Source organism: Cannabis sativa, chromosome 1 (assembly GCF_029168945.1).
Source record: "Cannabis sativa cultivar Pink pepper isolate KNU-18-1 chromosome 1, ASM2916894v1, whole genome shotgun sequence".
NCBI classification, from domain to species: Eukaryota; Viridiplantae; Streptophyta; class Magnoliopsida; order Rosales; family Cannabaceae; genus Cannabis; species Cannabis sativa.
Window position 1 is genome coordinate 11,438,238 of NC_083601.1, and position 144,179 is coordinate 11,582,416.

The window sequence follows — 144,179 nt, forward strand, 5'->3', positions numbered from 1 at the left end:
TTTTAAAAATATTGAACAAGCCTCTACCGCTTATGATATGTGGAAAATGCTTGAAGTTACTCATCAAGGAACTAGTGCTATGAAGGAAACTAAAATTCAAATTTATTCCACTCAATATGAGAACTTTAAGATGAAATCGGATGAAACCATTGCTAATATGTATACTCGCTTCACTACAATTACTAATGGTTTGAACTCTCTTGGCAAGGTACTTACTCAAAAGGATATGGTGACCAAGATTTTGAGAAGTCTCACCAAGGCTTATCAAGGAAAGGTGGTTGCCATTCAAGAAGCCAAGGATCTCTCAACACTTCCCTTGGAAGAACTAATTGGCTCACTCATGAACCATGAAATTTTCATGAGTGCTCAAGAAGAAGAGGAAGTTGAGAAGAAAAAGAAGACTATTGCATTCAAGTCTTCATCCTCCCATGCCATTAGTGAAGAAGATGAGGAAAGCTTATGTAGTGACATGGAGGACTTGGCACTCTTCTCTAAGAAATACAAAAAGTTCATGAAATTCAAAAAGAACTTTGGGAAGAGGCCACAAAGAGGGAGTGACTCAAAAGAAAGAAAAAGCAAAGATGATCCACCAATTTGCTTTGAGTGCAAGAAGCCCGGACATGTGAAGATGGATTGTCCAATGAGAAAGAAGAACAAATACAAAGGAAGGGCAATGTTGGCGGATTGGCTCAATAGTGACGAAGAGGACTCCGAAGAAGAAGGAAAGAATGAAGTGGCAAACATGTGCATGATGGCACTTGATGATGGGGTAAGCATTTCTAACCAAAATGATTGTGATAGTGAAAATGATGATGATAACTTAGATATGTCATATGATGAGTTGTCTAATTCATTTAAGGAACTATTTGATGATTTTGGTAAATTGCTTGTTAAAAACCAAACCCTTAGAGAGAAGACCAACATGCTTTTAAAAGAAATTGAGATTTTGAAAATAAATGAAAAAGAACTTATAGCTAAATCTCAATGTGCTACATGTGCTTCACATAAGAAAGAAATTATTGATTTGAAAGCCCATGTGAGAAGCCTAAAAAATGACATATATACCTTCACTAGAGGTAAGGAAGGCTATGATCTCATGGTGGGAAACCAATCATGTGGTTTTTCAAAAAATGGTATTGGCTATGATCCTAGTAAGAAACAAAAATTTTTGAGAAACTTTTTTGTGAAATCATCTAGTCTACCTCACTTTACATGCACATATTGTAACCGAGATGGTCATACTATTTCCTATTGTCATGTAAAGAAATTTGCATATCTAGGCAAGACTAAATGGGTACCAAAGGGTTCTAGAACTAACATGCATGGACCCAAAGTTATATGGGTACCAAAAGCCAACAAATGAATTTGTTTTTGTAGGAATCAACAAGAAAGAGCCAAAGCTTATGGTTCTTGGATAGTGGATGTTCAAAGCATATGACCAGGTGATCCATCAAGATTTTCAAGCTTTAAAAGCAAGGAAAGTGGCTTTGTCACTTTTGGAGACAATTCAAAAGGAAAAATCTTGGGCATTGGTGATATCGGTAACATATACTCTCCATGTATTAAAAATGTGCTTCTTGTTGATAATCTTAAACATAACTTGCTTAGTATTAGTCAATTATGTGATATAGGTTTTCGTGTTGTGTTTGAATCCTCAAAATGCTCCATTGAAAATGTTTCAACCAATGAAGTTATTTTCCTTGGAGTAAGGAAGGATAATGTGTATGTTATTGATGTTGACTCTTTTGATAGTAAAAATAAATGTTTAACCGTTATGAATGATAATTCTTGGTTGTGGCATAGAAGATTAGGACATGCTAGTATGGATTCTATTTCAAAATTGGTTAGAAAAGATCTTGTTATTGGTTTGCCATCTATTCCGTTTGTTAAAGATAAACTTTGTGATGCATGCCAATTTGGAAAACAAATTAAAACATCTTTTCATTCCAAGAAAGAAATTTCAACTACTAGACCTTTGCAATTGCTTCATATTGATTTATTTGGTCCTTCTAGAATTGCTAGTCTTGGTGGTAAATACTATGCATTTGTAATTGTTGATGATTTTTCAAGATTTACTTGGGTTATTTTCTTGACTCTTAAAAGTGATGTTTTGGAAAACTTTGTCAAATTTTGCAAAAATGTGCAAAATGAAAAAGGATATTCTATTACCTCCGTTAGGAGTGACCATGGTGGTGAGTTTGACAATGATGCCTTAGAATTGTTTTGTGATGATCATGGTTTTAACCATAACTTTTCGGCACCAAGAACTCCACAACAAAATGGAGTTGTCGAAAGGAAGAATAGAACAATTCAAGAAATGGCTAGGTCAATGCTAAATGAAATCTCATTACCAAAATACTTTTGGGCCGAGGCCGTTAATACCTCTTGCTATATTTTGAATCGTGTTTTCATTAGGCCCAACATGAATAAAACCCCTTATGAGCTTTGGAAAGGAAGAAAACCCAACATTGGTTATTTTAAAGTTTTTGGATGCAAATGTTACATTTTAAACACCAAGGACAACCTTGGAAAATTTGATGCGAAATCCGATGTTGGAATTTTTATAGGGTATTCAACACATAGTAAAGCTTATAGAATTTATAACAAAAGAACTAATGTTGTTGAAGAATCTATTCATGTTGCTTTTGATGAGACTAACCCGCCTACGAGCAAAAGTTTAGATGATGATGTTGTAGGTTTGGGAGATGAAGTTCAAAATCTCGAAATAGGAGAGACTTCCAATGCTCCTTCACAAACTCCCAAAGAGGAACCACCCGTGGAAAAGGAAAATGAAAGCCAAGGTATGAACTCTAACCTTCCACATGAGTGGAAATTCAAAAGTGCTCATCCTATAGACCAAATTCTAGGTGATCCTTCTCAAGGTGTCACTACTAGAAACTCCCTTAGAAACTTGTGTAATTTCATTGCTTTTATTTCTCAAATTGAACCAAAGAATTTTAAAGAGGCCGAAGTTGATGAATTTTGGCTTCTAGCTATGCAAGAAGAAATAAATCAATTTATAAGAAATAATGTTTGGGAGTTAGTTCCAAGACCGTCACATCAATCGGTGATTGGAACAAAATGGGTCTATAGAAATAAGGTAGATGAGCATGGGGTCATTGTGCGTAACAAGGCTAGATTAGTGGCCCAAGGTTACAATCAAGAAGAAGGAATTGATTATGAGGAAACCTTTGCCCCGGTAGCAAGACTTGAGTCCATTAGAATGTTGTTAGCTTTTGCATGCCACAAGAATTTTATCTTGTATCAAATGGATGTAAAAAGCGCATTCTTAAATGGGTACATTATGGAAGAGGTTTATGTCTCTCAACCACCCGGTTTTCAAAATCATAAATACCCTAACCATGTTTACAAATTGAAAAAGGCTTTATATGGTTTAAAGCAAGCTCCTAGAGCTTGGTATGAAAGATTAAGCACTTTTCTTATTTCAAATGGTTTTTCAATGGGAAAAGCGGATAATACACTTTTTATAAAAAGAAAATCCAAAGACATTATTATAGTACAAATTTATGTTGATGATATTATCTTTGGTGCTACTAATGATGCTCTTTGTGAAGAATTTTCTAAGTGTATGCATAGTGAGTTTGAGATGAGCATGATGGGAGAACTCAACTTTTTTCTTGGACTTCAAATCAAGCAACAAAAGGATGGCATATTCATAGGTCAAACTAAGTACATCAAGGATCTTCTTCAAAAGTTTGACTTGGCAAATGCAAAGCCCATGAATACACCCATGAGCACATCCATAAAGATGGACAAAGATGAAAGCGGTAAGAATGTGGACATCACCAAGTATCGAGGTATGATTGGCTCTTTATTATATTTAACCGCTAGTAGACCGATATTTTGTTTAGTGTTGGTCTTTGTGCTAGGTACCAATCTTGTCCTAAAGAATCCCACTTAAGTTGCCGTTAAAAGAATATTTAGATACTTGATAGGCACAATGAATCTAGGACTTTGGTACCCCAAGAACTCAAACTTTGAAATAGTTAGCTACTCGGATGCCGACTTTGCTGGTTGTAAGACGGATAGAAAAAGTACTAGTGGAACTTGTCACTTTTTAGGAAATTCCTTAGTGTCATGGTTTAGCAAGAAACAAAACTCGTAGCTCTATCCACAACCGAAGCCGAATATATAGCCGCGGGTAGTTGTTGTGCACAAATACTTTGGATGAAACAAACTCTTAAGGATTTTGATATTGATTTTGAATGTACACCCATAAAGTGTGATAACACTAGTGCCATTAACCTCTCTAAGAATCCAATATTGCATTCTAGAGCCAAGCATATTGACATAAGGCACCACTTCCTTAGAGATCATATCCAAAGAGGTGATATTATGCTAGACTTTGTAAGCACCGAATTCCAACTAGCGGATATATTCACCAAGCCTCTTAGTGATGAGAGATTTAGTTTCATTAGAAGAGAGCTAGGCATGACCAACTTAAATGAAATATAAGGTTTGCTAGCTATGAAAAATTTCATATCTCTTTACTTACTTATTTATGCATAATTGTTCCAAATATGATATTAATGAGATTTATATGCATAGATGAGAAAATTTATTGATACTTGACCTATATGAACTCTCCTTGTTGAAAAACTTAAAATTATAGGTCAAAATGTGGATTTTTGGTGAACTTTGGACTTGTTTTTAAACAAGTGAACATGTGAATTTTTGCATATTTGATTTTCTTATGTGTCTATATGCTTGAATATGTGAAATAGAGTGTATTTAGTATGCCTATAGGTTTGCCTTGATTGAAATTTGCATGAAACAAATTTTTGGTACCTCACTTGTTGAATTTTTAGATTTTTAGGCCTAAAAGAGTGTTTTTCGCCAAACTCTCTCATTTTTCAACATTTTTCGATTCCGTAAGTTTGTACACCTCACATTTTATTTTATAAAACTGCTGGAAAAAGAATTTTTCAATTTCGTTGCATAAAACTCATTTTTGGTACGGTTCTAGTTTTCTTGGCAATTTTCGAAAAACTTACCGTAAATCGTCATTTTTCATTATTTTTCGATTTTCTTGTTTCGAGCAATTTTGTTTTATCATATTAAAGGTATTAGAATTGGTTTGGGGTCATTTGGGTCAAAATTGGATTTTTTAGCCCATTTTTAGAAACTTTTTTTTGCTGATCCTGTACCAACCGGAATTCCGGTTGTACCATCCGAATTCGGATGGCACAGGATCAGCAAAGGGGGCATTTTTGTCATTCTCATGCGATTTTTTCCCTTTTGAAACCCTACCACCGAATTTTTCTCCCCCATTCAGTTTTTCAACCCTAAAACGGCAGCCCACCATCTCCTTCTCTCTAAAATTCTCTCTTTCAAAGCCTCACTCTCATCTTCCAATAATTAAAAAAGGTGTGTTCCTCATCAAAGCCTCACTCTCATCTCTTCAATGGCTTCCTCATCAAGAGCTCTCAAGAGAATGGCTAGTGCAAATCAACAAAGGGAAATAAGGGCAAAAGCAAGGCAAGAGCCCACTCTCTTCTTCAATGATGAAGATCACAACAAGTTTGTCAATGATTTCTCCTCTAGGAAAATTCTCAAAGGTAAAATTTGTGATCTCCCTAGCCTTGATTGTGTTGATTTTAGTCATCATTTTGATACCCTAGGATGGACATCCTTTATTCAAATTAACACTCCATTGTATCCTAGGCTAGTTCAAGGTTTTTATGCTTGTATTAAACCTACATTACAACCTTTAGGTGTTAGAGGAACCCTTAGAGGAGTAGCTTTTGAACTCAATGTAGCCTCTCTTAATGACATGTTAGGAGCACCTAATGGTGGCATATTACTTGAACCCAAACTTTCTCTCAAAAATGATGCCATTTTTAACTTTGATGAGTGTTCTAGGAATATTTGTGGTGATGGCCCTTTTATTATGAGACCAAAAAGACACCAACTCACTTTAGAGGCTAAAATCCTCCACAAATTTATTGTTGCAAATCTTGCTCCTAGAAGTGGCCACCAAGATGAGATCAATTCCATTGATCAATTACTCATGCATCTCATTATAGCCAAAACCACACCCATCAACCTAGGCTATCTTATTTTAAAATTCATACTTGATGTGGACAAGCCTAATATGATTAAGGCACTTCCCTTTGGTTTTCTTCTTAGCTACCTTTTTCCTCTCTTAGGAATTCCTACCCTACATGAAAAGAAAAATGATCCTACCTCTAGTGACATTCTAGGATCCAAAACTTTCAAGGCTATGGGTTACAAATTCCTTAACAATGAATGGGTGTTCACACCCAAAAGAGGGCAAAGAATGCAAATTGATTTGGAGAGTGATGATGAAGAAATTAATTTGCCCGCAAGTGAAAGTGAAGAAGAAGAAGAAGAAGAAGAAGAAGACATGCCTCCTCAAGCTCCTCCCATGCCTACTTTTCCCCAATTCAACCTTGAGGAAGCGTTTACTCGTCTTCACACCTCGGTTGACAACCAATTTCAAACCTTGCGAAATGATCTCAACTCACAATTCTCCAACCTCAACAATGACATCAACACCATGAGGAGTGACATGGTGCATGGGTTTGCTAATGTGCAAGAGGAGATGGCACAATGGAGGGCATACATGGATCGCTTTGGCCCCCCACCAAACTAGTTCTTGCATTATTTTTTTTTGGCTTATTTAATTTCTTTTTTTTTTTTTTTTTTGGTTGTGTGCAAAGGCTTCATGCCTTTTGACTTTGTGTTAGTTTTTTTTTATTTGTTGTTTGTTTGGTGTGTTGAATGTTATTTTGGATGTTATGTTTTTTTTTTAATGCATTGGATTGTTGCTTTGTTTTTATTTTTATTATTTTTTTTTGTTTTTGTTTTTTCTCTTTTCTTTTATATTTTGTGAATTCCTTGCCACCCTTTTTGATGAATCAAAAGGGGGAGAACAACTATTGATTAATTGGCATCACCTCAATTTTTTTTTGGTATCTAATCCTTTTATCATAAGTAAAAATTGAGGGGGAGTTTACAAATTCATGCAAGGTAAAATTAAAAGGTAAATTTTTTTTTCTTGCACACATTAAGGGGGAGCTAATCCAACTTACTTTACTTAAATTTTTTCTTTCCCTTTCAAAATAATCAAATATTTGATATCATCAAAAAGGGGGAGATTGTTAACTCAAACTTTTCGATCTCCTTGTTTTGATGATTAGCAAATATTTGATTATTATTTGTTACTAATGATTTATTGATTTTGTAGCAAATTTAAAAGAGAAAATAAATATTTTGGTATTTTTACCAAACTTTTAAAAGCAACACTAAATGGACTCAACAAGCATATCAAGAGCAAAAGATTCATCAAGGGATCAACAACTCAAGACCCTATTCAAAAGAGGTCTTCAAAATCCCAAAGTCAAAAAGTCAACCCGAAAGTCAAAGTCAAAGTCAAAGTCAAGGTCAACTCTCGGGAAAAATCAACTTGGGATCAAAAACATGCAAATCAAGCTAGGAGGCTCATCTACATCAAGACTACTCAAAATTAAATGGTATAAATCTAATTTAGTCTTGTTAAAGTGATTTGCATAGCACACTAAGTTTTTATAAATTTGAATTTTGGCCCATTCACTAACTTGTGCAACAAGTTTTCTCACACGATAGTTCAAAAAATTTTTTGATTGAATTTCTAAATTACATTTTGTTTAACTAAGAGAACAAAGTTGGAATTTCAAAAATCGGATAATCGAGTAAGAAGTTATGCGCGTTTAAGTCCCGAAAATTGGCACTTTTGCCATCGAGTCGATCATCCGAATTCGGATGGCAACCGAATTCCGGTTGCAATCAATCCGGAATTCCGGTTCCCATCCGGACTTCCGGTTCATGGCTGACCCCACCTCGGGAAACGTGCTAACGGCTATAAACGGCTAGTTTTTCATCAAACACTATATAAACTCGATTTTTCTTTCAAAAAATAAGTTGGTTGAGCATTTATTACATATATCTAACCTATCTAAGTGAGATTAAGGAGCTTCTAAGTTTGAAATCCAAACCAACACATTTCACACACTTTGAGCCAAAATTTGATTTTATTCTTCTTAAGTGTGCTAGCTTTTCACTCTAGGTTTCCATTGTATCATCATATTTCTAGAGTGAGTTTAGCTTGTATATCAAACACATTTCCATATTGTGATTGAGGTGAGGTTGGCACCGGTTTTGTAAACAACCCGGAAATAGTGAGATTGGCACTTTAACAATCCGAGAAAGAGGTTAATAGTCCTCGGGGGTGCGAAACTATTGTAAGAGGTTTGGAAATACCTTGGTGAAAATTTCCCGGTTGTAAGGGTTAGTCAAGCCCGTTAACTTGGCTCGATATTGGAACTCAAAGCTAGGTCCATAGCTTTGAAGACCAAGGACGTAGGTGGCATAGTTCTACCGAACCTTGTAAAAATCGAGAGTTTGCATTTTCTAATCCTTAAACTCTTTACTTTACAAGTTTAATTATTTGTCTTGATATATTGCTTGCCATACTACTTGCTTTTACTTGATTAATTGACTAATTGCATAATTTTGTGTTAAAAGTTTTAATTTTCCGAAATTAGTTTAAATTTCCAATTCACCCCCCCTCTTGGAAACATATCTTGGGTTAACAGATAACATACTGGAAAGCTTGGAAAGGAAAAAAGATTGCAAACAACTTTCTTAGAGGTTTATCTGAATTCATTTTTCTAAATCTTCTAGCTTACTTGTACATGGTTCGAAAGATGAACCCAGGTACGATCACACATTTGGAGGTGGATGAAGACTTTAAATTCAAATATATTTTCGTAGCATATGCGGCATGCATTAAAGTATTTCATTTTATGAGAAAGGTTATTGTAATGGATAGAACTTGGTTAAAGAGTAAGTACAAAGGTGTAATGCTCATTAAAATGGCACAAGTGTTAGATTTTGTGTCCTAAATAAAACCCATTATATAATCAGATTTACTACTTAATAAAAGATTAGAAGTTATTTTATGTTGCATGGTTCACATGATTTATTTCATGATTATATGTTTAATGTATACAATAGAATATAATCATGGTTATATGTTCAAAAGTTTAAGTCCCATGATTTGTTAGTTCAGTGGATTTAGACTGACATGATAATCGGCGATAAGGTATACTTACACCTTAAATAAGTGCTATATCCTTTCCAGGCATTGGCGAAGCTTAACAGTATGAGATGTATGGAGTATACATTAGATTGAACCGATATTGAACTTGGATAAAATATTATAAACTTACCATTATATCTTTCTAAGTCAATATCACCGGTTGATCTTAGGTCTATAGATCTTAATACTGATATGGTAAGGTTCAATCTTAATTGTATTATTTATGTTCTTAAAGTTGTTCGTTAAAGTCTAGTCGGTTGATCACTTACATCTTGGGAACATGGCAGTTCAATTGAGTGGGAGCGCTAATCATAGATATAGAATCTATATCTTCTATAAGTATTTCGAAGTGAAATGATGATTTTCTTTGAACTTGGCTTGATAGAGATAAATGATTGAGGCCTCATTTCAGTAATTATATTAGTTTACTGAAATATCATTTATAGGTAGCTAAGTGTTTTAAGGATAAGATACATTGAAGGATACAACGGTAAATTTATCCCTATTCGATGTAGATCATCCATAGAGGATCTTTGACTATTAAGATTGTAACAATGGATAATCATAACGTATCTATATCTTGGTACATATAGAACGTTCTATATAATTGAGAGTGTAATTCTGAATCTATAGTGACACAAGGAGGAATTAATAAGTTAGAATTTACTTAGTAAATTCTAGTTCTATTTATTGGAAGCTCGGTTATATAGGCCCATGGCCCCCTCATTAGTTTAGATAATACTGCTTCCAAACTCAGTCAATTGGTTTTAATCAATCAATTATAATTCTAAAATTAGATTATGCCTTATTTATGAATTTTCACTAAGCAATGGCTTAATTGTGAAAAAAAGAGGTTTTGAAATTAGAAAATATGAGACTTTGCATGGTCTTATTAATAAATAATATAAATGGAAATTTTATTTAATAATTAATTATAATTATTAAATAAATAGTTTTGGCATTTATGGGATTGAAATTAGAAAATATGATATTATTGAAAGAAGAATACATGGTTGAAATAAAGTGGCAAAATTATAACTAGTAAAAGGCCCTTTAGTGGCTGACCATTATGTGTAATTTTTGCCTATTATTTTATTCTTTTTTAATCCATATAATTTAAACATAAGCGCTAGTTGAAACACTATAAAATGACACATGATGCTCTCATCTCATCCAACTATTCACTTCAACCTACCAAATCTAGTTTTCATTCTCTGACAACTAGTAGATGAGAGACACCTTCTATTGAATTTCGAACCTCCTTCATTGTTCTTCATAATCAACCCATAGTGATAGAGTGCCATGCCCACACATATCAAGTCAAGTACTCAATCATAGTGTGCAAGACGGTGGTAACCAACCCGAAGGAGAGAAAGAGATCCAGGCTCAGTCTTGATAATACTCTGCGACAGAAAGGAACAAGGGTTAGAGATATGAGCGGAATGAGTCATATTAATCTGCTACAATTAATGTAACGTTTTCTAAACTCTTATGTGTTTAATTTCATCGTATTAGAGAATGCATATTTAGGGTGTTAATGAAACATACATGTTAGTATATCTAGATCATGGAAAAATAAATCCTAAAAAATGGCCTTAGAGTCATGGTAATGATTTACTTTCATTAAATATGGATTTTAAACGATGAATTTGTTGATTTAGATGTGTTCATGTTGGTTTATGTGTGATTTGATGATTGTTTGTGAATTACAAAATTTTTCTATGAAAATAATTTATTTGGATTTCTTATGAAAAATTAAACAATTTTAGTTTTTACGGAACTCGATTCCAATAAAAAATTACAAAAGTTATGTTGATTTGAAGTTTCAGGTCATAGTGGTGTCGAGAGGCTCGCATCGCACGCACCAGTCACTCGGACAAGGTGCTCATGCGCACGTGTGTGCCTCAAACATCACATTGTCTGAACCCGCTGAAGCCCCACGCTCAGACACGATCACGTCGAGTGACACCCTGCAGCACGTCGAGTTTCCTCAAAAGATGACGCTGCAAATCCCACCAGCGCGCGCATGAGGGCTGCATGCAGCTTGGTCGTGGGCAGCTTGCATGGTTTCAACCTAAACCCAATTTCAGATTTTTCCAATTTCAAATCACTAATATCTAATTAACATTTTATTTTTAATATTTAAACTTTAATATCAAATTTTTACAAATTAATAATATTTAATTTTTTTAATAGATTATTATTAATTTATGATATTTAGAGGTTTAAATTTAATTGATTATTTTATTTTTAAATTATGATCAGATTTTAAAAATTTGTTAATTTGTTAATATTTATATATCATTTAATTATAAGGTTAGATATTTTAATATTGGGCATATTTTAAATTAAAGATGGCATTATCTTTTTTAATTTGAAATATTATATTAAAATTATCTTATATGACAAATTAAATAATTGTAAATTTGAAATTAACCTTGTAATTTTTATAGATATCCTAACAATAATATTTTCAAATTCATAAATTGATTATTTAGTGAAATATTTAATTATTTATAAATCATAAGTTAGAAAAATGATATTTTGGCTATATTATATCATTTTACTTATTAGAAATTTATAAATAGTATTTTAAATATTCAAATAAGCTCGAAATTTTTGTAGAAATCTAAAAAATACTTAATTTGAGATATTTTGACATATAATTTAGAAAATTATTCTTAAAATAATAATTGTCTAACCATATCTATTTTAAAATTTGTTTATTTTGTTATTTTAATTTTATTAAATTATTAAATTAGAAAATGATATTGAAAATATCTAATTGGTTATTTTCAAATTATTTATTTTATTAGATATTTAATTTAATTTGATAAAATAATTCAAATAAACCTAGATATTTTAAAATTAGTTTCAATTTTGAATTTTTAAAAAAGATATTTAAGGTTGTTTAAACAATTCTAAATTTTTAAAATTTAGTTGGTTAGTTAAATGATAATTTAATTATATAAGTAATAAATATCTTATTTCACATATTGTTACATTGTTTGTTTGATTTAAATTGTTTATTCAAAAACTTTTTTTTCTTAACAAATTTATTATTTATTTGATCTGAATTGTTATGATTAACTTGTTGATAGATCCAATGATATAATTTTAATCATAGTCTAATTGTCAATAGATCATATAAATTATTTGCAATAGGTAAATTTTGTAATTTCTTTCATCTTTGTTAAACCTAGAAACATGATAGGGCCCATCCAAATCAGTTTGACCTGTGTGAGCTCATATGTTTATTTTTGGGCTTAGATGCATATAGGAAGTCCATTAAATTCTAGATATTTAAATGAACAGGTTGCTAAAATAAAATATCACCCATGATAGTTTTATTTAGGCCTAATTATTTTTGGGCTTATTCAATGAATAATAATTATGGGTAAGTTGAAAAATACCACTTTTATTAATCAATTAATCAAATTTACCTCTAATTTTATATTTAATTGAAACATACCTCTTTTTATATGTATTGTACCCAAAATACCCTGACATAAGAGAGCCACATGGAGAATATCTTAAAGTGACAGGGGCAAAATTAGTACAATGTTTTTAAAAAAAAAAGGTAAAAATGATAGACTTTAAAAAAGAGGGTAAAAATAAAAGAGGATAATATAAAAAAGGTATAGAGTGTAATTTCCTCTAATAATTATTTAATGAAAGGTTAAATACCTCTCCTTTGGGCTTTGTGTGAGAGGGGCCATTAGTAGTGGGTACGACATACTGGACCCAACCATTCCTCATATGAACAACCCTAACTGTGGAGGTACAGTATAAATGTAAAATTAAAAGATACAGTATAAATGTAAAATTTAGGAGCTCGTTTAGAATGCTGTATTAAAGCGTATTGTATTGTATGGGAAACTTACAAAAATACTGTTTTTTTACCAAATGTTTTCAAAAATACTGGGACACGGCAAACTTTACATTTTTACTGTCCAAGCCCATTTTTATTTCTTTTATACTGCTCAGGCCCAATATATTTACTTTTATACTGTGAACAGTAACAAAATACAAATGACACCTCTCCTTCGTGGTTGGGGATGGACAAATCAACACCGGAATCATAAAAACACCAAGAAAAAACCATAAAACCTGGAAAAGAGAAAAAATTACTAAATCAACAACAAATTACGGTTTTGTAGTGTTATTTTACTGTTGTTTTAATATGAAAAAAATGCCACGTAAATGAAATATTGTGAAAAATGACAGGACATGGAATCTAAATCAATTCTCATAAAGAGCACTGGACAATGGGAAAAAGAACATAATTATTTCAAGAGAATGTGACAATGCTCGAAAATAACACAACAATACTTGAAAATAACACAGCAACAACAGAATCATACACATTGGAACACCAATTAGAAGAAGGAGGAGAGTCAAAAACAAGAGAATTTGAAAATGACAAATTTGACATAGTTGACTATGCGAAGCTGGTTGCTAAAAAAATGGTAGAAAAACTTGAAAACAACAGTAAAAAACTATATCCAGAAATCGACATCAACAACGAGAAGCTAATAACAGACAAACACCAACCAGAAGTTGAAAAATGTCAGGCATACAAAGACAAGGAAACACTGAAGAAAGTTTACAGCTACTACGCAATCAAAAATAACTTCTAATACAGTTTTTGAAAACATATTTAATTGGGTTTCAGTAAGAAGTTTTTTAATATCTTCAATAACAGAGTAATAACCAGAGTTTATAACTTTAGAATGGTAGTATTCCGATCGAGTGTACTTAGATTCCCAATCCTATAAAAAAATATAAGAAAACACTACTAAAACAAAACTAAAACAACAAAAAAAAAAAAAAAAATGAATATAAAAAATAAGCATAAAAAAACAATAACAAAATAAGCCATAAGAGCCATCAAATGATACAATACCACCACTCACAAAACCAGAGCTAACTATAACCCAAAAAAAAAAAAACATAATTAGTAAAAACAACAAAAACCCAGTAAAATTTATGTCGTTCTAGAAAAAATAAATAAAGAAAAAAAGAGATTTTTTTTACTTAGAAAGTTTGAGTTGTCTGATGTTCTTCTTCTTCCTCTGTATTGTTCTTGTTGAAGATATTCTCACTTAGATATGCTCTCTTCACCAAGAGAGCCTCCACACTCCATCATCGTTTCAAGTTTTTTTCTCTCAGCACACTCGCAAAAAATTTCTCTCTATATATATCTTACTTTTCTCTCTCAAAACTCAAGTAAAAAAATGAATGAAATGAATAAGCTTTGTAAGTTTTTGAAACATTGAAGAATGGAGAGAATGATTTTATGTAAAGCTCTTGGTTGATGGTCTTTATCTTGACACGAATCTCAAGAATTTTTCTATAGACATCAACCCACAAAAAGAGATAGAGAGAGAAACAAAATAGATATATAAGCTTGGGAATAGGGATCACGTAGGTGGGTTGTCTTCAATTTCAAATTTAATTAAAAATAAAGTTGTCCCATCAATCAACTAAATACATATAAAGAGTTATATATATATATATATAAATAAATATATAATTTTTTAAAAATAAAATCATGTGAGTGATTGGACTTAAATTTCAAATTTAAGTAAAAAAATAAAATAAAAAATTTAACATAAAAGTGATGTAAAAAACATCAATTAACTTATACAAACCTCTTTTTTATATATAAACACACACATATATATTATTAAGTTAAATTAATTAGACTTACTCAAAATTAAAAAAAAAAAAAAACAATTACACACTAAAAAAGTTATAATTGCCGTGTAACCGTACAAAAGAAATAAAATAGAAAAAATCAGTATAGGGTGTAAATTTTTCTATGAAAACCCTAACTGTGAAGGTACAGTATAAATGTAAAATTAAAAGATACAATATAAATATAAAATTTAGGGGCTCGTTTAGAATGATGTGTTAAAGCGTATTGTATTATATAAAATTAGAGAGAAATTTACATAGTATATTAACTTTTGTTAATTTTTTTACAAAAATACTATCAAGCGGTATTTTTTTATAAGTTTCATACTGCAGTATATTGTGTTAAGTTTTCACTGGTGTTTTACTGGTGTTTTGTAGTTGTTCTACTATTGTTTTGAGTTGTACTGCTTTGTGTTTTACTGGGATTTTATGAAAACACAGTATTTTTGAAAACTTTTTCGTGTGACAGTATTTTTGTAAAAGTTAACCCAAATTACAGTATTTTTGTAAATTTCCCAAAGTAGATTATATATTATATTTGGGCCGTACTAATATCAAATGTAAACTTTGGGCCTTTTTCTAGTACATGTGTAAGTCCCCAAAAAATGATGTTGTTAAAAAAAAGTAAATCTAAGTGAAACTATTTGGAACCTCAAAAGTAAGGGCATTGGACTTGGTTTTAGTTCGTTGGACTAAATTATTAGTGTGTGAGTGGTTCCGTCCAACCACAATACGGGTAGATGACGTCACCGCCGGTCACAATGCACGGCCAACATTTTCTCTTTCGTTCGTCCCGAATCCGATCCTTTACCTTCCATCCTCATCTTTCTCTCTCTAACTCATTTTCCCTCACTTTCATTTCTCTCTCTCTCTCTACAATATTCCGATCAACCGTAATAACCACCGCCCGACCCGGCCCAATTGTAATCCATGGACCGACCCGGCCCAACGACGGCCACTCGACCCCACAGCGGTGGCCGTGAAGATTGTTGGAGCGAAGGAGCCACCGAGACCCTAATCGAAGCCTGGGGCGACCGTTATTTGCAGCTTAACCGCGGCAATCTCCGTCAGAAGGACTGGAAGGAGGTTGCCGAAGCCGTCAACGGCCGTGATAACGGCGTTAAGGCGTACAAGACGGACGTCCAGTGCAAGAACCGAGTCGACACCTTGAAGAAGAAGTACAAGCTTGAGAAGTCTAAGCCTCTTCCCTCGGCTTGGGTCTTCTATCCCCGGCTTGATTTCCTCATCGGCTCTAACACCAAGCCTACTACCGTTACCTTAACGATCAAGTCCGCTAAGCCTACCAGTTCCAGGGCTGGACCAAAGCCCCCGGTCTACGCTGTAAGATCGCCGGATAGTTTGCCGGTGAATGATGATAACCTGGAAGAGGAGGAGGATGAGGAGGACGGAGGGTTTGACGGAACTAGAGTGGTGGTGAGGAAGCATCGAATGGAGGCACTAGATTTATCGGATGGTTCTGCTTGTAGGGAATTGGCTAGGGCGATTTTAAAATTTGGGGAGATTTACGAGAGGATCGAGAGCTCAAAACAGCAGAAGATGATGGAGCTAGAGAAGCAGAGAATGGAGTTTGCTATGGACCTTGAGTCACAAAGGTTGAACATGTTCATGGACGCTCAATTGGAGCTGGGGAAGATGAAACGAGCGAAGTACGCCCCTGGTTCGGGTAAATTTCGAAATTCTGAACAATTATGCATTTGATTTGAATTGGTAGTTGAAACAATTGCTTTGATGATATGAGTAAATTTGATTGAAAGGTTGGATTAAATTGGATTGACTTGGAGTGATTCTTGTTAAAGAATTTTTTGTACATTATACATTATGCTTTAACATTCAAGAAATTGAGTTACCTACGTTGTTGGTACCTTTTGCTAGCTTGTTGGAAGCAAGTTTTACTTTTTGTTCTGAGATACTTGTTTATGTAAGTGCACTTATCTTGTTATAATATTTCAGGTTTAGGATTATGTGCAGGCAAGAAGATTTAATTAGGTGCTTGAATTTTAGATTGATATGTCCAAATAAATTATAATCAATGCTATGCAGCATTTTTGACCTATGGTAGTTTTGGATCCAGAGTTGACTCATGCTCACCTCCCAGTTTAGCATGTGCCCGGTTTTATTTTTTTGCCTTTAAGAGAACTAAAACAGCTTAGGATTGATCACAGGAGATAGTCAAATTAAACTAAATGACACCTGAGGAGGAGTTGCATTGTTTGTGATTTGTTTAGTATTTTGGGTAGAAGCTTAAGCTGGGGTTTGATTGTTCTACCTGAGTGTACCCGGGTTTGAGTTAAGTATGGAGCTGTCTTGCTGCATGTTTTTTGGCGTTTACTTTGCATTTGAATACTTGATTAAGCTTCCAAAGTTGTAAGTAAGCTTTCAGAAGAATGAGTAGAAATTGCAGGCCAAACCCGCAAATGATAATCATCTATCAAATACTGGCATACCATGGCTTAACAAGACTATTTTCAGTGATCAGCTTCTTGAACATGTTGGATAAAATAATGTTGGCATTCTTTCATACAGGCATATCCAGAGAATATTAGAAAGAGAGCATACTATTTTTTGCTGCTATTTTCTCATGTTTGTATCGCCATTGCTTTATTTTGTGCGGACTAAATGATAGTACTTGAAATTGGTTTTAAACTATGATCTTATAGTAACCCATTTTCTATGCTTATACTTCTTAACAGGGAAGAAGTAATTAGCTGAGATGTGAAGAAATCAATGTTCATAAAGGATGTCTAAATCTGGAAATCTGTGGAGTCCACGTTGGATTTATGTAGTTAAATTACACATTTTCCCAGGCTATCTTATTATTAAAGTTCAAATCAATTGTTGTAGTGTCTTTATGTCTTTATGTAAATAGTTTTTCTTTTGTTTTGGTAACAAGTATCTTGCACCTACCGTTGAATTATTGAGAGAAAGTATAATGTGATCTCTTCAAAATCACCTTATCCACTATAAATTAGTCGGTTTTCCAAATTCAGCACTGGATAATTGTTCTTAAAGTGTCTTGTCATTTTAAATTGAAGAAAACAAGCTATTCCTCTGTGTTGGTAAATTGTTTATTTGTTTTAGCTGTTATATGCTAACTCGACAGGATACGATTCCATCTTTAAATGGAGAAACAAAATAGTGTTTTTTTTTATCCAAAAACTTTTGAGTATGGCTATTCCGATTAGCCTTGAACAGAAAAAAGGCAAAATCTGATAAACACGGTTATATTGGATTTTTCCAAATTATTTAAAGAGGTTGTTATGACCTTTGTATGGTAAAAAATTCTATTTTCCTTCTCGTCAAGCAAAACCATTTTTGGGAAAAAAAAAAAAGCTGTGCTATGTTATGGCCTTGGTGACAGAAAGAGTAGTAAAGAAAATCAAACCATTGTATCATTGAACATTCTGAAAATTGTGTAGGCATTCACTCACGGGAACTGTTATCTCTACTCTAGTGTTGATGAGAAGCAAATAAATCTTTGGATTCTCACTGCAGCAAATAAAGTTAAAAAAAGAAAGGCCTATTATTATTATTATTATTGTTATTATTAATTGTGGGGCTTCTGAAATCATGGCTAGTGTTTTTCTTCCTTACCTCGAATAATGGCTTCAATTGGTTGGCTCCCACAAACTTCTGTTGTACTTGAAAGCAGTAAAAACTTAATAAGTAAATAATGGCTACCCAAATTGTTTTTGTTCTACCTACCCAACTTGTGATGATCAAAAAGCATCAAAGGGAAGAGATTATTCTATTAATAATCTAGAAAAGTACTCAAAATAATATAGAAATATTAATCAAGTTACTGTTAATGTTGGGGAACTTGAAATTTAACTGGTTTCGTTAAATTCTGACTGGAAAAGGGATAAATTCTAAAACACCAATATTAATTTCATCCACAAAATAGATGATTAAAGAGCAGATCATATATCATGATTCATATTATTAGATAGATATATATATATCACAAACTGATCATTATAATATATACGGGACAAAGCTAAAATCATGATGATAATTAACTGATGAATTATTCTGACAAAATTCAAACGAACTTTGGGTAATTAAAGCTTGATGATGATCATGAGTAGCCCAATTAGCAGCAGGAAGACCACTAAAACCAGTACTAGCCTCGCTAATAAGCCTGCTGCCATCCAAAGCAACACCATAATTAGAAGAAAATGAAGAAGAAGAAGAAGAAGAAGAAGAATTGGCTGCACAGCGAGCTAGACGAGCTCTAGCAAAGGCTAGATCATGTTGCAGCTCAGCCATCTTTCTTTGGAGCAAAGCTATGGCACCAATGCAACCATAAACGGGGTCTCGTAGCCTTGCCTCGGCCTCATAGGCTAGAGAATTGACGGTGTCCTCGCGCTGTTCTTCGGGCACCTCGATCAAGATCTTGCTTACATTGCTAGCGCCAAATACTTTGTGTACTTTGGCAAACTTTTTAGGCTCGTCGGACCTAAAATAAGGAGCGAAGATGCATGTGGGGATGCATCTTCGCTTCAAGAACTTGCAAGCAGCACAAGAAGAGCTTGCACGGGGCTCGTGTACACCCTTCATGCTCTCCTGATCATATAACTCAATAAATTATCAAAAGCTAGAACCCAATTATCTTAGCTTGGACGTGTTATATTTATATTCACTATATTGTTTTCTCTTGCTAACGTTTATTAGTTTATGTACTTAAATAGTTTTAGTCATTTCAACCTGGCCTATTAGCTCAGCTGGTTAGAGCGTCGTGCTAATAACGCGAAGGTCGCAGGTTCGAGACCTGCATGGGCCATTTTTTCTTTTCTCATTTATTATTTTTGAATAATTATTGATGTGACAGCATATAAATGATGACATAGTGCTCACTCTTCACTCCATAGATTATAAAATATATAATATTGTTTATTTTATTTTCTCCTTGTAAAAAATAAAAAAAGAAGTTTCGTTAAAAAGTAGCTATGAAAGATGATGGAACTATCCACAAGAGGCAAAAGCTTATATAATGTGAAGTAAAAAGACTTATAATTAGGAAGCTCTGCCTCTTCAGTGTTGCCATAAAGCATCGATTTATATTTACCATATATCTCCACGTACGAAGACCTACAGGCTTTTTCAGTACGTACCCTTCCCTCTTGTACCTCCCTCCTAGGCTCCCATTACCATCAAAACTGGAAACTTTTACGAGTAAATACTATTTTAAATTTTATGTTTTATAAAAGTTAATAATTAGACTTTTTATTTTGTTAAATGATAAAATGGATTATGTATTTTTTAAAATGGTATAAATAAGACTCTGGGCTTAATTTTTGACAACTTTTCTTAATATAACCAAATTGAAAATACGAACAGATACAGAAAATGTAAACAGTTTTGTCATAATATTTTTAGATCAAATTATTATTAAATTTTATTTTGACAATAAATCAGTTCAGGTCCCATTTTTACCATTTTAGAATATACAGGGTCCATTTTGTCATTTAACAAAATAAAAGTTTCAATCAGTAACTTTTACAAAACACAAGATCCAAAAGAGTATTTACCCATCTTTCATTTGTTTCTAAATAATGTGAATATATATATATATATATGAAAATAAATTACAATACTAGAAACTCATTTTCTTTTGTTTCTCGACTTAATTACTCATTCATATACATTGGTTAATACTCACAAGTAAGAATACGAAGTACTCCATTCTTTTATGCTTTTGCACATACTAAATACTCAAAAGGAAGAGTCTTATATTATTATATGTAGTACTTTTTATCTTAGCGTGATGTAACTTCACTCGCTCATAATTATTTATCATCATGAATCGAATGGTTTTCAACATTTTTGCTTTAGAACAAAATATCATAGCCTTTTACAGTAGAAATTATCCTATTTATAAATAGCTATGCATCATTATAAAAAAATTTACTTTTAGTCACAACAAAACTTGTGAATAAAAATAAAAAAGTTGTGAGTAATTATAAATTGTGATTCTTACGTTGTGACTAAAAAGTCTGTAGCTAAAAATTTTAGTCACAAAAATCACAATTTGTTGTGACTAAATGTGATTTTAGTCACAATACTTGTTAAATTGTGAGTAATTATAAATTGTGATTCTTACGTTGTGACTAAAAAGTCTGTAGCTAAAAGTTTGTCACAAAAATCACAATTTGTTGTGACTAAATGTGGTTTTAGTCACAATACTTGTTGTGACTAATACTAAATTAGTGATAACTTGTATCAAAATACTATATTTAGTGACAAAGAACTTGGTAGGTAGATTCTGGTGCTACTACTCACATAAGTATATATTTTTATGTAGGGTTACATTTGGAGTCGATCTTCAAATGATGCTGAAAGATTTATCCTTGTGGGCAAGGGCAAAGCATTTTCAGTTGAAGCAATTGTCACATTTAGATTATATTTTAAGACTGGTTATTTTATTGAATTAAACGAGACTTATGTAGTACCGTCAATTAGATGAAATTTGATTTTTTTTTTTTATTTCTATTTTAGACAACTATGGTTAGTCTTGTTCATTTGGAAATAATAAATTTAGTCTATTTCTTAATTTTACTTAGTTGTGACTGGTTCTTTAATTGACAATCTATATATGCTAAATACAATTGATTCTTATAATTATGAAACCATATAAATAACATTAAGAGGTACAAAACAAAAATTATCAAATGAGAATTCTATCATCTTATGGCACAAATGCGTAGGACAAATCTTCAAAAGTAGAATAAGGAGATTTGTGTTTAGATAGAATACTTGCACCCCTTGATTACATTGACATTGATGTTTATATCGAATATATCAAAGGAAAACAGATAAACATTAAGAAATTAAGTGCCAACAGGAATTCTAGTGTCTTAAAATTGATACATACTGATATATGTGGTCCATTGCCTACAATTTTTTAGAATGACAAATAGTATTTTATCACTTTTATAGACGACTATTTTCGTTGTGGGTACTTATACTTGATACATGAAAAGTCACAATCCTTGGACGTTTATTAAGGCCTTCAAAGCCAAAGTTAAAAAATTAACTAGGTGAGAAGATTAAAGTTGTCAAGTTTACCTGTAGAGGTAAACACTATTGTAGATATGACAGATCAAGTAAACAACCTCCATGACCTTTTGCCATATTCCTAGAGAAATGCAGAATTGTCTTGCAATACATAATGCCAAGGCAACCATGAATGGTGATGCTGGGAGATAAAATAGAATGCTTAAGGACATGGTAAGAAGCATGATTAATCATTTTTCTTTACCTGAATCACTTTGGAATTAGCACTTAAGACTGCAGTCTATATTTTAAATAGAGTGACTAGCAAATTGGTAGATAATAAACCCCTAGAAGAACTATGGACATGGAAAAAGTCTAGTACTAAACACTTACATATTTAGGGTTGTCCAATTGAGGTAAGGCAATTTTAGGCCACATGAAAACAAACTAGACTAAAGAATAATTAACTACTATTTTGTTGGGTATCTAGAAAGGTCAAGGGGTTTAAAGTTTTGAGATCCCTCAACCAAGTCCTTTTTCGAGACAGGAAATGCGAGACTTCTCGAGGATGTTCTGTTTGAGGAGGAAGATAAAGTAAGGAATGTTGTTTTTTTTAAGAGAAATAAATTTTTCTACGAAATATTGTTCTTGACAATGATCAACCTATTGACATTGTTAAGACATATTTGAAGACAACAATGAGAATTCACCTATGGAATTCCCTACTCAATATCAAAAGGCTACTCCAAAAGAGCAAACTCAACAACATCAAGAGGAAGTGACACATAGGCGATCCACTAGAGAGAAAAGAAGTATAATTTCAAATTATTTTATTATGTTTCTTAAAGAGCATGAGTTTGACATAAGGACGATGGAAGATGATCCAATCAACTACTAACAAGTCAAACAAAGTGTTAATTATCAACAGTTGATTGATTCCATGAATGATGATATGAAATCCATGAGAGACAATGGCATTTAGGATCTTGTCAATTCGCCAAGGCTTTTATACAAAAGGAAGGCATTCTCCAGTGTCATCGAAAGACTCTTTTAGAATAATTATGTCACTTTTAGCTCATCTTGAATTAGAGTTACACTAGATGGATGTTAAGACAGTTTTTTCTCATTGACGACATTGAGGAAATGATATAAGATGCAACCATAATATTTTATGTCAAGTTATCCAATGTCTATGGTTGCAAACTCAAGATCCATCTCTGGTCTCAAACAAGCTTCTCATCAAATCATTATCTCATACAGATTTAAAGTCAATATTATTGACGATTGTGTACATCACAAGTTCAGTGGGAGTGAATTAATCTAAATCTTATTGCAAAAGGAGACAAGTTTAGTCTCAACTATTGCCCCAAGAATGAAATTCAAAGAGTAAAGATGAAAGAAGGTTCCTTATGCTTTCGCTATTAGAAGTCGTATGTATGCTCAAGTATGCGTGCATCTAGTTTTGGAGTACATAGTGACTATGTTGGGAAAATACTTAAGTGATCCCGGTATGGATCATTAGAAGGCAACAAAATGGGTCATGAAATAATTATAAAGAACAAATGATTATATGCTTACTTATCGGAGGTCAGAAAATTTGGAGATCATTAGGTATTCTGACAACAGTGGGTTGCCAAGAAATTAAGAAATCCACTTCTGGCTATGTCTACTTGTTGTTTGGAGGAGTTATATCATGCAAAAGTGCTAACCATACATTCATAGCTCATCCTATCATGGCAACATAATTCATAGCTTGTTATGAGACAACCAATAATACAATATGTAACGTCCTCGCTTCAAGCCTCCATTGGGCCCTTACACCCACAGAATGATGGCTCTTATACACGAGTACGTCACTCTGGCTGTTTCATGGACTGATGATTGACCCTACAGACCAGCACGAGTGTTTTCAGCGTGCTTTGTCCTTACTCGCACGCTTCCTGGGAAAACTTCCCAGGAGGTCACTCATCCTGAAATTGCCCCAAGTCAAGCACGCTTAACTATGGAGTTCTTTCGTGATGGGCTACCAAAAAACAAGATGCACCTTGTTGATATAGGTAGTACCAATCAATCCATTTAAGCTCTCTTCAACTGTGTAGTCCCATACCTACACAGTCTCAAAATCATCCCACTTGACCTTCCCCAAGCGATGTGGAATTGCACAGCTTACCTGGTATTTCCCCTTACAGATCACGGGACTACTGACTGTCACAATCACCCCTCTTACGGGGTCCGACGTCCTCATCGACCACACTTCCGGCTAGGTCAAGGCTCTGATACCATTTGTAATGTCCCCGCTTCAAGCCTCCATTGGGCCCTTACACCCATAGAATGATGGCTCTTATACATGAGTATGTCACTCTGGCTGCTTCATGGACTGATGACTGACCCTACAGACCAACACAAGTGTTTTCAGCGTGCTTTGTCCTCACTCGCACGATTCCTGGGAAAACTTCCCAGGAGGTCACCCATCCTGAAATTGCCCTAGGTCAAGCACGCTTAACTATGGAGTTCGTTCGTGATGGGCTACCGAAAAACAAGATGCACCTTGTTGATATAGGTAGTACCAATCAATCCGTTTAAGCTCTCTTCAACTGTGTAGTCCCATACCTACAAAGTCTCAGAATCATCCCACTTGACCTTCCCCAGGCGATTTGGGATTTCACAGCTTACCCGGTATTTCCCCTTACGGATCACGGGACTACTGACTGTCACACAATATGGCTGTAAAATTTTGTCACTTAGTTGTAGGTTGTGTAAGGAATTAAAAGACAACTAAAGGTAAATTGTGGCAATCTATTAGCAGTTCTATATTCAGATGACTATAGAAGCTTATCAAAATCTAAGCACATATACATTAAGTTTCTAGTTGTTAAAGATATAGTTCCGAGTAAGATAGTGTATATAGAGTATATAGGAACAAACTTATTCCTAATAGACCCACTAACTAAAGTTTTGACACCCAAGATCTTTCATGAGCATATTGCTTATAGGGGTGTTATTTTATTCGATGATGTTCAATCTTAGTGGAAGTTTGTTTTCAATATTAGTTACTTTGTTGATTGACACTATTACACTACTTTAGCTAGGTTTAGTTTTTTGCATAATAAAGTTGATGGTTTTATTATCTTTATTGTTCTGAATGTGTTATCTTTCTATTGTGGTTTGACATAAAGTTTGAAAGACTAGGGATTCATCTCACTAAGAAATAAAGGATTAATTAGAAATAGGCACGATTAAGATGACATTGCATGTAATTTCCAGTTACACATCCATACTTAATCTATGCCATTGAATATATTTAATATGGTGATCATTGATGGTTCCAGTTTCGATAAATATAATTAAGGCCGATTTGGTCTCATATTGGTATAGGAGATGGACCAAATCATCTACAGAGAATGTTTTGAGAATAATTATCAAGTTTGTGCGCACATAAGGTTATCAAAAATTGTTGTCATTGGTATTAATTTGTAGCCCAAGAGAGATTGTTGGGTTATCTTTAATAATCCAACATGTGGGCTTATAAATTAAGATAATTTATTTGAGCTAATATTCTAGTTTGGGCTAAATAAGTGATCTAATTAAATCAACCTAATAAACATCTTATTTGGTATAGATAATGTGTAATACACAATAGTAAATGGGGCTCTAATTAGTTTTCTATATAAAGAACATAAGGGTTTGGTCCCCAAGGCTAATCCCAACCACTCTTCTCCTCTATTCCCATCAATTGAGTGAGAACCCATGGAGGTAAGATTAGTTTGTGGAAGAACACACTACAACAATTTTGGTCATTTATCGCGGAATTATTAGCAGCGGAGATGGCACGCCGCTAATAATGGCAGTATGGGCAGCGGACTCTAAATTCCGCCACTAATAGTCAATTTTTATTTTTTTAAAAAAAAATTATTAGTGGCGGAGGTCCGCCGCTAATACTATTAGCGGCGGGTAAGTGGGCGAGAAAATTCCTGCTTATTCAGTTCATACATTTTTAAATACTAATTAGCGGCGGGGTATTAGCGGCGGACCCCGTCGCTAATATGTCTATAAATACCCCCACCGACCCATTTTCCCTACTTTTACTCTCAGCTCTTTAAATTTCTTCAGCTCTCTCTCAACCCTTCTCCACCACCACCACCACCGAATAACACCACCACCACTACCACTACCGAGTTCTCCACCACCACCACCACCACCACCGAGTACCACCATGCACCAGGAAGGACACCACGCACCGCCGAGTACCACCACGCACCAAAACCCATTTCATGTAAGTAAACTTTTTTTAAAGAATTTCAGATAGATGGTTTTTTATATTTTAAAAATTTTAGGGATATATATTATTATCTTTTTATATATATATTGCTCTGTCTCAGCTGGTCTCCTATGTTATTTTCTCTTGGTGATTCGGTACTAGTTTTTATTTTTGTTCTTTATTTGATGAGGAAGAAAGAGTGGATGAGTTTGGTGTCATCGGAGTTGTATTGCTCAAAACCTGGCGAGGGAACAATCGACGAAGGTGGAGGAGGAAGCGGTGAAGACGGCGGGGGCGGAGGTGACAATCCAAGTAGATGGTTATTATTGATAGAGTCACTTTTTCTGAAAACTGCCTCCATTCATCTCTTTTTTCTTTCTTGTGGCCTTTTTGGCTATGTAAATTATAGAATATACTTTCTTTTTTTTTTCTTTGCTTACTTAAATTGAACATTCTAAATATATAATATTAATTTTAGTTATTTTTCCATCTAATACATTATCAAATTGAACACAAGTTCTTTATTCTTTAGAAAATTGAATTATTAGTTGATACCGAATGTTACGAGTTAATTAGACATTACTCCTTTTTTCTTTTTTGACAAAACAACTTATTGATTAAAAAAATTGTTTAGGATTGGGGAGGTGGCAGAATATTGTTCAGTCGTATTAAAAAACTTAGCTAATCTATAGACAACATTAACAACAAACACATATACTAGAGTTAAAATGATTAAAAGCATTAACAACATTAATTATTTATTTGTATATATAATATTATTAATATATTTTTTTTAAAATGATATTTGCAGTTCCGAAGTTCGAAACTGACAGAGTACATTAGCAACGGGGTCCCGCCGCCAAGACCGGCCCTGAGTTGAAATGGGTTATAGGCAAAAAAAAAAATTTTGACCCTTACTATAAAGATACATGGTATTTTTGAATTTTTTTAAAAAAAATATGTATATTTTTAAATGGTATATTTTTTTTGCCCCTAAAATGAGTGGGCCCTAGGCGCGGGCCTAGCCCGCCTATGCCCAGGACCGGCACTGCCCGCCGCTAATCGGAGCCCAATTCCGCCGCTAATAATAGTATTAGCGGCTATTTATTAGCGGCAAACCTTTAGTTCCGCCGCTAATAACCTATTGCGGCCGAATGGGGGGCTATTAGCGACGGAGTGGTCCGCCGCTGATAGGGTAATATGTTGCAGTGCCATGTACCCATCATCTCATCTCATATCCAATATTATGAAATTAGGTATGCCTTCTACTTTATTGGTTCATAGAGTAATCTTGATAATCTGACATGAGTTTAAGATCCATGTGTATATCTATATTTAATTTTTAACAATTATAACTCAATTATTTAAAAGACATTCTACTTATATTTAAAAATTGGTAAATAATTTACAATACTGAAAATAGAATTCAAAATAAGACCAATTACACATGTATTAAAAAAATCAAACGCAATTGAATGTTTGAATATAAATATCCTACCTTCAACACTGTAAATTATTTAAAAAATTTTAAAAACTTGTAAAATGCTCCTATAACTACAATGTAAATCATCACATATAATAAATTTAGTTATAGTTTTTTAAATGTCACAAATAAAAATGCTTTTTCTTTTGTTCCTTTTTTTTTAATGACAAACATAAGTAATTTCCATTATAAATAATCTTATTTTTTTGAGGATGATATAGTGAATAAAGTGTAGATACAAGTTTTATTAAGGGGGAAGTTTGTCTAAAATTTGAAAGTTTTGTTTTTATATGAGTGAGTGATGTTGTGTTTTAGTAGCTAGAAGAAGTGAAGTGAGAATATATATGTCACTTCAAAGCTATTGTGGTGGGAGTGAAAAAGAGAAGTAGATGATAATAGTGCTTCCCGTTCAAGAGCCCACTTGTTTAATGCACGTCGTTTTCCCTCACCACACAAACAATTAAAGTTATCAAATAAAATAGAAAATTAACAATAATATTAATAAAGTAGAGCCCCCAAGTGCCTCCCACGCTTTAACTATATTTAATAAAAACCTACCCTACCAATGTCCAAACTTTCAAACCAGTAAGATCATTCACTCTATACGAGTTCAAATAGTTCAATCTTTAAATTATAAAGAAAAAAATTACAAAATTAAACTTCCAACAAATGAAATAAATCTTACTTATTTTATATATTTTTTAGTTTAATAAATAGTATGTAATTAAATGTAGAGATAATTAAGCTAAACATATTTTAATATTATTTTCCTAAATTTTCTAATATGTGTAATATTATATAAATTATTTATATAAAATGAATAAAATATATCAAAAATATAATATTTAAATGACTTAAAGAAAAATAGAGAAGGTGATATGCATGGTATGTAAAAATTTGAGGTAAAATAGATAAAGTAGAATTTTAGTAATGTATTTTAAAGAATAAAATAGAAAACTCTATCATTTAACATACATCACAAAAATTCTACATTTCTTATTTTACAGCACACTTTTACATTACAACATACATCAGTTTCTTTATATTTTTCTCTACATCATTAAATTAATATTATTTTTATTTTTTACACTATTAAAATTATAATTTTTGAACATATATACGATGTACATAAATAAAACATTATTTATATATTATTAAAATAAGTTTAAAGAATACATTATTCATTCTCTATATGTAGAGCAAATTGTATTGGTTTGAGTGCATCTCTATTATACATATATAATTTAAGAGCACTTACAACAACTTCTCTAAAATAGAAAAACTTCAAAAATTTAAAGAATCATACTAAAAATATGCTGGAGCAAATGCTCTAAACTCCTTCATTTTAATTTTTTTTAAATACACTAAACATGCTCTACATTTATAAAATATTATTCATTGCACTAAACATAAGATTAGTTATTTTGGGTTTTAATAATTATTTTTGTATTGGGATATGTGTATATATTGATATTATATATTTGAAATGAATAAAATATAATAAAATTTAAAAAAAGTAGAGTTTTTGTGATGTATTTTAAAAAAAAAAAATGATGTATGGTGTAATATAAAAATATGCTATAAAATAAAGAAAATAGATTATTGGACTATTGGTGATGTATTTTAATGGATAAGGTAGAGAAGTTGTTAAGAGTGCTCTTAAAGAAACTGATGAAAGCCTTTTTTTATCACATTTAGTAAAAAAAATTAAATAATTTCTATTATAATAAAGAAATTATTGTGAGTGCTCTGTATATAATAACTTTAGCTACTCTCTTTATGCTGCATGTTTGTAAGACTGACAAGATTTTTTTATTATTTTATATGTTTATAGTAATTATTTTATCATGCTTTCTCGTAGGGATGGATAGAATCTAATACAATCTAATTGAACCGAACTGAAGTAATCTAATCTAACCTAATTACAAAAAATTAGTTATCAAATTATAATTGAATTAGATTGGATGTTAAAAGTTGTAATCTAATTAGATTTAATTAATTATTGGATGTCAATCTCAAAATCTAATTAAAAATTAATTTAGCCTAATTATATTTAATATATACTACAAAATTATCTATATTTATTTATATAAAAAGGATATTAAAAAATAAAAAATATATATTTTTAGTTATATTTATATTGACTATTTTTTTTTTTATGAATTTGTAATACTTGGTTAGTTTGTTTTTTTTTCACAATATTTTATTTTATTTTATCCTTTTTATAAGTATTTTATTTTACTATTGGTAGTGTTGTTTTAGTCATTTCAAACTTATAGTTGCATTAAATTTATGGAGTATTAAACTTGAAATTTTATTTGTTATAATTAGCAATTAAAATTAACAATTAACATTCAAAACTGTAGTAAACTTATTTGAATAGAATCGAAATCTATTCTATCAAAAATAGAACATGATAGATCAAAAATATACTGCAGAAATTAAAATGACACATAATATTTTATGCGTGGAACTAATAATCTTTGCACATTGCTACTAGTCCACGTGGCCACGTCAAAATATAAGATTCATTAGTCAAATTTTTCAACAAGTAAAAAGTAATTGACTTAAACAAAATATAGACTATCTCTAATAATTTTACCGCAAGCTTGATGTACTCCTCTTTGCTGAATGAATCTCCTTAAGACACCAATGTTTGAACTCCCTTCAAATTACTTGATGAATGCTTGCTTCATCTCGTGCAAGATGTATAGAAATCTTCTCCTGAAGATAGTGGTGCTTATTTTCTCCCGATGTAAGACTTGTAGAAATCTTCTCTCAAAGATAGCACTGCTGGCTTCTTCCTGAAGCAAGACTTGTAGAAATATTCTCCCGAAGATAACGGTGCTTGCCTCCTCTTAAAGCAAGACTTACATGAATCTTGTCTCGAAAGTTGTTCTTCACATTCTTCACTTTTGTAGTTTAATTCACACAAAAGTAATCTCAAAGGCACAAAAACTCACCAAGGAATAACATAACAACTATCATTTACAAAAGAAAAAACTCTCTTCTAAAAATATAAGAAATTAAGAAGTGGAAGAGTTTAACCTTTTGTTGCTGGTTTAGGTGAAATTTATAGGGATAAATAGCACCTAAAATTGAGCTCCAAAGGCTTGGATACAGAGAGAAAATATTACTTAGTTTCCTTACAAAAACTCATTAATGACGAAATTTTATCTGAACAGATATGAAAAGTGTGCACATGAAATCTTGATATGTCTAGTTAGCATTGTGAATAAGGCTCCATCAAAGCCAAATTTATCCCACGAATTTTCCTTAGACATCACTCATCCTAGCTGGAGAGATTAATGAAAATCATATCAGAAAAGGAATAAAATAAATTAATTATAAAGAAATACCATATATAAATTTAGTATTTATTACATAATAAACCATTTATTTTTACTTGAGTAAGAATATATTCTCAATTAAAACATCACAGGTCGTGCTTTACAAGTAAGAAAATAATTAGGAAATAAATGAAAACTATTCTCAAAAAGAAAAATCAGAATTTGTTCAAACATTCACTGCATCAAGATAATTTTTCAGCAAAGTTTCCTTAAATAATTAAGGAAACAAAATATACATCAACGATACAAGTTGTACAAGATTTCTTGAGAAACAAATCAGATTAATTAAAATAAATATTAATACTTTCCTTAAACATAAAAATTCAATATAAGATATTCTAAATAAGAAAATTGCGTATTTATTTAACAAATATAACACAATTCGATTTTAAAAAACTTTTCATACCAAATCAAAATCTCAACCTTATTTTGAAAATACCACACATAATTAATTTTGTCATCTTTACCAAATATACCAACTAAAGATTTTACAAATTTGTGATATTTTGTTTATATGTATTTCTTTTATATTTTTAAGTTGATAATAAACATCAAGAGTGTAAATGGACATCTAATTGAAATATTGATCTAATCCAATTAGTAATTGTATTGGATCGAATTAGATTTTTAAATTTTATTAGATTGGATCGGATGATAATTTTATAAATCTAATTACTACTTGGATATGGGTCGGATTAGGAGAAAATAATTGGACTGGATCGAATAATCCTACTTTCTCGTGTTGATTTAGTGGTTGCAAACTGTAAAGACTTACTGCGATCTTTAAGTGGTATTGTATTAGATTTTGTTAAATGATCTATTGATCAAGCTACACATTTTCTTGCGAGACAGTGTGGATGTTATGTTGGTCGTATATTTGAGGAGGGGGTGTCCCTTCTAAATATTATGCTATTTTTTTAGAAATTAGCTTTAATTTAATGAAGATGATTTTTATTAAAAAATATTTGCATATATATATATATATTTTAAAATATTATCGAGTTATATATATTTAAATTATTAATTATCATGTTTGTTTGTCTCCCTTTTCAAAAATGAGAAATAAGAAATTATTATATTAGTTTCATAATTATGTTAGTTTAATTACTTCTTAAAATAGAAATACTTACTAGTGTAATATCACTAAAGTAAATGTGTCATATTATTATTTTTGTAATTTAATATCGAGTATCACAAACCAATAATGACTTTCTCTCTCCCTTGTCTATTTCTCTTTTGCTATGATTTTAATCATTTTTTGTTTCTCTCAACTAGACCCTCTACAAGCTCTACCAGTGTGGTTCTCTGATGCCCTAGCTGAGAGGATATACATGGTGGGTCAAGGGTAGCGACTAACTTGGAGTGCTTCATCTTCTCTGTTATTTGGTTCTATATTCCTTCACAGATGACTGCGTGTCTGCATCGTGGGTGCAACACCATATTCGAAAGGATGGCTTTTCCAAGGTCAGTCTCCTTGGTGGCTGGTAGGCGATTGTTCTAGTGGATTGTTCTCTTTTCCCTTTCGAGGGAGATCGTGGATGTCCTTTACTGCTTCTAAAGGGTTTGGGGTGGCCTTTTAGGATATGTGGCCTCTTTCCTTGAGTGGGGCGTTGGTGGCTTTAGCTTGTTGGTTCTTGGTGGCTACAATGGTAGTGATTGCACAATAGGGGTTCATATCTCCTTAAACCCTAGATAGTGGCATGTCATGTGGTTGATGCTAGTGTTTCCAACCTTGGGCATTATGTGCAGGTTGTAATTGGTGAGTAGTGGACACGAGCTTCAGCGAAGGGCAGTGCCCCCTCATGTCATTTTTTATCCTTTCTGGGTGGTTCTCATATGCAGTTGTTTCAGTCATTTGTTTCGTTAGTTGTCACCATTTTCGTGTTGTTTAGGTATTGTTTTCATTATCTTTTGGTTTTCTCTTGATTGTGCAAGCTCTTTGGTCCTAAACATTTGAGGGATTTTATTCTAACAATAATCTTTGCTTTACTTACTTTTATTATGTTTAATCTTCTCATATCTGTTGTTATTGATCTTAATCCATTGAGTTTTCATTCATTATCATCTCTATTTCATTTTGAGTAAATATTTTTATTTTTATTTTCTATTATCAAGATTGATAGTTCATCTCATACATATGAATAAGAATTCTTATTTTTTTCAAAAGAAAGTATTTTCAATATTGTTGTTATTGATTAGGTAAAATTATAAGGGAAATTTGATTTTCTATACTTAAAAAATCTTAAATTTTTTTTCCCTAAATGCATACTTAATAATATTGGTCATATATGACCACATTCTTAATATCCCACAAATACCCCCTCTCTCGGACCCAGAAAAAAAAAACCCAGCTAGGGTCCGATGGTCAGACCAGGGGTCCGATGGGTCCGACCAATCGGACCCATCGGACCCTAGCCGGTTTTTTTTTTTTTTTTTTTCCGGACCCTTGGGTTTTTTTAATAGCAGAAACAGCCTGGCTTGGTAAAGAATTTCTTGATAGATTCACAGTCTCCAAGGAACCAGTGGAGATCACCTTCTGAAATCTGGGAACTTACACCACATAAATGATATTAATTATGGTTTAGGGTATTATGTATTAAAAAAAAAACTAAAAGAGTATTATGTATGAAGAATTAACATTAAAGAGGAAACCATTTCAGATAAGACACGTGTAAAGGATTCAACTTCCTTTCTCCCTTCTTCACCATTTGATTTGAACTTAAACGCTTGCACAACAAGTTCATCATCTTCAAAACAACCAATCGGACCCATGGCTGCCAGAGGAAGAGAGAGGGGGCTGGGTCCGATGGTCAGACCATGGGGTCCGATTAACCTCATGGTCCGACCATCGGACCTCTGGTTTTTTTTTTTTTTCAGTTTGAGAGAGAGGAAGAGAGAGGGGCTGGGTCCGAGAGAGGGGGCTGGGTCGTGCGTGGTTCGGACGGTGGTCGTGCGTAGTCGGGGTAGTGGGTAGTCGTCGGTGGCCGGGCGTGGTGGTCGGGCGCTGAAGCCGTGGTCAGCGAGAGGGAGAGAGAGGTTCGGGATGAGGCAGCCATGGATGGATGATTTGAGTTTTTGATTTTTTTTCAAATGGGAGGGGTATTTGTGGGATATTAGGAATGTGGTCATATATGACCAATATTATTAAGTATGTATTTAGGGAAAAAAATTTAAGATTTATTAAGTATAGAAAAACAATTCCCAATTATAAATGAGTAGCAAGTAGTACACTTAAAAGTGTAGTACCACAACCGTGCCCATACATGATAAAGAGAAAGTGGCAACTAATGTGGGAGAGTGAGGAGAGACTGTAGCATTGAGATGAATGATTTGGGTATTTGAGTGAAGAATTAGGGGGCCTTCTATTTGGTCATGATGAGGGCTCCACCACACCCCTCCAATACCCCATTGGGATTTGACTCGATGGACACCGCATGTGACACTACATCAATACGAGAGAGAGAGAGAGAGAGAGAGAGAGAGAGAGAGAGAGAGAGAGAGAGAGAGAGAGAGAGAGAGAGAGAGAGAGCATGAATGAGTCTTTGAGAGTGAAGCTCATAGTTTAGAAGAAGCATGTGGATGTGGGTAGTGCAAATTAGATGGTGAACTTAGAAAACTAACGTGGAACCCTTCTCTACCTATGACAATATGACATCATACATATAATCAGTGGCAACTCTGGGTTTAAGTTGAGGGGCGACACTTTCTTTTTAAGTAAGAGAGCATTTTTTTTTCATATTATATATCATGTTAAAAATTAATACAAATTTATATTTTAGTATTAAATGTAGTATAAAATAAAAAAAAAAAAAGTTTAATAATTTAGACACTAAATATAAGTGTAAGTAGAGATTTAAAAAATAAAATGCAAATATTAAAGTAAATATGCTTTTATTAAAATTAAAACTCATGACCTCAATTATACCAAAGTTTATTTTATATTTATAAATATTACTTTTATTTATAAATATATGTTGTAACTAGTTAAAATATATACGACAGTCCCATCTTATTTCTATATACTTCTGCCCCTAAACATAATAATGCTTCTGAAATTTGAATCATTTGTAATTAGTACTTGTGATTTTTATAATAGAGATGCTAAGTTTTACCACATACGGTGATTGCATATACTATTTACGAATTAATGTTTTTCTTTCTTTTCTCTCTTTCCTAACTGGGATGAAGATTTTTTTTTTTTAGGGTAGCATAATGGTATTTTACAATCAATTAATAGCTTAATAACTTCAAAGTTTTAAGTTCGAACCCATAATCTCTCTTTTTTTTTCATTACTCTCTCACCACTAAGCTAGCCTTAGTGGCTTCAACTCGGATAAAGATCATCACTATAAATAAAGGCTTAAGGATGATTTGATGGCCATATTATTAAGTATGGAAGTTGAGACTTAGATAATATTAGACTTCTGTCGCTTTTATTAATGTGTATACAATTAATATGATATTATTTGAGCTTTGTGTGATAAACTTTCAAGTGTCAATTATATGTACAAGTGGACATGTAGAAAGGTACACTAAATGTGCACGTGCACATATACGTAATATAAAAGAAAAAGAAGTACTAGACACGTGGGGGTTACCTAAGATATATATGAAGTTATTTCAAAATTAGAGATAAGCATATGTGGACCGATCCCAACCCAGTCCCACCATATATATCATAGAATAGACAAACCTGTCTAGTTTCACACTAGTACTGTGTGAAGGACTTATTACAATTCTATTACAAGAAATTCAAATATAGGTCTACCTATCCTATGTAAGTCATGCAGGTCTAGCCCATCTTTTAGTCCACTTAGAGCATCTCCAACTTATACATTTTATACTATCACTAAATTTAATGTCAATAATTTTTTTCTATTTCAACCGCAATAAAAAAATTTATATCAAAAAAATATATTTAATATTATATTAATAAAATATAATATATACACAAATTAACTATAAAAAATCAATACAAAAAAGAAATTTTTACATGAAAAATCTATTTTGCACAATTTATTACCTAAATATCTCTACACGCTTATGTCTACATTTTTACTTACAAAGTTGGTTTTATTACACAAATACCACTTAGTCATCATTCCATCCATCATCAATCAAATCCTACTCTCTTCCCTCTCTTTTTTCATTTTCTATCAATCAATCCATCATTTCACTCTCTTTTTTCTTCTTTTCTTTTTTATTTTTAATTTTATTTCAGTTTTTAATTTTTTATTTTTAATTTTATTTCAGTTTTTAATTTTTTATTTTTAATTTTATTTTCAGTTTTTAATTTTTTATTTTTAATTTTATTTTCAGTTTTTAATTTTTAATTTTTTTTTCCATAACAATTCTTCTTTTCGTTTTATTTTTAATTTTTAATTGTAAAGCTAGTTTCTTATATATTGTTGCTTAGGTCTAGGATTGACTTTTATCAATCAATCCATCATTTCACTCTCTTTTTTCTTCTTTTCTTTTTATTTTTAATTTTATTTCAGTTTTTAATTTTTAATTTTTATTTTATTTCAGTTTTTAATTTTTTATTTATAATTGGTTATATAAATTTATATATCTATGTATTGGTCTGACAATTATTTGCAATGCTCGTCGGTATATTGTTCTCTACAATTACCCCCAAATTTTATTGGCCTCTGCTATTTATGAACTTCTGTCACAAAGAATTACATTATCGCTTAAAAAAATCTTCAAAACTATATATAGTGGTGTTAGAGAGTATTTCACCAAAGTTAACCATTCAGCAGTCATTCCTTAAAATGAGGCAATTGGGTGAAATGAGCCAATACTGATTGAAAACAATTACATTATTACTTAAGAAAAAATTGTTCCCATATAGAGATTTCATTGTCAACGTTTCTGGGAAAAAAGCTAATGTTGGTGCTGATGTTCGAACTGAGGTTTGTTTTCGGTTTCTTTTTGGTTTTCTCCCATATTTGAAATTTTACACCTTCTGTATGTATTTTTTTAATATGTTTTTTATCTAGTTGTTTCCTGTCCATTTTTATATCATCAATGGGTAACAATGAGATTTATCATGGATGTTGATGTTCAAAGAATTTTTCCTGTATTTTAGTTTGTATACAGTTGTTTTGTAGTTTTATTATAGTTTTGCTACTTGCATATGTTATTTCACTATAAAATTAATATGCAACTATTTGCACAAAACTTACTATGTATAACTACTATTTCTTAGTCCCCATCAAATTAAATTCTTGCATAATATATAAACTATCATAAAACGATAATGCAACTATAAGGCAACTATTTGCACTTGCATACAGTTGTTTTGTAGTTTTATTATAGTTTTGCTACTTGCATATTTTATTTCACTATAAAATTAATATGCAACTATTTGCACAAAACTTACTATGTATAACTACTATTTCTTAGTCCCCATCAAATTAAATTCTTGCATAATATATAAACTATCATAAAACGATAATGCAACTATAAGGCAACCAAAACAAAAAATAAATCAAAATGTAACTGTATATAACGTAGATGTATTATTCATGAGGTTTTTTTAAAATTTTCACATCATACATTGTTTTGAATTTGGTGGGAGGTCCATATCTGTTTGTTACAAATCTACATTTCATGAATCTGGATTTTGATATTAGGGGGAGTTGTTTTGATCGAATAAAACAGAAAATAAATGTGTAATTTCAGTTTCTTCACAGTTTTTCTGATTTTTTTTCGTCATTTTCAGTTTAGATCATTGCAGGTATTTTTTTCCAGTTGATTTTGCCAGAATTAATAGTTGTATTTTTCTCGTTTTGGTTTCATTTTGGTTGTTTTGCAGTTTTGAAACGAGCGCGTATTTTCATCTTCATGGTTCGCTCTGTACAGCTGAAGGCTTAGTGCATGTGATATTTTTGTAAATATTTGTATGTGAACTGTATAAATGTTTAATGGGCCTGCCCAAAGTATTTTTGTAATTTTTTTTTTCCTTTTTTGTATTTTTTTGTTTTTTTCCCTACAAAAAATGCAGTTGTTACAATATTACTGTATATATGCAGTGCACTTAACTAAAATTATATATGTAATAATAAAATAATGCTATGTTGGCCTAATAGTTCTACTGTAACTTTAAATTTAAAGTCTGATTGGAGTTGCACTTAGAAGTTGGGTTTGGGTTAGCTTGTTATTGTTTGGAAAATGAAAATTGTACACTTATTAAGACAATATTAAGCCATTATTATAAATTCATAGAAAAGAAAGAAAAAAAAAAGGATTTCTCTTAACCTTTTAGCCCCCAATTAGATCTGAACTCTTTATAGGGGCAGCAAAAATAATAAAGGATGTACAATAAGCAACCATGGATCAAATTCATGGGCTTTATTTCGGCTGTGGGCTGAGCCCACTACTTGCCTCTGTTCTTGGAGGAAATTACACTCTATACCTTTTTTATATTATCTTCTTTTATTTTTACCCTCTTTTTTAAAGTCTATCATTTTTACCTCTTTTTTTAAACATTGTACCAATTTTGCCCCTGTCACTTCAAAATACTCTCCCTGTGACTCTCTTATGTCAGGGTATTTTGGGTACAATACATATAAAAAGAGGTATGTTTCAAATAAATATAAAATTAGAGGTAAATTTGATTAATTGATTAATAAAAGAGGCATTTTTCAACTTACCCCCTATTCTTGTCTACTTGCCTCTCGTCGTTGTGTGGTAAGTTCGTACGTGTCGTGTTGGCTCGATTCACACAGGGCTGGCCCAAGCATTGGACAGCTTGGGCCATTGCACAAGGCCCCTATTTTCTTAAGGTCTAATTTTTTTTTCCTATTATTTATACATAAATAAAAAAAAAAATTAATTGAAAATTTATGAAGCAATTAAAAAAAAAAAAAAAAAGCTACTAATAGAATTGTAGTTTTAATGTACATGTTTTTTTTTTTTCTAAAGGGCCCAATTTAAAAATTTAGCACAAGGCCCCCAAAATGCTTGGGCCAGCCCTGGATTCACATTTATTTATATTTTTCAAAAAACAGATCGTGTTTTGCCATGCTACAGAAAAATATGTGGATAGTATTGTATCGTGTTAGTATTTTTATAGGGTGGGCCTGACACGGCCCGTAAGCAAGATATTTCCGTGTCGTGCTTTGCTCGTAATAGCCCGTATTTCTTATACAGACCAGTCCATTTTCAAATCTAAACTTAAATTCGTGCTTTATTTTTTTATATTTTCTTACAATGACTAAAGTACATATATATTTTATAACTTTCGTTATATTTATATAAATTTTTAATAATATATTACATATAATTATATAAAAAAAATTATTACCATTATTAGAATTTGAATATACTCAAATTATTATATCACAACCTATAAATAAATTAATATATAACCATAATTTTTCATGTTTTAATTGTTTTTATTATATAATTATCATATTTAATATTATATTTAAATTTTATGATTATTTATAATTAATAAATTCATATCTTATTATTATTATTATTATTATTATTATTATTATTATTATTATTATTATTATTATTATTATTATTATTATTATTATTATAAGGGTTTTTAATATGTCGTGTCATATTTTTTAGGTTTTTCATGTGTTGAGTATTTTGGGCTAGTCTATTCGAACTTTCCTGGTGTGCCTTTCATGCTTCTCGTGTCGTGTCATGTTGAAGGACATATTTTTTGTATCGTGTCGTGCTTAAAGATATATTTTTCGTGTTGTGTCGTGCCAATTTGTAGCACCATGTTGTGTCGTGCCCGAGCCCGTATTTTTTCCTACTTAGTCGTGCTCGTGCCTTCCAAGCTCATGCCAATTTCGTGTTGTGTTAAAAAGTCCAGCCTGTATTTACAACACTACTTGCCTCTACCCTTGAGTGTGGAAGTGTACATAATCAATCTAATCTAATGATAACTGACTGATCAAATTACAACAGACCGCAAAATATTAAATGTCTAATTGTGATTGGATCTGATTTGATGTTATTTACTAAGATTTTCAGAAACTAAATATTTAGGAGCTAAAGAAATAATAACTTGTAGAAATAAAGAGATGAAGATTTTTTACATGGTTCGGGTGTTCATAAATCTTAGTCCACGAGCCAGACTATTAACCTCTAAGAGTGGTATTGATATGTTTACAATATTTTTGCAAGAAACTCTAACTCTTTACTCTAAGTTTTCCTTGAAGAAGAAGACGACCTAGAGTAATATTGGCAAAGTTTTAGCTGTGTGGATTCTGATGCCCCTTTTGTATGAGAATTGAGGGGTATTTATAGGCTAAGTGGTGGGTATGGACATGCCCATGACCCGCTTAAGGTATTTGCTCAAATCTCACTATTAGGGTAAATTACATGCATTGTTGGAGCTGACTAAATGATCACGTGGAAAATATTATGCCCGTGCATGTAGCAGCTAGATAATGGGGACCATTTTGTACTGCTCACACACATGTCACGCAAAAGTTAAACCTTTCAAAGTAGGGGACACATGTCACTCAAAGCTTATTCCCTTACGAGTAGGAGTCTGTAATATTCATCTAGCAAAAAGGTGGGGTCGGTACGCACACTACCATGCTTGGATGTAGGAGATAAGATCTAATCTTATTCAAAAAAAAGCATAACTGTCACTTTGGTGACCTAGCATGTATAGAAGGTCAACATCTGCGACACTTCATGATGGTCGATATCTGTTTTAGATCTTTCGAATGCCTGTCTGAATATCATCTGAGCAATCTTCCCTGTTAGACCCTTTCGGCTCCAGGAGAGATGTTTTGCCTTCAGTGTTCGGGAAGTTAAGGCATGTATGGGTAGTCTTCCGCGTTCCTTTTCATCCAAGATGATTCCCGTTTCTTGGAAGCATTTATGTGAAAGAACAATATCAAATGACTTCAATTAAGGAAGGATTAAATTAGTTTTCCTCATTTAATGCCACGTGTCATACTTTGCAAAAATGCAGATAACAATTACCCCTCAAGCTCTCGAGATGTAACGCAGTCTAGGAGCTTGCAGTACTCCTCCGCTTCTTTATGGCAAACTCTTAACACATGGTGCTGGCTGGAATCACGGATGTATCCCATGATTTGTCATCAAGTAATGAGTTATTAACTGCATGTACCTTTGGCATGGCATGCATGCGGCGCCTTTAATGCATTTACTAGTGACGCGCGCGTTGGGGGCGCATTCCTTAAGGGAAGTTGTAATGATGGCATGGCGATTGAGGTGACCCCTCCTTTAATGCGTTACGAGATACGAGATGTGCAATGATTAATATTAAATGTCTAGGCTGAGCATTAAATATGATCTTTTCAACTCCCCATCCATCAGATTAAAAGATGCTTTTTTGGAAGAATCGATATGGGCTATTTATTTCAAATTGCTAAGATCTCAACTGAAGTATAAATAGGTTTCAAGAACCTATTTTTCCTTTTTTTATCATCTTCAACCTTCAGAAGCCCTCTTGCAATTTTTAAACCAGAGCCATTATTTTCCAAACACTCTCACTTTATTGTCGCCATTAACAGTGAATGCAAGAGGCTCTCAACTGTCTCATCCAGTAATTCCTTAACCTCTGTTCATTTCGTTTTCCAAACGCTGAACCCATAAATCCAAACTTGCTTCACCCCTAGCCAAATGAGAACTTCAACGTTTAGGCCAGCTACAACCACGTGATCGTAGGCCAGCTACAACCACCTGATCGACTCAGTTCAACGTTCTTGGGTAGTTTGCACGATAACCTTCCATTCTCCATCTAAACATCAAGTAAGTTCCCTTACGCTCTATTGACTTTACGCTATTTCATATCTAGGATATAAATGCCAAGTTCAAGCTAGGTCTAGAACATACTGTGTGTTTGAATGGTCAAATGTTTCTTGTAAAAACATGTTTCTAGGGTTGGGTTGTGTGTGAATTTCATGCACCATGAGTGTCCATACTGTGTAGCTAGTTAGAGTATAGTCACCAATAACCTGTAGACTTTGCATGCTGATAGGATCTTGGAATTAGGGTTGAACGGTAGTTTATGGATTCTTGAATATACACCCAACAAATTCATTCTGTTATGCCTATAAGGAGTTGTTAGGAATCCACAATGGCCTTTGTTTTCTAAAACTGTTTGTATCAGCGTCATTTTTAGTTGTCTCTCTTAGGTTCCCAATTAGTTGCCTTGAGTTACTTGTGAGAAATATGTTCTTGAAAGCGACGGGTTCAACGGGGACCTATCCATGAAATTTTTAGGGGAGGCCTTCCCCGATACCCATTTCGTCATATTGAAAGTGGGTATTTAATTGCTTAGTGTTTTTCTTCTTTTCTTTTGCTAGTGATGGATTTGAATGTAGAGTTCAATCTTGACACGATGGAAATCAAGGACAGCTCTGCCATCGTCCCTACCGAAGGAACTACCACTGAGGGAACTTAGGGAGTTCTTACAAGGGAACTCTAGCTGGCTGCCATCCTAGAGGTCATTTTAGGAGAGTCCTTGGAAACGATCTCGGAGAAGGCTCCATCGGGGACCCCCAAAAAATCCAAAATGAAAGGGAAATCTAAGGCCTTAAGATGTTAGTACGACAACCATTGGACAACGTGTTAGCAACTATGTATGAACCATATATTTGGACATTGTTAAGAAAAAATTTAACCAACTATTATTGAATTGATAAACGATGACTTGTAATTTGAGGTTGTTTTGTGAAGAATCAATTGTAAGAACACTGTAAATCAACATCAACTCAACAGAAATTAAAATATGAACAAACTTACAATATTAGAATCATTTTTATGAGAGCCCTATGTTCGATTGTCTATATGAATACCTATAAATAACACTAAAAATAGTATAGCCTAATCACTGTATAAGTATTGATACATCAATTTTTTGAACGTCAATAAAACTACTATATTGCAACAAAATATCAAAATTACATGTCCAGATCAATATCGAGATATGAATTCAAATTTTGTATATTCTTTAGATTGAAATTGAATAATTCGAACATTAACATTCTAAAGAAACAACATTAATGCAACTATTATAATTGTGAGATCGTAGTGATAAGCATTTTTTGTATGATACATGATTTAAATTGGTCGAGAAACTCTAGTTCAACTTCTGTAAATTGAATTTATGATAATTAGTTTTCTAGAATTTGAATTAATTTTTAAGGTTAAGTTTACGTTTCAAACCTTTTTTTATTTTGCAAATTAATTACTTTAAGTTGATTTACTGTTTGAGATTTTGTTTTTCTCGGGTTGATTCGTCAAAATTAATGGTGTTTTTTTATCGTTAGAGTTGTTGCGTCGTTACAAATCGAGGATTATTGTTGTATAGGTTGGTATTCTTGATGCGATTAGAATTTGTGAGAAAAATATATTTTTGTAATGAAATATATTTGGACCATATAAAAGTTAAATAGGCTTGTCTAATGTATTTTTGTAATTTTTTTTCCTAGGTATATAACAGAAGATTTTCTTAAAAAGATTGGATGTGGTAACATTTACCATAACTAAAGTTCTTTGTTTTTTTACACATGCCTCTCCCGTTTTAAACATAAATTTCCTAAAACACAATTATCCTTGCAAATTAATAACTACGATCAAGTCCATTTTATTAATGGTTATTTAAATTCTAATGGGATTTTTAAATGGACTGAATTGTCATCTTTATATCAACCTAAAGAATATTTTTATTATAAGTAGTAGAAATAATGGGAAACTCAAAACTTAAAATAGTAGTGAAGTGACGTGGTGGAATGCAAATGCGTGTCATAATGAATCAACGGGTTTTCATGGGGCCGAAATCGGCTAACAAGGCATAAAGACAAGAAGAAACTTCAACTTAAAATTGAAATCCAACGTCTCTTTGAATCGTAGAAACAATTATGTAACATTTTCAAGTTTATAAATATGTAATATATATATTTATATAATATATATATTAGGGTTCGTTTGGAAAGCCGTATTAGGCCGTATTGTATTGTATTATATTAAATTGGATTATATATCATATTTTTATATAATACTATGTTAAACTTTAATTTATACTAAAATATTATATATTTAGGTGTCCATAAAAGTTAATACCACATATAGTTTTACATAAAAATATTGCATAAAATACAATTCAATATAATACAATACAATACAATACGACCTAATACAGCGTTCCAAACGAGCCCTTATTCTAACTTAAGGATTATGTACACACACACACAAACAAAGAAGAAGACAAAACAAAAATCAATTGTTTTATATATATTTTACATAAAACAATTGACCGTTGATCCTAAAGAGTGTCTTGTGTTTCAGTTCCTACTTTTCCCAATATTCTATTGTAGCAAAATGGATTACTTAAAAGGAGAAATTAAAGAAGGTTTAGTAAAAGAACGAACATAACAACTGTAATGAACTAAAGGACAAGCATACAAGTTTGACAAGGATGATTTATATAATAAGATAATGCAAATTGTACTTATAAAAATCACAGAAGAATAAGCTAGCTAAATTGAGGAGGCAGGAACATCCTCCAAGTGGCAGCAAGCTAGATTTCATTCACTTTACCGTTTTTATTGTCCACAATATAGAAATAAACAAGCAGAAGCAGCCAAATAGTTCATGCAATTAACTAAAGGTTATATTTCTAAGAACTTTGGCAAATCCAACAATCAAGAAGTGTAAGAAAAAGTTTTGTTATTAATGATGAAAAGAATCATACTTGGATAGTGATCAGAATTCCATGGACGCGGTCGCTCTGCCTTCCATGATCGTTTCCTCGGGCTTTTTGCCAACTGGGTCTCTGCTAGAATCATTGATTTATGTATGCAGCGAAGTTGGTTCGATGGAAGAGTTTCCAATTCCACAAGTTAGGAATATCTCAACAATGATAAGAAGGATCAAGCTTCTCTCTTCTTTGTTTGAGGAGATTAAAGAAACCAATCGTCCACTCCCTCCATCTTCAATTCTCTGTCTTACTGAACTTTTCTCAGTGATTCGAAGAGTGAAGTTCCTGATTCAAGGCTGCAAAAATGGAAGCTCTCTTTGGGGACTCATGCAGACAGAGCTTATCTCTAACCAGTTTCATGTCTTGGTCAAAGAGTTGGTAAGTACACTCGATATCTTGCCTCTTAGTCTCCTCAACATTTCAGCTGACATCAAGGAGCAAATTGAGTTACTTCACAGGCAAGCAAGTAGAGTAGAGATGTTTATTGACATTAGAGATCTCCAAAGAAGAGAGGAGCTTCTCCAACTGATGGCAAGCAATAATGAGAAGAACACTTGCAGAAAAGGGTTACTAGATTTCGGTAGAGCGGGAGAGATTTTCAACAGCATTGGTCTCAAAACCCCAGAAGATTATGAGGAAGAGATTTCGAAACTAGAGGCAGAAGTCAAAAAACAAGCCGGTACCGGTGGACTAATAGTGGTGTCCAATCTTAACAACTTGATATCTTTTGTTTCGTATTGCCAGTCCATGATTTTCAGGGATCAAGAACATGAGAAAACCAAACAAGACCTTCTTAAGAAGAAACTGTTGTGTTCATCCACGGCTAAGAGCTACAATAGCTCTTCATCATCTCAATCTATTAATATCCCAGATGAATTTCGATGCCCCATTTCACTAGACTTGATTAAAGACCCTGTGATCGTGGCCTCGGGACACACTTACGATCGAAACTCGATTGCTCAATGGATCGATTCAGGGCACCACACATGCCCCAAGAGTGGACAAAGGCTTATTCACATGGCCCTAATACCCAACTACGCACTAAAGTCTCTAATGGAACAATGGAGCCAAGAAAACGAAGTACCATTAGACGAGACACAAGTGTCGTTTCTCTCGTGCATAGAGAGAAATGATAGCAAAAGAGGAGGGCATGTCGTGGAGAAAGCTGCCGTTGATCATATATCAGCCGTTAAAGCCGCCGCGGATGCCATCAAAATGACGGCGGAATTCTTAGTCGGAAAACTAGCCACAGGATCACACGAGATCCAACGGCAGGCGGCTTACGAGCTCCGTTTGCTGGCCAAAACCAGCATGGACAATCGGAGAATCATCACCGAGGCCGGAGCTATCCCATTCCTCGTGATGCTTTTGAGCTCAAACGATCCGAGAATTCAGGAAAACGCAGTCACCGCTCTCCTAAACCTTTCGATCTTCAACAATAACAAGGTTCTGATAATGGCGGCCGGGGCAATCGACAACGTCATTAACGTCTTGGAATCGGGAAAGACCATGGAAGCTAGGGAGAACGCTGCGGCGGCGATCTTCAGCTTGTCGATGATCGACGACTGCAAGGTTGAAATCGGAGCTCGACCGAGAGCGATTCCGGCATTAGTAGGGCTTCTTAGAGAGGGAAGTCCCGCCGGGAAAAAGGACGCGGCGACGGCCATCATAAACCTGGCCGTTTACAATGCAAATAAGCTAGCAATTGTGGCTGCAGGAGCGATCCCTTTGCTGATCGACCTGTTAATGGATGAGAAAGCCGCCATAACCGACGATGCTTTGGCTGTTCTGGCTTCGCTTTTGGGGTGTTCAGAAGGAGTAGAAGAAATCAGGAAGAGTAAAATCCTTGTACCGATTCTGATAGACCTTCTGAGGTTTGGGTCTCCGAAAGGGAAGGAGAATTCAATAACACTGCTGTTGGGGCTGTGTAAAGATGGTGGCGAAGAGGTGGCCAAACGTCTTCTGATAAACCCTAGAAGCATTCCATGTCTTCATGGCTTGGCCACTGATGGGTCCTTGAAAGCAAGAAGAAAAGCCGATGCTTTGCTTAGATTACTCAATAGGTCTTGCTTTCAGTCTCACAGTCAAATCAGATTGTGACAAACCAAGAGAGAAAGACTTGTATATTTGTGGACAAAACAAAACAAAAACCATAACCATACTTTTTTTTTTATAAAATGATTTTGTTTGTGTGATGAAATTTGTGGGTTTGTTTCAAATTTTGAATCTAAAGAACAAAGGAATAACTGAAATGTTCTTTCATTGCTTGAATACTCTATATAATAATACATTTTACATGAGTTGTATATAATTAGACGATGAGAGATTTGGTTCAACTTGTGTTTAACCAATCGAATCTCAACAAATTTTGACCTTTATGAGGGTGAGTGAGATACGATCCACGCCATCTGTGAACCAGGATTCACGTCTGGGGATTGAGAATTGGGTGATTATTAAATTCAAAATTCTACTAATTCCAACTCAATGTGAGAGCCCTTTATCATGTACTTCCAGTACCAGCTTCCACTTTCTACCATGTTCTTATCAATAGGTTCTAATTGAACTGCCATACCTGTTTTTACAATGAAATAATGGATGAGAGTGAGAAAATGTAGTAGTCCAATATGGGAGGTAAATTTTCTGACAGTATAATGGCAGTTTGGAATAAAAACATAACAGTTAACGCTGAAAAAAGTTTAAAACCTGAATTACCTGTTGTGATCTTTAATTTGTACCCATTTGGAACTTCAAATATATGATCTCCCTGAATGATAAAAAAATATTAGAAGAATTTTAGACTTTCTTCTAAAATATTTTATAACTAAGCAGTACAGCAGATAACAGGTTTTGTCAACCTTGTAGGCATTCTTTTCATATGCACTAAAGATATTACACCTATTCACCTTTAAAATAATGAGTCTCAATTTAAATAAATGTGATTGGTTAGTGTGTACTGGATGATGCATATTTTACTGCACATATTATTACTCATTAATCATTACTAATAAGTTTGAATCCCAAATTGTTACTGTTATAAGTAACAATATTTTGATAGCACTAGTGGAATTTATAATAATTTTGAGAGCAATAACAAAAAAATTGACATTAACTGATCGAAAATGAAGAAATCACCAGACTCCCATAATTAAAACTAACATAACATGTCAAAAGTTTCTTATTTTACGAGTTACCACTCAGATTATAGTAATTTGGCCACCTATAGCAATTAGCAGTTAGTCTGACCTGTATGGTGACATCTCTAGCCTCAAATTCAGCATTTCCATGCAATATAATTTTACAAGACTCGAACCGTTGAACTTGATGCTTCCAATATACATTGTGTCCACAATTCCAGTCGACTCCCTGATTCTGCACTTCAACGTTCTCTAATCTACATCTTCCACACCTATCAAAATGTTTTAATGATTAATGATAGTATTGCCTCCAAATTCTTCAAAAAATGAAAATAACACGAACCTGTGGCCATATTGCAGGATATGTTCCCCATTATCATCAATCCTATTTGAGCCCATAATGTTGGCTGCCTCTATAATCAGGCTTCCATCAAGCTGGAAAACAGAAACCAGATCGTTTCAGCACAATAGTAAAGTAAGTTAAATACTCTATTCATGCATTACTAACCTCAACATTCCTCCACAGGAACTCTGCGACCTCTACTTTTAATTCAGATCCCTTGGATATAGAACCTCCATTGAACTGGAGTTCATGTCATAGCAAAAGATAATGAGGAAACTATAAGAAAATGATCACAAATATGTAGTCTCAGATGACAATATCTACATTCTATAGCCTCTCAATTATTGACAGGTTAAAAGCAAACAAAAAATGAGAAGCAGATGGCATCTGCATTTGGGAACTAGGATTAATAAATAATCAAAAGCTTATATTTACCGTTCAAATCATAAACCAGGAATATGAGTTGAAGAATGAACCGTGGTATATACAGCAAGGACCATGATGAACTTACTTTTTGCCTTGTGACCTCCCAGAGCGGACCAAGAGCAGGGTGCAGGAGAATAAGAAATGGTGGTCCAGAAATATATTTTTCATTACCTTCAATCTGCAGGTTACGCAACAGAAATTACTATCAAGGTTTTTGAAGGAAGATCCATGGCATTCAGCTTGAGCAAAGTTTAACCCTTGTAAGTGAATTTAATATCAATATTTAAATTTTGATACAACAGAGTTGTACCTCAGGAAGTCCAATTTCACACTGAGAAAGAATATCACATGAGTTTCTTAAGATATCAAGCAGTGAACCATCAGGAGTCTGCATAGGAATATTCAAGCATGTAAACATGGTGGAATGAACAATTTAAACATTATGCTATTTAATGTCCTGGTGATAAATGAATTTCAAGCATGTAAATTAGTGATAACTGAAGTTCTTCACAGACAGAAATAAAAAAAAGGTAAATAGGATTATAATCATAAAAGAATGACCTGGTGTAAATTTTTGTTCGCAAGTTTTCTTTGCTTCTTAGCAGATGATGTAACTCTTCTTCTTTCATTAAACACAATGAAGGAATCAAGATTATCTGTTAAATCAGGCCACTACAGTTAGGTTTGCATACCGTTGACAAAGCAAGAGGAAGGTAAGAATGATCAACTAGATAAACAATCATATACCTTCCACATCCTTAGAACGTTGAGATGGAAAGGTGTTAAAAAAGTTATCAGCAATATTTTGCATTGTGCATTCCAGCCTACCACCCAAGACACTGAAAAAGATCCACTAGTTAGGTGTCTTAACATTTATCAGCAGTAGACACTCACATTGTAACTTGCAATTATAGAGTGCAATGAAGTTTCGAATAAATTATTCAAAAACTGAATGGTATAATGTTCGTTAATTATCCTTATTTCACAAATGAAAAGAGATAATTGAATAAATGTCAGCATATATTGCAAAGCAAACAATATGTACATGTTTTCAGTTTAGGTGGAATCAATCATAAATAATTATTGCTGATTGCAGAGGATAGTTATATAAGAGAAGATGAGAGAATAAGTACCTGTGTGGTTTCCCAAAATAGTCTACAAATGAGATTTGCTTTTTCGTATTGAGCACCATGCCAGGTAAACTGTTACTGTTATTACTTGATCCAACTGATTCTGCAGAAAGTAGATCCACATACAAGATGTTTGTATTCGCAGGGAACTCGGCCTGCAAACTTTTTTGTACAAATGAAATTATTTATCAGAAATTTTTTAATCATATGCAACAACATTAAGCTCATTAGCATGTACTATAGCACCAATTCATCTTAATCTAATTACATGTAGATACTAAAAACTTTTAAGAGATCACAGACACACACACATAGTGCCAATGAATGAAGTTAAATAACTACTTAGCACCATTTTATCATTAACGTGTAGAAATTAATAACTATGAAAAATCTCATTTTTCTATATTGGGAAGACATTCCTAGTTTCATCCGACTGACCCCTTATTACAACCTGATTGATTATGCCAACTTTGTAAGTGAACCAGACTATACCTATTGGTTGAACGATGTCCATCTGCAATCCCAAACTTTTCAAACTCAGTATATTCAATGCAAGATAAACCATAGGCCCACTTCCCATCATTATTTTTCTTCTCAATAAGAACATTAATTCCTTCTGTAGCTTCCAAGTTCCGCTTACAGGATGCAAAGCCCAATTTCTGTTACATGTTCAAATTAAATATTACGTAAACGAAAAAATAAAATAAAAAGGAATATCTTAAAATTGGTATGAACCAATAAAAACAGTGCCAGCTTCTCACAGATCAAGTACCTATTGAGTTCAAAAGAGAAGAGAAGATAAAGAAAACAGCCATGATGCTATACAGAGTTTCAAGTTCAATTCTTTTCCTTTTAAGTTTCTTATCAAGATAAAATTATACCTTTCCTTCATGTAAACCAATTCCTGCTAATGCCAAGAGGGTCAAATCTGTGGCTGCGACAACATTACTGCAGAGGTTCACCATCATTAAGAGTAGAATATATGAAATGTTGCATTACCATTATGTTACTAGGTCATACCTGACTTGTCGAACAGTTGCTCCTTTTCTTCTGTGATCATAGAACCATTTAAAAATGCCTTTGTCATTTGCAAGTTTCCATATTACACCATGACCACCCGGTTTGCATACAACTGAAAAAGGTTTGCTAACTAACCATTGGCCATCTTCAGCACTAACAGCTGGAACAAGAGGCTGGAAATTCACAAACTTCCGTGAGCAACAATATTCATCAATGCAAACTTCCTCAAAAGAAGTGTACTACATATCCTCATAGTGATTCCAATAAAAAAAACCTGTTCAAAAAGTTGGAATCTTGATTGACCTCTTCCAAACCATCCAAGCTTTTCACAAAGAGAAGTGATGTGATCATGGTTATTCTTTGCAGAACTTGTCATGATTGCAACCGGGGTGATGCATTGTTTCCCATAAATCTTGTAGTACAAAAACTCTCTCGCCTTGAAAGGGAAAAAAAATAACAATATGATGGTGTAACTTAATAACAGAGCATGCACTGTAATGCTAACAGAGCATTCACTTTAGTGCTGGTCATATTCTTATTAATCATCTAAAGACTACCATTGGTTGGAAAGAATGAAAACAAAGACTTAGGAATGAGAATAAGAATAGAATGGAATAAAATTTAATAAGCATAAAATATATTTCATAAAAAATATAATTTTTTTTATCATTTCCTATTGAAATGGACTTTCTTATTTTTAAATGAAATAGTAACTCCACTAAAATGGTGAAAAAATTATTCTATTAGAATGACATTCCAATACTACAAAATGCAAACAAACCATAAAAATAGAATGAAAACTAAATATTTTCCATCCCTTTCCGTTCCATTACCCCAAACAAAAACACTCATGGTTTCACGTTTGACAAACAGGGAACTATACCTGAAGATCTCTTATTAGACCTTCCAACAAAGTCCGTCCACCATAAGGAAGCATCGCAGCAGGAAGGCATTCTCCTGTGTCAGGATCAACAAAGCCAAGCCGGTCTGCAGCACCTCCCAAAGGATAAATTTCACCTAGGTATGGCAAACCCTAAAAAAGGATAAGATATTGCAGTTCAAGCTAACTTGTGGAACCTCGTCAATTTATAAAACACATAAAAAACTACCAACCTCAATTCCCCATAAAGCAGCCTGTGATGCATACTCTGTATTTTGAGAAAGATCCACTCCATTAGGAGAATGAATTTCCAAAAGCTGGCACTCCATCTGTTCATGTTTGTGTTTGGACCTTATTGTAGTTTGTGTTTCAACTCTTGTCTGGGCAAGAAGCTCCAAAACTGTTAACTGGTATCTGCAACATTTATGTAATAAGACCATTAAAACGAAACGTATACAAATTGGTATCAACAAAATTAGAAAAAACAGACTCAAGATTCAAATGGCATCAACATAATTAGGAAAAGAAGAGAAAATCCATCAAACTAATTCATTTTTTTACACGATAAAAACAATGAAAACGATTAAATAAGGAAAATACAATGAAACTTAATAAACATAAATAGTAAAACTTACCCAATAATTCCTCCAATGCTGTCATAAAACTCTTCAACGTCTCCCAAATGTTTTAAAAGTTTCTTCAAGTCCACAAAGTCTTCATCGCCCAATGTCAAACCAAGATTGCTCTCATCAACTTTACCGCCATTAACGTCCAATTTCTCAATCATCCCAACCAGAGCATAGAGCGCACTCTTAATTGAGCTCCTCGTCGACTCCAATTCCTCATCCTCAAACTCAAGCCCGAAACAAAGCACGTGCTCTTGCCCGGACGCAACCAAACACTTAAGCAAGAACAACTCATAGGAACTCAAATTCACCGAAGCTAAAACCCTCGAAAACCCATTCCTACTGGAATTAAAGAATTCATTAACTCTCCGGTCTCTATCAACAACTCTGAGCTTCTGACTGAAGCTTCTAGAACCCGAGAGCCTGGAACGAAGAGCTTTAAGGCGTGAAATTTCTCGACGAATGTCAAACTCAGGAGGAGGAGGTTGGGCCGCGAATTCAACCGGTGCAGTGGTTACTCTGGTGATCGGAAAACGAGAAAGCGACGGCGAAAACGACGAATTTGAATTGGAGTTAGAGAAGGAGAAAGAGAGAGGAGGTGATTTTGTGAGGCGGAGAAAGTAGTGAGAGTGAGAGTTGGAATGGTTAGTGGTGGAGAAGATGAAGTGATTTTTGTGATTGAGTAGAGGAGAAGAGTGAGCAGCCATTGTTAACGGTCTCTATAGAAAGAAAAACAGAAAAAAGGTTTAGTTTTGAAAATAAATAAAATGGAGTAAAAGGGATAAAAAGATATACTCAAAGCATATGCGAACCCAAACTTTGGGAGAGAGAGAGAAAAAGAAAGAGCCTCAACTGTCAAATTGGAGGGAGTTTGGACCCTGAATTATCATCTTTCCTCTCACCGACCTTTTTGATTGGTTCTCTGTATTTTTAATTTTCTTTCTCTAAAGATTTTATAAAAAAAAAAAATAAAGGAGAATAGAAATTTGTTGTTCAAGAAAAAAAAGGAAGAAGAATAGAAATTTGTCGTTTATAGCCTCTAGAAAGAGACTGACTTATGAATTATGTTGTCGTTTAATTTGTAGTTTCGTAACAAAAACGACATCTTTATTAATAATAATATCTCCCTCCTCGATGACTTCTATGCTGATATTTTACAGCTCTCAGACTGAGACAACAATGAAGGCCCTTTTGCTAACTTACAATCAAATGGAGATTGTTATTTAGGTTTTTATATTAGTCCCATTTTCTTGGGAATTTTTTTATAAATATACATTATACACATTAATATAACATAAAAAATTATCATTTAAAAAGAATAAATTTATATGTCGTGTTGTTGCCTTAGTTTTCTCTCAATATGCGTAGCAATTTTATTATGGAACACGTGGCAGGTCAGGCTCTAAGACTTAGAGATAATTAAAGGAAAGTCATTACATAGACCAAATCTCCTCGAGACAACTCAATAACTACTCCAGGAGCCATGCCTCGGTCCGGAAAGGTCCGACTTGAGGTTGTCTTCAGGAGCTGGATAGCACCTAGCTCCTCCGAATTTAGGGTACTAGAGATGTACTATCAGGTAGCATTTAATGCAGCATGGAAGATGCGTCTACAAACGCATATGAGAGGATGTGTCAGACGCCATAAACCCGTCCTTCAGCAATTACGCGATAATCAAGGGTATAAATGACGGCTCCATTATGAACAATCACATCAATCAAGGAAAGATGAGGACTTGTCCCACCTAAACCCTACGCAACTTACTACGTACGTTGTGCATGCCCTACATCGTAGATTTGGGAACTTGTGCATAGCCAAGACAAGCACATAAGACAATTGAGACATTTCTTCTTCTAGACAACTACTATAAATACCCCTCAACCAAATTAATGAAGGGGGTCGGAAAAAAAAAAAAAAGTAGAACATTCTTTGTAAGAAATACTTACCTATTAATATCAAAGACTCGTGAAGTAAGGGTCATTAATGTCTCAACCACGTAAAAATATTTGAATCTACTCTTCTTAAACCATCTTTATTACATTAATTATTTAGTTGCCGAAAATTTCAATCAACATTTTGGTGCTTTCATTGAGAGTTGTAGAAAGCTTTACTCACAAAACAACATTATGAGAAGAACCAAGGTACAACGGTGGAGACTAGAAACTATAGGCGTCATCCTCGTCCCCCCCTCCCAAGATCCCTAGAATCCAGGAGACGAAGAGGCAGCTTCACGAGTAAACGTAGATACAGAAGAACAAGACGAAACAAATGATGAGGAATACGAAGAAAACCAAGAAGAATACGATGCCTATGATGATGGTAGTTACACCGAACTACTGGCCTTAAGGCAAAAGGTGGTCGATCACGAGGCCGAGCTAGCAGCGTAGAAAGAACAAAATAGGAAAATGCAAGAGATAATGGTCGCTATGCAAAAAGCTATGGAGACAGCAGGAATCCACGTGCATCCAAAGGCTATGCCTCCAAGACCATGCAAAACACAGGAAGAGTCTTTGCCAAGTACCCAAAGACGTAAAAATAGGGAACTAAGCCCTATCAGATATCCCTCGGATGGATGCCCAAAGAAAAATCCTACATCTTTCCCTAAAAAGAATAAGAAGGCTCAAGATCCGCAAAAAGTTCGCTCTGATTTCCTGTAAGGAAAAGATTCGTAGAGGGGCAGGCTCCCCAAAGAGAGCACTGGCCCTTAGGACCGAGAGGACCGAAAAAAATGTATATGTGCATCAAGAGCCCGGGGAAAGAGGTAGGAAACATCACAAGCATCCCCCTACTGACTTAAGGCAAAAGCTCAATAATAGACGCGGTGACCTCATGAATCATTTGGAGAAGAAAAAACAAGAGATACCAGTGTCGGAGGGCATCTTGAACGAAGGGATCTTGGCCGAACTAGTAATCCTCTGAAAAAGACATTGCCAAGATCTCACGTAGGCAAAAAGGGGATAATTCGAAGTTTGATTGTGAAAACCGGGAATCCTGTGCCAAAAAAAATCTGGAGATGGAGCTCCCTAAAAATTTTAAAATGCTTGAGATAACGATATACGCAGGAGATACGGACCCCAATGACCACATGTCTCGATTCAATCGAGTAATGATAGTCATGAGGGTTAGTAATGACGCAAAATGTTTATGTGTTCCACTAACATTAGGCGGATTCGCTGAAGAATGGTTCAAAAAATTAGAACCAAGATTCGTAGATTGTTAGAACAAATTACAAGTCAATTTTTGAAGACAGTTCATGGCAGCTAAGAAGATTAACCTCGAGGTGAGTGCCCTACCTAACATCAAGCAACTACCAACAGAAACCCTATAGAACTTCATAAAAAGATTCAAAGAAGAAGGCCTCAAAAACCAAAAAAGTTGATGATGGACAACAACTAGCACTACTCCAAGCTGGGACACGAACTGGAACTCCTTTTTGGAATGAGCTACAGCAAGAAGGAGCTACCAACCTCCAAGACTTCCAAAAAAGGGTTCAAAAATACATCAACTTGAAAGAGCCGCAGATAGTGGCCTACAGCGGGTATTATCCAACTGGTGGACCAGGATACATGCCAGGAACGCAACTGCCTAGAGTTGTCCTCCCCATTACACCACAGACAGATGAAATACAGTTTTCGACGACCCCAGGATATACTCAAAACCTCACTCTTGCTCTAGCTCAATCTAACCTTGGAGCGCCAACGAATAATCCCACCTCCAGGATGACTGCACAACTCCCAACTCAATCTGCACCAGCCACACGTATGGTGGGAGCCCCTCCAAAGCTCCCGAAGCAAGAGATCCTTAAAAGGTAACACTCGACCTGAGGATAAGAGACAAAGGAGAGGTTACACCCCCCAGTATACAAAATATACAGAACTCGTGGATACACAAGAACGAGTGTACTTCGTAACCTAGGAAACACTCATTACTGGAAGCCTCCCCCTTTGTACCGAGATAGCTCTCGGAGAGACCCCAACAAAAGGTGTGATTACCACAACGATATTGGTCACAACACTAACGAATGCAAGAATTTAAAGGATGAAATCGAGAGCTCAATTCGATTAGGCCATTTATATGAATGGATCAAAAACAGGTTACCACACCTAAATCCTGGACAAATTGAAGTCCAAATACCTCAAGGGGGGCCAGCAATTGCACCAGAAGGACGAATACCTCTTGGGGGTATGCCCCATCAGCAGGTGCCCGGACAACCTCCTTGGACAAATGGAAGGGTTGCTATGATCTCAGGAGGTCCTCACATAGGAGGGACCACGAGAAATGAGTTGAAGTGTTATGTCAAGGCTCTAAAGCATGATGGGGAGATATGGGAAGTTAGTCAACTTCTGGCCCAAAGACTGAGACCTATGGATCAACCCATCACCTTCACGGAGGAAGATGCTAAGCTAGTACGTTTCCTGCATCCTGACCCCTTAGTCATTGAAACCCTAATTGCGAACAAAATTGTACCCAGAATATTGGTGGACAACGAGAGTTTGGTGAACCTATTGTTTAAGGAGGCTTTCACGGCCATCGGGCTCACTGATCGAGACCTCTCCCCAAGCGGTTCAAAACTCACGAGATTTAACAGGACTACACTCGTTCCTATGGGAAAGGTTAGACTCCCCGTTACTCTATGTCTGGACACTCCACAAAGTACGTTCAAGTATTGTACCTTTGTGGTAGTAGATTGCCCCACTGCTTACAACGCTCTTCTAGGCCGTCTAGCCTTAGTTGACTTTAGAGCGGTCACTTCCATCAAGCACTTGTGCCTTAAGTTTCCCACTCAGACGGCTGGAATAAGAACGGTCTAGGGTAACCAAGGAGAGGTAAGACATGTTGGAATTATTTTACCAGGATCTAGATTTACTACCAAGTATGTTTGATTAACATCCTAATATGAATTCTAAAACAATGAAAATAAACACATATAAAGTTTAGAAAACCTTACAGTGGGTGCAGCGGAATAATATGACTCCTTCCATTCAGATCTCTAGCCATTGATTCCTTTCTGTAGCAGAGTGATAATTTTTATGCTTTTAAACTAAAGTATTGTGAGGAGAGTAATGAAAATGTGTTTATTTTGCTTAATTTTAATTAGTTTTAGTGTTATTTTCTATTTAGTAAACTAACCTTTAAGTTTTGTAAATATTGATATTGTTGGGTGTGTTTTTCCAATTAACTGTGCTTATTTTGTTGGAAAAGGAGGAATTAAATTGATAGGTAAAAGAAAAAGAAGCAAGGAAGAAAAGGAGCACAAGCTGAAACTGGGCTGATTGCTGAAGCAATGCTAAAGCAATGCTGAAGTGAATTCAAAGCATCTGGCGATGACGTGGAAACACGAATTTCACTTATCCACCTCATCAACTTCGGTCCAGTCACTCAAATTGCACCAGCCAGCTGACGTGGAAGAAAGGGGTCTAACCCTAGTGGGCCAAAGTGGAAAAGTTTGGGCTTCTATTTTGGGGTATGAAGTTTGTACCCTAAAAACCCAACAACAAAAAGAGAAAGAGAGGGAAGTACATGATCATCATATTCATTATCCAGTACGGAGCAGCTGCCATTTTTTCTGGAGAAGCTTTAATTCACAGCAGGGAGTACTAAAAAGAAGAAAGAAGAGGGGACCAAGCCTTAGTGTTTGACTTTTCTTTTACCCCTTCTCTTTAGTTTTCTTTCTTTACTCTCTTTTATTGTTTTTTGTACTTAGTATTAAAAACTTCTTGAGATTGTAAATTTGGGCAGCAGGCATGGATGAATTGTTTTTAGCTTGGATTTTATCTTCTTACTTGAATATGAGCTAAACTTTTGAGGCTTCAATGACTATGAACTTCTAAGTTGGGTATGATTAAATTTTAAGCTTACTTTAGCATTTGTTTGCCTTTGTTCATTCAAGTGAGTTTCATTTTAATTGATTGTTGTTTCTTGGCCATGAAGAACAATTTGCTAAGCTAGATCTTGTACTGGAAGGGCTAGATCTAGTAGTTCAACTTGAATGAAGCAAGTGAAAACCTAGATTTAGGTTTTTCTTTGTAAGTGGGATAGGAATATTTCATTTACCTTGCATAACTTACCAAATTAATGTTTAAATAGTGTTCTGCTTGCTGGTTTGATATAGGAATATATTGAGCTAAATGGTAGAATTAAAGTTGTGAATGTTGGAAAATTCTCACAAGCCTAGAGGAATTTGTTGTTATCTCTGTGCAGAATGCTAGAGCAATGCTGAACCGATGCTGTACTGACTGAAAAAAAACCTGACTAGAAGGAATTAGTTATTCAAGCCATTTTTTGCCATATTACACTTGTTATCTTGCAGCCAATTTTTCTTAGCAGCAGTAGTTTAATTCTAGCAAGTTTAATTCAAGTCAATTTTAATTTTGAATCATTACTCAACCATTTGCATATTATTTGCTTTTACTTTAAGTTGTAATTAGTTGGTTTTACAAGATATTTTTGTTTGCAATCCCTGTGGAGACGATCTTACTTATCACTTTATTACTTGTTTGACTGCGTATACTTGCGTATATAATTTTCACAACACAGAGCATAATCAAGATCTGAATCTGGATCTTCTTTTCTCCTTCTTTGATGCAGATTTTCCATAGTCTTACATACTATGATTGAGGTACCACTTGATGTGTGTGGGCACTACTCATTCACTCAAGGATTTCGAAATATTGAAGAGAAGAAAAGAGAGAGGAAAGTGGTGGCTCAAGAATTCACTTTGAAAAGAATGAGATGCAATTGTATGTTGTTTCCTGGAGCCATTAGTTTCTATTTATAGAATGCCCTCTAGGTTTAGGTTAGAATTGTGTGGCATTAAAATAATGAAAAAATAAAAATGGTAAACCTCTTGCATAGTGGGCGGCCCATATAAGGAAATTGGGCCTCACTTTGCAACTTTCCCATTTTGTTATTTCTCACTCCTATTTTCTCAAAAATGCAAATTTTCTAATTTAACTATTTAAATGTCAATTCTAATTAATTAATAACTTAAGAATAATTATTAAATAATATTGCCATTTAATATATTTATTAATTTAGACATATAAAGTATCTTGATTAATAAATAAACCTAGAATCTCTTTTCTTTACAATTTCACCCTTGCTTAGTGAAAATTCATAAAGTAGACATAGTCTAACTTTTAGAATTATAATTGATTAATTAAAATCAATTAACTGAGTCTTACAAGCAGTATGGTCTCAACTAGTATGGAGACCATGGGTCTATATAACCGAGCTTCCAATAAGTCAAACTGAATTTACCAAGTAAATTCCCTAACTTATTAATTCCTCATTGAATCCACACTTAGAACTTGGAATTGCACTCTCAGTCATATAGAACGCTCTATATGTTCCATGATATAGACACGTCATTAGTTATCTATTGTTATAACCCTAATGTGATCAATGACCCTCTAATAGATGATCTACATTGAAAAGGCACTACTGTTACCGCTACACCTTCAATGTATTTTATCCTTAAAACACTTAGCTCCGTATAAATGATATTTCAGCAAAGTGAAATGAGATCTCCACCATTTATTTCTGTTTAGCCAAGCTCGAAGGATATCATCATTTCACTTCTAAGTTCCTATAGAAGTTATAGATTCCATATTTATGGTAGCGGCTCCCACTCAATTATACTATCATGTTCCCAAAATGTACGTATCACCCTGACCCAAAAGTAGGCTTAACTAACAAATCAAAGAACATGTATAGTACTCTTGAGATCGAACCTACCCATATCAGGATTAAGGTCATTTGATCTAGGATCAACAGGTGATATTGAATTGAATAGATATTACGGTAAGTTTTAATATATCTAATCAAAGTTCAATATCGGTCCATTCCGATGTATACTCCATACATCCGATACTGGTAAACTTTGCCAGTGTCCTGGAAAGGACATAACACTTTTCCAAGGTGTAAGAATACGTATCGCTGATTATACCATATTAGTCTAAATTCAGTGTTCTGACAAATCAGGGAATAAACTTTTGAACATATAATTAAGATTATATTCCACTGTGCTGACAACACTATAATCTTTAACAAACTCATATGTTCTGGACTTAAAAAGAATTCATACATTATATACACATAATCATGAAATAAATCATGTGAACCATGCAACATAAAATGTTATTTCTGATCTTTATTAATAAGTAAATCTGATTATATTGAAATGAGTTTTATTTAGGGCACAAAACCCAGCAAGACATTGTTATAATGTTGCAGTACACCTGTCCGTTTTTACAATCCAAGGGATTATGGCGGTATCCTCATCAGGACAAGATGAGTTGGATCCTTGCATTGGCTCTAAAACTGCATTAGAACCAGTGGATAATATTGAAGAGGTAGGAATATATGATCAGGACCCAACTAAGGTCATCCGCTTAGGAAAGGGTCTCGATCCGGAGGAGCGAAGCAAAATCATTGATACCATCAAAGTATCGACAGACGTGTTTGCATGGTGTCATGGAGACATGACTAGGATAAGTCCCCATATCATTACTCATCATCTGAATGTCAACCCAGACATGCCTCTGATACAACAAAAAAGGCGCCCGCTAGATCTGGTGAAGTCTGACGCCCTGGAGAAAGAGGTGGATAAAATGCTGTCAAGCATTTTTATCCACAATGTGTATTACCTGGAGTGGTTGGCAAACCCTATCCTAGTGCCCAAGCCAAATGGGACGTGGCGAATATGTATAGATTTCACCTACCTTAACAAAGCTTTGTCTAAAAGATTGCTTCCTGCTGCCCAAGATCGACCAGATGGTGGATAACACCTTAGGCTTCAAATTATTGACCTTTATGGATGCATATTCGGGATACAACCAGATCAAAATACATGTTTCAAGCCAAGAGTGTACTAGCTTCAAAACCGATAAAGGGGTATACTGTTACCAGGTCATGCCCTTCGGATTAAAGAATGCAAGAGCCACATATCAACGCATGGTCAATTAAATGTTCAAAGGCCTTCTGAGGAAGAACATGGAGGTGTACGTAGATGACATGCTAGTCAAATCTAAAATGAGTATGGTCCATGCAGACGATCTCATGGAATGCTTTTAAGTATTCAGGAGTATGGGATGAAGCTCCATCCCAAGAAGTGTACTTTCAGTGTCAAATCAGGGAAATTTCTAGGGTTTATAGTGAGCCAGCACAGAATAGAGGCAAACCCAAAAAAATAGGCCTTGTTAAGTATGCCCCCCAAGAAGACATAAAGATGTACAAAGCTTGACCGGGAAGGTAGTTGTCCTGAGTCGCTTCATCTCCCATTCCACCGACAAGTGCATCCCATTCTTCAACATCTAGAAAAAATGCCAAAAGTTTGAGTGGACAGAAGACTATGAGGAGGTGTTTAAAAAGTTAAAAGAACACATGGCCAAGCCACCGGTGTAGTCCAAACCCGTTCACGGAGAGGACATTTACCTATATTTTGTTGTCTTTGAGAATGCGTTTAGCGCAGCACTGGTTCAGGAAGAAGAAAAGATTCAACACTCGGTGTATTATGTCAGTAAACGCATGATAGGAGCAGAAGTTCGGTACCCCGTGATCGAAAGCTAGCTTTCCGTCTTCTTATTGCATCAAGAAAGTTGAGGTCATATTTTCAGGCACACTCCATCAAAGTATTCACAAACCACCTGCTCCGACAGGTCTTACAGAAGCCTGAAGCCTCAGGGAGACTCCTCAAGTGGGCAATGGAGCTAAGCCAATTCGACATACAATACATACCTTGCATCTCGATCAATGGCCAGGCGCTTGCAGATTTTATTGTTAAGTGCAATGAAACCGAGGCTAATGCCAATGTGTCAGATCTAGATGTGCCTACATGGAAAGTGTATGTCAATGGCACATCAAACGAGAATGGATTGGGGGCCGGGGTAGTAATGATATCTCTTGACAGATTGAGACTCCAGGCCGCCCTAAGGTTCACATTTCCAGCTTCTAATAATGAGGCTGAATATGAGGCCTTGATAGCAGGACTAAAGTTGGCTAGGGCAGTAGGAGCCAACAGTGTGGAGGTGTACAACGACTCACAATTGGTTATAATCAGGTGTCGGTAGAATACCAAACGCGTGGAGAAAAGATGGTCACTTACATCTCAGCTGTCAGGGAATTGCTACAAGAATTCAAGAATTACAAGATCGAACGGATTCCCTGAGAAAGAAATGCTCATGCGAATTGTCTAGCTAAGTTAACATTGGATAGTGAGGTAGAAAAGCTGGGGGTAGTTCCTGTTGAGTATCTCACGGAGCCTAGCATTAAGCCAAAAGCGGAAGTAGTGACAAATGAGCAAACGCCAAGCTGGATGGACTCTATTATCAAGTACATAATGACAGGAGAACTGCCTCAAGAGAGGACTATGTACAGAAAGGTACAGTACCAAGCTCACCAATACTTGATGAATGATGGTATTCTTTACCAAAGGGGGCTCAGCATGCCATATTTAAGATGTGTGTCGGATCCTGAAGCTAGACGGATTATACAAGAAGTCTATGAGGGATTTTGCAGAGATCACACTAGGGGCCCGAGCCTCTCCAAAAAAATCTTAAGGCAAGGATATTTCTGGCCTACCATGAAGAAAGACTGCATAGACTATGTCCTTAAGTGCGATCCATGCCAAAAATTTACAAACATCCCAAGAGCCCCGCCAAATGAAATGACCTTAACGACAAGCCCGTGACCCTTCGCGGTGTGGGGAATAAACCTTATAGGGTCTCTCTCCCACAAGAAAAGGTGGGGTTAAATATGCAATAGTGGCACTGGATTGCTTCATGAAATGGACAAAGGTCGAACCTATGAAGACTATAACATCTAAGAAAGCTTTGGACTTTATCGTAAAAAATAATGAAATTAAACATATAAGAGTTTAGAAAACCTTACATTGGTTGCAATGGAATATAATGACTCCTTCCGCTCAGATCTCTAACCATTGTTCCTTTCTGTCGCAGAGTATTATCAAGATTTGAGCTTGGATCTTTTTCTTTCCTTCGGGTTTGGTTACCACCGTCTTACTCACTATGATTGAGTACTTGACTTGCTATGTGTGGGAATGACACTCTTTCACTAAGGGTTTGAATATGATGAAGAACAATAAAGGAGGTTTGAATCACTATAGAAGGTGCCTTTTCATCTACTAGTTGTCTAACAGAGAAAACTAGATTTTTAACATGTTGAAAATCAAGTGGATAAGTGAGAGCATCTTGTTCCTTTTATAGTGTTTCAACTAGGGCTTAGAGCTGAATTATATGGATTAAAAAAAATATTGGGCAAAATCACTTCTAAGGCTGGCCATACAAAGGACCACTTTCTAGTTACAATTTTGCCACTTTATTTCAACCACTTATTCTTCTTTCAATAATACCATATTTTTCAATTCAATCCTATAAATATCAAAATTATTTATTTAATAATTATAATTATTTATCAATAAAATTACTATTTATAATATTTATTAATTAAACCATACAAAGTCTCTTAATTAATAAATAGACTTTAAAATCTCTTTTCTTCACAATTAAGCCCTTACTAAGTGAAAATTCATAAATAAGACACAGTCTAATTTTAGAATTATAATTAATTAATTAAAACCAATTAACTGAGTCTGCAAGCAGTATTATCTCAACTAGTGAGAGGACCATGGGACTATATAACTGAGCTTTCAATAAGTAGATCTAGAATTTACCAAGTAAATTCCTTAACTTATTAATTCCGTCTTGCACCACTATACATTTGGAATTGAATAACACTCTCAATAATATAGAACGATCTATATGTACCACGATATAGATACATTATGATTATCCATTGTTACAAATCCTAATAGTCAAAGATCTTCTATAGATGATCTACACCGAAAAGGGATAAATTTATCGTTCTACCCTTCAATGTATTTTATCCTTAAAACACTTAACAACCTATAAATGATACTTCAGTAAACTAATATAATTACTAAAATGAGGCATCAATCATTTATCTCCATTCAGCCAAGCTCGAAGAAAATTATCGTTTCACTTCTAAATACTTATAGAAGCTATAGATTTCATATCTATGATCAGCGCTCTCACTTAATTGAACTACCATGTTCTCAAGATGTAAATGTCTGTCAGAACTATTTGTTAGCTTCCACGAACACCTCAAAGAGCATAAATAATACAACTAAGTTGAACTTAACCATATCAGGATTAAGATCCATAGACCTAAGATCAACCATTGATATTGACTTAGAAAGATATAATAGTAAGTTTATGATATCTTATCCAAGATCAATATCGGTCCCTTCTAATGTATACTTCATACATCCTGGTAAACAAACTTTGCCAATGCCTTAGAAATGACATAACACTTATCTAATGTGTAAGTATACCTTATCGTCGATTATCATGCTAGTCTAAATCCAGTGAACTGACAAATCATGAGAATTAAACTTTTGAACATATAATCATGATCATATTTCACTGTGCTGACGACACTATAATCATGAACAAATATATATATTTATATGTTCTGGACTTAATAGAATTTATACACTAAACATAATCATGAAATAAATCATGTGAACCATGCAACATAAAATGATTTTTGATCTTTTATTAATTAGTAAATCGGATTATATTGAAATGAGTTTTATTTATGGCACAAAACCCAACAAATTGTCCTTCAGTGTGAATAAAGTGTGTCAATTCATGCAAAGGCCTCTCACAACGCACTGGCAAGCTGTCAAAAGAATCTTAAGATATATTAGTGACATAACTACCTTTGGTCTTCATCTCAGGAAGCCCTTGTCTCATGAGTTGGTTCCTTCTGTGATGCTGATTGGGCATTAGATTCAGATGACAGGAAATCCACTTCAGGGTTTGCTATCTTCTTTGGTTCAAACCTGATTGCTTCGAAAAGCAAAAAGCAGCAGACTGTCTCACGCTCCAGAAGCAGAGTACAAAAGTGTTGCCAATGTCACTGCTGAACCCACTTGGTTGCACTACCTATTGTTTTGAGCTTCAAATCTTAATGCCTTAACCACCAACTATTTGGTGTCATAATTCAAGCACAATTATGCTCACACAAAATCTAATTTTGCATGATAGAACCAAACACATAGAGCTTGATCTATATTTTGTCAGAGAGAAAGTTCTCAACAACATGGTTCAAATCAAATCAAACATGTTTTTGCATTTGAACAACTAGCTAATGGACTAACCAAATCAATCTCAAGCCAAAGATTTTTAAATTTTAGAAACAAACTCAAAATTGAGGATCATTCAATTATGAGTTTGAAGGGGATGTTAGAGCTATTAATTTAGTTAGTGACAATTTGGACTGTTAGTTGTCATTAGCAAGTTAGTTATAGTTTGGTTCAAGTTTGGTTCAGTTAGTTATTGAGTTTGTTAGGTTCTGTTTGTTTGTAATTGTTTGTATATAAACATTTACTTCCACTATAATAACTGAGACTTTCTTTTCTCTTCATTCTCTTTCTCTGTCTTTCTTCTCTTTATTCTTTCTTCTTCTTTAGCTCTAAGATCAATTAATGGTGAGACACTTCAACACAAACAAACACTCAAATATGGGGGAAAATCCATATTATTTTAAAATGGGAAAAGCTATTGATTTGAAAAATCTTTAAACCTCCATTTCTATGAAAGGAAAAAAAAAAGGTCAAAAGACAACCATACTACACTTAATTTCCACTAAGTAAAGTATTTTGAAGTTGATCTATGAACCATTAATAATAAATATATGATACAAAAACCAATCTTTCTATCATGCTATATTCTATACTATACCATGTTTGGCTAGCTAAGTTTTCAAACTAAAATTTCAAGGTGAAAAAAAAATTAATTAATTAAGGCCTTCAGCTTGAGAAGAGCCTGGTGAAAAAGTTTCCTGATTTTGGTTTATCCAAACAAGCCACATGAACATATCTCCCAAGCTTATCAACTTGTCTTGCCTCACCCCTTGTATCTTTCTTGCACACTTTACAAGTTTTGTCCACCCACCCTTCTTCCACATATTGTCCATCCACTGATTCATTAAAACAAAAAATCACTAAACTATATATCCAAATATCCCATGATTTACATAAAATCCAGTGGGCCATATAGGTAAGAAGAAAGCTTGAAACTGAGAATTAATATATGTTAAATACCTTCAACGTAGGATTTGAAAAAATCTTTGTAGGTTCCTCCAATTTTCCTTCTGAGAGCTCCATACTGAGAAAAAATATATATTGGTAATTTTAAGTGAAATCATATATCATATCATTACATTAATATGTAGTGTTATCATAACTTATAGTATACCTGTTCTGTGCTCATCTTTTCTCCTGATTTGGTAGCTTGTCTAGCATCTTCTAGAAGCTCAGCATCTTCTTCTGACCTAACTTGAGAAAAATCAAGTGCCTCTGTTACACTACTAAACAAAGACTGCTTATTCTTCTTTGGTTCTTCTTCCTTTTTGGCTGCTAACACACTGAATTTCGAGCTCTTCTTGGTCAGAGCTCCATTGTAGGACTTAGATGAGAATTGGGTTACGTTTAAATTTGGAAAGAAATTGCTTCTTGGTGGAGTTGTCAAAGCTGGGAGAGATCTCAGTCCCATGACTATATGATTGCTTTGACCCCAAACTGAGTGAGAATGATATATGATTCTCTCTTTGCAGAGGTTTGAAAATGGAGGTGGAAGTTGTTCTCCTTTTATTCTCTTGTTTAGAGTTTTATGGTTTTGCGTATTTTGACCACTAGATTACTGCCACGTGGAAGTGAATATGACGTGGATACTTGGAAAACAGTGGTGGTTAAGAAGGAGGCTACGTGGCCCTTTACTGAACTAACAAAATTTAAAGGGAGTGTTTGGTCACGACTGATACATTCCAAAAAGGAAATTGTCCCCAGCCAAACCAATTGAATCAAAAATTAATGGCTAGTGGTAAATCAAGATTGTTATTACTATTTTTATTTCCTACTCATTGTCTTAGTTAAATTTAATAAAGTTTTAAAGTCATTAATTATGACTTAACTACAATGCATAACAAAGTTTCAAAAAGGTTGTATATTGGTGGTAATTCTAAAATGTCATCACACAGGACACCATCTTCCAATTTCTTGTCTTTTTTTTTTTTTTTTTCTCTTGGGTAAGGGTTAAGACATTGAGATATAGATACCTGCTAAACCGTTTTCAGTTCCCTCTATAGCAATAAGAGGATAAAGAAAGAAGAAGAAGAAGAAGAAACTAACTTAATTACATATTTTTATGTGGCCTACACAATATAAACCATTCCAACCTCAAGGAGAGACACTGGTGGGACTTTGAGGGCCACATCTGGACCCCGGCAATTCCTCCTCAGGAAATTGTAGCCAAAGTTAATGGCTAGCTTCTTGAACACAGATGAACCTTGCTTTGCCTGAACATGAGAATGTCCCAATATGAATGCAGTTCCAGATTGTTGAGCTTGGTACAGATCTTCCAGCTCCTCTTGCAGCTGCATTTCGATCTCACGACGGCTATCATCTGCTTCTGAACTCTCATCAATGGCAAACCTCACTCTTCTCTCATTTTGACCAACTGCTTCCATCTCTATAACTTCTGTGATACTTTCCACAGTTGGGAAATCAACTGAGACACTAGCTGGCCCAACAGTCTCCTCAATTTCGTAAGTCGGTGCACCAGAGAATGCTACTGTTCCGATCACGGCCAACCTACACTCACTTGACTCATTAGAACGGAAGGCATCATCGTCACTACACGAGTTATCCTGGTGTGCTTGGCACCAATCGTATCTGATAAAGTCTGCAAGCTTTTCCACAAGCTCGGTCTCAAAAGAATCAATGTCCTGATGAACATCCCGGTATCCATATCGAACAATGCACCTGTAGGATCGATGAGCTGCAGGGCCAACACGACCCACAAGGTACCTCTCGGCCGGAGTAACAAAGGGGACAGGTACTGACTTTACGCAGACAAAAACAAGGATGCGATGGAAGGCAGGGAGGTTGGTGACAAAGCGGGAGAAGTTTGCAGGGATACCAGAAGTGAGATCAGTGAAGACTAGACCAATTCCAGGTACTCTGGCAATTCCAAGGCTTGGACCCAAGGCCAGAAGCCATTCCAAAGAGACCTTGTTGTGGAGATCGTATTCGTATTTCTTGATGGTGGCGTAGTGCCAAACAAACATGATGGTCATGAGGAAAAGGGCAAGAAGGATTGGGAACCAAGCTCCTTCAGTGAACTTGGTGAGAGAAGCTGAGAAGTAAAGCAATTCAATGGAGCCGAAAAAAAGAAGGAACAAAATAGCTAAAATAGGGGGCTTATTCCAACAAAGTATTATCACCAAAGAAGTCAGACACGTGGTCACTAGCATAACTGTCATCACTGCCAGCCCTGGAAAAAGATAATGATAACAAACTTAAAACCAGAGTAGTAATATTTTTCTTATCATAGTTGAACAATAGCATCGAAACTCGTTAGGTAAGTTGTCAGAGTTGAGAAAAGAAGTTTAACTGTTTCTCGTAGGACCCTAGTGAAGATTTACAAGTTACCTGATGCATTTCCCATGTGTTTAGTGTCTCTAAATCCAATGGTTACAGCAATGCAAAGGATCATGAGAATCCAATTGATCTCTGGAATATATATTTGACCGTGAATCTTGTCAGAAGTGTGAATGACCTTGACTCTTGGAAAGCAACCAATCGACTGGCTTTGGTTTATGATAGAAAATGTTCCACTGATGATTGCTTGGCTTCCCACAACTGAAGCAAGAATAGCTACAACAAGAACTGGCCACCTTACAGATTCTGCATCCAAATTTTCTTTATAAGCATCACATCTTTCGTAATGAGTACATATATTAGTCACTACTCACAACAGAAGTTTGTAATAAAAAAATATCATGTAGCGAGAATTCAAGTTTCGTTTCCTTTAATATCTACTATTGAATGCTACGAAAACATTAGTTTTAATTCATCTCATCTTGTCAAATATAACAGTACTCCATAAAAAATTGAAGAATGAGCCTTACCAGGAACTGAGACATAAAAACTGATACTATGACTGGAGTGGTGATGATGTGATAAGTAAGCAGCTTGGCCCATGTATGCCAAAATAAGTGCTGGATAAACCAGAAAAGTGAAAGCAATCTGCAGCAGGAGTTGGAATCCCCTTGTTAGATTAAACATCCACTGAAAATGTATTTAAAACATGATAAAAAACTGTCATGACGGTGTTCAATTTTACCTGAATGGCCGTATATGAGAAATGTCCAAGATCAGCAAACATTGCCTCTGAGCCTGTAAAAGCACACGGCTTCATTAGTGGCATGTAAATAAACACATAAAAATTATATCTTGATAAAGGTCATTCAGAAGTTATCATACATGCCAAACAAACAATACAAAGAGCTCTGTTTTCTTTCCTAAGGAAAATAACTCCAAATATCATAAGTGCTCTCCTATTTTACCTGTTATGCACAATAGTATTCCACCTAAAGACATCCATCCACTTATCCTTGTCTTCTTCAAGAACTTGAACATGTAGTAAGGGGAAAGAGCTTGATAAACTTGTGGATTCCAGCGAAATATATTATACAAGCCGAGGGTGCTGATGCATAGAAGCCACGTCAACACAATTGGTGCAAAGAAGAATCCAACTCGGTGCGTGCCATAATGTTGAAGTGCAAATAGGCACACTAATATGAAGCAAGTTATTGGAATCACAGCATCTGGAATTCAGTCAGAGGGCGGAAGTTAAGAAAGCAAAGATGGCCAGCTAAAACTACATTGAATCTTCTATGCTATACACAAAAGCATAATGAAAGATAAATATTTCCTGAAAACAGATACTGATTGCTAAAGTTAATGCACAAATAATCTAGAAAATAAGAATCATTAATTATGGCACACTTGCTGAAGACACATGATATAACTATTTCTACACGAACGTTCCTTTGAAGGCTAAACAAATATGTGCCCCTCTCGCTTAATAATCTCGACTGTCATTCCTTTCTCCTCTAGGGAATTGAGATTAGTCTCATTACTAAAAAATATATATGATATTTACAATATGACTCCAAAAAAGCTATTACTCTTGCTTTAGCACCTTGCAGATATCTTTCAGATCTTGGGTCTTCATATAACTGTCCACAAGGATGTTTTGACTGAGAATAGCAAATTCAGATATGAAACAGAGTACAAGCTGAGAAGCTTACACTGGTGGTGCTCCTTAGACATGGATAATTCAAGGCCAGAAACTGCTGAGAAAACTACAAAGAAGCACATGCATAATTAATTAGTTCTAAATAAAGAGAGAACAAATATTTATTATATTGAAATGAAATCTACCTGAAATGGCAGGGGTGAGAAGCCCATCTCCAATTACCATACAAGTACCAAGAAGAACCAGAATCAGCACAGCTGTATGCAAGCCCTTGTACTTCTCCAGTATACTTTTCACCCTTGAACTGTTTTTACTTTCTGGTGTGTGTTCTAGTTTATATGTAGAAAGTGATTCATCAACAGCTTGTCGATTGGGTAAAAGACTCACTTTTGCATGCCTACATAAGAGTGAATACAGAGCAAAAGTACCACCTGAAAGAGCATTATTAATAAGAGGTTACATAACAAATAGAAGAAAAATACAAATGGAACTGACAAATATGTTGCTCAATCAGTGACTTACCCTCTCCATTATCATCAGCTCGGAGCACAATAAAGACATACTTGCAGAGAGGGACTAAAGTAAGAGTCCAGAAAACAAAAGATAGAACCCCATAAATCTCTTCGTTAGTGTCTGAGTGTTGAATGTCTTCTGCAAATGTGCTCTTGTAAACATACAGAGGAGAAATGCTTAGGTCCCCATATACCACACCAAGGCTTTGGTAAGCTAAGAGAAGGGTGTTCTTCCATGAACCCTGAAATGCAGTTTAAAAAAAAAAAAGTAACTCTCTTGAGAAAACAGCTCAACCCCAGAAACAAATAAAATTGTTAAGATAATTATCCATTCCAGTGATATAAACAGAAACTTCAGAAGGGATTAGTTAACTAATATGTATTATATATATATAGCAGATCCATGTAAATTGAACAGATGAAGAGAATTTTCAACCTTTGGACTGTTCCAACACTTTCTGTAGTTGAGATCCATTGTCCTCAACACTCAAATCTTCAAACTGAATTTCATCTGTGAACTGTTAAGACAGTAGTTACCTGCAGATCTGCATTGAGATAGGAGAACGTTCTATTGGTTATTTCAAACAGAATCAAAGATTTTCTACGTTAAACAAATGAATAAAATTCATTAAGAAATTTTCCCAAAAAACCTATCCAATTCTCTGCCTTAATCCCACAGATAGAGAAGACAAAAGGACACGTTTACCCATTTCTTTTATTAAAACCCACATGACATCCATACTTCTATCCTATTCCCATCCCCACCATATCTATAGAAAGTTGGGCACATAATTTTTTTTTTTTTAACAAAAGTCACTCAAGAAAAAGTAAGCAGATTCCAAGTGGGCAATCCCTAAACTCAAGTAAAATTATAAACATAAAACAACCAAAGCACCAACTACTTTAAAAATTATGGACTGTGGAGTCATAATTGCAACATTTGATCTCTTCTATAGTTTCTCTATACTAACCTCTTCTCAGTTTGTATGGCTGGAAGAACTAGGAAAAACTGAAACTTGGGTACACCTCTCAAATCTTCAATCTTCAATGAGACAAAGATGAAATAAGAAAAACAAAAGAATTTTTTTGCTTAACAGTGGGAGCTGAGGCAATCATGCACATGACAGAAAACTGAGAGAAAGATAACATTTTCTTTTCACAAGAAAAAGATAACAAAAAAACAGGACAGGGGTTGAAAGGTGATGTCATAGAAATCAAAAAAGCACAGTCACGTGATTTGAAACGACAGTTACACACAATTCTACCATACTACCATACCATACCATACCAAACAAGAGACCACCCATTAAAAGCTGATTCCATCTCTCTCCCAATGGTGCATCATTATTATTAGATATATTCACATCCCACCAACCTTTTCATTATTTTTTTCTTTCATCCTGTCACAACTCACAAATCTCAAACTCTCTCACATGATCATTTCACTATGTCGTTTCTCAATTCTAGTGGTAATTAAAACATATTCCATTTTTCCAAACTCCCTACCTAACTTTATTGAGCATTAATTCTATAGTCCCTATTATATCTATTGTTTTGTTGTCCTAGCAGGCGGTTATAATAAAGAACTACAAAATAAAAATAAAGTGGTAAAACATTATTTTCATGATTGGTAACTTAGTCAAGAAAGTGGGAGAAGGGTTAAGTATTTTCTGAAAGAGCATTTATAGCGCACAAAGAAAACCTTTATAAATTGGTATTATATTAGGTTCATTCATTTCTTGCAATTAATCTAGAGCCAGCTTTTCCCATGTGAAGCAAAATGGTCGGTTTCAAAAGTTAAAACCTGCTCTGTTTCAAGCACCGAAATTTTATCCAACCTCTAATAAAACCCTTTTATTTGTGTAATGAAGCACAGTAATAAATTAACCCACTTTAGTCCTTTTTCCCAAAAAAACAAAGAAAAATCCTGCTAAATTTTCACTCGACTTGAAAAAACAAACACTTTAGTATCAAAATGGTCCCATTATTCAATTCAATCACATCATTGTATTTGTAATCAAAAGTAGATCAAACCCACTTGAAATGAAAATAAATAAATAAAATAAAATAAAGCGTACCTGCATTAAAATAAAACATAAGCAAGTTTTGACCGCTGTACTATTACTTTACTTCGTCTAATATTGGAAAAAGCTCTCAGATGAAATGTTGAAGTTGAACGATGAATCTCAAATGGGTTTTAGCTGAAATAAGGTTTATTTATTTGAGCTGGAGGAACAGTTTCACTTCATTTCATGGGTCCCTGAAACTCCATGAAACCCATTACCAACTTTAACGTGCCAAAAAAAGTAGAGCATTAAAATAGGGTTTTCCTGTGAAAAGAATCAAAACCCATTTTCCAATTAAGCTTTTGAGAATGGTGAACGGAGATTTTAGCTACAGCTCGGTGACCGGAGCGAAAAGGCAGTAAAATTTACTGTACCAACCGACAATAATGCCGAATGTATGAGTATGAGTATGACTATTTAAAAACGAAAAATAAATAATAAACTAATAAAAATTAAAAGAAATTAAAAATGTATATGTTTATAATTTTTACGGTAATTAAATTTTTTCTTTTAAATTTTAACATGTAAAAAATCATGTATTTTTTTGTGAGTTTCATTTAAAATTTTTTATCTAATTTTATTAAATTTTACTATTTTAATAATTGTTTATGTAATAAATTATACTCCCAAAACTTTAATATTTATCAAATCATATCCTTCAAACTTCAAATTAAAAATTAGATAAAAATCCTAATTTTTATAATAATAATGGTAAAAAATGGGAAAAGGGATTGTAATAAAGTGGAACATGGGTGGTAAGCCTTGTCACTTGTGATTTTTATTCGGCGAAGATTGCGAGGGAGGGGTACTTTTAACTTTTGTCTATTAAGATAAAATTAAAGAAATTTTAATATATGATTAAATAAATAAAAACTGAGTATTAGGAAGAATGTTTCGCATTTTCATCGGCGACAATAATGGACACTATTTTCATGTACTAATTAATTATAATCATAGTTTACATTATTATAAGTATACTATTTGAGAATATTAAGTGTTAAAAATACCCACATTTTGTGCACCAATTTAATACAAGCATTATACTATTATGGATGGAGTAGTCGTAGTCCTTATCTTTTAGATTTGTGAATCAAAGTATTCCTATAATTAATATAAATAATTGTTTATGTTATACCCACTAGTTTAGCTCAACTGCTTTAGATGAGATTTGTATTGTAGTAGTGGGGGCATTTGTATATATTTTTTTTAAAAATATATATATAAAGATTTGAGTTTCTAATTTAGATATTTATTCCAAAAATATTATACCAAATTGTATCTTATTGCCATCTTATTAATATACTAAATTTGAGTTATGAAATGTTTCTTATAAAACAAATAATAATGGATAAGTAGGATTTTTTTTCTTTGAATTTTCATATATATTAAATCATGCTCTTTGAATTTTTAAAGTCGTTTAAAACACCTCTTAAACTATTAAGATTGTTGAATTTAAGGACTTTTATCTAATTTTAGTAAAAAAATTCTAATATTGATGAAAGTTCAGGAGCATAATTTAGTACATGTTAAAATTCGAGGGGCATGATTTAGTAGATATCAAAGTCTGAGAAGCATGGTTTAATACATAAACAATCACTGAAATAGTAAAATTGAATGAAATTAGACAAAAGTCCTTAAATTTGACCATCTCAATAGTTTATGGGGAATTTTTAACACCCAAAAAAATATAAAAGACATAATTTAGTACATGCTAAAGTTTAAGAGACAAAATCCTAATTAGCCAATAATAATTATAAATATTCTTAACAATAAAAACAAAAGTCAAGGTTTTACCAAATTTAGTACAGTTCTTTCGAATAAAGCTACAAATTATGAATAAAAAAAAACTATAAACAATGAAGGGATTACTATCTCAGAAGACATACAAAAAATTAGCAAAGGAAGCAATAAGGCAAAAATGTTAAGCGAAAATTTGAAAACTAAACAAACTACTACAGATATTTAAATATCTAGCTCAAAACTAAAAGTAACAACTCAAATATATGTACCACATCCATTTCAATATATATATAGGGAAATTTGATTTTCTATACTTAGAAAATCAAAAATTTTTTTCCCTAAACCAAAAATTTAAAACCTAAAAAAACTATTCTTTTTTTTCAAAACCCCAAAAATACCCCCCTCACAATATTCTCTCTCTCTGCATCATCTCTCTCTCCCTCTATCTCACACCCGAACCCCAACCCCTCCGACCCCAACGCCGAAACCCCAACCCCTCCGACCCCAACGCCGATCACCACCCGAACCCCAACCCCTCCGACCCCAACCCCAACCCGAAAGAGCAACCCCAGTCCGACCCCAACCCGTCCGACCGTCTCTGAAACTTTTTTTTTTTCCTGCGATTTGAGAGAGGGAGGAAGACAGAGGTCTGATGGTCGGACCTTGGGGTCCGATGGGTTTGACCAATCGGACCCATCGGACCCCAAGGTCCGACCGTCTTCTAAATTTTTTTTTTTCTGCGATTTGAGAGAGAGAGGAAGAAAGAGGTCCGATGGTCGGACCCCAAGGTCCGACCGTCTTTTAATTTTTTTTTTTCCTGCGATTTGAGAGAGAGAGGGGAAGAGAGAGGTCCGATGGTCGGACCTTGGGGTCCGATGGGTCCGATTGGTCGGACCCCATCGGACCCCATGGTCCGACCATCGGACCTGGGGTGTGGGATTCTTGGGACCGGCCGAGATAGAGAGAGAAAGAGAGATGCTGTGAGAGTTTGGGGGTATTTTTGGGGTTTTGAAAAAAAAAGGTATAGTTTTTTTAGGGTTTAAATTATTGGTTTAGGAATCAAATTTTTTGATTTTCTAAGTATAGAAAATCAAATTTCCCTATATATATAAATATTAAGTTAATATTACGCATTTAAATATATTTTTAATTTTTATTTTAGTTATATATTTTGAGTGGTATAATTAATTTTTTTAGATGTTATTCAATATACAGTATTATTTTATATTAAAAAGAATATTTAATTAAAATATTATTTATAAAAAAGAAACATAATTCAAAAAATTATTGTTAGCTATATTTTTAGTTTAACAGTCATACTTTTAATTTTTTTTAAAAAATATCATATACTTTTTTTATAGAATTTTTTTTGGTAAATGGAATAGTGATTCATTAAGAAATATAAACATTTATTCTATTTTATTATTTGAAATAAAAAAACAATAATATAAATATACTTTTTTGATATGTATTATGAATAAAAAATATTAGAAAGATATTTTTTTGCAATTTGAATTGTAATGTTTAAAAAACATTCTATGTTATTTATCTATATTTAGAGCACTCTCAATTGGTGCTTTATATATAATAGTTAAAATATAAAAAATTTAAAGAATGATGCTAAATATTAGCTCCATCAGATAACGTAAATTCATCTACGGTATGTTGGAAATTTATAGGTGCTTCAATAGAAAGACCAAAGTCAAAATACAACTCAAATTGAAAAGTACAAGAACAATAATATTGATAAAATAATGTTACAACTCTAGACAAAAAACACACATAAGTACTATAGAAAAATAAGATGAAGAGAAGATTATAAAATACAATATAAATAGTAGTATATATATAGATGTGAGAACAATCTCAACAACACTAACACCAAGTGTCAAGTAGGGGAATCACAAAACTTGAACAAGGTTTTACACCTTTGTCCAAAAGCTTATTTCCCCCTACCACAAGCACTTAGGGAAGAAAGAAAATGGAAATAGCTTTCTGGAATTATCAAGCTTATAGTTTCTAGCAAGGTGCTCTCTTTGATAGAAACTCACAAAAAATATTGTCACTTTCAAGTGAAAGAAAAACCTCTATTTATAGTGTTTGAAGATCACATATTTTGAAATTCAAATAACCTACACCCAAGGGTTGTTACCATTTCTTAATGGGGTGTAAATGAGATTAAATGGGTAATTTGGAGGTTATGAGAGTTGTTAAAAACCATCCTTATAGGCAAAAAACGTTCAACAATTAAAGCTGAAAAAAACAGTAACTAGTTACTAGTTACCAAATTTTTCAGCTTTTGCAAACAACTCTTCAAACCATTCCAAACCATTGCCACTTTATTTTATATCACTTATACACTTTATAAATGACAAAATTTAATCTCCAACAACTATATTTGAATTATGGTTTTGAATTTCAAAACAATTAAGTTGTGTAACCACTCTTTACACACTTAATTAGTGATCATGTGGAAGTTACAAAATATGAGTAACTCCACCTCTAATGTTACAATTTATGTGAATATTATTATATGTATGTAACTCTCAATCATATTATATACATTAATCTCATATTAATATATAATATGTCTCATTTTAATATTTTAATCTATCTTATATTATAACAATATAATATAACATTCCCCCACTAGATTAAAACTTGTGACACACCATTGTAACATTATTTAATCAATCAAATATTATATATCCCCCACTTTGATTGAATAAATCAAACACTTTTATAGAGATCTTGCTTAGATGCATAAAGTAAAATGTTTTTCGACTTGAATTTTACCTTAGTGTAGTTACCACAAAGTTTGTTGAAATTTTGGTTGCCGTAACATTGAACCACTATCCCTTTAATACAAACCGGTGATAACACACACATCTTTGCTAGAGTTCACTTGAGACTTCATTTTAGATCGCTTGTGCACCGTTAATGGCCATGTGCAACATCCATTTCATAGACTCTCTAGAGAATAACTCCCAATTCTCATAAGAGGCGGCACCACCTCTAGTCCATATAGGTAGAAATTAGTGTCTCACAAATTCTCTTTAGACACATCATTCTATTAAAAAACCTTTCGGTTTTAACCCTCTAAATTTTACCATTAGTACTCTTTCATAGATGGGACAAGTTGAGTACTACTTTTTCACTCTATTGACTTGTTATTACCTATTGAACTTAAGACTAGATTTTTACTAGTGTTAAGATAGGTTACCATCAATGAGTAAAACTCTAAGGGAGTTTAGGTCCCATCCCTCAAAATTTCATGCTTTAATCTTGTACGGAGATTAAGCGATTTGTTATAACCACACACTTTTCGATTCCAAACGAATCTTGCTAGCCAAAATTAGTGACCATTTTTACATGACCACTTTTCTCCTTAAGTATACTTAAGCTTTGAAAATTAAATCACATAAGATTAATTTTCACACTTACTCTATTTCTTATAAATTTTAATACCAAGCATATTAAAATTATGCACTAACTTTAGACACTAAACATGTCTAAGTCTTACTCAAATTTTAGGCACCAAGCATGCCTAAATTTCACATGGCATCCATTCTTTTACTAAATTGACTTGATAAATATTGGATGTCATCCCCACACTTCCACACATTTAATAGATATGACTCTATTTTATTTCTTTCTTCAAACAATTTTCTTTACACTATCATTGACACCAACCATGTCAAAATTTATAACCTTTGTACTCATAATCAATCGAACAAATTTTGATTAACTATTTGAGTCTTACCCCACATTTTCACTATTACTATCATATACATTAAATATGATATGTTACACATATATTATTATTATACAATAATAATGTCTATAACTTTCATTCAAAAAATTGTAACTCCCACAACTTTATGCTAATAATGTATGTTATACTATCATCTCATATATAACATACATAATATTAATGTTTATCACAACTATATATGTTACATATCTCACATACATGTAACATATACACTTTAATATACATATCAATTTATCATAATCTATATCATCTTCACATGATATATATATATATATATTGTATGCATCTTATGCTATATATATTATATATGCATCTCATAAATAAATATTCTCATCACAAATATATATCATGTATTACATGCTCAACATATATAATATATACATGCTATATATTATATATCTCACATATATATTAACATGCAATATACTCAAACTAATAGAATTATTTGTAAATTTGTTGTACACAATATTCTCATTCTCAAAATGATATACCAAACACATAGAGTAAAGTGAAATGAACTTTATTTATTTATAGCTTCACAAGCATTATTTAAATATGTCAATACATAGACAATCATCTCACAAAATAATATAAGCATGACTATGCCATAATCACTTCCTCATCATCTATGGTATTAATCTCATTTTTCATTAGATCCTTACGATGCCTACAATCTCTTGCGTAGTGCCCAAATTTTCCACACACAAAACAATGGCCTCTCACTTCTTTGAATTGGCTATTGTCTTTTCTTGGACCCAAATATTTTCCACCACTTTTATTATTGTTGTTGCCTTTGTGATGCTTGTTTGAGACCGCATTGGCCTTAGAAACCTCATCTTTAGGTTCTTTCACATTTCCCTTATCTCTCAATCTCGATTCCTCTTCGATTCGGATATGTTTTTGGATCTCTTCCAATGAATAATCCTCATTTTTATGGAGGATTCTTTTCCTATAGCCCTTCCAAGTTGGTGGCAACTTTGCCACAATTGCACCAACTTGGAATGCCTCGGGAAGCTCAATCTTGAGAACCCTTAACTTGTTCACAATGATTTGTAACTCATGGATTTGAGGAAGAAGATCTTTAGCATCACTAAAAGAAAATTCAAAATATTGTGAAATTAAAAATTTTCTTGTACCTTCTTCTTCCGCCTTGTATTTTGCTTCCAAAGCATTCCAAATCTCCTTCGCGGAATTAGTATTAGTGTAGAGATCATATAGCCTATCAGACAAGGCATTTAGAATATGACCTCTACATAGGAGATTGTCCTCCTCTCTCTTCCTTCTCTTCTCCACCATCTCGGGAGTGTCTTTCTCGGATTGAGCGGGTAGAGGCTCCAAAGTAGACTCAAGAATATATGCTATCTTGAGTGTGGTCAAGAGAAACCTCACTTTATCTTGCCACCTAGTAAAGTTGGATCCATCAAACCTATCCAACCTCACTAGGTCTTGATTCATCATTTTGATGGTCTCACCTTCCATTGAAGCTAGGTAGGATGGTTAAGCTTTTGATTGTTGGAAATTTATAGGTGCTTCAATAGAAAGACCAAAGTCAAAATACAACTCAAATTGAAAAGTACAAGAACAATAATATTGATAAAATAATGTTACAACTCTAGACAAAAAACACACATAAGTACTATAGAAAAATAAGATGAAGAGAAGATTATAAAATACAATATAAATAGTAGTATATATATAGATGTGAGAACAATCTCAACAACACTAACACCAAGTGTCAAGTAGGGGAATCACAAAACTTGAACAAGGTTTTACACCTTTGTCCAAAAGCTTATTTCCCCCTACCACAAGCACTTAGGGAAGAAAGAAAATGGAAATAGCTTTCTGGAATTATCAAGCTTATAGTTTCTAGCAAGGTGCTCTCTTTGATAGAAACTCACAAAAAATATTGTCACTTTCAAGTGAAAGAAAAACCTCTATTTATAGTGTTTGAAGATCACATATTTTGAAATTCAAATAACCTACACCCAAGGGTTGTTACCATTTCTTAATGGGGTGTAAATGAGATTAAATGGGTAATTTGGAGGTTATGAGAGTTGTTAAAAACCATCCTTATAGGCAAAAAACGTTCAACAATTAAAGCTGAAAAAAACAGTAACTAGTTACTAGTTACCAAATTTTTCAGCTTTTGCAAACAACTCTTCAAACCATTCCAAACCATTGCCACTTTATTTTATATCACTTATACACTTTATAAATGACAAAATTTAATCTCCAACAACTATATTTGAATTATGGTTTTGAATTTCAAAACAATTAAGTTGTGTAACCACTCTTTACACACTTAATTAGTGATCATGTGGAAGTTACAAAATATGAGTAACTCCACCTCTAATGTTACAATTTATGTGAATATTATTATATGTATGTAACTCTCAATCATATTATATACATTAATCTCATATTAATATATAATATGTCTCATTTTAATATTTTAATCTATCTTATATTATAACAATATAATATAACACGGTAAACTAATTTACTCATCTTTATTTTAGTTCACAAGATTTTGAACTAAATTTTTCTCCACATTTAGGTAGAATCGAAAGCTCCCAAAACAAGAAAATTGAAGCAAAAGTGCACACATGAAAATTGAAGTTGTAAAGTTTGGAACTACTATTTACTTTGAAACCAAGCATTAAAGATAAGCCTGCATTGCCTAACCTAATTGATAGCAACCCTAGCTAGGTGAGGTACCTAGCATCAATAACTTCTTTGTTGTGACTATACATAGTTAGCCTTCATAACCTAATATAACTAATGGAGTTGCTTTGTGGATTCATTATCACCTTTAAGCTAACTAATATTTATATATGTATACATATAAATATATATATATATTTTTTTTTTTAAAAAAAAAAAAAAAGTTGGCATGGTTTCACTACCAAGAAACTTGATGTTAAATCAACACAAAAATAATAAAATTTTAACATTAATTTTTTTTACTCCAATCACAATATTAAAAATTAATAAAAGTGTATTATTTATTATTATAATATATGTACAAAAAAGTTTACTTATAAATATATTATTTAAATATTAAAAATTAATAAAAATAGATTTTAGAGTGTGGTTAGAATGAATTTAGTATTTTTTTTTTTGAAAGAAAGGGAGCCCGCTAGAAAGAAAGAAACTCAATAAGGTCACATGGGTCATCGCCTATCCAGATTGCCACTTCATCTAACCCCAAAGCCCGGTGCGCCAACTTGTCAGCAAGGGAGTTGGCACCACGATTGACATGAGAGAGCCAAGCAGCAAGGACGTGAGACAAAGTATCCTTGATTTGACGTATAAGATCTCCAAAAATCGAGATGTCTTCTTTATGATGAAACAATGCGTCAGTAATAGCTTTGCAGTCTGTTTCTACCTCATGGACCAGAAAATGTTCATCGATGCACCAGCGCAACGTAGTGAGGAGAGATTTTGCTTCAAGAGTGGGGACAGTTCCTCCTCCAATGTAGGGTTGTGTCAGGGCTGCAACTACCAAACCTTCACTATTTCTGATAACACCACCAAAACCTGCTTTTCCATTGACTTTGGAGATTGTTGCGTCCACATTGAGCTTGAGAAGTCCCGAAGCCGGAGGAGACCAAGTTGTGGTGACCAAAGTATGACTGGGTCGGGCAGTAGATGCTGAATTCGTCAGGGAAGAAAGATAATCAGCCAGAAAACATTGAGCCAAGTTGAAAATTGCATGAGCTTGATCATAAGCTTAACTTTTCAGAGCTTTGTTCCTGTTAAACCAGATAAGCCAAGCAGTGCAAAGAAAAAGCTCTACTTCTTTGACATTTTAATAAAATCTTAATAAATTTAGTATAAAATCTTAATAAATTTGACATTTTAATATTCCATTAGAGTTGGACGTAAATTTAAAAACAACTTCTATTAAAGTTGCCCTAACTTCTTTTTTATATATAAAAAAAATCCCTACTAACTAATTAATAAGTATATTATTATAATTATTACAGAAAAAGTAAAGGGAAATTTTTAATAATATACCTATATTATAACAAATTTATGGATATTATGTGCATCATTTAATTGTGCGGTATACCGTTTCTGGCCATACCAAAAATTGAAAGTAATACACGTGGGACTTGTTGTTGAACTATATTAGAAAACCACCATCTTCTCCGGTTCATGAACCATTGCCTTCGACAACTGACTCATTCTTAAAAAAAATGAACAACTATTATGTGTATTACACACCCTTAGTAACTCATATATATACCTCTAACACAATAGAAAAAAAAAAAAAAAAGACCCAATATTCCCAAACTGCAACACACAAAAAACACACATAAATTAGAAACTGAAGTATAACATATCATAATATAATCAAAAGCAATAAACTAATACTTATACAATACATAAGCTGATATATACATATATCCTAAAATAGTAACTTATAACACACACAGTATGCATAAAAACACACAAAAAGGCAAACACACTTAGGAGAAAAAAATCAAACACAAAATAAGAAACTAAAATAATACATATATGGTGATCTGTGAATCGCTAAATTATATATAAAACACAACAAATCACTAAAACATAATAAATCACTTATTAGTAACTTATAGAACTACAACAAATCAATGGAACTACACCATAAACAACAAACACTCAAAAAAATTGACAACCTACATTTTATACTAAAATATTAAATAAAAAAGAAATACCAAATCATAAGATACAAAAGCACAGTAAGAAACTAAAATATAACTTGCCAAACACAAATACAACATCATTAAAAACACATACAAAAACATCCAAAAAAGCCCAGATTCTAAACTAACAACACCTTTTAACAAACAAAATACACAAACACCCATCTAATACAGAATAAGAAACTAAACCAACAAAATCTCATAAATCATAAAAAAAAACTAAATCTAAACAAAATAAGAAACCACATACAGAATGATAACAAAAATTATTTAGAAACCAAACAGACACTCCTCTCATCACCAAAATACATTTTCCTGACATCTCCACTTCACCACCTTCACTGCCTTTTCTCTTCGAACCAGAAGGTGATGGAGAAACCGAGCTTCTTGTAATCGCCATTGCAACACGTTCAACAACTATTCACAAATGCAAAACCCTAAAATCAACTCTAACCAAAAACACAAGCTAAAGTATAACAGAGAAAACGAAAGAAAAATGAAAAAGAAAGCATAAAAGATTATGATCTTGCTGGTTCATATCACAAGATATATATATATATATATATAGAGAGAGAGAGAGAGAGAGAGAGAGAGTGAGAGAGTGAGAAACTCACTTTAGAAAGTGCCTTAGATGGTGACTAGAAAAGTAATTAGATAGAAAGAGAAAGAAAAAGTGACTATCGTTTCTGAGGGAGGGAGAGAGAGAGAGAGAGAGAGAGAGAGAGAGAGAGAGAGAGAGAGAGAGAGAGAGAGAGAGAGAGGCTTCTGAAATATAGCTCAAAGCCTATAATTGTGTAATACATGCATAAAATATATGAAACAAGAAGAACGGTATACGAGGCATTCATTTTAAACTTAATAACGGTATGAAATATGATTAAATAATATAAGGCCATTTCCGTAAATAAAAACAAGATAACGTCTCCCGGTGTAAATTTTTCAAAAGTAAATATATTATATATGAGAAATTTGATATTATATGCTTAAAATTAATTTATCCACTAAAAATATGCTACATATTTTGCATTATACAATATATACTTACACCATTTTTCTCATCCAATTTTACCCCTAAACAAATAAAAACCAAACATCTCTCTCTCTCTCTCTCGTATCTCTCTGCTCTCTCTCTCTAGGATACTCACACCACATACACACACACACTCTACCAGTTGTACGACCCATCACCGGAGCTAGTGTTGTTCAACCACCTTACATTTCAAAAAAACTTCTCTCGTTTTTTGCGTCTTTCTCTTCTGGTTGACCAGTTTTTAACAATATTTTGCGATATTTAGCAATATATTTGTAATGATAGAACAAATCTGAGGTCGGGGATGAAGTTTATTGATGATTTGTGATATTTAGCGATGTTTAGCGATGATATTTGCGATGTGTTTTGTGATATTGTGAATTAGAGACATTTAGAGATATTTTCACTATTTTCGTGATGTTTCGCGACATCGTCAAAAACAGAAAAAAAAAATGCACAAAATAAGTGTTGTTGTGAATTGGAGACATTTAGAGATGTTTCATGATTTCACGATGTTTCGCGACATCGTCAAAAATCAGAAAAAAAAATGCAGAAAACAAGCGCTAGATGGGTCAAAAACCAGAAAAAAAATGCGGTGGTCGTGGGTTGTCTTGGGTGCTTCTCGTGGGTCGTCGTGGGTCGTCGCGAGTCATCATGGGTCTTCTCGGTCATGTCGTGGGTCGTCTTGGTCGGTCGGAGCTCGTGAACAGTCGGGGCTTGAAAAGTTTGGTGCTGGATGGGAATAACAGAGAGAAAGGGGGGGGATGTTAGACAGCGAGAGTGAAAGAAGAGAGTTTTTGAATTGTAAGAGTAATTTTAGGGTTTTAGGGTGTTTGGAGAATATTTAGAGTATTTGTTTAAAGGTGGTATATTAAAAGAATAGTCTAAATTTTTAAGTATGTTTTATATATTCACATGTATACCGATAATACTGTGGCTGTATTGAAAAATAAATGTAGTAAATTTTTTTTATTAAAATTATGAACATTTTTAATGGCATACAAAATAAGTGGTGTAATTATGTTTTAATATTTTCACTATTTTTTTTTTTTGATAATGCCCTAAAATTTGTGTTAAATTTCACTTATAGCATTATGTTAAATTGATAAATTTGATACACAGTTATGCACTTTTTATTTATAATATTATTATTTAGCTTTTTTTTAATAAATAGTCTCAGAGAACACCACTAATGAGCATAGAATCTCAAAGGGGCCGAGAGCTAGAGAATGTTATTGAGAGATGGCCTCTCCCAAAATAAGGGTCATGATACAGTGAAGATATCCACACCACCAATCTGTACTAACAATAGTTGTTAAAACAAATTTAGCAAAAGTATCAACTACTACATCAACATTTCTTGGGCATAAAATAAAACTCACAACATTGAAATTTTTATGAGAAACTTTAATATCATCAAAAACCAAACTCAAAGACGAATCTAACTGTTGGGTTTTATGCCCTAAATAAAACTCTTTACAATCTGATTAGTTATCAATATAAGAAATTTGAAGTCATTGATGTTTGCATGAATTTTACATGCTAATGGTTTAATATGTTTATTACATTCATACACACAAAATCAGTTAAATCCAAATCATATGTTTATTCACAATTACAGTATCGTCAACACAGTGGAATGTGATTGTGACCATATGAATCGAAAGTTTTGGTCCCTGTTTCATCAGTGTTATTGGATTTACACTAATGTGATAATCAGCGATGATGTGTACTTACACTTGGAGTAAGTGTTATGTTCTTTCCAGGACATTAGCAAAGTATACTAGTTTTGAATGTATGGAGTATACATTGGACTGGACCGATATTGCAACTAAGTTAAGATATTACAAACTTACCGTTATACATATCTTTCCAAGTCAATATCAGTAGTTGATCTTAAGATTAAAAGAATCTAAATCCTGATATGCTTAGGCTCAACTCAGGAGTGCTATTCATGTTCTTAGATTTATTAGTTAAGCCTACCTTTGGGTCAGGGTGATACGTATATTTTAGGAACATGATAGTATGATTGAGTGGGAGTGCTGAACATAAATATGGAATCTATAGCTTCTACTGGTGTATAGAAGTCAAGTGATGATTCCCTTCGAGCTTAGCAAATAGAAGTAGATGGATGAGCTCTTGTTTAACTGACTAATTATTAGATCACTAAACACCATTTACAGGTAGCTAAGTGTTTTAAGGGGCAAAATACATTGAGGGGTGAGAACGGTAAAGAAATTCCATCTCGATGTAAATCATCTATATAGAGGATCTTTAAATCACAATAAGATTATAACAATGGTTAAATGAGATAGTATATTGATATCGTGGAACATACAATATTCTCTATATAAGTCTGAGAGTGCAATTCTAAGTTCTAAGAGTGGATTCAACGAAGAATTAATAAGTAGGAATTTACTTGGTAAATTTGGTTCACTTATTGGAAGCTCAGCATATAGATCCATGGTCCCCATTCTAGTTGAGAACATTCTGCTTGTAAGACTCATTAATTGATTCGTGATTGATCAATTATAATTCTAAAGTTAGACTATGTCTAATTTTATGAATTTTCACTAAGCAGGGGTGAAATTGTAAAGAAAAGAGATTCTAGGTTTATTTATTTATTAATGGACTTTATATGTCTAATTAATAATTAAATTAAATGACAATATTATTTAATAATCTATTTTAGTTATTAAATAATTAGTTTTGGCATTTAAAAGGTTAGAATTGGAAAATTGGCGTTTTTGAGAAAATAGAGATAAAATTTGATAAAACTGCAAAATCAAGTGAGGCCCAATACAACACCATGGCCGGCCACTTATTGTGTTTTTTCAAATTAATATTTTCATTATTTTAATGCCAAATAAATCCTAACCTAAACCTAGTAGTTGCCTATAAATAGAAAGTGATGGCTCAGTCAAAACACAAGTTTTCAACAAGCCTTTCTGACAGAAATTTCTCTCTTCAGAAAAACTGAGCCTTCCCCACTTTCTATACCTGGCCGAAATCCCTCTCTCTTTTCCCTTCATCTTTTTCGTGACCCTAGTGAAAGAGTAAGTGCCCACACACAGCAAGCAGTAACTCAATCATAGATTGGAAGACTGTGAAGGATCAAACTTGAAGAAGAAGGACATTCGGGCTCAGATCTTGATTATACTCTGCTACAGAAAGGATTCAAGGGTTAGAGATCTGAGTGGAAGGAGACATTAATTCCGCTGCATCAATGTAAGGTTTTCTTAACTTTATATGTGTTTAATTTATCGTTTTAGAAAGTTCTTATTTAGGATGTTAATAAACATACTTGTGAGTAGATCTAAGATCCTGGTAAAATAATTTCCAACAACTGGCCTCAGAGCCATGGTAATTGATTTACTTACATGAAATTTGGACTTTAAAACGATTGTTTGTATGTTTTTGGATGGTATCATGTTGTATTGAGTGTTATTTGATGATTGATTGATGTTTGTAAATTTTCGTGAAAAATAATTGCGATTCTGTCTCTGGAATTATTTTAATTGGATAGTATGGAAAAAATTAAGCAAGTTAGCCTTTTACAGAACTCAATTTCGATTTTATTTGAATTAGTTATGAATTTTTGAAGATTTGAAAAAATCGGGGCTGTGCTGATATTTTCCTGCGATCGCAAATCTGTCCGTACAGTTCACAATTTTTTCGTTTTTCTTCGATTTTTCATACTTTTTCATGGAATTAACTTCCGATTTTTTGTATAGTTTTGTATATATACTATTACTATTCCTAATTCAATTCTAATTATCATTTTGAATTAATTTAATATTTTTTTTTAATTTAATTCAAGATATTAGTGTAATTTGAATTTGAATAGAATTAGTATCTATCTTCTTGCTTAAAAAAAATCTATCTTATTTTTAAATTTGATTATATTTTATCTTATTTTTAAATTTAAGGTCAGATTTTTATATATATATTTTTTAAAAATTTTAAATCTTTTTTTTAGATATTTTGACCTTATTTAAATTTAAAATAAGATATTTATAATCATGTAATTTTAAATAGATGTAAGATATTTTGCTAACTTTTAAATTTTGTTATTTTATTTATTTAAATTAAATTTAAAAATCTGATAAGGTATTTCATTTATCTTTTCTAATTTTTATTTAATTTTTATTTTTAAAATAACATTTAATTTTTAAAAGTAGTTAGCAAATTTTTGAAATGATATTTAGGTTGGTTGAAACCTAATTTTTCAAAAAGTAGGTTTAATTTTAAATTTTGAAATTTAAATTTTTAAATTTTTTTTATTTCCGAAATTAAAATATTTTTTAAAATTTTATTTTTTTATTTTTTCGAAAATTAAAAAAAAAATATTTTTTATTTAATTATTTATTTTTCGAAACATTTATTTAAAATTAAATAAATCCTACTTCCAACTATCCAGCTAACCTTGTTGCAAGAGTATGTGGTTTTAGCTTGTGTGTAAGTTTTCAAAACCTATTATTACTTGATTGCAAATAGCCATGGTTACTTTTTGCTAGATCTAATGATCTGATGGCTCCCTTGGTCAAGTTAATAATTTGTAACAGGTAAATTTTACAATCTTCTTTCATCTGTGTATGACCTAGCAACATGATAGGATCCATCCAAAGTGTGCCTGTGTGAGCCTATATGTTTATTTTGTTTTAATATAGATACATATAGGTTGTTGCTAAATAAAATGTCACACCATGATAGCTTTATTTAGGTCCATTTAGTTATTGGACCTATTCAATTAATAACAGTTTTTTATTTTAAGGTTAAATTCCTCTCTTTTGGGCCTTGCGTGAGAGTTGGGAGTCATAGAAGTGGGTACGACATACTGAACCGAGCACCCCCTCACATGAACTACCCCAATTGTGAAGGCCCATTTGCCTGATTTGAATAACTGTACTAGGTTAATTATATTAGTTTGACCTAATAAAATTGAATTAGCAACATAATTAACTTTTAAAATATATGAAAATTTATTTTCATTTTAATATTTTAAAGTTAATTTTAAGAAAAACACTTTTAGTTTAGATATTATTTCTAGACAAACTATTTGTATTTTTCTTGTATTTAATTAAATATAGAATTTTAACTAACTAAGATTCTTTCTGGAGCTTATTTAATTAAATATTCCTATTTAAGTTATAAATTAGTTGTATCAACTGATTTTTCTTATCTAACTTAAATTTGAATATTTGATTTAAATTTTAAATCAAGTTGAGGAATCCTAGGCATTAGTTATTAAAGATTCTTAAGATATTTTTTAAGTTAATATCTTTTCAAATATTAACTTAAAATGGAATATTTTAGATATTTTTTTTTTGGTTAATATCTTTTCAAATATTAACTTTAAAAAGATATCTTCGAATTAAGTGGTCACAACTTAATTTTTGATATTTAATTAAATCTAAATTTGAAATTATTTAAGTTTTAGATTTTTTCTATCTAACTTAAATTAGATATTTTTCAAATTTTTGAAAAGATACTTAGTCAAATAAGATATTTTCTAGATAGTAATTTCTAGACTACTTATTATTTCTAATATTTAAATAGGAAAATTATACTTTGTGAAATTAATTATTTAAATAATTAATTTTGGTACAATTTTATTAAGTATATTTTTCCTAGTATTAAATAGAAATTAATAATTAAGCCTTCTCTACACTTAATTATTTATTTCTTGAATTTAATACATTTAATTAACTTGAAAAATCTAAATATCTAAGTTGATTTTCATCATGATACTTAAATATTTATTGATTTTTCATGACACTTACTTAAATAGAAAATTATTTTTAGGTTGAAATTTAATTTTTCAACTTAAATTTAAATAATTTTCAATATATATATTTTTCTTTATTTGATTAATCAATTTCGAAATTTGCATTTTATTTATGCAATATTTTCGAATTTTTTTTTGAAAAATAGATTGAGTTGTAAATTAATTATTTATTTTAATTAATTCTTGGACCAACTACAATCAATGATTTTTTCATTTAATTGATTAATTTAAAATAAATGAATTTAAAATGTATATATATTATTAGAAATTGAATTAACTAGTCAAAAGAAAATCTAGATAGGTGATATTTTTGCTTGAAGTATTTCTTTTCTATTTTTATTATTTTCGAAAATTGTATTTTTATATACTTTAAATTTTCGAACCCAATAAATATATTCTCAAAGGAAATTTTTAAGTTGCTAATTATTTATTTAATTCAGCTTAAATTAATTTCCTTAATATTTATATTTAAGATTATTACTAAGATGGAAATAATTAATTTTATTTCAATCACCATCTAAGTATAATTTTATAAATATTATATTAAATTCTTATTTTTGAATTTTAATTCTTAATTTAGAATTTAATGAGATTTATTTATTAGAATAATAAAGAAAATACATTTTAAATAATGAGCTTTATTATTATTAAGATATTCGATCTCCATTGTGGGTTTTGTTGGAAGTTATTTTACCAGGAACTTAGATCTACTCAAAAGTATGTTGATTTAACAACCTAAATATGAACTTCTAAAACGATATGAAATTAAACACATAAGAGTATTAGAAATCTTACAGTGATTGCAGCGGAATATATATGTCTCCTCCCACTCAGATCTCTAACCCTTGATTCCTTTCTGTAGCAGAGTATAATCAAGATCTGAGCCCGAAAGTCCTTCTTTGTTGTCTCTGAAATCTACACAGCCTTCCTCACTATGATTGAGGTATTACTTGATGTGTGTGGGCACTACTCTAGCACTCATACATTTCGAAACAGTGAAGGAATAGAGAGAGAGAGGGTGGCGGCTCAGAGAGAATTTTCTGAGAGAAAATTCTTTCAGAATAATGCTGTGAAAAGCTTTTTCAGTTGTACAGATGTGTGTAACTCTGAAGCCTTTGCTTTCTATTTATAGAAGACCACCAAGGGCTATGATTGACATTTTGAATTGAAAAAATCAAAGGGAAAAGGAAGCTAAGTGGGCCGGCCTAGGCAATGTGGAAACAAGGCTTGCCACTTTTCCAACTTTCCTTTTCCTACACTTGATAGTTTCCTTTTTGTGAAAAATTGCCAATTCCATTGTTCAACCATATTAATGATAAATCTAATTATTTAATAATTAAAAATAATTATCAAATAATATATTATCATTTACTTTATTAATAATGAAACTAATTAAAGTTTCCTAATTAATAAATATGCCCTTCAAAATCTCTATTTACTGTTTTGCCCTTAATAAGTGCTAAATTCTCAAACTGACAAGTCCATCTTGAGAATTTTTAATTGATTAATTAAAATCAATTAAATGAGTCTTACAAGTAATATCATCTCAACTAGTGAGGGGACCATGGGTCTATATATCCGAGCTTCCAATAAGCAGATCTAGAATTTACCACTTAAATTCACTAACTTATTAATTCTTCGTTGAATCCACACATAGAACTCAGAATTGCACTCTCAGTATATAGAATGCTCTATATGTTCCACCATATAGACACATTATTAATTATCCATTGTTATAATCCTAATGTGATCAATATCCTCTATATGGATGATCTACACTGTAAAGGGACTTAAATTACCGTAACACCCTACAATGTATTTTATCCTTAAAACACTTAACCCTGTATAAATGATATTTCAACTAAGTGAAATGAGTACTCAATCATTTATCTCGTTTGGTTAAGCTCGAAGGAAATCACTCTTTGCTTACTATTCGCCAGATAGAAGCTATAGATTCCATATTTATGTTAGCGCTCCCACTCAATCGCACTACCGTGTTCCCAAAATGTATGTATTGCCCAGACTAAAGATTTAGGCTTAACTAACAAATCAAAGAACACGAATAATACTCTTGAAATTAAGCCTAACCATATCAGGATTTAGATCATGTGATCTAGGATCAACTTATGATATTGAATTGAATAGATCTTTACGGTAAGTTTCAAAATCTAATTCAAAGTTCAATATCGTTCCATTCCAATGCATACTCCATGCATCCAACCTGAGCTTTACTTTAACCTATGTTCTGGAAAGAACATAACATTTCTCCAAATGTAAGTAAACTCTGTTGTAGATTGTCATATCAGTGAAACCCAGTGTTCTGATAAATCTAGGAATACTTTATTCACATAGTCATGTTTATTTTCCACTGTGTTGACAACACAATAAACATGTTCAAGTATGTGAAAGGGGTTTGGATGAATTTATAAATCAAATAGACAAGCAATTGATTAAGTGAACCAAAACTTACACAAGTGAATGAAAAATTACTTCTGTTACTTTATTGATATAGAATAATCTGGATTACATTGAAAGAGAGTTTTATTTAGGGCATAAAACCCAACAAACTCCCACTTGCACTAATATAAAACAAATCATTACATTTCAATTAATCCTAAATTCTGACGGTGCTTTTCGAATGAAGTTACTGCCAAGACTTTGGTGAATGGATCAGCCAAGTTATCCTGTGTATCCACTTTCTCCACCAGTACATCCCCTCTTGCCACATATTCTCTGATAATATGATATTTTCTTTCTATGTGCTTACTTCTCTTGTGGCTCCGAGGTTCCTTACTGTTGGCTATAGCTCCAGTGTTATCACAAAGCAGGACTAGAGGCCTTTCCATTCCAGGAATTACACCAAGACTGGTGAAGAACTTCCTTAGCCAGACAACCTCTTTAGCTGCTTCAGCCGCAGCTATGTATTCTGCCTCCATGGTAGAATCCGAAATCGCAGTTTGTTTAGCACTTCTCCAAACCACTGCTCCACCCCCAAGAGTAAACACCATCCCAGATGTAGATTTCCTGTCTTCAAGACATCCCTGGAAATCTGAGTCTGTATAGCCTAAGGGATTCAAAGCACCACCCTTGTAGACTAATACATAATCTCTTGTACTCTTTAAGTATTTCAAAATATACTTAACAACGTTCCAATGTACCCTTCCTGGATTTGACTGATACCTGCTCACGATTCCAACTGCATAGCAGATGTCAGGTCTAGTGCATAGCATAGCATACATTAGACTCCCAACTGCAGAAGCATAAGGAATTTTTGCCATGTCTTCTATCTGCGAGGATCAGTAGGACACTGTTCCTTAGATACACGGATACCATGTCTAGAGGGCATGTTTGCCCCTTTGGTATTGGTCATGGAAAATCTCTCAAGAACTTTGTCAATGTAAGCTGTTTGAGAGAGAGCAAGGGATCTGTTCTTCCGGTTTCTGACAATCTGAATACCAAGAACATAGGCTGCCTCACCCAAGTCTTTCATGTCGAATTGAGTGTCAAGCCATTCCTTGATGTGAGTCATTTTCTTGACATTGTTTCCAATGATCAAAATGTCATCAACATAAAGGACCAGGAATACTACTACTTGGTTTTCCTTGAGTTGGTAAACACAAGGTTCATCTTCATTCTGATGAAAGCCGTAGGTCTTGATGATCTCATCAAACCTTTTGTTCCATGAGCGAGAAGCTTGCTTAAGCCCATATATGGACCTATTTAATTTGCAAACTTTATTCTCCCCGCCAGAAGAACATAACCTTCTGGTTGCTCCATATAGATGGTTTCTTCAAGAAGCCCATTAAGAAAGGCTGTCTTGACATCCATTTGCCAGATTTCATAATCTAAAGCTGCGGTATGGAGAGAAGAATTCGGATGGATTTGAGCATGGCAACAGGACTAAAAGTTTCCTCATAGTCCACACCTTCTCTTTGGGTATAACCCTTGGCGACCAGTCTAGCTTTGAAAGTTTCGACTTCGCCTCCAGCACCTCTTTTCTTCTTGTAGACCCATTTACATCCAATTGGACGAAAATCTTCAGGTGGTTCTACATATTCCCAGACTTTGTTCTTTTTCATGGAATCCATTTCTGAATCCATACCGGCTGACCATCGCTTCCGTTGCGGACTTGCCATTGCCTGTTTATAGGTCAATGGGTCGTCATCAATACCGTCACCAACGACCATATTGATTTCACCATCCAAACCATAACGAGATGGTTTTGTGGAAACCCTCCCACTACGACGAGGAGCGGTGACCTTCTGAACAGAAGCTTTAGTAGTAGTTTTCCAGTTGCTTCAACTGAGGGAGTGGGATGTTCCTCTTCTTGAGTAGAAGAAGATGGTACATTTGAAGGAACAGTATCTGTGAGCATTTCCTCTAATACAATTTCACTTTTCGGTTTGTTGTCTTTCATATAGTTGTCTTCAAGGAAAGTAGCATTTGTAGTAACAAATACTTTGTTATCCTTGTAACTATAGAATAGTCCACCCCTAGTCTCTTTAGAATTTCCGACAAACATGCAAACCTCAGTTCGCGATTCCAGTTTGCCTTCTTTCTTTCTTAAGACGTGAGCAGGGCACCCCCAAATCCTATAATGGCGCAAACTAGGTGTGCGACCATTCCATAGTTCGACGGGTGTCTTAGGGACTGCCTTAGATGGAACAACATTTAAAATGTCGTTTGCCTTTTGAATAGCATATCCCCAGAAGGACGTAGACAGAGTTGAGTAAGTCAGCATAGACCTAACCATTTCTAAGAGAGTGCGATTTCTTCTTTCTGCAACTCCATTCTGCTGTGGAGTGCTAGGGGCAGTATATTGGGATTCAATTCCAAGTTCAATTAAATGATCTTTGAACTGCATATCCATATATTTTCCACCCCTATCAGTTCGCAAGATCTTTAATGTTTTACCTAATTGGTTTTGAGCCAAAGCATGAAATTCCTGAAACTTTTCAAACGTTTCAGATTTCTTTTGCATTAGGTAAAGAAAACTATATCTAGAGAAATCGTCAATGAAAGTGACGAAATACTCATAACCGGTCCACAAACATCTGAATGTACTAACCCTAGGGGTTCTTTGGCACGCTCTCCCTTTGCAGAGAAAGAACGTTTGGTCATTTTTCCTTCTAGGCAAGACTCGCAGACTGGCAGCTCTCCTAAGACGACATTTTTCAATGGACCGTCTTTGGTTAGCCTATTGAGTCTATCAAAGCTTATATGACCTAAACGTAAATGCCATAGATAAGTTTGATCATCATTATCAATCTCTTTTCTCTTAAGGCTTCTAGGTTTAGCTACATTGAAAAGTTCAGTATTTAGTGAGATTTGAGTATCAGTTCTTAAAACATAAAGCCCTCGTTCCATGTTTGCAACACATATATGAAATCCATTACGAGAAATTGAACAATTTGAACTCGAAAAATTCAATATATAAAATTGTGTCTGTAAACATGAAACACTAATCAAGTTTCTACTAAAATTAGGAATATATAAAATATTCTCTAAAAGTAAAAACTTCTTAGAATTAAACTTGATTCGGGCTGTTCCTCTTGCTTTAACTGATACCAACTCGCCATTTCCAACTTTAAGCTTTAACTCATCTGGGTGAAGATTCTCCCAAGTTTCAAGCAGCTGTAATGAAGAACATACATGGTTAGTAGATCCAGAATCAACAATCCAGGAGGATTTGTCGTTCTCTAAAACACATGATTCAAATACAAAAGCATCACTTTCGTTTGAATTGTCTAGAAGCCTGGGACATTGTTCTTCTTTATGTCCCTTTCCATTACAATTCGCACATAGAATATGATGTCTGACATTTGTACTTGAAGAAGCAGCTTTGTTAGAGCCCTCATGCTTAATCTTCTTCCTCTGATTAAAGCTTGCAATGCTAGGAGGTCTCATTGCAATCAGATCCCGCTCATGGGCCCTCAACTCAGACTCGAGTTTGTCCATGTCGGAGGAGTTAGGATTGTTCAATAAATAATATAGAACAAAACTGTTATACTCCTGAGGAAGACTATAAAGTATGAGTTTTACCCATTGTTCCTTTGATAAATCAATTCCTAGTAGATTTGCCTTTTGGAATTTCAGATTCATCAACAATAGGTGCGAGTTAATGCAACTACCAGGATGCATTTTCACACTATTGAGTTCTTTTGCAAAGATACTAACTAGGAGTGGATCGGGATGAGGGTTATTCATATTGGCACTACAACATATCAATAAACAGAAGTAAGGTTTTGGTTCTATAAATTCATACACAGGTTCAGAAAATAAACAATCACTTATGTTATAAAAATACTAAATCTAACATAGTTTATTTTCCAAGGTTTCCAACGAACTGATACAGTGTCCCGTTTAGGCGAGAGTCAAAGCATCATCCATTGAATAGAGTTGTCAATTCATCTAAAATGTCAAACATTCTAGCAACCTTTTATTCGATCAAGATTGGAATTCAGCGTTGTCCCGTTTAGGCGAGAGTCAAGGCAATTCTATCTTATGAGCTTCTACCATTGTTTCGTATTCTTATAAGTCTTACATAGTCGCCACCATTAGGGTGGTCATGAACCATATAAATAAACCTATAAGAATACTTATCTTTCGAGATTAAACGGTGCTAACTTGCTAATGAACGTTCCTCCATTAGGGAGGATTACTCACTAAAACAATAGCTATGTAAAACCAACAATGGAGATCGAATTTCTCTTTGATTAAAGCTCATTATTTAAACATGTATTTTGTTTAATCATTTATATTCCATATCTCAATAATGAAATATTACAAATTAAAGTAAAAACTTTAATTAAATTTCAAAAATGGAATAATTTTTGAAAAATATCTTATTTAAGTTGTTTAGAAAATCTAAATACCCAACTTAAAATATTCTTTAAACAATGACTTAATTAAATATTACCAATTAAGTAGTAACCACTTAATTTAGAAGATATTCCATTTTAAGTTCCCATATTTAGAAAATATCAACTTAAAAAATATCTAAAAAATCTCAATAACCAATTTCCAAAATTCCTCAACTTAATTTATAATAGGAAATTCAAAAATATTCAAATCTAAGTTGATTTGATAGATTTAACTAAATCTCAACTTAAATAGGAATATTTAATGAAATTATAAAATTAAGATTCAGAAAGAATTTATATGGTTATAATTCCATATTTAATTAAAAACAAGAAAAATACATATAGCTTTCTAGAATATGACTATTCAAACTATGTTTTTCTTAAATTAATTTCAAGGAAGAATGAAATTAATTATGTTGCTAATCAATCTTTTATTAGGTCAAACTAATATAATTAACCTATCACAGTTATCCAAATCAGACAAATGGGCCTTCACAATTGGGGTTGTTCATGTGAGGGGGAGCTGGGTCCAGTATGTCGCACCCACTTCTAAGGCTCCCAACTCTCACACAAGGCCCAAAAGAGAGGAATTTAACCTTAAAATGAATAACTGTTATTAATTGAATAGGCTCACAACTAAATGAGCCTAAATAAAATCTATCAGTTATGATATTTTATTTAGCAACAACCACCTATATGTATCTATAATAGAAATTAAACATATAGGCTCACACAGGTATACACATTTGGATGGATCCTATCATGTTGCTAGGTCATACACAGATGAATGAAGTTTGTAAAAATTACCTGTTACAAATTATTTACTTGATCTATCATCAATTGAACCTTTGGTTAAAATTAGATCATCTGATCTATCATCAAGTTAACCAAGGCAATTTAGATCAAGCAATAATAGGTTTTAGAAAACTTACAAACAATCTAAAACACATACTCCTGCAACAAGGTTAGATTTGGATAGTTGGATGTAGGATTTATTTTAATTTTAATCATTTATTTCGAAAAATAAAATTAAAATTAAACCTACCATTTTGAAAAATTAGGTTTTAGGTAACCTAAATGTCATTTCAAAATAAATTGCTAACTTTCCTTTTAAATTTCATGTTATTTAATAAATTAAATAATAAAATAAAAAATGGTAAATACATACCCTTTTCTTGTTTTACAATTTAATTTAATTTAAAAAATAACAAAATTTAAAAGTTAACAAAAATACCTTATTTCCTCTTTTAAAATTATCATGATTATTATGATCTTATTTTAATTAAGGTCAAGTTACCAAAAAAATTAATATCTCACCTTAAAAAAAAAAATAATCAAATTTTAAAGGAAATAAGAAAAAGGTAAGCAAAACTTGATTTTTTCCTATTTTTAAAATCAAATTACACTAATATCTAAAATTAATTTTAAAAATTAAAATTAATTTATTTCTGATAATTAGATTTGAAATTTGAAAAACAAAAATCAACATACAAAACTACACAAAAAATCGAAATTTAATTCCATGAAATAGCATGAAAAATCGAAAAAATTGGAAAATTAGATGAACTGTACGGATGGCATGCTGTGCATGGCCATCCGCGCGCGGATCCAAGGTGTATGACCGAGAGATCACGGCGCAGGGAAGCTGCAAGCAGCCATTCCGCGCGCGTGATGAGTTGCTCGTCACCCCGATTTTTCCAATTTTCAAAAATTATAACTAATTCAAATTAAATCGAAATCGAGTTCTGTAAAAAAGTAAATTGCTTAGAATTTTCCAAACTATCCAACACAAATAATTACAGAATAAAAACAGTAACCATTTTTCCCAGAATTCACAAACAACATTCAAACATCAATATGACACTCAAAGCAACATGATACCATCCAAAAAACAAGCAAATCGTTTTAAGTCCAAATTTCTTGCAAGCAAATCAATTACCATGGCTCTGGTGCCAGTTGTTGGAAGTTATTTTACCAGGAACTTAGATCTACTCACAAGTATGTTGATTTAACAACCTAAATATGAACTTCTAAAACGATATGAAATTAAACACATAAGAGTATTAGAAATCTTACAGTGATTGCAGCGGAATATATATGTCTCCTCCCACTCAGATCTCTAACCCTTGATTCCTTTCTGTAGCAGAGTATAATCAAGATCTGAGCCCGAAAGTCCTTCTTTGTTGTCTCTGAAATCTACACAGCCTTCCTCACTATGATTGAGGTATTACTTGATGTGTGTGGGCACTACTCTAGCACTCATACATTTCGAAACAGTGAAGGAATAGAGAGAGAGAGGGTGGCGGCTCAGAGAGAATTTTCTGAGAGAAAATTCTTTCAGAATAATGCTGTGAAAAGCTTTTTCAGTTGTACAGATGTGTGTAACTCTGAAGCCTTTGCCTTCTATTTATAGAAGACCACCAAGGGCTATGATTGACATTTTGAATTGAAAAAATCAAAGGGAAAAGGAAGCTAAGTGGGCCGGCCTAGGCAATGTGGAAACAAGGCTTGCCACTTTTCCAACTTTCCTTTTCCTACACTTGATAGTTTCCTTTTTGTGAAAAATTGCCAATTCCATTGTTCAACCATATTAATGATAAATCTAATTATTTAATAATTAAAAATAATTATCAAATAATATATTATCATTTACTTTATTAATAATGAAACTAATTAAAGTTTCCTAATTAATAAATATGCCCTTCAAAATCTCTATTTACTGTTTTGCCCTTAATAAGTGCTAAATTCTCAAACTGACAAGTCCATCTTGAGAATTTTTAATTGATTAATTAAAATCAATTAAATGAGTCTTACAAGTAATATCATCTCAACTAGTGAGGGGACCATGGGTCTATATATCCGAGCTTCCAATAAGCAGATCTAGAATTTACCACTTAAATTCACTAACTTATTAATTCTTCGTTGAATCCACACATAGAACTCAGAATTGCACTCTCAGTATATAGAATGCTCTATATGTTCCACCATATAGACACATTATTAGTTATCCATTATTATAATCCTAATGTGATCAATGATCCTCTATATGGATGATCTACACTGTAAAGGGACTTAAATTACCGTAACACCCTACAATGTATTTTATCCTTAAAACACTTAACCCTGTATAAATGATATTTCAACTAAGTGAAATGAGTACTCAATCATTTATCTCGTTTGGTTAAGCTCGAAGGAAATCACCCTTTGCTTACTATTCGCCAGATAGAAGCTATAGATTCCATATTTATGTTAGCGCTCCCACTCAATCGCACTACCGTGTTCCCAAAATGTATGTATTGCCCAGACTAAAGATTTAGGCTTAACTAACAAATCAAAGAACACGAATAATACTCTTGAAATTAAGCCTAACCATATCAGGATTTAGATCATGTGATCTAGGATCAGTGTAATGACCGCTCTAGTATATGGATTAGTAAAGGCAATTAACACTAATTTTTATTATTTTATTATTATTTGTGAATTAATTTATTTGTGGACCCCAATATTTAGAAATAAATATTAGAGTTATAATTTCTCAATTCCGGAGATTTTATTAAACTCTAGGGGTATTATCTAACTTATATGTGTAATATGTTATTTTTGTAATTTTTGCTCGGCGACAACGGAAAATGCGATGGATGGCTAGATTGATCACATGAGTAAGTTTAGAACCTTATTTCATAGTGGGAAATATTTTAGAGAAAATAAATTATCGGGATTGAGCGGGGTTATGGAATTTGACCATTTTACCCCTAGTTTCAAAACTACCCTAGTTTTAAGTCTAAAGGGCATTTTAGTCTTTTGCTATTAAGGGGAATAGGTGGCTGTCCCTTTAGTTGACACCTAGCATTCTTTTTCAGCCAAAGTGAGTTAAGTTAATCATTTAAAAAAAAAAAAGAAAAGAAAGAAAGCCAAAATTTGAGAATTCCTTCTCTTTCTCTCTTTCCCTTCGAGCTGCAACAAACCAAGGAGAAACCAGGGGAGTTCTTTGCTTCTTTTGCTGGGAATTCAGTAGAGATTCAAGGGTATTGAAGCTAAGGTAAGCCCTAGTCTTATTCCTCTCTAGTTCTTGAATTTTATGGTTGGTTGAATGTGAAATTTCTAGGTTTAGTGGCTGTTAGGTTTTCTTATATTTAGAATTCGAATTTTAGGGTTTGTTTAGCTTAATTCTAGTTCATGGTAGCTGGTTTAGAGATTGGTTGTTGGTTTTGAGCAATTCTAAGCTTTGAGTTCAAGCTTTAAGCTTTAATGGCAAGTTGTTATTTATTGTGTTTTTCTGTGAAATACTGGCTGGGATTTATTGTGTATGCATTGTTTAGGAGCTCTGGAAAGTTTGGTATCATTTGGTGGAAAATTGAGCAAAGAAGGAAGTGTTTTGGGAATACTGGTGCAAACCGGCAAACCGGTTTGCCATGCCCCAAAAACCGGTTTGCCGGTTTTGGCAGGATTCCCGAACACTTCGTTTTCTCAATTTTTGTCCATTTCAGTACCTCGGTTGGGTGTTTCCCCATTTCCAGAGTTAGAATAACCCCTTTAGAGTATAGCAGAACCTAGGGTTTTGGTTTTGGGTTTCCCGGGATTAGGGTTTTAATCATGTGGCTTACCCGGTTTCAAAATGTGATTAGGGCATCCATCTAGCACAGAAATTCCGTTCAGGTCGGCTAGCACACTTGAATTCGGAAAACAGGTAAGAACTGTGTATAATGTATGATGTGATTATCTGAATGTATGTATGTGTTAATATGTATACATGCTTATTTATTGTGATTCATACACTACCAACACTTGTACAGTTGTGGTACGGAGTGCATTGGTAAGGTGTGTGATGTTTGAAAGTACATCATAGTGTTACCAGCACTTGTACGGGAAGGTACAAGGTGTCTGTGGTACAACACTAGATAGTACTCAGGGTGCGGTCATACCTTACCTACACTAATACGAAGGTATTATGAGTGTATGTGGTACATGGTACATGGTCGTGTCCCAGTTAGAACGTTCATACTCATCTGTTAAGCTCTGTAAATAGGTGTATGGGCGCCTATTTACAGGTCGGAAATTATATGATATGTTATATGCATTTCTTCGGGTACGGTGACTCACGGTTTACGCTTCCATGTGTAGGTAAAGGAAAGGCGAAAGCCGAACGAGAGTGAACCCGAGCTCGGGTGAGATTGTACATGTCAAGCGGCGCGACACTGGAGTGTTCGGTCTCGGGACATCCGGGAGTTGTATTTTGAAAGTCACCGTGCGACACATGTCTGTATATTTTGGAATGTATGCTTAAAAAGTAAATTTTGTAAAGTTTTTAAAATCGGGATCCCGGCACTTGTAAATATTTTATTAAATTACAAAGTTTAGTATTTAATGCAAAAGTTTTAATTTGACACGTTTTTCGAGAAATATCTTTGATTAGCAAAGATTGCACAATTATTGAAAAAGCACTGTAGCGTGCCTTAGCATTAGGGCGTTACAATTTTGGTATCGAGCGCTGAGTTTGTCTACCGAAGCTTGCTATGATATGTACAATCTTCATCAGAGAAAGCTCGGTTCACGGTTCAGTAAGCCTGTACCTGTTTGGTATCTTAAATAAATGTGAATGTGAAAGCATGTTAGGAAGCATATTAGATTTAAATTAAATATGTTTTCTTAAAAGAAAAGAAAGTGTGTTGCCTTTAAGTTATTAAGAGCGGTGTTAAATTTGATCGCTGTCTAACCTGCCTGGCTTATGGATTCGCAGGCTAAGTCCTATTAAATGGACGCCCCGCGAAATACAAGAAGTCAGGGTGGCATGGTTGAGACCGGAGGCGGTCAGAGGAATCCTCAAAATCCTCGTGGTCGCGGCCGTGGCCGAGGCAGAGCTCAGGGTGGTCGCCCTGTAAATCCACCTCAAGCTCCTCCTGATTGGGAGCAAAGGTTTGCGGAGATGCAAGATGGAATCCGCCAGCAAGATGAAGAGATCCAAAGGTTGAGGCAGCAGGGTCCTCCTGCCGTGCCTCCTCAAGAAGTTCAGGCTGTTGCAGTTCCTGCGGTGCCAGCAGAACAACCTGTTGTTGGCAACCGTATGGAACCGTTGTACGAAAGATTTCGAAAGCAGGCACCTCCAGTGTTTCTGGGAGGCCCTGATGTGATGAAGGCCGAGCAGTGGCTTTCGGTAATAGAACGCATCCTCAATTTTATGGGAGTGGCTGGAAATGACCGGGTAACCTGTGCCACTTTCCAGTTTCAGGAAGACGCTCTCGTGTGGTGGGAGTTAATAACCCTCACTCGAGACGTCACGCTGATGACCTGGGAAGAATTCAAGGAGTTGTTTAACTCCAAGTATTACAATGAAGCAGTCCGCAGTGCAAAGCGGAAAGAGTTCAACGATGCGGTTCAAAGGCGGGGAATGTCGGTTACTGAATATACGACGAAGTTTGACCGGTTGGCCAAGTTGGCAGCGGGAATTGTGCCAACCGACTTCAGTAAAAAGGAAAAATACTTGGCGGGTTTGAGTGCAAAAATTAGACATGATCTGGTTATTACTACTACTGAGGCAACCACTTATGCGGAGATGGTTGAAAAGGCTTTGAGAGCCGAGGGTGCGGTAAAATTCCTTCAGGAGGCCCGGGTGACTCCGAGTGTTGGTGGAACCCCCACTATTCCTACTCCTGTTTATGGTAGGGATGGTGGTGACTCCACCACCGAGCAGAAAAGAAAAGTTGTTCCAGCTTCTGGTGGCTCGGGGCAAAGCAAGCGGTTCCGTGGGAACCAAGGCAGAGGGGGACGCCAGGGTTACTCTTATCCTGAGTGTCCAAGATGCAAGAAACATCATCCGGGAGAGTGTAACCGGAAGACATGCTTCCTGTGTGGCATGGTGGGGCATTTCAAGAAAGATTGCCCCCAGGCAAAGAAAGAGGAGCCGAAAACTGAGGTGAAACCGGTTCCTGCTCGTGTGTTTGCCATTACCCAAGCTGACGCTGCAGCCAGTCCTTCTGTTGTGACAGGTCAGCTTCCCGTCAACAACTTGTTATTTACAGTATTATTTGACTCGGGAGCTACACGTTCATATGTGGCTACAAGAGTGATTGATCTTTTGGGTAGGCCTTGTGAAATTTTAGAAAGAGGGTTCGGAACCCTAATGCCTAGCGGGGAATTGGTTATCTCTAATAGGCGCATTAGGTCTATCTTGGAATTAGGATCGAAGATAGGGAATTGAGTACTGATCTCATAGAATTGAAACTAACTGAGTTTGATATTATACTGGGAATGGATTTCTTATCCAAGTATTCGGCCAGTATAGATTGTAGGCGTAAAATGGTGACTTTTCAGCCGGAAGGTGAAGATCCATTTGTTTATGTTGGATCGGTTCAGGGGTCTCGGATCCCGGTTATTTCTGTGTTGAGAGCTAGGGATTTACTATGCAATGGTTGTGTAGGATTTCTAGCGGTAGTATTTGACTCCAGCAGACCTGAAACATTTGGGCCTGAGGTAGTTCGAGTAGTGAAAGATTTTCTTGATGTGTTTCCCGAGGAGTTGCCGGGATTGCCGCCACAACGAGAGATTGATTTTGTTATTGATTTGGCACCTGGAGTCGAACCTGTTTCTAAAGCTCCATATAGGATGGCTCCAGCAGAACTCAAGGAGCTTAAGTTGCAACTTCAGGGGATGCTGGACATTGGGTTTATTCGACCCAGTGTATCGCCCTGGGGAGCTCCAGTTCTCTTGTAAAAAAGAAAGATGGTTCCCTCAGAATGTGTATTGATTATCGGGAACTTAACAAGCTGACGATTAAGAATAAGTACCCGTTGCCCAGAATCGACGATTTGTTCGATCAGCTTCAGGGAAAGACTGTGTTTTCAAAGATTGATTTACGGTCGGGTTATCATCAACTCAGAATTCGGGAGGAGGACATACCGAAGACTGCTTTTAGAACCAGATATGGGCACTATGAGTTTCTGGTAATGTCATTCGGATTGACTAATGCTCCTGCGGCCTTTATGGATCTTATGAATAGAGTATTCAAGGATTTCCTCGATAACTGCGTTATAGTGTTTATCGATGACATTCTTGTATACTCTCGGTCAGATGAGGAGCACGAGCATCATCTTCGAATGGTGTTACAGCGACTTAGGGATCACAAGCTGTATGCCAAGTTCAAAAAGTGTGAATTCTGGTTGTCCGAGGTATCCTTTCTGGGTCATATTGTGGGGAAGAATGGAATTATGGTCGATCCAAACAAGGTGGAATCAGTGAAGAATTGGCCGAGGCCTAAGTCTGTGACGGAAATTCGAAGTTTTCTCGGGTTAGCAGGGTATTATCGACGTTTTGTCGAAGGATTTTCTAAACTTTCTATGCCCCTAACCGAATTGACTAAGAAAAATCAGAGATTTGTGTGGTCAGATAAGTGTGAGTCAAGCTTTCAGGAGTTAAAGCAGCGTTTGATAACAGCTCCGGTGTTAGCTTTGCCATCAGATCAAGAGAAATTTGTTGTGTATTGTGATGCATCCAGACAGGGTCTGGGATGTGTTCTGATGCAAGCTGACAGAGTCATAGCCTATGCCTCTTGTCAACTGAAGGATTATGAGCAGCGTTACCCAACTCATGATTTAGAACTCGCTGCTGTAGTTTTTGCTTTAAAGATTTGGCGACATTATCTTTACGGTGAAAAATGTGAGATTTATACTGATCACAAGAGTCTTAAATACTTTTTCACCCAGAAAGATCTGAATATGAGGCAGAGAAGGTGGTTGGAGTTAGTTAAGGACTACGATTGTGAAATACTGTATCACCCCGGGAAAGCCAATGTCGTGGCCGATGCTTTAAGCAGAAAAGGTCCCGGTCAAGTGTGTACTACGGTTATGATAACTCTTCAACTAGCCTCGGAAATGGTTAGTGCAGGAATTGAGTTCGTGGTCGGGAAATTACATAATTTAACACTCCAATCTGATCTGTTGGAGAGAATCAGAAAGGCACAACTGGAAGATCCCGAGCTAGTTAAAGTTCGAGATGAAGTGGTAGCTGGTCGGCCTAAAGGTTTTACAGTCTCGAGCAGTGGAATGTTGCTATATAAAGCTCGAGTTTGTGTTCCTAGTGTGGATGAGCTTAAGAAAGAGATACTTGATGAAGCTCACACCACACCTTATTCGTTGCATCCGGGAACCACCAAGATGTATCAGGATTTGAAACCCTACTTCTGGTGGTATGGGATGAAAAGAGATGTGGTGGACTACGTGTCCAAGTGTTTAACCTGCCCGGCAGATTAAGGCTGAACATCAGAGGCCGGCAGGGTTATTACAGCCTTTAGTCCTTCCAGAATGGAAGTGGGAGGACATCACAATGGACTTCGTAACTGGTTTGCCTAGAACTACGGGAATGTATGATTCTGTTTGGGTTATCGTGGACAGATTCACAAAGTCAGCTCACTTCTTACCAGTGAAAGTTACATATTCAGTGGATCAATATGCTGAATTGTATGTGAAGGAGATAGTTCGTCTCCATGGAGCCCCTAAATCTATTGTATCAGACAGGGATCCAAAGTTCACATCGAAGTTTTGGGTGAGTCTCCAGAAGGCTATGGGTACCAAGTTAAAGTTTAGTACAGCCTTTCACCCTCAGACTGATGGTCAGTCAGAAAGAACTATCCAGATTTTAGAAGACCTATTGCGAGCCTGTGTCATGGACTTTGAGGGTTCATGGAGTAAGTACTTGCCTTTAATTGAATTCTCCTACAACAACAGCTACCAAAGTACAATAGGGATGGCTCCCTATGAGATGTTATATGGTAGAAAATGTCGTTCTCCTATTCATTGGGACGAGACAGGAGAAAGGAAGTACACAGGTCCGAAATTAGTGCAGAAAACCAATGAAGCTATTGATAAGATCAAGGCTCGAATGCTTGCTTCTCAAAGCAGGCAGAAAAGTTATGTTGATCCGAAGCGCAGAGATGTTACATTCCAGGCAGGGGAACATGTTTTCCTGCGGGTTTCACCAATGAAGGGTATTAGACGCTTCGGGAAGAAGGGTAAGTTAAGCCCTAGGTTCATTGGGCCATTTCAGATACTTGAGAAGGTCGGGCAGGTAGCGTATCGGCTAGCCTTACCACCAGCATTGTCGAGTTTGTTCATGACGTATTTCACATTTCTATGTTAAGGAAATACGTGTCAGACCCGACTCATGTCTTGAGTTATGAAGCCCTTGAACTTCAACCAGATTTATCCTATGAAGAGCAACCTGTTCAGATTTTGGATAGAAAAGAAAAAGTTCTTCGGAACAAGACTATTGCACTGGTTAAGGTGCTCTGGAGGAATAGTAAGGTGGAAGAAGCCACCTGGGAGTTGGAGTCGGATATAAGAACTCAGCATCCAGAGCTATTCAGGTTAGATTTCGGGGACGAAATCCTATTAACGGGGGGATAATTGTAATGACCGCTCTAGTATATGGATTAGTAAAGGCAATTAGCACTAATTTTTATTATTTTATTATTATTTGTGAATTAATTTATTTGTGGACCCCAATATTTAGAAATAAATATTAGAGTTATAATTTCTCAATTCCGGAGATTTTATTAAACTCTAGGGGTATTATCTAACTTATATGTGTAATATGTTATTTTTGTAATTTTTGCTCGGCGACAACGGAAAATGCGATGGATGGCTAGATTGATCACATGAGTAAGTTTAGAACCTTATTTCATAGTGGGAAATATTTTAGAGAAAATAAATTATCGGGATTGAGCGGGGTTATGGAATTTGACCATTTTACCCCTAGTTTCAAAACTACCCTAGTTTTAAGTCTAAAGGGCATTTTAGTCTTTTGCTATTAAGGGGAATAGGTGGCTGTCCCTTTAGTTGACACCTAGCATTCTTTTTCAGCCAAAGTGAGTTAAGTTAATCATTTAAAAAAAAAAAAGAAAAGAAAGAAAGCCAAAATTTGAGAATTCCTTCTCTTTCTCTCTTTCCCTTCGAGCTGCAACAAACCAAGGAGAAACCAGGGGAGTTCTTTGCTTCTTTTGCTGGGAATTCAGTAGAGATTCAAGGGTATTGAAGCTAAGGTAAGCCCTAGTCTTATTCCTCTCTAGTTCTTGAATTTTATGGTTGGTTGAATGTGAAATTTCTAGGTTTAGTGGCTGTTAGGTTTTCTTATATTTAGAATTCGAATTTTAGGGTTTGTTTAGCTTAATTCTAGTTCATGGTAGCTGGTTTAGAGATTGGTTGTTGGTTTTGAGCAATTCTAAGCTTTGAGTTCAAGCTTTAAGCTTTAATGGCAAGTTGTTATTTATTGTGTTTTTCTGTGAAATCTTGGTAGGATTTATTGTGTATGCATTGTTTAGGAGCTCTGGAAAGTTTGGTATCATTTGGTGGAAAATTGAGCAAAGAAGGAAGTGTTTTGGGAATACTGGTGCAAACCGGCAAACCGGTTTGCCATGCCCCAAAAACCGGTTTGCCGGTTTTGGCAGGATTCCCGAACACTTCGTTTTCTCAATTTTTGTCCATTTCAGTACCTCGGTTGGGTGTTTCCCCATTTCCAGAGTTAGAATAACCCCTTTAGAGTATAGCAGAACCTAGGGTTTTGGTTTTGGGTTTCCCGGGATTAGGGTTTTAATCATGTGGCTTACCCGGTTTCAAAATGTGATTAGGGCATCCATCTAGCACAGAAATTCCGTTCAGGTCGGCTAGCACACTTGAATTCGGAAAACAGGTAAGAACTGTGTATAATGTATGATGTGATTATCTGAATGTATGTATGTGTTAATATGTATACATGCTTATTTATTGTGATTCATACACTACCAACACTTGTACAGTTGTGGTACGGAGTGCATTGGTAAGGTGTGTGATGTTTGAAAGTACATCATAGTGTTACCAGCACTTGTACGGGAAGGTACAAGGTGTCTGTGGTACAACACTAGATAGTACTCAGGGTGCGGTCATACCTTACCTACACTAATACGAAGGTATTATGAGTGTATGTGGTACATGGTACATGGTCGTGTCCCAGTTAGAACGTTCATACTCATCTGTTAAGCTCTGTAAATAGGTGTATGGGCGCCTATTTACAGGTCGGAAATTATATGATATGTTATATGCATTTCTTACTGAGTCTGTTGACTCACAGTTTCTGCTTCCATGTGTAGGTAAAGGAAAGGCGAAAGCTGAACAGGAGTGAACCTGAGCTCGGGTGAGATTGTACATGTCAAGCAGCGCGACCTGGAGTGTTCGGTCTCGGGACATCTGGGAGTTGTATTTTGAAAGTCACTGTGCGACCTGTAATCTGTATATTTTGGAATGTATGCTTAAAAAGTAAATTTTGTAAAGTTTTTAAAATCGGGATCCCGGCACTTGTAAATATTTTATTAAATTACAAAGTTTAGTATTTAATGCAAAAGTTTTAATTTGACACGTTTTTCGAGAAATATCTTTGATTAGCAAAGATTGCACAATTATTGAAAAAGCACTGTAGCGTGCCTTAGCATTAGGGCGTTACAATCAGCTTATGATATTGAATGGAATAGATGTTTACGGTAAGTTTCAAAATCTAATTCAAAGTTCAATATCGGTCCATTCCAATGCATACTCCATGCATCCAATCTGAGCTTTACTTTAACCTATGTTCTGGAAAGAACATAACATTTCTCCAAATGTAAGTAAACTCTGTTGTAGATTGTCATATCAGTGAAACCCAATGTTCTGATAAATCTAGGAATACTTTATTCACATAGTCATGTTTATTTTCCACTGTGTTGACAACACAATAAACATGTTCAAGTATGTGAAAGGGGTTTGGATGAATTTATAAATCAAATAGACAAGCAATTGATTAAGTGAACCAAAACTTACACAAGTGAATGAAAAATTACTTCTGTTACTTTATTGATATAGAATAATCTAGATTACATTGAAACAGAGTTTTATTTAGGGCATAAAACCCAACAGGTTTTACACCGCGTTTGTTTTAGTGAGTAATCCTCCCTAATGGAGGAACGTTCATTAGCAATTTCGCACCGTTTAATCTCGCATGATAAGTGGTTTGTAAGTGTTTTATATGGTATAGATCACCCTAATGGTGGCGACCATATTTGACTTGCAAATTGCGAAACAATGGTAGAAGCTCATGAGATAGAATAGCCTGGACTCTCGCCTAAACGGGACAACGCTGGATTCCAATCTTGATCGAATAAAAGGTTGCTAGAATGTTTAACATTTTAGATGAGCTGACAACTCTATTCAATGGATGGTAGCTTTGACTCTCGCCTAAACGGGACACTGATATGAGTTTGTTGAAAACCTTGGAAATTATTTAGGATTGAATTTTTTAAGTATTTTCTCATATCATTCCTACTTGCTATGTGCTAATAATTTCTGAATTGATTTTGTGTGTTAAACCATTATTTAATTTCTATTTGTTGATTTCTATTATTTTGTAGTATCCTGTATTATCAAAATGAATCCCATGTTATCACTGTTGACTGAAAACAAGCTGAATGGATCTAACTTTAATAAGTGGAATGAGAACATTAATATTGCTCTCATAGGAGAAAGTGCCTTGTTTGTTTTAACTGAGCCGTCACCTGAAGTGCCTGGGGACAATGCATCCAAAGCTGTGAAAGAAAAGTATGAGCGTTGGCAGAAAGCAAATGACAAAGCTTTATACTTTATGCTTTCTAGCATGGTTGACACCCTCAAAACTCGGTTTTCTAAAACTGAGAAGGCTGCTGAAGTTATGACGAAGTTAAATGAGCTATTCGGTAAGGCATCACTTCAGTCACGCTTTGACGCGACTAAGAAGTACATTAATGCACGGATGGAACCTCATCAAAACGTGCGTGACCATGTTCTCCTCATGTCCAGTTATTTCCAAGAAGCCCAGGATCATGGTGCTGAAATGGACAGTGCTACTCAAGTTAGTCTTATCTTGAATAGCCTGACTCCAACATTTCTACCATATACATCAAATTATGTCATGAATAAGAAGGAAATTGACTTTCATGAATTAGTCAATGACCTTCAAACTTATGAAAATTTGATTGGAGGACCCAAGAAGAAAGGAAGTAAACCTCATAATCCTGGAAATGGTAATGGGACGATAAAACCTGAAGCAAATGTTGCCTCTGCTTCAAAGCCCAAATCGAAGAAGAAGTGGAACAACACCAAGAAGCGAACAAAAGCCATGAAGAATAAAAAGGTTGTTCCTTCTGGTGATGCTACACTTAAAGGAAAGTGTTTCTACTGCAATGAGAAAGGTCATTGGAAACCCCAGTGTCCTAAACTTCTTGCAAAGAAACAAGGTATTTCCATTAATAAACTTTAAGAGTTTTAGTGAATTATTATCCAACTGGATTTATGATTCTGGACTAAACTTTGTTTATTTGTTTTCTTCATCTTATAGGCCCAGCTACTTGAACTCAATTGAGTTGGATCATAAAGCTGGACCAAAGGGTGAAATCGTCCAGATGAAGATGAAGCTCTTCAATTTGAATTAATTGTTTTAGTTTAAGACAATTTGGATTTCAAATTTTAGTTAGGGATATTTATCCCTGTTTTTCTCATATTGTTGCAATACATTTTTTATTTTATTATTAAAAAAGTTTCTTTTTTTTTTTTTTGAAATCAATATTGCAATTTATGAGAATGAGCTTCATTTATTTTATATTCATCAATTATTACCACATTATATTTATATAGTTGTATGTGTAAGTGTTTTTATTATTGATGCAAATTCTATAATATTTACAACTCTTCATAGAGTTATATTAAATAAACACTAGAAATTACTTCTATGTTTATCAATAATTGTTAATTCTAATACAATTATTAAGAATTTGTTTAATAAAAGGATCTTTTGATCTGATAGGGGTGGAGAAAAGTTAAGAAAACTATGCAGTTCAACGATCTTTTATATCTAATGAACTCTAGTATTCAACTCCACATAAACTCTATCACACTAAGAGAATAATGATCTTTACAACCTTTAGTGGTGGATCATAATCTCTATATACTTAGGGGTGGAGGTTATCCATAGTACCCTATATGTATATACTTAGGGGTGGAGTATATTCCACAATTCCCTATGTAACACATATCTTCTTTAAACATGGAAGTAATATAATGAGTCATCTATTGTCAATATAAATTCTTGATCTTGATTGTATGTTCCATTTCGATTTTACTGTTGTAAGTAAAAGTTTGATACCTTTGAAAGTTCTTTGATAAAGTTTCACACTACCTTAATTGAGTGGGAGAATTTTAAAGTTCTATACCCATCTTCATTAGGTTGATAATTGTGATAGGTACTTAAGAATACTACTGAAAAGCAAATCTAACCATTCACATGGATAGGTATAGCTTATCAGAATTATGAGAATAAGATAAAGAACTCTAGTTCAGTCCATTCGAATGACTTGAACCAAGAATTCTTAATCCTCATAAAATTTGATGGTATCTTAATTTTGATTACTTTATCTCTGGCATGTATTTTTCACTTCAAATACTAGTCTGCTATGTTGATGACTTAGTCTTGACTTAAAGTTTCAGACTAATACAAAAGTCACAACTAGGTAACTCTCCAAACAATCAGAGGTTAAAAGTATTATTTAACCAGACATCTGCTATTGAGTGGGAGCTATCTGAGATGTAATCAAATAAGGAACATTAGAAGATATTCAAGAAAGGTTTATAAAAGTGATCTATATGTTAGATATTAAGGAACTGTGTATCAGTTATCCTTGTATCTCACCATCTAATTTCGATTTATATGAGATGGTGCTTACTTTGGGGGTGGAGGAATTATTGTATAATAATTCAAGCTCTACCAGAGAAGAACTATAACTTGGTCTATTCGAAAATACCAGAAAGTTATATTACTGAAGAAAAGTCTACACTGTATTATCTCAATTACATATTTTAAAATATGAGAGATATGTCTTCTGTTAATTCAGATGTACTTTTAAAACAGTAAAGATTTCAGTATCCCTTGATGAGTAAAGCATATAGTAAAGGATGTTTCATAAGAGTATTTATGAACTAGTTTCCAGAAGTTTGGGTGGATTCAAATATACTACACTTGATCTGAAGATCAAGACATCAGATTGACCTATTTGCGCAGTTTGTTTTATATTAGTGCAAGTGGGAGTTTGTTGGGTTTTATGCCCTAAATAAAACTCTTTACAATCTGATTAGTTATCAATATAAGAAATTTGAAGTCATCGATGTTTGCATGAATTTTACATGCTAATGGTTTAATATGTTTAATATGTTTATTACATTCATACACACAAAATCAGTTAAATCCAGATCATATGTTTATTCACAATTACAGTATCGTCAACACAGTGGAATGTGATTGTGACCATATGAATCGAAAGTTTTGGTCCCTGTTTCATCAGTGTTATTGGATTTACACTAATGTGATAATCAGAGATGATGTGTACTTACACTTGGAGTAAGTGTTATGTTCTTTCCAGGACATTAGTAAAGTATACTAGTTTCGAATGTATGGAGTATACATTGGACTGGACCGATATTGCAACTAAGTTAAGATATTACAAACTTACCGTTATACATATCTTTCCAAGTCAATATCAGTAGTTGATCTTAAGATTAAAAGAATCTAAATCCTGATATGCTTAGGCTCAACTCAGGAGTGCTATTCATGTTCTTAGATTTATTAGTTAAGCCTACCTTTGGGTCAGGGTGATACGTATATTTTGGGAACATGATAGTATGATTGAGTGGGAGTGCTGAACATAAATATGGAATCTATAGCTTCTACTGGTGTATAGAAGTCAAGTGATGATTCCCTTCGAGCTTAGCAAATAGAAGTAAATGGATGAGCTCTTGTTTAACTGACTAATTATTAGATCACTAAACACCATTTACAGGTAGCTAAGTGTTTTAAGGGGCAAAATACATTAAGGGGTGAGAACGGTAAAGAAATCCCATCTCGATGTAAATCATCTATATAGAGGATCTTTAAATCACAATAAGATTATAACAATGGTTAAATGAGATAGTATATTGATATCGTGGAACATACAATATGCTCTATATAAGTCTGAGAGTGCAATTCTAAGTTCTAAGAGTGGATTCAACGAAGAATTAATAAGTAGGAATTTACTTGGTAAATTTGGTTCACTTATTGGAAGCTCAGCATATAGATCCATGGTCCCCATTCTAGTTGAGAACATTCTGCTTGTAAGACTCATTAATTGATTCGTGATTGATCAATTATAATTCTAAAGTTAGACTATGTCTAATTTTATGAATTTTCACTAAGCAGGGGTAAAATTGTAAAGAAAAGAGATTCTAGGTTTATTTATTTATTAATGGACTAATTAATAATTAAATTAAATGACAATATTATTTAATAATCTATTTTAGTTATTAAATAATTAGTTTTGGCATTTAAAAGGTTAGAATTGGAAAATTGGCGTTTTTGAGAAAATAGAGATAAAATTTGATAAAACTGCAAAGTCAAGTGAGGCCCAATACAATACCATGGCCGGCCACTTATTGTGTTTTTTCAAATTAATATTTTCATTATTTTAATGCAAAATAAATCCTAACCTAAACCTAGTAGTTGCCTATAAATAGAAAGTGATGGCTCAGTCAAAACACAAGTTTTCAACAAGCCTTTCTGACAGAAATTTCTCTCTTCAGAAAAACTGAGCCTTCCCCACTTTCTATACCTGGCCGAAATCCCTCTCTCTTTTCCCTTCATCTTTTTCGTGACCCTAGTGAAAGAGTAAGTGCCCACACACAACAAGCAGTAACTCAATCATAGATTGGAAGACTGTGAAGGATCAAACTTGAAGAAGAAAGACATTCGGGCTCAGATCTTGATTATACTCTGCTACAGAAAGGATTCAAGGGTTAGAGATCTGAGTGGAAGGAGACATTAATTCCGCTGCATCAATGTAAGGTTTTTTTTAACTTTATATGTGTTTAATTTATCGTTTTAGAAAGTTCTTATTTAGGATGTTAATAAACATACTTGTGAGTAGATCTAAGATCCTGGTAAAATAATTTCCAACACTAACATCATAGAATTATTAAGCTTAAGAATCAAGCTCTTGCAGTCAGATTCAAACAAAATAGCTTAATATTGTGAATACAAAAGAAGTTGCGTTAGAAATGGCATGACAAATAGCAAAGCTTCCACCAACTCTAAATGAAAGCTTCCCTCCAACTTCCAAATAGCAGACACAATAACCACTCCAAGAAAATCCCAGCAACCATGCCTAACCCACAAGAATCTCACTCACAGTATCAAGAGATGTATCCATGTTCACTTTAATTAACCCCTCAACATGATGAAGCCAACGTTGGACAACCCCCTCCAACAACGGCACTGAAAGCTTAAGATCAGGCGAACAATCCTGTCGACAATCAACCTAGTATGAACACAAAAAATCTGCAGCCCACAGTGTTACTTGCTACTAGGGAATGATGTTTTTTTTCATGGACTTATTTGTTTCGACGAACCATAGGCACCACCAAGTAACAAGGGTCAGTTCAATTTCATTGCTAGGAAAAGATTGAAGAAAGTTTCAAATAAACCCAAAAAGATCATTTACAATAGTATTTGGGTTACCAAGCTTAAAACCACAAAACTTCCTAACATATTCAAGCTTGCTACAACCTAAACAGAGCATGATGTATTGGTTTTAAATCAATGGAGCATGTTGGACATCGTTTATCATTGTGAAAACCATGCTTTTGGAAATTCATCACATTGAGAATCCAATTGGAAGATAACCTCTAAGTAAAACTCTTAATTTTTGGAGATAAATTGAGGTTCCAAAGAGTTTGCCATCAGCAAGAAATACGAACATAAGTCGAAGTAATCAAATTTCTTAGCATCTCGATTAGCTAACCAATACTGCTTTTGACAGAGTAAAAGCCATACTTCTCAAGTTTCCAAACAAGTTTATCATTAATGTATTGATGCGTGTCGTAAGTCGTACTAAATTTACTAATTATTTCTTTTAAATTTATCAATTATTTCAGTATATTAGTAAATACAAGTGGACCCCGTAAGGACTATTATTCACAAGTTATAAATAAAAATTTAAAAGAGGATTTTTTTCGATTTAAGCGCAAAAAACATAAACTAAAAGAACAAGGCAACTATTAAATATTGCTATTAACTTTGATAAAAGATAGTTAAGAGCTAATTTGCCACCACTAAATAATCATATCATAATTTAACATTTAACGATATTTCTACTCTTCATTACATATTAACACAAAAGCAATTATTATCTCATTCTCTAACATGTAAATCAATCAAAGGAAAAGCGCTATTAACTAATTCTTTTTACTAAGCAATCCAAGGAAAAGTACTTAAAATTTAATTCAACAAATTAAAGCATTAAGATTAATAGAGATAGATTCTTCTTTGCAATAAATCAACAAGTGTAATCTATTTAACTTAGGCCACACGTTTCATCACAATTTAGGAACTGCTTTGGCATAATCAGTTTTCATGAAATCAATACCAACAATTTAGAACCCTAGACTATTAGGTGAATTTTACAATAATAATCAATCACTACCTTATCATATTCAATGGCCATCCAAACAAGAACAAGACAAAAATCAGACTTTATATTCATAAACATATGAACAATTCAATCAATCGAAATGAAAGGAATCGAAATATTATTAATCAATAATAATCACGTTCATAGCATTAAAATAGCCCTTAACCTAAGAAAAACTATTCCATAAAAATAATCACAATTATTGACATAATGAAAATTAAATGAGTATAAGGAGAAAGAAAAGAAACTAGGTTAATGATTTTTATGATGTAATTCACTTTTTATTTAGAGCTCCTTCTCAGTTTTATTCTTCTAAAAACATAATTCTAAACCTTAAAGGCATGTTCTGGAATCATTTTGCTTTTTATTTTTTTTTTAAATTTTACTTAACAAAATTTTATAGTTTCTTCATAGTTTTTGATTAATTAATCAAAAATTTGATTTTTTAATAATTACCGAACAACACCTTAATAATTTTAAAAGAACTATTTTATAATCTCATTTGTTCTATTTTCTGGGCAATCTCCTTTGAATTCTTGCTGTTGTAAGCAAGGTATTCGCTGTTTTTCTTTTGATCATTTATTGTTTACTTATATTTTAGTGTTGTTTAAATACTTCCGACAATAATGATAAAAATATTTGATAACTGGAGTGGTAATATTATCATTTAGTATTAATGATAACTTGACATATATTTTAACTATACTCTTTTTTTAATATATGTTATTTAATTTATTACCATAATAATTTTTATGTAAATTCGCAACAACAAAAAAAAATTGTTAAATATAACATTCATTTATTTTTTATGCAACATTAATTAACACATTTTTCACCTCACGCATATGGTCTCATCTATGTCTATCAAACATTTGTCGTATGTATACACAACCATCGATTAGCATAGAATTTTTTTTATTATTATTATGTTTTTGAAATGGTATTATTACAATAGAATTGAATATAGAATAATAGTCAAGTACAGTATGTGTTGTTAGAAAGAATACGCGGATTTTGGGGCTCGAGAGAGACACATGGTTTTCCCTCTTATAGACAATAACATGATACACGACATAATAATATTAATATGAGATATGTGAGTGTTATATTGTTATTATATTATTTAAGAAAATAATTTTTTAAAAAAATATCGCTAATTAATTATAAAATGCCACCTATAAAAGATATTGACACCACTAAAAGAAAAAAATACTTTATTAATATAGATGGAGACTAGACCACATCAATAATAAAGTTTGAGTATATGACATATAGCTAGGTAGGTCCACATTAATAATTTTATCGCCTATAATGTACTTAAATGGGTATTTACCCACTAAAAGTTCGGTTGTATTTTTTCCTCTCTATTCCTACTTCAACAACGAAAAAAAAACTGTAGTTCTCCACAGCTACTTATACTATATTTAGATAGGTCCACCCCCAATGACCATTGAATAAGGCTTAATAAATAAACAAAGAAAATATTATCAAAAAATAAATAAATAAACAAAGAAAATAAGAAACAAGCCAATGAGCATCTTTGATCTTTCCAACTCTGTTCCATTCGAAGAATCGTCCTCACGTAACTCTGTTTCCAACCAAAGCCTGCAGGATGCCATTAACCAGTTCCTCATTCCTAGTATGGTTAATACATCCTTATCTTTGGATGTTTTATCTGATGGTAACAGGTCTGGTCACTCCTCTCCTGCTCATTCTGTGACGTCTTCCACTAATTTTTTGGCTGGTATTCCAAGTCTCCCCTGTCCTTTGCCGACTGCTCCTATCATGACCACGTTTGTGATCTCAAGTGTTGACAAAGGCAAAGCTGTTATGGTTTCAGAATGTCCTCGCATCATTTTATCCCCCCCATCTTTGAATTTGTCTGGTGTCAAGTGATCTTTCACAAGGCAGAACGTTCAAATTGGCAACTCTGTCAGGGAAATGCTGAAACGTGCTACAGCAGCCGTGGAGGATGAAGATGTGGCAGTGGTTCCTTCAATCGAAATCTCTGAAGATCAGGCGGGTGTTGCTTTGCAACCCCGCCCAGAAAAACGAGTCTATTGAGCTGGAATGCTCGAGGTTTGGGGAGTTCTCGAGCATTCCGAAACCTCTCCCTTTTGGTAAAACAACATCAACCTAAGATTCTTTTTGTCATGGAGACCAAGCTTAGGGCTGGTTCTATTGCTCGGTTTAAGACTCATCTCTCTTTTGATTTTGCTTTTGAAGTTCCTAGGAGGGGTTTACGAGGGGGTCTTTTTCTTTTTTGGAATGATGTTGTTAATATTAATATTTTATCCTACTCTAGTAGTCATATAGACTGTTTTGTACAAATGACTGATAATATAAATTTTCACCTTTCTTGTTATTATGGATCCCCTTATATTTCTGGTAAATTGGATTGCTATACTTTGCTTAATCGGTTGTATGATGTTGCACCCTCTTCTCCATGGATAATCATTGGTGATTTCAATGATTATCTTGGTCTTAATGATAAATCAACCAGCACTAGGCCATCTTCCACTGCCATGGTTTATTTTCAATCTTTTATTAATAAGTATTCTCTCACCTCCATGCCTTCCAAAGGAAACCGATTCACCTATAAGCATGGCAAGACTTTCGAAAGGCTTGGCTGGGCTGTAGTAAGTAAGAATTGGCTTGATCTTTTTCCCAAAGCTACTCTAACTCATCTCCCTTACTTTGGATCGGATCATAGGTGCCTTAAAGTCTTATTCACTGATCCTAGCCAATCTCATAAGCATTACTCTGGTTTTCGCTTTGAAAATTTTTGGCTCTCGGAACCAGATTTTTCCCATGTGATTCAATCGAACTGGCACTCTCCTCCTCATAATAACAACAACAACTCCCTTTCCTCTTTCCTTGCTACTCAGTCCAACTGTGTCAACAAAATCAAAGAATGGGGGAAAAACAAGCGTCATTTCAAAAATACCATTCAAAATCTCCAGTCTGCCTTAGAGAACACTTACTCCTCCCCCACCCTCACTTCTGCTGATCTTCAGTGTGCCAAGGCCATCCAAAATGACCTTGACGTTGCTCTTTACAAAGAGAAAATCTTCTGGAAACAACGAGCTCGTGCTTCCTGGCTCAAGGCTGGGGACAAGAACACCAAATTTTTCCATCATCGTGCTTCTTCTCGTCGTAGATATAATGCCATTTCTCAAATCACTTTGGCAGATGGTACTACTACACATGATTTCAACCTCATCTGCCATCATTTTAGAGAATTCTATGTCTCCCTCTTTACTTCCCAGGGCACGGATTTGACTGCCATTAATTCCATCCTCCCTGGAATCTCCCACACTCTCAATTCTACCCAATACCTTCTTCTCAGTCAACCTTTCACCCCTGAAGAAGTCCACTCTGCTTTGTTTCAACTTCTAGGAGACAAAGCTCCTGGACCTGATGGTCTTAATGCTCAATTCTATCAGAAGAACTGGACTACGGTTGGGAAAAATCTCACTGAGGCTGTTCTTGATGTTCTTAACAATCAAACCGATTTCTCTTCGATCAATGACACTACGTTGGTTCTCATACCCAAAAGGAAGAACACTTCCTCTCTTAAGGATTTTAGGCCTATTAGCCTATGCACCACGATTTATAAAGTCATTGCTAAGGCTATTGCCAATAGGCTTAAGTTAGTCCTCTGCGACCTGATTTCTCACAATCAAAGTGCCTTCCTTTGTGATCGAATTATCTTTGATAATGTGCTCATTGCCAATGAGGTCATTAATGCTATAAACCACTGTAAATGAGGCAAAGTTGGCTGGGCTGCTTTGAAACTTGATATGGAAAAAGCTTTTGATCGTGTAGAGTGGGATTTTATTCAGGCTATTCTAACCCATTTTGGTTTCCCTTCCTCCTTTGTCTCTCTTATCATTCGGTGTCTTTCGTCTGTCACTTTTAAACTTTCAATCAACAATACCCTTCTCCCTCCTTTCACCCCTACTAGAGGAATTAGGCAAGGGGATCCTCTCTCCCCTTACCTTTTTCTCTTGGTGGCCGAAGGTCTTTCTGCTGCTACCCGAGTTCATGCTTCCCACTCCAATTTCAAAGGTATCTCCATCTGTAGGTCAGCCTCTTCCATCTCCCACCTCCTTTTTTCTAATGATAGCCTTCTCTTTACTACCACTTCCCACAACAACTGTAGGATAATAAAGGACATCCTTACTCTTTACCACAAAGCCACTGGTCAATCGGTTAACTTTTCCAAATCCTCTATTCTTTTCTCGCCCAATACGGCTGCTTCTGATAAAGATTTCTTCTTCAACACTCTCCAAATTGACAATAAACCCTTTGTTACTAAATATTTGGGAGTCCCTCAGTGTTTTGGCCGCTCCAAAAATTCGTCCTTCCATTACATCATCCAAAAAGCTAATGCTAAACTTCAACTCTGGAGTAATAAGTTCTTCTCCAAAGCTGGTAAGGAGACTCTTATAAAAGCTGTTATCCAGGCAATTCCTTCATACGCCATGTCATCCTTTCGTATTCCCGTCTCCATTTGCAAAACCCTTGACAAGCTCACAGCTCATTATTGGTGGGGTTCATCTGACAACCAGACTAAGTTGCATTGGAAAAACTGGTCCTCTCTTTGTGTTTCCAAATTTTATGGAGGGTTAGGCTTTCGTAACTTTGTCATTCATAATCAAGCCCTCCTCGCAAAGCAAGCTTGGCGAATTCTCACAAATCCTAATTCCTTGGTGTCCAGACTTCTTAAAGCCAAGTATTTCAAGAATAATGACTTCCTTTCAGCTTCCAAGGGTCACTCTCCTTCCTATTCTTGGAGTAGTATTTTATGGGGTCGGGACTTACTCTCCAAAGGGCTCATTTGGAAAATTGGTAATGGTGCTTCGACTGATACTCTTCACCACTATTGGGTTCCTGGTTTCAAATCTCTTAGTTTCAAAACTCCTTTTCCACCCCCTATTTCAACAGTCTCCTTTTTTATAAATGATTCAAGGTGTTGGGATCTTCAAAAGCTTCACACTTACTTCACTCATGACATTGTCACAGCCATTCTCACTATCCCTATTGATCTTTCTAAACCTGACACTCTCATTTGGAGTTCTCACCCTTCAGGAAACCTCATTGTTAACACTGCCTATCACCTAGCCTCATCTTCTGCCTCTTTCAATACTTCTGCACCTTCGACCTCCAATCTGGATCAATCTAAAAAGTGGTGGAAAACTCTTTGGAATCTTCACATCCCTCCCAAAATCAAGCACTTCATCTGGCGTGCTTATCACCATATCCTTCCCACTTCTTCTAACCTCTTTAGTAGAAAAATTATTCCTTCCCCTCACTGCTCTTTTTGTTCATATGGCTTGGACACTGTTACTCATGCGCTCCTAGGTTGCTCCAGAGTTAGGAAAATTTGGAGGAAAACAAGTCTAATTGCTTTTTTCACTGCTTACCAATTTCAGGACATTAAAGACTTTATTCTTTCAGGTTATGACTCCTTGTCAAAGGATCAGTTGTGTCTTTGTTTTACTTTGTTGTGGACTATTTGGAACAGGCGCAATGAGTCTCTTTTCCACTCAAAAACCTTTCCACCAGATGATGTAGAAGGTTATGTTGTTAACTTTTTGCAGGAATACGCCCACTGTCAGCAACAACTTGCCACTTCAAGCCCTGCACCCTCTGCTTCAGGATCTCAACCTCCTTCTCCCCCATACGGCAGTTACTCGTTATATTCGGATGCTGCTATTTGAAAATTAAATTCCAAAATGGGTTTTGGAGGTGTTGTTCAAGACTGGAATGGTCATACCATAGCTGCTATTTGTTCCTCAAAAACAGGTGTTCTCTCTCCAATTTTGGCCGAGGCTCAAGCTCTTCTTCAGGCAATTCAGTGGTGCATCACTGTTGATCTTCCTCTGCACTCCATTCACTCAGACTGTTTGGACTTGGTCAATAAAATTAACAATCGTTCCAAGGACAGATCGCCATTATCCGACTTGATTTGGAAAATCATTGAATCTTTATCTTCTTTTCTTAGTGTAAAGATTTCTCACATTTCTCGTCACAACAATGTACTTGCACACACTTTAGCACAAAAAGTACTAGGAACGGATATAGATATTGTTTGGAATTGTAATAGTTTAAATTCCTTTTTCATCTGATTTTGTAACCAAACTTTCAGTATTCTTCTTTTAATGTTACAAATCAGTTTCTCAAAAAAAGCCAATTCTTTAGAATAAATAAAATGCTGTTAAAAATAAATTTGATTTTCTAGACCTTATTTTGTAACTAATAGTACAACTTTTATCACTAAAATAATTTTTATTAGGTCTTTGCATTTATAAAATAAATTATATAGTTTCAAGAGGTATTATTGTAATTTATTTTTGATGAGATGTATTTTTATTGAAGTGATATGTTTTGAGATAAATAGAGAATGCATTAGCTTGTTTAAATTTTATTAGAATTGTAGGATTTTTACCGTTTTAACCCTACACCAACAAAGCCACAATATCAGTTATCAAGGTCAAAAATGACCTTTCCTAGTCTAAGTAAACCCTTAGACTAAACGGCACCGTATTAACCCCACGACATCAATCTTGATGTCGTATGAATCCTTTGATTCAAAGACTCAGTAGAAGAGTCTAGAATCCCAAACACTCAGACACAAATCACTCACACACTCACAAACTCGAAACCCTAGCAGAGCAAGTTCTCTCTGAGAACTTGCTCGATTCCAGACCCTAGAAACCCAGAAAGCCCAGAAAAAACTCAAATCTAAACACACACACACATAGCTTTTAGGTTAGATGAAAAGAAAATGAAAGATAAGGAGAGAAAACACCAGAAATTTGTTTCAGAGTTCACCCAAATCTGGGCTACGTCTCTGTCAAGCTCTTCTCAGAGATAGAAGCTTGATATCCACTATCACAAGGTTTGTTTACAAACTTTTGGGAGCTTCCTGTCACAGAAATCGATCAGGTAAGCTCGATTTCTTTCTTTACACTTTGTTTTGTTGTTTTTTTCTCTGTGTTTTATTCTCGATCTAACTCTCTTCTTTTCTTTCTCTGTGCATGTACTGCTTCTTCGAGCTTCTCACCATGAGATCTGGATTCTCATGGTTGGATCTTGGAGCTGAAGACTCAAACTAGGGTTTTCTCCTTCTCTCTCTCTCTATTTCTGTTTTTCTCTGTATTCAATGTTGTAGATCTAGGTTTTTCTGCTTTGATCTGTATATTTATATTGTTGTTGTGTCGGTTGATCAAAGCCTTAGGAGTTAGTTACAACATCAGTTGTAACTAACTACTAAGTCTTGATCCACTAGAGGCGAAGCCACCCTAGGATCGAGTCTTACTTGCTTTTTAAACTGTTTGTATTTTGCTGATGTGGATATTTGTAAAGAGGACTGGTTATAAGTGGATTTTATTCAACAATTTCCACCTGAAATCCTCTTATAACCAGTTCTGATGTTTGTATGTTTATCTCTGAGAGTCCTAGCTTGATAGGTCCTACACTTAGTCTCCTTTGTCGATTCTTAACAAGTTCATGCAATGTATGAACTTGTTAAGAGTCACAATTTTAGTTCCCATGTCTGCTGGGTTATCCTCAGTAGGCACCTTCTCTATATCTATCTCTCCTTGTGTCACTTTGTCCCTGATGAAGTGATACTTAATTTCTATGTGTTTTGTTCTGTCATGGAACATAGGGTTCTTACATAGAAATATGCAGCTCTGGCTGTCTGAGTACACAGTGGGTACTCCTTTAAGTAGATTAAGTTCTTTCATTAGCCCTTTTAGCCATATAGCTTCCTTTATAGCTTCAGTTGTGGCCACATACTCAGCTTCTGTAGTTGATAGTGCCACAACAGGTTGAAGTTGAACTTTCCAACTTACACAGTTACCTCCAATTAGAAAGAAATAGGCAGATGTAGATCTCCTATTGTCCCTGTCCCCTGCATAGTCTGAGTCACTATAACCTTCAATTATAGTGTTAGCTTTCTGTCTATTGTAGGTTAATCCAACCTTAGTTGTCCCAAGTAGATACCTGAACACCCATTTCATGGCTAACCAGTGAACTTTTCCTGGATTAGCCATGTATTTGCTAAGTACACTCATAGCAAATCCCAGATCAGGTCTAGTACTTACCATTAAGTACATCACAGACCCTACAGCATTAGAATAGGGTACATCCTTCATAGTTTCAATTTCCTTCTCTGTCTTAGGGCATTGTTCCTTAGAAAGTGTATACTGGCTAGTAATAGGTTGCTTAACAACCTTAGCATCTCTCATTGAGAACTTATCTATGATTTTCTCAATGTAATCTTCCTGTCTAAGCACCAGTTTTCCTTTATCTCTGTCTCTTAGTATAGATATCCCAAGGATCTTGGTAGCATTTCCAAGGTCCTTCATTTCAAATTCTGTCTTGAGTAGAGCTTTAACCATATCAACCCTAGTCCTTTCTTGACTTATAATAAGCATGTCATCTACATAAAGTAGTAAGTAGATGACATCTTTTATAGAGTCTCCTTTGTAGTACAGGCATGTGTCATGGTAGCTTCTGTTGAACCCATGCTTTAACATAAAAGCATCAAACTTTCTGTTCCACTGTCTAGGAGCTTGTTTGAGTCCATACAAGGACTTAACCAACCTGCAGACCATATTTTCCTTCCCTTTAATCTCAAAACCTTTAGGCTGTTCCATATAAATCTCTTCTTCTAAGTCTCCATGTAGAAAAGCTGTAGTGACATCCATTTGATCAATTTCCATGTCAAACTGATTAGCTATAGATAGCATTATCCTTATAGTCTTGTACTTGGCTACTGGTGAGAATATCTCATTGTAGTCAACTCCTTCTTTCTGTGTAAAACCTTTGGCTACTAACCTAGCCTTGAATCTTATAGGTTCACCTTCAAGTATCCCTTCTTTATGCTTGTAAACCCATTTGCAGGCTATTATTCTTTTCCCTTTAGGCCTTAGAACCATTATCCAGGTCTTGTTTTTCTTCAGAGAAACCATTTCTGAATCCATAGCTTTAAACCATTTCTTAGCATTAGGTCCTGTCATAGCTTCTTCATAGGTTTGAGGTTCTGTACTTAGAGATTTCATAGCAGTCATGAAGGCATAGGCTATGTCTTCATTCCAGATGTTGAAACTGTACTTAGGATTAGGTTTAGGTGTCCTTTTCTCTCTGTCTCTAGTTAATTGGTAGTCATCCAGAGCTTCAGTGGGCTGAACAACTTCAGTTTCATCTCCCTGTTGCTCTTCTCCTTCAGTTCCTTCTCTGTTGGAGCTTTCTGTGTGTTCCACCTGATCCTGATCAGGTTCACTTCCAGCTGGTTCCACCTGATTTATATCAGGTTCTTCTTGGTCATCTAGCCTCCATAGAGTAGGGTCAAACTGTATTGTACCTGCATGGTTAGTGTCTACTGTACCTGCAGGGTTAGTTTTAAGCAAACAAGGAAATTCATTTTCTTTGAAAATAACATCTCTGCTAATTATAGTTTTGAATCCACCTTTGTCTCTTAGCCAAATTCTGTAGCCCTTAACTCCTTCAGGATAGCCTAGAAAAACCCCTTTAATAGCTCTAGGTTCCAGCTTACCAATACTCTGGTGCACAAATGCACTACAACCAAAAACTCTCAGGTTTGAAAGATCTGGTGGTTTACCAGACCACCTTTCCTCAGGTGTTTTGAATTCAATAACACTTGAGGGACATCTGTTTATTAAATAAGCAGATGTCATAACTGCTTCTCCCCAGAAACCATGGGACAAACCAGATTGTATCAACATACATCTGGCTTTGTTCAGAATGGTTCTGTTCATTCTTTCTGCAACACCATTTTGTTGTGGTGTTAGCCTAACTGTTCTGTGTCTTTGAATACCTGTTTCTCTGCAAAACATGTCAAATTCATTGTTGCAAAATTCCAGACCATTGTCTGTCCTTAGGTTTTTAACCTTTCTGTTAGTAAGATTTTCAACAAGTGTCTTCCAATGTTTAAACCTTTGAAAAGCATCATTTTTATTTTTCAATAAGAAAATCCACACTTTTCTAGAAAAATCATCAACTATAGATAGAAAATAGGTATTACCTCCATGAGTTGGAGTCTTTTCAGGACCCCATAAATCTGAATGTATATAATCTAATATACCTTTAGATTTATGTGTCCCTGTTTTGAACTTCAGTCTATGATGTTTTCCAAGTATGCAATGCTCACAAAATTCCACTTTGCTGATTTTGTCCTTGCCCAGTAGTTGTTGTTCATTCACAATCTGTAAACCTTTTTCTGCTAAGTGTCCAAGTCTGTTGTGCCATAGTATAGCTTTAGCATCTTCAGGACTTTGTAAAATGTTGTTCTGTCCAACAGTGTTGTTGCTTCTAGCTATAGGTTCACCAATCATGTAGTATAGGCCTTCCTTTTTAATTCCTTTGATGATAGTCATAGATCCTTTGCATATTCTCATTTGTCCATCTTTGATCTTGCTTTCTATTTTTAAATCATCAAGCACACTTAGTGAAATTAGGTTTCTAGATAAATCAGGTACAAATCTTACCCCAGTTAATGATCTAGTGACCCCATCATGCATCTTAAATGCCACTGTTCCTGCCCCTTTAATTTCACAGCTTTGGTCATTCCCTAGAATCACTTTTCCCTTAGTTGAATCCCTGAAATCAGTCAAAATAGATCTGTTATTAGTCATATGAAATGTACAACCTGAGTCAAGTATCCAATCATCTTTAAAAGATGATCCTGCAACATAAACTTCCCCATTTTCATAACAGTCACTAAAATTTGCATTTTGGTGATCTGTTTTATTATTAGGGTTTCTGGATTCTGAATTGTAAGCAGTTCTTTGTCCATTAAACTTGTTCTTTCTGTTTTTGTTCAAGAAATAGCAATCTTTCTTGAAATGTCCAGGTTTCCCACAGTTGTAACATCCTTCTGTATCTTGTGGTCCTTTAGAATTTGATCTGCCTTTGTTTTGTCCTCTGTTTGGACCCCTGCTATGGCTTTGACTCCTCCCTTTTCCATGCCAAGGCTTCTTCTGAGTAGATCTGCCTCTACTCAGATTTAGTTCACCATTAGAGCCACCATTCTTTTCTGATTTCATCTCTAAGTCCTTAGATTTTAAGGCAGAGATGACCTCATCAAGAGTGATTGAGGTCCTTCCATACTTAATTGCTGTTTTAACTTCTCTGTAAGTTTCTGGCAATGAATTAAGTATGATGATGGCTTGGTTTTCATCACTAAGAGCCTCATTCTCCCCTGAGTTTGCAAGCTCAATGTGCATCCTCAAGAACTCATCAAGATTTTGATCTAAGGACTTGGATTGGTTCATTTTGAACCCAAAAATCCTTTCCTTGAGATAAATCTTGTTTGTCAAAGATTTCTGTTGAAATTGCTCCTCTAGCTTTTTCCAAATCTTTGATGGAGTCTCTTCCTTGTCTACTAATCTTATTATAGCATCTGATAGATTGAAGATTAGAATTCCAGTAGCAGTTTCTAGGTATTCTTCTTGTTGTATTTTAGAGGTTCCTTCTGGCCATTCAATAGGTTCATCTAGCACCCTTAGTAATTTTTGTTGAGCTAGTAGAGACCTAATTTTCCTCCTCCAAATTCTGTAATCCCCTGTACCATCAAATTTATCAATGTCAACCTTTATGTTACTCATTTTAATGAAATTGAAAAGAAACAGATAAGAGTTTTAGAATTTTCTCAGTTTGTATTTCTGATATTTGAATTTGAATCTTGATATTCTTGCTGTTTGAGTGTTGTTCTTTTTGTCAATCTTTCTTTCAAGATTTTCTTGCCAATTCCTTCCTGATATTGTTTTCTTGATTCTTTGTTGATCTTCCTTAGCCAAACCAGGCTCTGATACCACTGTAGGATTTTTACCGTTTTAACCCTACACCAACAAAGCCACAATATCAGTTATCAAGGTCAAAAATGACCTTTCCTAGTCTAAGTAAACCCTTAGACTAAACGGCACCGTATTAACCCCACGACATCAATCTTGATGTCGTATGAATCCTTTGATTCAAAGACTCGAGAAGAGTCTAGAATCCCAGGCTCTTCCGGACACAAATCACTCACACACTCACAAACTCGAAACCCTAGCAGAGCAAGTTCTCTCTGAGAACTTGCTCGATTCCAGACCCTAGAAACCCAGAAAGCCCAGAAAAACTCAAATCTAAACACACACACACATAGCTTTTAGGTTAGATGAAAAGAAAATGAAAGATAAGGAGAGAAAACACCAGAAATTTGTTTCAGAGTTCACCCAAATCTGGGCTACGTCTCTGTCAAGCTCTTCTCAGAGATAGAAGCTTGATATCCACTATCACAAGGTTTGTTTACAAACTTTTGGGAGCTTCCTGTCACAGAAATCGATCAGGTAAGCTCGATTTCTTTCTTTACACTTTGTTTTGTTGTTTTTTTCTCTGTGTTTTATTCTCGATCTAACTCTCTTCTTTTCTTTCTCTGTGCATGTACTGCTTCTTCGAGCTTCTCACCATGAGATCTGGATTCTCATGGTTGGATCTTGGAGCTGAAGACTCAAACTAGGGTTTTCTCCTTCTCTCTCTCTCTATTTCTGTTTTTCTCTGTATTCAATGTTGTAGATCTAGGTTTTTCTGCTTTGATCTGTATATTTATATTGTTGTTGTGTCGGTTGATCAAAGCCTTAGGAGTTAGTTACAACATCAGTTGTAACTAACTACTAAGTCTTGATCCACTAGAGGCGAAGCCACCCTAGGATCGAGTCTTACTTGCTTTTTAAACTGTTTGTATTTTGCTGATGTGGATATTTGTAAAGAGGACTGGTTATAAGTGGATTTTATTCAACAAGAATATCTTGATATAAGATGTGTTTTCCATTACATGATATTTGATGATTAGCATCAAGCTAATTTGTTTGAGTAATGCAACGACATTTTTGGATTTTTATTTTATATGACTATTATGGAAGTATATATAAAACATATATATGCTAGCAGTATTTTTTTTTTTTTTGGTCGAAAAAATATTTTAAGAATAAGTATGAAAATAAATATTTCTTTTTATTTTTCAAAAACATGATGAAATATTTTGATGAAATTAATTAAAAAAAATGTAATATAAACATTGAAGAGAAATGTGTAGAATAGAAAAATAATTTTACTTATTTTTTTTTTTAAAAAAAATGGGTTGTTTATATATTTTTTGCAAGCAAATATAATTATTCTTTTAATTAAGTATAAATATAATGAGATTTTAAATTTACTAATACATAAATATTTTTAAAAAATATACATTTTACTTTTATATTTAAAATTTAAAATATATAATACCATAGTTATTTTATTTTATTAAATAATTTTATTAATTTTTAAATTAACATGTAAGATTTCTATATTTAACCAAATAATGTAACCTAATTAACGAGAATTTGATTAAATATTCTCATGTACTAACACAATTTACAACTCTCCCTACAACTATATTCTTCGTGATAATAGTTCATTTAATTATATTATTTTGAACCTCTCATACTAAATGTTGTGCATAATAAATTGAACTAAAAAAATGAAAGGATTAAGTTATTGAACTCACTAAAGAGTAGCAATAATTAAGTAGGGGTGGCAAAATAGGCCTATTTTTATATTTCGTGTTAGGCATGTCGATTCGTTTTTTTGACTCGTGTCTAATTTTCTCAACTCTAATTTGATCCATAAAAAAGCGTGTCATATTTTTGTTGGCCCACTTTGACTTATTTTGCTATTATTGAATGTGGAGTTGTAGAGAAAAATGATAGATTTAAGTTTTATTAAAAAACTTATATACTATATATTGTTATATATAAATATATATATAATAAAAACTATAAAAAAATATATTTTCAAATTAATTTAAAGAAAATTAAAGGTAAATTTTTTTAACCTAAATTACTAAATATATATTTTTACATAATTATATCATTATTAATAATTTTTATTTAAAAAAATTGTGCCGAATTCGTTTTAAGCGGGTCGTGTTGTGTTTGACCCGTTTTTATGCAGATTCAGCTCTGGCGGGCTCTCAGTATAGGTGGGTGGTCTCATATCTATGGGATTTTTTTTTTTTTTTTTTTTATAAATCTGTAGTTATTTTGTGGTGATTTTTAGTGTATTATTTGAGAATTATTTGAATCTGCTATTTTTATATAATGTGGGACATTATATTGTTGAATATTTCAATTTGAAATGGTAGTTATTTTTTGTGGCTTAGATCTGAAATGGTTGAATATATCTGATTTTTTAACCTTTCAACGTTTTTAAAGAGTCTCCTACTAATAGGCGATAATTCAAAACCGTCGGTAATTCTTCCTACTACTATCAGTAAATCTCGTTACTAACTATTTTCTACCTACGCCTATTCTACCTAGTTTTTATGACAGTCGAATAGGCGTCAATCATAGATACCGATGACAATACAATACTCGATTATTTTAAATTGTCGGGAAATCTCCTTTTCTTAATAGTGTATAATTATACAATCACTTAAATTAATAACCCACATCACTAGATATACAATTAATCATATGTGTTTACATGTTTAGCGTACATTTTATTTATGCCTGTTAGATTACATTGATAGCAATATCAGTTTACATAGAGTTATATTGGATGCTGATAGATGTATGTTTGGCTCAGATCGATGCTGTCACATCAGTATGGCTGGAGTATGACCAACATACTAAGTATAGGTTGACATTATGGTTGATAGTATTGTCGTACGAATATTCTTGACTCAGCACCGTGTTGGACACGAGGATAGGGTTATGGTTGGGTGTATGGGCTCATGATTATAATTTGAGTTATTGCTATATTATTATTTATACTTTTCTTACTGAGTTTGTCGATTCACAGATATTGTTTGCATGTGTAGGTAAGGGCAAGGCTAAGGTTGAGCAGCCGTGAGAGCGAGCAGATGGAGATTGTACATGTCGGGGCAGTTAGGCCTGGAGCGTACAGTCTTTGAGACAGCTGAGCTTATTTTGTATAGTTGTTAGGCGACAAACTTTTGTAACATGCACTATGAAGCATTTGTAAATATTTTGTAAAACGGGATCCCGATTTAATACAAGTATGTTATTTTGGGTATTTATAATTAGTTAAATAAAGTTTTAATTATTCACGATTTTCAATAAACTCGTTGATTAGCAACGAGTTGTACAGATAAGTTAAAATTCACGTTAACACGCCTAAACTAGTAAGGGGTTACACCTTTAGTCCATATAGGTAGTGTTTTAGTGTCTCATCACTCTTTAGACACTTCTTAAGCTTAAGTAAGTTTTCTTAAGTTTAAGCTCCATTAAAAAACCTTTCAGTTTTAACCCTCCATACCACATGTACTCATCCATAGATGAGACAATTGAGTACCACATTAACTCTATTAACTTGTTATTACCTATTGAACTTAAGAGATTTTTACTAGTGTTAAGATATGTTACCATCAATGAGAAAAATACTAAGGGAGTTTAGATCCCATCCCTTAAAAATTCATACTTTAATCTTGTACGGAGATTAAGTAATTTGTTATAACCTCTCACTATTGATACCATGTGAATCATGCATGCCAAAATATAGTGTTCACTTTGTGACCACTTTTCTCCTTAAGTACTTAAGCTTTGAAAATTCAATCATAAAAGAATAATTTTCACACAACTCAAATTCTCAAATTTTGATACCAATCATATCAAAATTAAACACTAATTTAGACACCAAACATGTCTAAATCACTTTATTTTAAGGCACCAAGCATGTCTCAAATTCTCATATTAGAGTATGCGCTCTCACACTTTCACATTTCACTATCAAGATAATATCTTGATTTTAAAATATAGAAGACCACATTATATCTATAATTTCTCTTAAATTTAATTTCCTTCTTGAAATTATTTTTACCAAAATTTGACACCAAATATGTCAATATTTTTAGTATGCACATAGCCAAACTTGATTTATAATTTGAATTCAAAATTAAATAAATTAATCAACAATGTCGCAACACATTTTGATTAAATTTGTGGCTCACCCTTACATTTCTAGCATAAAGTGAAATTTTTATAAGAATCATTTTCACCAATTTAATTATCTAATAATTTACATATTATTTTAACAACTTAATTTAATCATTTTTCTAAAATGCCTCTTAGAGATCATTATTAGAAAAATGTCGTTTGATATTCTTAGTCTTCTCAACAAAACTAAAATATCAAACTCACATCACCATTTATAAAATAATATGATTATTTTACCCATTATTTTAAAATTATCTCATCAATGCGATTAACCACAAATATTACACTAAAGTTTACAAAATTCTCATGAATTTCGTTCACAACTTTGATTATTTAGATTCAAAATTGCTTGTTACCTTTTCAAAATTTTTTGAATTTACATTGATCACTTTGTTTGAGTCTAATATAATTGCTCTTCCAATTTATATATGACTCATTTCACAAGTTTAGATTTACTTTTGATCCATTTGTTCTTGTTATGACAAGACAATTCTCATAAGTGTAACTCTCATAGTTTACTTTTCTTATCTCATAAAATGAGATAGCTATCACTTTTAATTCTCAAAGAATGTAATTTCTCACAAGTTACAATTTTTTTCTTCTCAAAATCAATATTAGAAATTAAATTTCAAATTTTCTTTATTCACAATATAGATGATAATAATCTCCTTATCAATAGTAATAAATAATATTATTTTACTATCAACATTATTATCATACTATTTAACTCATACATCAATATAAAAATTAATATATAACTCCCATGCATAAAATTATAAATCCCAAATAATAATCTTATGCTAATTAATATATTATGTATGTTACTATCAACATCTCATATGTAATATACACATAATATATTAATTATTACACATCTGTATATGTTACATATCTCATACATATATAACGTATATATATTTTAATATACATGCATGATATATATTATATATGCATGTCTCATATAAATACATAGAAATAATTATTTATACATATTTACTCTCATTAATATATATTATATCATATGCTCTACATATATCATATATATTACTCATATATACATGCTATATATTATATATCTCACATGTATACATATAATAATGTAAGGACAATCACACACTATCTATTTCTCCATTGGTATGATATTGTCCGCTTTGGGCCTAAGCCCTCACGAATTTGTTTTTGGGCACCTTCCCAAAAGGTCTCATTCCAATGAAGATAGTGTTCATCCTTATATACCCAAGATCCTTCCCATTTCTAGTCAATGTGGGACTTTACATGTACACCCAACAATCCTCCCCTCAAACTAAGGACTACCTTGCATCCTCTAAGACGATTACAGATCTAAACCTGAATCCCTCGATTCCAACACTCAAGATTCCCTTGAGTAAGCTAGATGAATCCCTTCACCAGCTAGATTCAAAATCCCTTCGAAGACATGAATCCCTCGATTCAACCACTCAAGATCTCCTTGAGTAAGCTAGATGAATCCCTTCACCAGCAAGATTCGAAATCCCTTCGAACCAGATCTAAACCTCCGACGGCTCTAGCAACAAGCTTCACCTTCTTTTTGTTTGGCGATTCGGGGATACATTCACATGGCTAATTTTGAGATTTGGCTCTGATACCACTTGTAAGGACTGTCAGACACTATCTATTTTTCCATTGGTATGATATTTTCCGCTTTGGGCCTAAGCCCGCACGAATTTGTTTTTGGGCACCTTTCTAAAAGGCCTCATTCCAATGGAGATAGTGTTTATCCTTATATACCCAAGATCCTTCCTATTTTTAGCCAATATGAGACTTTAGATGTACACCTAACAAATAATATGATATAAATTTAAATATCATATTATATATCACTATATATATTAATATGATATAAACACTGTTGGAGATTATTTTACCAGGATCTAGATTTAGTACCATGTATGTTATTTAACATCCTAAATATGAATTTCTAAAATAATAGAATTTAAACACATATAAAGTTTAATAAATCTTACATTGGTTGCAGCGAAATTAAATGACTCATTCCGCTTAGATTTCTAACCCTTCTATCCTTTCTGTAGCAAAGTATCACCAAGATCTGAGCCCGATTCTCTTTCGGTTGGTTGGATTCTTCACAGTCTTACACACTATAATTGAGTACCAACTTGCTATGCGTGGGAATGTACTCTATCACTAAGGCTCGAATTTTGATGGTGAAGAAGACTAAGAATTTCGAATTAGAGAAGAGAAAAGAAGAAGAAGAAGTCTCAAACTCTCTAGTTGTCAGATAGAAAGAAAACTAGTTCAAGAGTCATTAGTTGGATTATGAGACTTTACTCTTATTTGTATACTAATTCTACTAGGGTTAGGATTGAATTATTTGGAATAAAAAATGATAAAAAATAGAACAAAAATAGGGTTAAGTGGCCGGCCCCCTATGTGGGTCCATCACTAGTTAGATTTTTGCTATTTTTCTCAATAATTTATCTATTTTTCACAAATACCACTTTTTGTAATTTCAATCATATAAATGCCAAAAATATTTATTTAATAATTAAAATTAATTATCAAATAAAATTATCATTTATATTATTTATTAATTAGACTCCATAAAGTCTCTTAATTAATAAATAAATCCTAAAATTCTATTTCTTCACAATCAAGCCATAACTTAGTGAAAATTCATAAGTAAGACATAGTCTAATTTTAGAATTCTAATTGATTAATTAAAATCAATTAACTGAGTCTTACAAGCAGTATTGTCTCAACTAGTATGGGGACCATGGGCCTATATAACCGAGCTTCCAATAAGCAGATCTAGAATTTACCAAGTAAATACCCTAACTTATTAATTCCTCCTTGCACCACTATAGATTTGGAATTGAATACACTTTCAATTATATAGAACGCTCTATATGTTCCACGATATAGTTACAGTAGAAATTCCCCTTAATAGTGGTCCTTCGAGAGAATGTTAGTCATTCGATGACGAGCAGGGAGTTAGTCAATCCCATGAATTTGTAATGTTGTTGAGAAGAAATTCAGTTTTTTCGGATAATGATTTACTGGGGTTCATGGCATCAGTTTTGTTGACCTAATTTTTAGGGATCACTGGTAATGCCCTTCTTTCACCCCATGATCTTCAACTGTTCAGTACATGATCTAATAACCAACTTTAATCCCACGTATATAAGAGGGGATTCCCTCTCCATTTATTCTCAACCAATTTTCTTTCATTCAAAATCTCCTCTATCCTTCGAAATGACTACTTCTAACCAATCTTTTGGAACCTGTGGTGCTGCCTCTTCTATGGAAAATGAACTCCTGATTACCGAAGGGGATTCACTTAATACTGAGGCAGAGTTTTCTTCCAATATTCTTGTAGGCAGAGTTTTCCTCAATCGTACCTTATCTCTATCAAAGTTGAAAGATTTTCTGGAAAACTTCTGTCAAATTAGGAACGGTCTCTCTATTGATGGTTTCATGGAGAGTCTCTTCATGCTCTCTTTCAGCTTGGTGGCTGAGAAGTTGAGGGTTCTCGAAGGACAACCTTGGCATTATTTGCAACGACATATGGTGTTGGTAGACCCCCCTGATGCTGATCAAATTAACCCTGATGATATTAAGTGTATCCCTTTCTGGGTTCAAGTTCATAGGCTACCCCTACGGAGGAATTCCGAGGCAATGGGCATTATCCTTGGAAATTTTCTGGGGACATTCGTCAAGTACGATGTGACTACTCGTACACGCTTTCTCCGTATCCGGGTTCTTCTTGATGCTACGAAACCACTTCAACAAAGGAAACGCCTGAAGTTTGAGGACTCTGACGACAGCTTCATGGTTGATTTTAAGTATGAGAGGCTAGCTGAGTTTTGTACCTATTGCGGACGCCTTGATCACGTGTTCAATGAATGTGGTGCTGTTTTGACTCTTCAAGAACAAGGGATTGCACCAATTCCAACCTATGATGAACGTATTAGAATCCCTGGCCTACCAACTTATGTGCGTCCAAGGCCTCAAGTCATTCGTCATTTTCCAAGGGCTCTGTTCCCAAGCCCTCCACTTCCCATGGGGCCTCGGGTTATTCCTGTCTTCAATGACCAAAATACAGCTGGAGGTCGTCTTCTCCCGTCTGAAGCTCCTAAAGGGAAGGAGAAAGCTCATGACAATGGTGATTTGGTTGAATCAGGATATGCTACCTCTCTAGCACCGTTAGTAGCTAATGGCTCATCCACTCTATCCCCTCATGTGATAGAAAATTCACCGAGTAGTTCTCATGCTATGAGTTTCTCCTCTAATGTGATGAGCCTTCCCACTAAATCTGATAAAGGAATGGCGATTCAGCTGGAGGATACTAAGATCACAACTGCTATGGCTTCCCTTCAAGGTGGAGGGAGCAAAAGGGCTAAGGCTGCGACTGAAGATATTTCTCTTGTTAAGAAATCTAAGAAGTAGTTCGATGTTGTTCTGTTGCCATTTTGTGTCTAGAATATAGGGATTTGTTTTTCTTATGAATCTAGCTTCCTATTATGTTTCATTGGGTTGTTTAGGAGTTAGGTGTGTTTCACTATTATTGTGTCTTTAACTTATTCCCCATTATGTGTCATGTTATGTTCTGTCCTATTCTTTTGATTGAATGAAGATCTTTCTCTATTATTAAATGTGGATTTATGTTTTATTAATGTTTCCTTTATTTTCTTCCAGCATAAAATTTGAGTTGCTAGCTTAATTCGAATGAACTTAATGATAATTAGAAGTTAACCCTTATATTAACATACATAACAGTTCATGATAGCGATTTAATATTAATGATCCCTTATACATAACAGTCCTCACTTGGAGTTTATTAATATTGTCCGTTGTATTGCTCTAAGCTTAACCAGTAATTATGTCTAGGCTAGATTATAAAACTAATGACAGGAGTCTTTAATAAGTGGATATTTTAAAGAATTGTGATTGTATTTTAATAACAAAATCTTAATCTAAGACACCCTTAAGTATCCTAAAAATTACTGATTAGTAACATTTTATAAAATAAGTTGTGCCTTTATAGTTATGATATAGGACAATAAGATCTCATCGATACTTGTTAAAATTGAAGTTTGCCTTATTGTTTTTTAGATGATTCAGAGTAGCCATTAAATTGATAATGTCGTTTATCCCAAAGTATACACGTCCTATAATAGCCATAAATACTTTCACTAATAACCGCTAGTAGGTAGTGGGTAGTTGTCAGTTTTTTTTAGGAAATAAATAGTTATTGGCTAGTTGTCAGTTTTTTCAGCAAATAAATGGTTTTCCTTATAGTGTGGTAAATATTTTATTCACATTTATCTATTGATAAGAGTTATATAATTTAACTAGCCTTTTCTTCTTACCCTTAGTCTTAAATTGTACACCGCTGTTCCCTGGTGCAATATGTTTAATGATTTTAATCATCTTTGAGTTGATATCTCTTTGTTAATCATGATAATTCAGGCCTGGAATATTCGAGGTTTAAACAGCCCAAAGAGGAAGCGATATTTACGTCTTCTCCTCAAAGACTATCATCCAAATGTGCTTTTCTTACAAGAAACACGGTTGGGTGGAGGTTCTTGCACTGCCATCTGCCAAAAATTCTCCTTTACTCATGGATACGAAGAGCCTAGTTGTGGGTTAAGTGGTGGTCTCATGTTGTTATGGGACTCTTCAGTGGTGATATCCAATATTACATCAAATCCACATTATATTAGATGTTTCCTTTCTTCATCTGATGGGGTCCATTCGTTTACTTTTTGCGGGTTTTATGGTGATCCAGTTACATCTAATCGTCACTTTTCTTGGACTTTATTACGTCGAATTAAGGAGTCGATCCACGGTCCTTGGTTATGCATGGGGGACTTCAATGAAATCCTACACCAAGATGATAAAGTTGGGGGATTGCTCAGAAGAGAATCTCAAATGGATCTTTTTAGGGAAGCTATTGTAGACTGTGCTCTCTCCCCAATGACCTATACTGGTGAACGGTTCACATGGAAGTTTAGCTCTGGTGCGGATACTATTCAAGAACGTTTAGACTGGGCTTTGATCAACTCTGAATGGGAAGAGTCTATACCTTTAGCTAGTCTAACACATTTAGACTTTTTTGGGTCTGATCATAGACCACTTTTATTAACAATTGGTGACCTTCCTGAAGTTGGCAACAGTTCTTTCTCCCGTAAACGCAAACGTTTTCGATATGAAGCTATGTGGAGTATAGATCCTGAGTGTCATCAAATTGTGTCATCCTCGTGGGAATCCACTCCAGCTTCTTCTGTGACGGAGGTTGTGCTCCATAACATTTCCTCTTGTGCTAAAAGTTTAGGTGAGTGGCATGAAAAGAAGTATGGCAAGCTGCCTAAGGATATTCGGAATACTAAGCGAAGGTTAGCTGAAGCTGAAAATAAGGATAGTTATGCGTATGATCATCTGGAAGTTAATGAGTTAGAATCTCAACTTTCAGATTTACTAGAAAAAGAAGAAATATTCTGGCAGCAAAGATCTAGAATACAGTGGTTGAAAGCAGGAGATCAAAACACCAAATTTTTTCATCAATATGCTAACACAAGGAGACGAAATAATGCTATTCCAGGTTTGTTTTTTCTGGTGATTTTTTAGCAACTTCTTTATTATCATATCTATGTAAGTATGTTTTGTTTGTTGTAAATTCGACAATACTTTTATTAGTTAGGAAGATAGAATATTATTTGAAGATCTAATTGAAACTACACAGTAACTGTCTAGCTTTATTTTTTACTCCTTTAATATGCATTCACAGTTTATGATTAATATGGGGTTTTTTGTTTAAAAAAGTAATACTTTAAAACGCTTCGTTTTTACGTCCCAAGAACACAATCGTTCTAAAGGAAAGTTTTCGTCTATGGTTAGAATTATTGGTATCTTTTACGGTTCCCAAAAATAATAAATAACTAATCACTTAGAGAGAGAATTATATATACATTTATATATATGTGTATTGGATGGCACGTTGCTTGGTTTATTCATATACATATGACATTTTATCATAATAGTCTTAAGTAGGTCCCCATAGCCCGTTTGCAATTTTCAAATGCCCTTAATACATATGACATTTTATCATAATAGTCTTAAGTAGTTTTTTTTTTTTTTTTTTTTTTTTTCAAGAGGTGTGTATATAGCAGATGACAGTACTGTACATGGGCATAAATCAATTAAAGTGAAGAAAAGACAAACACAATTAGTTAGTTTGGGAATATATACATTCGGTTTATCTATACTCTTATACTTTGAATTGTATTTGGTTTGAAAATAAATTATGTGTCAGTGATTATCTCTATCTGTATATTGTACCTTTTGAGAAGCTTATTAATGATCAAGATGATTAATTACGATATTACTTTCTTTCTCTCTCTATTCTTGATTAATATATATGTATATATACGTAGTCCAATGTAGATTTATAATTCTCGTGTGTCCGTTGCATTAATTTTGGGTTTTTTCCTGGTAGGTTTGATTGGGGAATATTAGGATGCAAATCAGTTAGTTGATCAATGTATAAAATAGAACGTCATTAGTTTAATAATTAGTGCTGAAGTTTTCTCCTTTTTCCCTATGATTGTAAGAGTCTTATTCTTTATGTTTTTTATAAGATGTTCATAGCACCCCTTTGGTCCTCCACAATCTAATTCAGTTCTACTTTTTGGATTTGTTAGGACTGATTAATGAAGCAGGGGTTTGGTGCTCTGATGGAGATGACATTCTGAATATTATTGAACAATATTACACTACACTCTTCATGACTTCTTTCCCTGCTGATGAGGATACTGAGGCTGTGATCTCTGTTGTGCAACCAAGAGTTACAGATGCTATGAATTCAAACCTTCTGCTCCCCTTTACTGTCGAAGAGGTTAAGTTAGCTGTTTTTTCAATGCCGGCAGATAAAAGCCCAGGAGACGATGGTTTCAATGCCATGTTCTATCAGAAGCATTGGGACAGTGTTGGTGACTTGGTAGCAAAGGCAGTGTTGGAATTTTTACGAGGGGAGGCAGAGTTATCACTTATTAATTCCACCATTGTCACTTTGATACCTAAGGTCAAATCTGCAAAGAAGGTGCAGGATTTTCGCCCAATAAGCTTATGTAATGTATTGTACAAAATTATCTCAACTGTTCTTGTACGACGCCTTCAACCGTGGTTGAATGAATTGATCCATTTTTCCCAGAGTGCTTTCATTGGAGGTCGACGAATTACGGATAATGCCATGGTAGCTTATGAACTGTTGCATAATTTACGAGCATCGACGGGGAGAAAGAGGTGTTTTTCTGTTATGAAACTTGATATGAGTAAAGCATATGATAGAGTTGAATGGGGGTTTGTAGAAGCCATTATGCTGAAGTTTGGATTTGCCTTTCCTTGGGTGCATCTACTTATGCAATGTGTGCGGTCGGTTAGTTATTCTTTTAATATTAATGGTGAAGTTAAAGGAAAGGTTGTACCAACACGAGGGTTACGTCAAGGAGATCCCCTTTCACCTTACCTCTTTCTTTTTTGTGCGGAAGGTTTCTCCGCCCTTTTATGCCAAGCAGAAGCTAATCGTGACATTATTGGGTATAAGTTGGCTCGATCGGCCCCTTCAATTACACACCTTTTCTTTGCAGATGATAGTATTCTATTCACCCGTGTCTCGCCCAGGTCTTGCATATCCTTACTAAACATCTTTGATAAATATTCTAGAGCTTCGGGACAGGTTAGTTGTATGATGATACTTTTATTTACAAGTCTTTTCTTACAATGATTCCTAAAAGGTGGAAAGTATTTCTACTGGAAAACTTCCTTCTTCATGTTTCAGTATATTAAGTGGTTTTTTTTTTTTTTTTTTTTTTTTTTTTATTCAGTTAATAAATTTTACCAAATCCAGCATGTATTTCTCACCCAATACGCCAGAGAATTTGAGAACTCAATATGAGGATACTTTGCATATGCAAACTACTGAAGCCATTACCCAATATTTGGGGTTGCCTATGATAAGTGGTCGTAATAAACAAAGAATGTTCAGCTATATTAAGGAAAAAGTCTGGTCCCGTCTTAATTCTTGGAATTCCAAGTTGTTTTCGTATGGTGGTAGAGAAATACTGTTAAAAGCAGTCATTCAAGCTATGCCTATGTATGCAATGTCTTGCTTCCAATTACCAGTGATTTTATGTGACCAATTGGAAGCTCTTATGGCTAGATATTGGTGGAGTTCTTCTGTTGCTAAGCAGAAAACTCATTGGATAGCTTGGAGGAAAATGTGTTTGCCAAAGTCTCAGGGTGGGTTAGGATTTCGAACCTTTGAACTTCATAACCAGGCACTTCTGGCTGCTCAGGCATGGAGAATACTTACATGTCCGGACTCTCTACCTGCGAGAATATTTAGAGCAAAGTACTTCTCCCATACCACTTTCTTGACTGCTTCAGGTATACATTTATTGTTATATCTAGTTAGTATATATTTACTGGTATATCTTTTTTTCTTTTGCACCATAGGTGGCCTTAAGCTCTTACTTTGGTTTTATATTTTTTGTTTTTTGTTTTATAATATAGTCTTATATATACTTTTTTGGCTGGGTTTTATGGGTAGGACGCGTAGAAGGATGTTTATAGTTTTGTTTATGGTTGGCTTAGACATAAGTATGAGTGGGATTTTTGTGCCGGTGTTGGTAGGACTGCATTCAGTTTGTTCTTGGAGTTTAAAAGTCAATTTTTTTCCTACTATAACAATTCCACCAAAGCATTACGATGCTTAGAATGAGTATTATAATGTTATGTTAATAAGTAGATTTTATATGATATTAAAAGACTAAAAGACTCATATGTGTTAAGATGGAACCAGCAATTATTATAGTGGCTTGGAAATTTGAGTTTGGAAGCAAAATCGAATTATGTACATATTTTTATCAACTCAAGACTACGGTGAAGGTAGTGGTATGCATGGGTGAAGAGGAGAATCTCTATTTTGGGGAATTTATTGAGAAGAAAATAAGATTAGATTGTGATAAGAAGGAAGGAAAAAATATTAAGAAGTCCTGCTTTTTCTTTTTTTTGTATAGTTTAAGCTGACAGTGATCAATGCCCGCTTTCCTTGTTGCTTATGTTAATTATTGTATATGTTAATTATCACTATCCCACTATGCTAATTCTGTTTTGCATGGTAAAATTTAATTCTCCTCTTGTATGGATTATGTTATTGCAACTGTTATTAATGTATTGTGTATATATTTGTCTTCATCGATGCGGTTTTTTTTTTTTTTTTTTTTTTTTTTTTTTTTTTTTACTTGAATACTTGTGGTCTTTAAGTGGGAGTTGGCTACAATATTTATGTCATCTTTTGGTTGTTGATTTTATAGTATGTTATTATGGGTGGTATTATGAGTGTAATATTTTAATCTACGAGTTTTCTTTGGTTTTGGATGCAGTTGGGCAGGCACCTAGTTATGTTTGGCGGAGCATAATTTGGGGAAGGTCTCTGTTAATTAAAGGATTGCGTAAGCGAGTTGGAACGGGTGACACGATACTAGTTTTTAAGGACCCTTGGTTACCATGCCCTGCTACTTTTAGGCCTTATTGTTCTATTTTAGATAATCCAAATTTATTGGTTCGTGATTTGATTAACGAGTCAAGGAGTGGTTGGAATATGCAAATGGTGAGGGAGTTGTTTAATGTGGCTGATCAACAGAGTATTTGTTCTTTACCAATTAGTAAATTTCCGAAAGCGGATTCTTGGATGTGGCACTATACAGCTGACGGGACTTATTCAGTGAAAAGTGGATACTTTGTGGCGTCGCAGTTGGATCAATTTGATCCTTCCCCTTCTAAGAGTTGGTTCGCAGTATGGTGGAAAGAGTTTTGGAAAATTTCTTTGCCCAAGAAAGTTTTAATATTTGTTTGGCGTGGGTTTCATGATGCTCTCCCTACGTATGTCGGGCTTCAGAAAAGGAAAGTGGTTGATCATACTAATTGTCCAATATGTGGTTTCAGTGTGGATTCAAACAGTCATGCTGTGTTCCTATGTCGTGGTTTTAAGAAAATTTGGAAGGAATTGCGTGTTTCTATGCTGAATAACCTCTCTATGGATATCTCATTCAAACAAATAGTTCTGAAGGCTTCGGAGATACTATCTAGATCTGAGTACGAGTTGTTCCTAGTTGCGGCTTGGTATATTTGGAGTGAAAGGAACCAAATTGTCCATGGTCGCAAAGCCAACCCTTCTGATGTTGTGGTCTCACAAATATTTAAGTTGTTTAATGAGTACAGTCAATGTTCGAGGCAGAATGGTATGGCAAAGGGATCCACATGCTTATCTCCAGAACGATGGGTTAAGCCGCCTTTGGGAGCGTATAAACTAAATGTTGATGCGTCGTTGGATGTTAATTCTAACACTATTGGCATTGGGGCAATAGTTCGAGATACTACTGGAAATGTGCTGGGATGTCTATGTAGATCCTTATTAGGTATAGTGTATGACTTTAAAATATTATGATATTCCTAAGATAGGAGGGTGTGGAGTTGTTGTGTTGGGATTTTGGTTGGACCGGAGGGAAGCTTTTCCCTCTGGTGTATGGTTTTATTTACCGAATTTGCAATTTTGTTTCTTTTGTTTCCTTTGAGTTTTTTTTTTTTTTTTTTTTTTTTTTTCACTCATTTTCTGTTTGTTAATTTTTGTAGGAAATTTTACAGTCATATTAGCAGAAGCTGTTGCATTAATGGTTGCGCTGGATTGGTCTCTCACTCTTGGTCTTCCTCTTCATGTGGTGGAGTCAGATTGCTTAGCCTTGGTTTCGGCTCTCCCAAAGCGTTTTTCCCTTTGTAAT

The 144,179-nt window shown here is 34.1% G+C and overlaps 9 protein-coding genes and 1 non-coding gene across 21 annotated transcripts in view; 5 read left to right on the forward strand and 5 right to left on the reverse strand.

The window, feature by feature from the left end:
* The first annotated feature begins 15,451 nt into the window (after positions 1 to 15,451).
* On the forward strand, positions 15,452 to 17,896 carry LOC115704226 (trihelix transcription factor ENAP1). Its single transcript, XM_030631443.2, has 2 exons — positions 15,452 to 16,508; positions 17,536 to 17,896. Exons 1-2 carry the CDS (start codon positions 15,755 to 15,757, stop codon positions 17,544 to 17,546), a joined length of 765 nt encoding a protein of 254 aa, XP_030487303.2. The 5' UTR covers positions 15,452 to 15,754; the 3' UTR covers positions 17,547 to 17,896.
* Positions 17,897 to 18,725: 829 nt separating this feature from the next.
* LOC115703599 (LOB domain-containing protein 21-like) lies at positions 18,726 to 19,868 on the reverse strand. The gene has a single exon (XM_030630829.2). It carries the CDS (start codon positions 19,400 to 19,402, stop codon positions 18,818 to 18,820), a length of 585 nt encoding a protein of 194 aa, XP_030486689.1. The 5' UTR covers positions 19,403 to 19,868; the 3' UTR covers positions 18,726 to 18,817.
* Positions 19,552 to 19,625, forward strand: TRNAI-AAU (transfer RNA isoleucine (anticodon AAU)). Its single transcript has one exon. It is a non-coding gene; the product is annotated as a tRNA-Ile (tRNA).
* A 24,787-nt stretch (positions 19,869 to 44,655) lies between the features above and the next one.
* On the forward strand, positions 44,656 to 46,902 carry LOC115705081 (U-box domain-containing protein 1-like). The gene has a single exon (XM_030632321.2). It carries the CDS (start codon positions 44,656 to 44,658, stop codon positions 46,738 to 46,740), a length of 2,085 nt encoding a protein of 694 aa, XP_030488181.2. The 3' UTR covers positions 46,741 to 46,902.
* Positions 46,884 to 53,199, reverse strand: LOC115705080 (UTP--glucose-1-phosphate uridylyltransferase 3, chloroplastic). The gene is made up of 18 exons (XM_030632320.2): positions 53,053 to 53,199; positions 52,209 to 52,918; positions 51,807 to 51,987; positions 51,577 to 51,726; positions 50,968 to 51,129; positions 50,694 to 50,866; positions 50,555 to 50,621; positions 50,166 to 50,332; positions 49,677 to 49,835; positions 49,291 to 49,382; positions 49,105 to 49,199; positions 48,854 to 48,931; positions 48,629 to 48,721; positions 48,283 to 48,357; positions 48,118 to 48,209; positions 47,884 to 48,046; positions 47,353 to 47,404; positions 46,884 to 47,212 (listed from the first exon to the last, which is right to left on the reverse strand). Exons 2-18 carry the CDS (start codon positions 52,904 to 52,906, stop codon positions 47,100 to 47,102), a joined length of 2,610 nt encoding a protein of 869 aa, XP_030488180.2. The 5' UTR covers positions 52,907 to 52,918; positions 53,053 to 53,199; the 3' UTR covers positions 46,884 to 47,099.
* A 1,417-nt stretch (positions 53,200 to 54,616) lies between these two features.
* Positions 54,617 to 57,010, forward strand: LOC133036772 (uncharacterized). Its single transcript, XM_061113512.1, has 3 exons — positions 54,617 to 54,728; positions 55,542 to 56,007; positions 56,074 to 57,010. Exons 1-3 carry the CDS (start codon positions 54,617 to 54,619, stop codon positions 57,008 to 57,010), a joined length of 1,515 nt encoding a protein of 504 aa, XP_060969495.1.
* An 8,874-nt stretch (positions 57,011 to 65,884) lies between these two features.
* LOC133030903 (uncharacterized) lies at positions 65,885 to 67,123 on the reverse strand. Its single transcript, XM_061103913.1, has 3 exons — positions 66,503 to 67,123; positions 66,349 to 66,412; positions 65,885 to 66,224 (listed from the first exon to the last, which is right to left on the reverse strand). Exons 1-3 carry the CDS (start codon positions 66,797 to 66,799, stop codon positions 66,055 to 66,057), a joined length of 531 nt encoding a protein of 176 aa, XP_060959896.1. The 5' UTR covers positions 66,800 to 67,123; the 3' UTR covers positions 65,885 to 66,054.
* A 111-nt stretch (positions 67,124 to 67,234) lies between these two features.
* On the reverse strand, positions 67,235 to 73,309 carry LOC133030892 (potassium transporter 2). 12 transcript variants are annotated; one of them, XM_061103882.1, is made up of 11 exons: positions 72,939 to 73,309; positions 71,832 to 71,902; positions 71,297 to 71,405; positions 70,871 to 71,102; positions 70,534 to 70,779; positions 70,401 to 70,454; positions 69,654 to 69,914; positions 69,431 to 69,483; positions 69,216 to 69,333; positions 68,737 to 68,991; positions 67,235 to 68,578 (listed from the first exon to the last, which is right to left on the reverse strand). In XM_061103882.1, exons 3-11 carry the CDS (start codon positions 71,333 to 71,335, stop codon positions 67,458 to 67,460), a joined length of 2,379 nt encoding a protein of 792 aa, XP_060959865.1. In that variant the 5' UTR covers positions 71,336 to 71,405; positions 71,832 to 71,902; positions 72,939 to 73,309; the 3' UTR covers positions 67,235 to 67,457. The 12 variants fall into 12 exon arrangements, with proteins under 12 accessions (XP_060959865.1, XP_060959857.1, XP_060959861.1 ...); XM_061103874.1 differs by lacking the exon at positions 72,939 to 73,309 and adding an exon at positions 72,149 to 72,392; XM_061103878.1 differs by lacking the exon at positions 72,939 to 73,309 and adding an exon at positions 72,144 to 72,372.
* Positions 73,310 to 81,580: 8,271 nt separating this feature from the next.
* LOC133036822 (uncharacterized) lies at positions 81,581 to 83,535 on the reverse strand. Its single transcript, XM_061113596.1, has 2 exons — positions 83,445 to 83,535; positions 81,581 to 82,095 (listed from the first exon to the last, which is right to left on the reverse strand). Exons 1-2 carry the CDS (start codon positions 83,533 to 83,535, stop codon positions 81,581 to 81,583), a joined length of 606 nt encoding a protein of 201 aa, XP_060969579.1.
* Positions 83,536 to 143,008: 59,473 nt separating this feature from the next.
* The window catches only part of LOC133036922 (uncharacterized), a 1,369-nt gene continuing 198 nt past the window's right edge, over positions 143,009 to 144,179 (forward strand). Inside the window, exons 1-2 of the mRNA XM_061113711.1 lie at positions 143,009 to 143,819; positions 144,034 to 144,179. The exon at positions 144,034 to 144,179 is cut by the window's right edge and continues 198 nt beyond it. Of these exons, the coding sequence (XP_060969694.1) occupies positions 143,009 to 143,819; positions 144,034 to 144,179 (957 nt within the window). The remainder of the gene's footprint in view (positions 143,820 to 144,033) is intronic.

Bases quoted from the DNA above. Each gene is read 5' to 3' on its own strand.
- LOC115704226 (XM_030631443.2), top strand. From the start codon at position 15,755: ATGGACCGACCCGGCCCAACGACGGCCACTCGACCCCACAGCGGTGGC.
- LOC115703599 (XM_030630829.2), bottom strand. From the start codon at position 19,402: ATGAAGGGTGTACACGAGCCCCGTGCAAGCTCTTCTTGTGCTGCTTGC.
- LOC115705081 (XM_030632321.2), top strand. From the start codon at position 44,656: ATGGACGCGGTCGCTCTGCCTTCCATGATCGTTTCCTCGGGCTTTTTG.
- LOC115705080 (XM_030632320.2), bottom strand. From the start codon at position 52,906: ATGGCTGCTCACTCTTCTCCTCTACTCAATCACAAAAATCACTTCATC. The intron at 51,727-51,806 runs GTTGGTAGTTTT...ATCCTTTTTTAG, and splicing joins CTGCTTTATGGGGAATTGAG to GGTTTGCCATACCTAGGTGA. The intron at 49,383-49,676 runs GTACTTATTCTC...GATCTTTTTCAG, and splicing joins TATTTTGGGAAACCACACAG to TGTCTTGGGTGGTAGGCTGG.
- LOC133036772 (XM_061113512.1), top strand. From the start codon at position 54,617: ATGGTCGCTATGCAAAAAGCTATGGAGACAGCAGGAATCCACGTGCAT. The intron at 54,729-55,541 runs GTAAAAATAGGG...CTTCATAAAAAG, and splicing joins TTTGCCAAGTACCCAAAGAC to ATTCAAAGAAGAAGGCCTCA. The intron at 56,008-56,073 runs GTAACACTCGAC...CAAAATATACAG, and splicing joins AAGCAAGAGATCCTTAAAAG to AACTCGTGGATACACAAGAA.
- LOC133030903 (XM_061103913.1), bottom strand. From the start codon at position 66,799: ATGGGACTGAGATCTCTCCCAGCTTTGACAACTCCACCAAGAAGCAAT. The intron at 66,413-66,502 runs GTATACTATAAG...ATTTTTTCTCAG, and splicing joins AAAAGATGAGCACAGAACAG to TATGGAGCTCTCAGAAGGAA. The intron at 66,225-66,348 runs GTATTTAACATA...TTAATGAATCAG, and splicing joins TTTCAAATCCTACGTTGAAG to TGGATGGACAATATGTGGAA.
- LOC133030892 (XM_061103904.1), bottom strand. From the start codon at position 71,335: ATGGATCTCAACTACAGAAAGTGTTGGAACAGTCCAAAG. The intron at 70,455-70,533 runs GTAGATTTCATT...GCTTCTTTGTAG, and splicing joins TCTCACCCCTGCCATTTCAG to TTTTCTCAGCAGTTTCTGGC. The intron at 68,992-69,215 runs GTAAGGCTCATT...ATTTGGATGCAG, and splicing joins TTTTTATGTCTCAGTTCCTG to AATCTGTAAGGTGGCCAGTT.
- LOC133036822 (XM_061113596.1), bottom strand. From the start codon at position 83,535: ATGGCGATTACAAGAAGCTCGGTTTCTCCATCACCTTCTGGTTCGAAG. The intron at 82,096-83,444 runs GTATTTTGGTGA...TGACGAATTCAG, and splicing joins AGTGGAGATGTCAGGAAAAT to CATCTACTGCCCGACCCAGT.